The 144,179-nt window shown below is 44.7% G+C and overlaps 4 protein-coding genes across 5 annotated transcripts; 2 read left to right on the top strand and 2 right to left on the bottom strand.

Annotated features, from left to right (window-relative positions):
• Window positions 1-29,461: 29,461 nt before the first annotated feature.
• LOC109882000 (ATP-binding cassette sub-family B member 7, mitochondrial-like) lies at window positions 29,462-77,146 on the bottom strand. 2 transcript variants are annotated; one of them, XM_031798273.1, is made up of 16 exons: window positions 76,987-77,146; window positions 72,138-72,215; window positions 71,932-72,006; window positions 68,923-69,042; window positions 58,909-59,041; window positions 53,870-54,138; window positions 52,234-52,322; window positions 51,963-52,050; window positions 50,227-50,401; window positions 47,674-47,831; window positions 47,231-47,394; window positions 43,061-43,190; window positions 42,270-42,441; window positions 38,249-38,352; window positions 34,679-34,786; window positions 29,462-31,874 (listed from the first exon to the last, which is right to left on the bottom strand). In XM_031798273.1, the coding sequence occupies exons 1-16, from the start codon at window positions 77,134-77,136 to the stop codon at window positions 31,656-31,658; spliced, it is 2,232 nt and encodes a 743-aa protein (XP_031654133.1). In that variant the 5' UTR covers window positions 77,137-77,146; the 3' UTR covers window positions 29,462-31,655. The 2 variants fall into 2 exon arrangements, with proteins under 2 accessions (XP_031654133.1, XP_031654134.1); XM_031798274.1 differs by lacking the exons at window positions 72,138-72,215; window positions 76,987-77,146 and adding an exon at window positions 71,748-71,809 and having other exon boundaries at window positions 71,932-72,012.
• A 258-nt stretch (window positions 77,147-77,404) lies between these two features.
• LOC109882004 (uracil phosphoribosyltransferase homolog) lies at window positions 77,405-91,682 on the top strand. Its single transcript, XM_020474105.2, has 7 exons — window positions 77,405-77,789; window positions 80,106-80,148; window positions 80,252-80,321; window positions 86,955-87,017; window positions 87,120-87,281; window positions 91,199-91,297; window positions 91,444-91,682. Exons 1-7 carry the CDS (start codon window positions 77,518-77,520, stop codon window positions 91,548-91,550), a joined length of 816 nt encoding a protein of 271 aa, XP_020329694.1. The 5' UTR covers window positions 77,405-77,517; the 3' UTR covers window positions 91,551-91,682.
• A 3,655-nt stretch (window positions 91,683-95,337) lies between these two features.
• Window positions 95,338-96,323, top strand: LOC109882001 (extensin-like). Its single transcript, XM_031797267.1, has 2 exons — window positions 95,338-95,839; window positions 95,890-96,323. Exons 1-2 carry the CDS (start codon window positions 95,338-95,340, stop codon window positions 96,321-96,323), a joined length of 936 nt encoding a protein of 311 aa, XP_031653127.1.
• Window positions 96,324-101,918: 5,595 nt separating this feature from the next.
• Window positions 101,919-119,785, bottom strand: zdhhc15b (zinc finger DHHC-type palmitoyltransferase 15b). Its single transcript, XM_031798011.1, has 11 exons — window positions 119,508-119,785; window positions 118,977-119,003; window positions 118,748-118,842; window positions 115,830-115,950; window positions 114,965-115,034; window positions 114,129-114,161; window positions 112,703-112,823; window positions 111,978-112,110; window positions 111,560-111,686; window positions 105,220-105,332; window positions 101,919-103,415 (listed from the first exon to the last, which is right to left on the bottom strand). The coding sequence occupies exons 1-11, from the start codon at window positions 119,623-119,625 to the stop codon at window positions 103,366-103,368; spliced, it is 1,008 nt and encodes a 335-aa protein (XP_031653871.1). The 5' UTR covers window positions 119,626-119,785; the 3' UTR covers window positions 101,919-103,365.
• Window positions 119,786-144,179: the final 24,394 nt, after the last annotated feature.

The raw sequence follows: 144,179 nt of genomic DNA on the forward strand, positions 1-144,179 counted from the left end.
AGAAAGAGGGTGCCATTTTAAAATGGCACCCTATTCTCTACGGTGCACTACTTTACACCCGAGCCTTATGGGGCCTTGGTCAAAAGTAGTGCACTAAATAGGGTGCCATTTGGAAACGGAGCACCATTTAGGACGCATACAGAGTATGAAGAGGTCCGTTTTAGTTCTGTAGGAGTCGTGTCTACAGGGAGGCAGGTATAGGAGTTTTGTAATATAATATTACAGTGTACTGGACTAGGCTTTCAACAAACAAATCCCTTTGAAAGCTGACGTGATAGTTATCAGATTAGGAAAACAAAACAACAAACTTCCAACTCTGAATGAGCACGTAGAGATAGAATGGGTAGAGTCAGAGCCATGTACATTTACATTGACATTTTATAAATACGGCTCTGGATTACGATGTAGATTCTCTACCATTCCAGAACTTTACTATGCAAAGAATCAAGGAACGTTGTTGTGGTGTTGAAGAAAAATCACAAATGGCCCAAAATGTACACTATAGTAGAGTATATCCTTTTTTAATCAACAGGGAGGGGGGGTGGGGGGCAAAGCTTCTTTACCTATCACAGTGCAATAATATCCCCATTATATACTGTATATACAGTTACTGTATGTTGTTTTATGTACAGATTGGCAGGTAGAAGAGAGACAGAGACAAAAGGAGGGTTGACCTTTTATGGAGAAAGTTTATGTGCGGTTTTATATGTTAACCAATGGGACACAATGTTACCGTTTCTAATAGTGATGTGTCTACTACTCCGGGCACAGACAACAAACTAACAATGGCTGGGGGCATCAAATCGAGCATGTAGAAAATACTACATTCTGAGCGATAGATAGGAAACGAAAAGAGGTTGGGTTTGTTGTCACTAATGTTGTAGAGACAAACATCTGTGTGTACCACGACGATGACGATCAAGGTAGCCAATAGGAAAGATGAATAAAAGAGTCATTCCATGAGAGATGGTTAAGAGTAGGTTACAGACATTGGGTTGGGGTCGAGGTTGGGGTCGATGTTGGGGTCGAGGTTGGGTTTCGATGTTGGGGTCGAGATTGGGGTCGAGGTTGGGGTCGGGGTCGAGGTCGGGATCGAGGTTGGGGTCGAGATTGGGGTCGAGGTTGGGGTCGGGGTCGAGGTCGGGATCGAGGTTGGGATCGAGGTTGGGATCGAGGTTGGGATCGAGGTTGGGATCGAGGTTGGGATCGAGGTTGGGGTCGAGGTTGGGGTCGAGGTTGGGGTCGATGTTGGGATCGAGGTTGGGATCGATGTTGGGATCGAGGTTGGGATCGGGGTTGGGGTCGAGGTTGGGATCGGACGATAGGAGTAGGTTTTTGTTAAATGACCAAACTCTTGCTGAAGCAAGGCCCCGTATTCTGCATACAATACTCTAAATGCACAGTCTGCTTTTGTTTTGTTTTGTATTTGATCAAGTTTCACTTGATTTTGCACTTATTTTTTTCATTCCATATTCCTATTGGCTCACACAGTATTGGACTAACTTTGATTGGCTGAAACAGGTGTCATTCACACAGAAATCACACTCTTTCTCCATAATCTGCATAGTAACAGTTAGAGACCGCCGCCACACACTGAACACACTATAATAGGCTTTCATATGTTATACAGTTAAAAACAATTATCAGTAAATATAACTGTTGAACTTCAACCCTCTGGAGGGATTGTATTTCAAGGCTGGGGGGTCACCAAGGCCACGGACATCATTCCACATCTCTCCCTCCGGCCCCGTAGCGGATCACAAACAGAACAGGACCACAGGAAACACAGGAGTGGTTCTATCCTTGTCCCCTAAACACAGGGTAGCCTAGTGGTTAGAGTGTTGGACTTGTATCCTTGTCCCCTAAACACAGGGTAGCCTAGTGGTTAGAGTGTTGGACTTGTATCCTTGTCCCCTAAACACAGGGTAGCCTAGTGGTTAGAGTGTTGGACTTGTATCCTTGTCCCCTAAACACAGGGTAGCCTAGTGGTTAGTGTTGGACTTGTATCCTTGTCCCCTAAACACAGGGTAGCCTAGTGGTTAGAGTGTTGGACTTGTATCCTTGGCCCCTAAACACAGGGTAGCCTAGTGGTTAGAGTGTTGGACTTGTATCCTTGTCCCCTAAACACAGGGTAGCCTAGTGGTTAGAGTGTTGGACTTGTATCCTTGTCCCCTAAACACAGGGTAGCCTAGTGGTTAGAGTGTTGGACTTGTATCCTTGTCCCCTAAACACAGGGTAGCCTAGTGGTCAGAGTGTTGGACTTGTATCCTTGTCCCCTAAACACAGGGTAGCCTAGTGGTTAGAGTGTTGGACTTGTATCCTTGTCCCCTAAACACAGGGTAGCCTAGTGGTTAGAGTGTTGGACTTGTATCCTTGTCCCCTAAACACAGGGTAGCCTAGTGGTTAGAGTGTTGGACTTGTATCCTTGGCCCCTAAACACAGGGTAGCCTAGTGGTTAGAGTGTTGGACTTGTATCCTTGTCCCCTAAACACAGGGTAGCCTAGTGGTTAGAGTGTTGGACTTGTATCCTTGTCCCCTAAACACATAGGACTATATATGACCGCTGCATCTGCAGATTACTGACGAGTCACATGTGGGCTGTATTCATTAGACACCAAAACAGAAGAAAAAAAGGGTGTGAAACAAGAAGGGACTACCTGAGCTCGTCCAATAAGGATTTTTTTCCCCTTTGCACAGCGTTTTGCTACAGTGTTCCCTAATGAATACAACCCTGACAAATCTCTGACTGACAGTGACAGCTGGTATTATGGTGCCTTGGCACCTTGGGTAAGCAGGAATAACCTTCTCACTGTCACGCCTGTGTCTTAAATGGCATCCTATTCACTATGGGTAAACACATTTCGCTGGGTGTTTTTTCTTCCTTGTCTCGCAACGAGTGTTGTTGTCAGAACATTCACAACGAGTGTTGTTGTCAGAACATTCACAACGAGTGTTGTTGTCAGAACATTCACAACGAGTGTTGTTGTCAGAACATTCACAACGAGTGTTGTTGTCAGAACATTCACAACGAGTGTTGTTGTCAGAACATTCACAACGAGTGTTGTTGTCAGAACATTCACAACGAGTGTTGTTGTCAGAACATTCACAACGAGTGTTGTTGTCAGAACATTCACAACAAGAAAAGGTGAAATGAGAGAAGAAAAAAAAAAACGTCCAAATGCTACCGAACTGTTAGAAATCATCGGTATATCGGATAGGGTGGTATTTCAGATGTTGCCCCTGTAGGGATCAGTCTCGAGTAACCCCACCCCCCCTCCCTCCCTTCCTCTGTGAGTCCAACCTGCCCATCAACACAGGATGGCTCTGTCCCAAATATTAGTTCTTCGTGTATTTTAACAGTACTTTGGGGCAGCCAGGTAGCCTAGTGGTTAGAGTGTAGAGGGGGTAGGTAGCCTAGTGGTTAGAGTGTAGAGGGGGCAGGTAGCCTAGTGGTTAGAGTGTAGAGGGGGTAGGTAGCCTAGTGGTTAGAGTGTAGAGGGGGTAGGTAGCCTAGTGGTTAGAGTGTAGAGGGGGCAGGTAGCCTAGTGGTTAGAGTGTAGAGGGGGCAGGTAGCCTAGTGGTTAGAGTGTAGAGGGGGTAGGTAGCCTAGTGGTTAGAGTGTAGAGGGGGCAGGTAGCCTAGTGGTTAGAGTGTAGAGGGGGTAGGTAGCCTAGTGGTTAGAGTGTAGAGGGGGCAGGTAGCCTAGTGGTTAGAGTGTAGAGGGGGCAGGTAGCCTAGTGGTTAGAGTGTAGAGGGGGTAGGTAGCCTAGTGGTTAGAGTGTAGAGGGGGTAGGTAGCCTAGTGGTTAGAGTGTAGAGGGGGCAGGTAGCCTAGTGGTTAGAGTGTAGAGGGGGTAGGTAGCCTAGTGGTTAGAGTGTAGAGGGGGCAGGTAGCCTAGTGGTTAGAGTGTAGAGGGGGCAGGTAGCCTAGTGGTTAGAGTGTAGAGGGGGTAGGTAGCCTAGTGGTTAGAGTGTAGAGGGGGCAGGTAGCCTAGTGGTTAGAGTGTAGAGGGGGTAGGTAGCCTAGTGGTTAGAGTGTAGAGGGCGGCAGGTAGCCTAGAGGTTAGAGTGTAGAGGGGTCAGGGTAGCCTAGTGGGTAGAGTGTTGGTGGCGGCAGGGTAGCCTAGAGGTTAGAGTGTAGAGGGCGGCGGGTAGCCTAGAGGTTAGAGTGTAGAGGGCGGCAGGTAGCCTAGTGGTTAGAGTGTAGAGGGTGGCAGGGTAGCCTAGTGGTTAGAGCGTAGAGGGCGGCAGGGTAGCCTAGTGGTTAGAGCGTTGGACTAGTAACCGAAAAGGTTGCTATATCAAATCCCTGAGCTGACAAGGTGAAAATCTGTCGTTCTGCCCCTTGAACAAGGCTGTTAACCCACTGTTACCCCTGAACAAGGCTGTTAACCCACTGTTACCCCTGAACAAGGCTGTTAATCCACTGTTACCCCTGAACAAGGCTGTTAACCCACTGTTACCCTGAACAAGGCTGTTAACCCACTGTTACTAGGCCGTCATTGTAATTAAGAATTTGTTCTTAACTGTTACATTTTTAAAAAACAAGAGGGGGAGATTTCTTGAGTTTGAAAAAAAAAAGGAACAAATATATTGATAATTAATATTGACGAACAACAAAATGTGTGTATCAACAATATGTCTCATGTACCCCTCCTTTAATTCTGCGTTATTTAAATCATTGAACACAAAACAAAATAAAGGCGATGACACTAAATTATATCAACGTTGTTTACGTGGTCTCTTTCCATTTAATGTCACATTACAACAGTAAGAAGGGCCTAGTTACTGTACAAGTTGTAGAGGCTAATCTGGGATATTACAACGGTAAGAAGGGCCTAGTTACTGTACAAGTTGTAGAGGCTAATCTGGGATATGACAACAGCAAGAAGGGCCTAGGTACTGTAGAAGTTGTAGAGGCTAATCTGGAAAAGGGCCTAGGTACATGTTGTGGAGGCTAATCTGGAATATTACAACGGTAAGAAGGGCCTAGGTACTGTAGAAGTTGTAGAGGCTAATATGGGATATTACAACAGTAAGAAGGGCCTAGGTACTGTACAAGTTGTAGAGGCTAATATGGGATATTACAACAGTAAGAAGGGCCTAGGTACTGTAGAAGTTGTAGAGGCTAATCTGGGATATTACAACAGTAAGAAGGGCCTAGGTACTGTACAAGTTGTAGAGGCTAATCTGGGATATTACAACAGTAAGAAGGGCCTAGGTACTGTACAAGTTGTAGAGGCTAATCTGGGATATTACAACGGTAAGAAGGGCCTAGGTACTGTACAAGTTGTAGAGGCTAATCTGGGATATTACAACGGTAAGAAGGGCCTAGGTACTGTACAAGTTGTAGAGGCTAATCTGGGATATTACAACAGTAAGAAGGGCCTAGGTACTGTACAAGTTGTAGAGGCTAATCTGGGATATTACAACGGTAAGAAGGGCCTAGTTACTGTACAAGTTGTAGAGGCTAATCTGGGATATTACAACGGTAAGAAGGGCCTAGTTACTGTACAAGTTGTAGAGGCTAATCTGGGATATTACAACAGTAAGAAGGGCCTAGTTACTGTACAAGTTGTAGAGGCTAATCTGGGATATTACAACGGTAAGAAGGGCCTAGTTACTGTACAAGTTGTAGAGGCTAATCTGGGACATTACAACAGTAAGAAGGGCCTAGTTACTGTACAAGTTGTAGAGGCTAATCTGGGATATTACAACGGTAAGAAGGGCCTAGTTACTGTACAAGTTGTAGAGGCTAATCTGGGATATTACAACGGTAAGAAGGGCCTAGTTACTGTACAAGTTGTAGAGGCTAATCTGGGATATTACAACGGTAAGAAGGGCCTAGTTACTGTACAAGTTGTAGAGGCTAATCTGGGATATTACAACAGTAAGAAGGGCCTAGGTACTGTACAAGTTGTAGAGGCTAATCTGGGATATTACAACAGTAAGAAGGGCCTAGTTACTGTACAAGTTGTAGAGGCTAATCTGGGATATTACAACGGTAAGAAGGGCCTAGTTACTGTACAAGTTGTAGAGGCTAATCTGGGATATTACAACGGTAAGAAGGGCCTAGTTACTGTACAAGTTGTAGAGGCTAATCTGGGATATTACAACAGTAAGAAGGGCCTAGTTACTGTACAAGTTGTAGAGGCTAATCTGGGACATTACAACAGTAAGAAGGGCCTAGTTACTGTACAAGTTGTAGAGGCTAATCTGGGATATTACAACGGTAAGAAGGGCCTAGTTACTGTACAAGTTGTAGAGGCTAATCTGGGATATTACAACGGTAAGAAGGGCCTAGTTACTGTACAAGTTGTAGAGGCTAATCTGGGATATTACAACGGTAAGAAGGGCCTAGTTACTGTACAAGTTGTAGAGGCTAATCTGGGATATTACAACAGTAAGAAGGGCCTAGTTACTGTACAAGTTGTAGAGGCTAATCTGGGATATTACAACAGTAAGAAGGGCCTAGTTACTGTACAAGTTGTAGAGGCTAATCTGGGATATTACAACAGTAAGAAGGGCCTAGGTACTGTACAAGTTGTAGAGGCTAATCTGGGATATTACAACAGTAAGAAGGGCCTAGTTACTGTACAAGTTGTAGAGGCTAATCTGGGATATTACAACAGTAAGAAGGGCCTAGTTACTGTACAAGTTGTAGAGGCTAATCTGGGATATTACAACAGTAAGAAGGGCCTAGTTACTGTACAAGTTGTAGAGGCTAATCTGGGATATTACAACAGTAAGAAGGGCCTAGTTACTGTACAAGTTGTAGAGGCTAATCTGGGATATTACAACAGTAAGAAGGGCCTAGTTACTGTACAAGTTGTAGAGGCTAATCTGGGATATTACAACAGTAAGAAGGTTCTAGGTACTGTACAAGTTGTAGAGGCTAATCTAGGACATTACAACGGTAAGAAGGGCCTAGGTACTGTAGAAGTTGTAGAGGCTAATCTGGGATATTACAACAGTAAGAAGGGCCTAGTTACTGTACAAGTTGTAGAGGCTAATCTGGGATATTACAACAGTAAGAAGGGCCTAGTTACTGTACAAGTTGTAGAGGCTAATCTGGGATATTACAACAGTAAGAAGGGCCTAGGTACTGTACAAGTTGTAGAGGCTAATCTGGGATATTACAACAGTAAGAAGGGCCTAGTTACTGTACAAGTTGTAGAGGCTAATCTGGGATATTACAACAGTAAGAAGGGCCTAGTTACTGTACAAGTTGTAGAGGCTAATCTGGGATATTACAACAGTAAGAAGGGCCTAGTTACTGTACAAGTTGTAGAGGCTAATCTGGGATATTACAACAGTAAGAAGGGCCTAGGTACTGTACAAGTTGTAGAGGCTAATCTGGGATATTACAACAGTAAGAAGGGCCTAGTTACTGTACAAGTTGTAGAGGCTAATCTGGGATATTACAACAGTAAGAAGGGCCTAGTTACTGTACAAGTTGTAGAGGCTAATCTGGGATATTACAACGGTAAGAAGGGCCTAGTTACTGTACAAGTTGTAGAGGCTAATCTGGGATATTACAACAGTAAGAAGGGCCTAGTTACTGTACAAGTTGTAGAGGCTAATCTGGGATATTACAACAGTAAGAAGGGCCTAGTTACTGTACAAGTTGTAGAGGCTAATCTGGGATATTACAACGGTAAGAAGGGCCTAGGTACTGTAGAAGTTGTAGAGGCTAATCTGGGATATGACAACAGCAAGAAGGGCCTAGGTACTGTAGAAGTTGTAGAGGCTAATATGGGATATTACAACAGTAAAATGGGCCTAGGTACTGTAGAAGTTGTAGAGGCTAATCTGGAAAAGGGCCTAGATAAATGTTGTGGAGCCTAATCTGGGATATTACAACAGTAAAATGGGCCTAGGTACTGTAGAAGTTGTAGAGGCTAATCTGGAAAAGGGCCTAGGTACATGTTGTGGAGGCTAATCTGGAATATTACAACAGTAAGAAGGGCCTAGGTACTGTAGAAGTTGTAGAAGTTGTAGAGGCTAATCTGGGATATTACAACAGTAAGAAGGGCCTAGGTACTGTAGAAGTTGTAGAGGCTAATATGGGATATTACAACAGTAAGAAGGGCCTAGGTACTGTAGAAGTTGTAGAGGCTAATCTGGGATATTACAACAGAAAGTAGACTTTGTACATTTTGTACAGGCTAATCATAGAATACCTAAATCAACAGTGTTTTATTGTCATCATACATTATGCTACTCCGGTTGCCCTGGTTCTTATACATAGTCTTTTATATGACAGGGGGAAAGGGACTACGACGTCATACTAACTCAGAATCATTTAATTCAGCAAACCAGCAGCCACCAAGAGAAAATCAATACAGATAGCAGCTAACAAGAAAACACAAGTCTGTCAGGCAGACCTGTGGGCTTTCTGAGCCTCTTCAGCCATCTGACTGGTGTCTGTAAACGATACTCTGTCTGCATCTTAAATTGGCTCTCCCTATTCCCTAAATAGTGCACTACTTTTTGACCAAGACCCATAGGTATCTGAACAAAAGTAGTGCACTATATAGGGAATCGGGAGTGTCATTTGGGATGCACATCTCCATCTCACAACATGAGAACCAACTATATTGATTCTAGAGTTAAACATCTACTAGCTTCATTCACATGAATCTATTTTGATAATTCATTTTGTCGTGAGAACATAGACAAATCAAATCAAATGCATTTATAAAGCCCTTCATACATCAGCTGATATCTCAAAGTGCTGTACAGAAACCCAGCCTAAAACCCCAAACAGCAAGCAATGCAGGTGTAGAAGCACGGTGGCTAGGAAAAACTCCCTACAAAGGCCAGAACCTAGGAAGAAACCTAGAGAGGAACCAGGCTATGAGGGGTGGCCAGTCCTCTTCTGGCTGTGCCGGGTGGAGATTATAACAGAACATGGCCAAGATGTTCAAATGTTCATAAATGACCAGCAGGGTCAAGTAATAATAATCACAGTGGTTGTCGAGGGTGCAACAAGTCAGCACCTCAGGAGTAAATGTCAGTTGGCTTTTCATATCCGATCATTCAGAGTATCTCTACCACTCCTGCTATCTCTAGAGAGTTGAAAACAGCAGGTCTGGGACTGGTAGCACGTCCACTGAAGTAGCCTACATATTGTGGCAGCTGTACACATGTAAATGAAGGAGGAGAATTATTGGTGATTTACGGCCATGCATAGACTGCCACCTGTAGGAACTAATAGAGGGGAGTTTTAATGACCTGTATCTTCACCTGTAGTAATCTAACATACCACTAGGTGGCAGTACAACACAGGTCAGATATGGACAGGTCTTATTTTTCTTTCTTTCTTTTATAGTTGAAACTGCTTTTTTTATTGCAGAAAAACCAGTGTACTTACAAGAAATATACAAACAGACAATGATAAAATATGCTAGAAAGGGTTATAACAAATTACACATTATACAAAGACCTTAGAGGATGCGCTCATATTGATTGTTTTAACAGCTTTCTGATTAGAAGAATGTTGAATGGTCTTGATGTACTGCTCGGATTGCTTCTAGAAAACACAGAAGAGTGGTTATTTATTAGTGAATTTACATTCATGAATATTACATTTTGCCATTAGCGCAATTAGTTTTGAGGTAAAAATAGTTTTTTTTTTTATCCCTATTACGGTTAAAGAAACCGAGCAGCACATTCTCCCATAAAACAAACAAATTTAAAAAGTAATCAAGAATATCAACAATTATAAAACTATGAATATCTTTCCATAATTTCTTTACATGTAGACAATGTCAAAATAAATGCAAATCTGTTTCTAGATGCTCAACATAAAAAGTACCGTTAATGTTGATGTATTTTTTGGGAGTTTCTTCAAGTAATAATTCACAGGGTCATAATCATGGATCATTCTGAAAGAGAGACCTGACCTTGTTAAACAAGCAGGTATTTGTGTGGTAATAATTATACTTTTTTCCCCAACAGGTATTATTGACAAATATATTCCAGTAAATTGTGACGTAAGGAATAGATACAGGGTGGCAGGGTAGCCTAGTGGTTAGAGTGTAGAGGCGGCAGGGTAGCCTAGTGGTTAGAGTGTAGAGGCGGCAGGGTAGCCTAGTGGTTAGAGGGTAGAGGTGGCAGGGTAGCCTAGTGGTTAGAGGGTAGAGGTGGCAGGGTAGCCTAGTGGTTAGAGGGTAGAGGTGGCAGGGTAGCCTAGTGGTTAGAGTGTAGAGGCGGCAGGGTAGCCTAGTGGTTAGAGGGTAGAGGTGGCAGGGTAGCCTAGTGGTTAGAGTGTAGAGGCGGCAGGGTAGCCTAGTGGTTAGAGTGTAGAGGTGGCAGGGTAGCCTAGTGGTTAGAGTGTAGAGGTGGCAGGGTAGCCTAGTGGTTAGAGTGTAGAGGCGGCAGGGTAGCCTAGTGGTTAGAGGGTAGAGGCGGCAGGGTAGTCTAGTGGTTAGAGTGTAGAGGCGGCAGCGTAGCCTAGTGGTTAGAGTGTAGAGGCGGCAGGGTGGCCTAGTGGTTAGAGGGTAGAGGCGGCAGGGTAGCCTAGTGGTTAGAGTGTAGAGGTGGCAGGGTAGCCTAGTGGTTAGAGGGTAGAGGCGGCAGGGTAGCCTAGTGGTTAGAGGGTAGAGGTGGCAGGGTAGCCTAGTGGTTAGAGGGTAGAGGTGGCAGGGTAGCCTAGTGGTTAGAGGGTAGAGGTGGCAGGGTAGCCTAGTGGTTAGAGGGTAGAGGCGGCAGGGTAGCCTAGTGGTTAGAGCGTTGGACTAGTAACCAGAAGGTTGTCAGTTCAAACCCCCGAGCTGACAAGGTACAAATCTGTCGTTCTGCCCCTGAACAGGCAGTTAACCCACTGTTCCCAGGCCGTCATTGAAAATAAGAATTTGTTCTTAACTGACTTGCCTGGTTAAATAAAGGTAAAATTTAAAAATAAAAATAAATCCCTTTGATCTGTTAGATCTGTTGTTCTGAGGGAACAAGGAGAAACACTCTCTCTATTGGATAGTCAACTGGATTAAGCGAAGGTAGGTCAACAAGGTGAGGTCTGGTTACACCTCGAAATAACATGAGTGTTCCAGATGGAATAGTATCAGAGACTACGGAGAACTCTCTAGGAGGGGAGGTCAACAAGGTGAGGTCTGGTTACACCTCTAAATAACATGAGAGTTACAGATGGAATAGCATCAAAGACTACGGAGAACTCTCTAGGAGGGGAGGTCAACAAGGTGAGGTCTGGTTACACCTCTAAATAACATGAGCGTTCCAGATAGAATAGCATCAAAGACTACGGCCAACAGTTACAGGGATATTGTAACGAAATACAAATGACTCATCATTGAGTAACAATCGTTCTACATTAAAAAGTTAATGAAGACTTTCTATACAAAATATCCTTATTGTTCCAAATGAAACACCTATACGGGAAATGATTATGTTTATATATTTGCGACCACGCTAAGAATACTTGTCTATGAAAAGCATATCATTTTTGTAGGAATCATATCAATGTAATAGTTACAAAGTAACATAAAATTGAAGCCACCAAAACGGGAGAAGATATAATGAGGGATGAAATTTCAAATTGAAGTTGGATTCCTAAAGAAATGTTTAGCCCAATTTATCTTAAAAAGTATTATTCAAAGTAGGAAAATCTAAAATATGTAGACGACCATATTCATATGTGTTCATAACGACAGATTTCCTAAATATAATGTGTACGATTTTTCCAGATGAAGCTGAAAAGCATCTGGTCAAGCGCTATGTTGTTGTCAAGATGTAGGGGACTGGGCTGTATGTAGGGGACTGGGCTGCATGTAGGGGACTGGGCTGTATGTAGGGGACTGGGCTGTATGTAGGGGACTGGGCTGTATGTAGGGGACTGGGCTGTATGTAGGGGACTGGGCTGTATATAGGGACTGGGCTGTATATAGGGACTGGGCTGCATGTAGGGACTGGGCTGTATGTAGGGACTGGGCTGCATGTAGGGACTGGGCTGCATGTAGGGACTGGGCTGCATGTAGGGACTGGGCTGCATGTAGGGACTGGGCTGTATGTAGGGACTGGGCTGCATGTAGAGGACTGGGCTGTATGTAGGGACTGGGCTGCATGTAGAGGACTGGGCTGTATGTAGGGACTGGGCTGCATGTAGGGACTGGGCTGCATGTAGGGACTGGGCTGCATGTAGGGACTGGGCTGCATGTAGGGACTGGGCTGCATGTAGGGACTGGGCTGCATGTAGGGACTGGGATGCATGTAGGGACTGGGCTGTATGTAGGGGACTGGGCTGTATGTAGGGGACTGGGCTGTGTAAGGGACTGGTCTGTGTAGGGGACTGGGCTGTATGTAGGGACTGGTCTGTGTAGGGGACTGGGCTGTATATAGGGGACTGGGCTGTATGTAGGGACTGGGCTGTATGTAGGGACTGGGCTGTATGTAGGGGACTGGGCTGCATGTAGGGGACTGGGCTGTATGTAGGGGACTGGGCTGTATGTAGGGACTGAACTGTATGTAGGGGACTGGGCTGTATGTAGGGGACTGGGCTGTATGTAGGGACTGGGCTGCATGTAGGTGACTGGGCTGTATGTAGGGGACTGGGCTGTATATAGGGGACTGGGCTGTATATAGGGGACTGGGCTGTATGTAGGGACTGGGCTGCATGTAGGGGACTGGGCTGTATGTAGGGGACTGGGCTGTATATAGGGGACTGGGCTGTATGTAGGGGACTGGGCTGTATGTAGGGGACTGGGCTGTAGGTAGGGACTGGACTGTATGTAGGGGACTGGGCTGTATGTAGGGACTGGGCTGTATATAGGGAATGGGCTGTATGTAGGGACTGGGCTGTATGTAGGGGACTGGGCTGTATGTAGGGACTGGGCTGTATGTAGGGACTGGGCTGCATGTAGGGACTGGGCTGCATGTAGGGACTGGGCTGCATGTAGGGACTGGGCTGTATGTAGGGACTGGGCTGCATGTAGGGACTGGGCTGCATGTAGGGACTGGGCTACATGTAGGGACTGGGCTGTATGTAGGGACTGGGCTGCATGTAGGGACTGGGCTGCATGTAGGGACTGGGCTGCATGTAGGGACTGGGCTGCATGTAGGGACTGGGCTGTATGTAGGGACTGGGCTGCATGTAGGGACTGGGCTGTATGTAGGGACTGGGCTGCATGTAGGGACTGGGCTGCATGTAGGGACTGGGCTGCATGTAGGGACTGGGCTGTATGTAGGGGACTGGGCTGCATGTAGGGACTGGGCTGCATGTAGAGGACTGGGCTGTATGTAGGGACTGGGCTGCATGTAGGGACTGGGCTGCATGTAGGGACTGGGCTGCATGTAGGGACTGGGCTGTATGTAGGGGACTGGGCTGTATGTAGGGACTGGTCTGTGTAGGGGACTGGGCTGTATGTAGGGACTGGTCTGTGTAGGGGACTGGGCTGTATGTAGGGACTGGTCTGTGTAGGGGACTGGGCTGTATATAGGGGACTGTGCTGTATGTAGGGACTGGGCCGTATGTAGGGACTGGTCTGTGTAGGGGACTGGTCTGTGTAGGGACTGGGCTGTATTTAGGGACTGGGCCGTATGTAGGGACTGGGCCGTATGTAGGGACTGGGCTGCATGTAGGGGACTGGGCTGTATGTAGGGGACTGGGCTGTATGTAGGGACTGAACTGTATGTAGGGGACTGGGCTGTATGTAGGGGACTGGGCTGTATGTAGGGACTGGGCTGCATGTAGGGGACTGGGCTGTATGTAGGGACTGGGCTGTATGTAGGGGACTGGGCTGTATATAGGGGACTGGGCTGTATGTAGGGACTGGGCTGCATGTAGGGGACTGGGCTGTATGTAGGGGACTGGGCTGTATGTAGGGGACTGGGCTGTATGTAGGGGACTGGGCTGCATGTAGGGACTGGGCTGCATGTAGGGGACTGGGCTGCATGTAGGGGACTGGGCTGCATGTAGGGGACTGGGCTGTATGTAGGGACTGGGCTGTATGTAGGGGACTGGGCTGTATATAGGGGACTGGGCTGTATGTAGGGACTGGGCTGCATGTAGGGGACTGGGCTGTATGTCGAGACCGGGCTGTATGTAGGGACTGGGCTGTATGTAGGGGACTGGGCTGTATGTAGGGGACTGGGCTGTATGTAGGGACTGGGCTGTATGTAGGGACTAGGCTGCATGTAGGGGACTGGGCTGTGTGTAGGCACTGGGCTGCATGTAGGGGACTGGGCTGCATGTAGGGACTGGGCTGTATGTAGGGGACTGGGCTGCATGTAGGGACTGGGCTGCATGTAGGGACTGGGCTGTATGTAGGGGATTGGGCTGTATGTAGGGGACTGGGCTGTATGTAGGGACCGGGCTCCAGTATTTATGCTGCAGTAGTTTATGTGTCGGGGGGCTGGGGTCAGTTTGTTATATCTGGAGTACTTCTCCTGTCCTATTCGGTGTCCTGTGTGAATCTAAGTGTGCGTTCTCTAATTCTCTCCTTCTCTCTTTCTTTCTCTCTCTCGGAGGACCTGAGCCCTAGGACCATGCCCCAGGACTACCTGACATGATGACTCCTTGCTGTCCCCAGTCCACCTGGCCATGCTGCTGTTCCAGTTTCAACTGACCTGAGCCCTAGGACCATGCCCCAGGACTACCTGACATGATGACTCCTTGCTGTCCCCAGTCCACCTGGCCATGCTGCTGCTCCAGTTTCAACTTCCACCTGACTGTGCTGCTGCTCCAGTTTCAACTGTTCTGCCTTATTATTATTCGGCCATGCTGGTCATTTATGAACATTTGAACATCTTGGCCATGTTCTGTTATAATCTCCACCCGGCACAGCCAGAAGAGGACTGGCCACCCCACATAGCCTGGTTCCTCTCTAGGTTTCTTCCTAGGTATCGGCCTTTCTAGGGAGTTTTTCCTAGCCACCGTGCTTCTACACCTGCATTGCTTGCTGTTTGGGGTTTTAGGCTGGGTTTCTGTACAGCACTTTGAGATATCAGCTGATGTACGAAGGGCTATATAAATAAATTTGATTTGGGCTGTATGTAGGGACTGGGCTACATGTAGGGGACTGGGCTGCATGTAGGGGACTGGGCTGCATGTAGGGGACTGGGCTGTATGTAGGGACTGGGCTGCATGTAGGGGACTGGGCTGCATGTAGGGGACTGGGCTGTATGTAGAGACCGAGCTGTATGTAGGGGACTGGGCTGTATGTAGGGACTGGGCTGCATGTAGGGACTGGGCTGTATGTAGGGGACTGGGCTGTATGTAGGGGACTGGGCTGTATATAGGGGACTGGGCTGTATGTAGGGGACTGGGCTGCATGTAGGGGACTGGGCTGCATGTAGGGGACTGGGCTGTATGTAGGGGACTGGGCTGCATGTAGGGGACTGGGCTGCATGTAGGGGACTGGGCTGTATATGTAGGGGACTGGGCTGTGTATAGGGGACTGGGCTGTATATGTAGGGGACTGGGCTGTGTATAGGGGACTGGGCTGTATGTAGGGACTGGGTTGCATGTAGGGGACTGGGCTGTATGTAGGGACTGGGCTGCATGTAGGTGACTGGGCTCTATGTAGAGACCGGGCTGTATGTAGGGACTGGGCTGTATGTAGGGACTGGGCTGCATGTAGTGGACTGGGCTGCATGTAGTGGACTGGGCTGCATGTAGGGGACTGGTCTGTATGTAGGGACTGGGCTGTATGTAGGGGACTGGGCTGCATGTAGGGGACTGGGCTGTATGTAGGGACTGGGCTGCATGTAGGGACTGGGCTGCATGTAGGGGACTGGGCTGTATATGGGGACTGGGCTGTATATAGGGACTGGGCTGTATGTAGGGGACTGGGCTGTATATAGGGGACTGGGCTGTAAGTAGGGACTGGACTGTATATAGGGACTGGGCTGTATGTAGGGACTAGGCTGCATGTAGGGGACTGGGCTGTGTGTAGGGACTGGGCTGTATATAGGGACTGGGCTGTATGTAGGGACTGGGCTGTATGTAGGGACTAGGCTGCATGTAGGGGACTGGGCTGTGTGTAGGGACTGGGCTGTATATAGGGACTGGGCTGTATGTAGGGACTCGGCTGCATGTAGGGGACTGGGCTGCATGTAGGGGACTGGGCTGCATGTAGGGGACTGGGCTGTATGTAGGGGACTGGGCTGTATGTAGGGACTGGGCTGTGTGTAGGGGACTGGGCTGTGTGTAGGGGACTGGGCTGTATGTAGGGACTGGGCTGTGTGTAGGGGACTGGGCTGTATGTAGGAATCTGGTCAACATCTTTCAAAAAGAGGGTGGTGTCATCTGCAAGCTGACTGATGATAATATCTCTGTCGGCAATAGAGATCCATTTTAATATCTCTGTCGGCAATAGAGATCCCTTTTAATATCTCTGTCGGCAATAGAGATCCCTTTTAATATCTCTGTCGGCAATAGAGATCCATTTTAATATCTCTGTCGGCAATAGAGATCCATTTTAATATCTCTGTCGGCAATAGAGATCCATTTTAATATCTCTGTCGGCAATAGAGATCCAGAGGAATCCAATAGAGATTAATTTTATCCATTTTAATCTTAGTTTAGTCGTTGTACAAGGTTTACATGTCACACAAAAAAAGTCACACTTTAAACTGTCAAATAACAAACACAAGAATTGCCAGTCCCTCTTTACCTAAAGTTTGGTAAGTATGTATTTATGTTGTTCAAATACCTCAATTGTTTTCACAGGGTCTGTTCATCCCTCACCGTTGTTCTGTTTGGTCCGTGCACTGCAGCAGGAAAACGTAAACGTAGACCAGGAGTGTTGTTAGTGAATAGTCCCAGTAGAGGTCTTTAAAGAAGACATCTTCCTTCACATTTAGCAGGATGGCTTTCCTCAGCTCAGTGCGAGGTTTGTTGTTTTAACAAGAAAGGTGACATGCAGAAAACAATCAAACGTTATGAACGGGAGAAAACAGAGAATGTATCAACCAAGACGAGCTTTAATTGGATTTTATCTTTCACAACTATCTGATTAGTTAGGGAGAGTATATGTTGAACCGCAGATGACTGTATATTTTTTTTTAAATTACACATCCAAAGTGTTTCTGGATCTGTTGTTAGCCAGGAAGCTAACATTATAACTAGATGGTGTTGTGTTTGTGATTTGGCTGGTTGGCTGATTGTTTCAAGTTGTTTTATGGAGTTAGGTAGCCTATGTGCTACAAAAAAATACTATTTATTTGGTCCAGTGTTTAACCAGTAGCGCTACATTGTTACAGTAGATCGCCTCAACGTTTACAGGATGAATAACGTTAACAGTCGAAAACACCACGCTTTTTAAAGGAGTAACGTAACTTACTTGTATTTCACACCTGCGTGCATTTATTCTAAACATTACGTTATTTTTTTCTAGTGCTGCCACAAAAGAGGAGAGAAGTTAAAACTCTTAACTTTACTCCAGCGCTTTTCCTTCAAACTACATTCAGATATTATTTAATTAATGAACAATCCTAAAATGACTGTACAGTAAGTTAGTCGATGGCGTATGCATCCCAACATTGAGTGATTTGAAACGGTCAATATTCCCATTTCCTCTGTAGTTTTATAAAAACTACAGTCCCCTGCATGTAGGGGACTGGGCTGTATGTAGGGACTGGGCTGTATGTAGGGACTGAACTGTATGTAGGGGACTGGGCTGTATGTAGAGACCGGGCTGTATGTAGGGACTGGGCTGCATGTAGGGGACTGGGCTGTATGTAGGGGACTGGGCTGTATGTAGGGACTGGGCTGTATGTAGGGACTGGGCTGCATGTAGGGACTGGGCTGCATGTAGGGACTGGGCTGCATGTAGGGACTGGGCTGCATGTAGGGACTGGGCTGCATGTAGGGACTGGGCTGCATGTAGGGACTGGGCTGCATGTAGGGACTGGGCTGTATGTAGGGGACTGGGCTGTATGTAGGGGACTGGGCTGTATGTAGGGGACTGGGCTGTATGTAGGGGACTGGGCTGCATGTAGGGGACTGGGCTGCATGTAGGGGACTGGGCTGTGTATGTAGGGGACTGGGCTGTATGTAGGGACTGGGCTGTATGTAGGGACTGGGCTGCATGTAGGGACTGGGCTGCATGTAGGGACTGGGCTGCATGTAGGGACTGGGCTGCATGTAGGGACTGGGCTGCATGTAGGGACTGGGCTGCATGTAGGGACTGGGCTGCATGTAGGGACTGGGCTGTATGTAGGGGACTGGGCTGTATGTAGGGGACTGGGCTGTATGTAGGGGACTGGGCTGTATGTAGGGGACTGGGCTGCATGTAGGGGACTGGGCTGCATGTAGGGGACTGGGCTGTGTATGTAGGGGACTGGGCTGTGTATAGGGGACTGGGCTGTATATGTAGGGGACTGGGCTGTGTATAGGGGACTGGGCTGTATGTAGGGACTGGGTTGCATGTAGGGGACTGGGCTGTATGTAGGGACTGGGCTGCATGTAGGTGACTGGGCTCTATGTAGAGACCGGGCTGTATGTAGGGACTGGGCTGTATGTAGGGACTGGGCTGCATGTAGTGGACTGGGCTGTATGTGGGGACTGGGCTGCATGTAGGGGACTGGTCTGTATGTAGGGACTGGGCTGTATGTAGGGGACTGGGCTGCATGTAGGGGACTGGGCTGTATGTAGGGACTGGGCTGCATGTAGGGACTGGGCTGCATGTTGGGGACTGGGCTGTATATGGGGACTGGGCTGTATATAGGGACTGGGCTGTATGTAGGGGACTGGGCTGTATATAGGGGACTGGGCTGTAAGTAGGGACTGGACTGTATATAGGGACTGGGCTGTATGTAGGGACTAGGCTGCATGTAGGGGACTGGGCTGTGTGTAGGGACTGGGCTGTATATAGGGACTGGGCTGTATGTAGGGACTGGGCTGTATGTAGTGACTAGGCTGCATGTAGGGGACTGGGCTGCGTGTAGGGACTGGGCTGTATATAGGGACTGGGCTGTATGTAGGGGACTGGGCTGCATGTAGGGGACTGGGCTGCATGTAGGGGACTGGGCTGCATGTAGGGGACTGGGCTGCATTAGGGGACTGGGCTGTATGTAGGGGACTGGGCTGTATGTAGGGGACTGGGCTGTATAGTAGGGGACTGGGCTGTATATGTAGGGGACTGGGCTGTGGTGTAGGGGACTGGGCTGTATGTAGGGGACTGGGCTGTATGTAGAGACCGGGCTGTATGTAGAGACCGGGCTGTATGTAGAGACCGGGCTGTATGTAGAGACCGGGCTGTATGTAGAGACCGGGCTGTATGTAGGGGACTGGGCTGCATGTAGGGGACTGGGCTGCATGTAGGGGACTGGGCTGTATGTAGGGACTGGGCTGTATGTAGGGACTGAACTGTATGTAGGGGACTGGGCTGTATGTAGAGGACCGGGCTGTATGTAGGGACTGGGCTGCATGTAGGGGACTGGGCTGTATGTAGGGGACTGGGCTGTATGTAGGGGACTGGGCTGTATGTAGGGACTGGGCTGTATGTAGGGACTGGGGCTGTATGTAGGGACTGGGCTGCATGTAGGGACCTGGGCTGCATGTAGGGACTGGGCTGCATGTAGGGACTGGGCTGTATGTAGGGACTGGGCTGTATGTAGGGGACTGGGCTGTATGTAGGGGACTGGGCTGTATGTAGGGGACTGGGCTGCATGTAGGGGGACTGGGCTGCATGTAGGGGACTGGGCTGCATGTAGGGGACTGGGCTGTATATGTAGGGGACTGGGCTGTGTATAGGGGACTGGGCTGTATATGTAGGGGACTGGGCTGTGTATAGGGGACTGGGCTGTATGTAGAGACCGGGCTGTATGTAGAGACCGGGCTGTATGTAGGGGACTGGGCTGCATGTAGGGGACTGGGCTGCATGTAGGGGATTGGGCTGTATGTAGGGACTGGGCTGTATGTAGGGACTGAACTGTATGTAGGGGACTGGGCTGTATGTAGAGACCGGGCTGTATGTAGGGACTGGGCTGCATGTAGGGGACTGGGCTGTATGTAGGGGACTGGGCTGTATGTAGGGGACTGGGCTGTATGTAGGGACTGGGCTGTATGTAGGGACTGGGCTGCATGTAGGGACTGGGCTGCATGTAGGGACTGGGCTGCATGTAGGGACTGGGCTGCATGTAGGGACTGGGCTGTATGTAGGGACTGGGCTGTATGTAGGGGACTGGGCTGTATGTAGGGGACTGGGCTGTATGTAGGGGACTGGGCTGTATGTAGGGGACTGGGCTGCATGTAGGGGACTGGGCTGCATGTAGGGGACTGGGCTGTATATGTAGGGGACTGGGCTGTGTATAGGGGACTGGGCTGTATATGTAGGGGACTGGGCTGTGTATAGGGGACTGGGCTGTATGTAGGGACTGGGTTGCATGTAGGGGACTGGGCTGTATGTAGGGACTGGGCTGCATGTAGGGGACTGGGCTCTATGTAGAGACCGGGCTGTATGTAGGGACTGGGCTGTATGTAGGGACTGGGCTGCATGTAGTGGACTGGGCTGTATGTGGGGACTGGGCTACATGTAGGGGACTGGTCTGTATGTAGGGACTGGGCTGTATGTAGGGGACTGGGCTGCATGTAGGGGACTGGGCTGTATGTAGGGACTGGGCTGCATGTAGGGACTGGGCTGCATGTAGGGGACTGGGCTGTATATGGGGACTGGGCTGTATATAGGGACTGGGCTGTATGTAGGGGACTGGGCTGTATATAGGGGACTGGGCTGTAAGTAGGGACTGGACTGTATATAGGGACTGGGCTGTATGTAGGGACTAGGCTGCATGTAGGGGACTGGGCTGTGTGTAGGGACTGGGCTGTATATAGGGACTGGGCTGTATGTAGGGACTGGGCTGTATGTAGGGACTGGGCTGCATGTAGGGGACTGGGCTGTGTGTAGGGACTGGGCTGTATATAGGGACTGGGCTGTATGTAGGGACTGGGCTGCATGTAGGGACTGGGCTGCATGTAGGGGACTGGGCTGTATATGGGGACTGGGCTGTATGTAGGGGACTGGGCTGTATATAGGGGACTGGGCTGTAAGTAGGGACTGGACTGTATATAGGGACTGGGCTGTATGTAGGGACTAGGCTGCATGTAGGGGACTGGGCTGTGTGTAGGGACTGGGCTGTATATAGGGACTGGGCTGTATGTAGGGACTGGGCTGTATGTAGGGACTAGGCTGCATGTAGGGGACTGGGCTGTGTGTAGGGACTGGGCTGTATATAGGGACTGGGCTGTATGTAGGGACTCGGCTGCATGTAGGGGACTGGGCTGCATGTAGGGGACTGGGCTGCATGTAGGGGACTGGGCTGTATGTAGGGGACTGGGCTGTATGTAGGGACTGGGCTGTGTGTAGGGGACTGGGCTGTGTGTAGGGGACTGGGCTGTATGTAGGGACTGGGCTGTGTGTAGGGGACTGGGCTGTATGTAGGAATCTGGTCAACATCTTTCAAAAAGAGGGTGGTGTCATCTGCAAGCTGACTGATGATAATATCTCTGTCGGCAATAGAGATCCATTTTAATATCTCTGTCGGCAATAGAGATCCCTTTTAATATCTCTGTCGGCAATAGAGATCCCTTTTAATATCTCTGTCGGCAATAGAGATCCATTTTAATATCTCTGTCGGCAATAGAGATCCATTTTAATATCTCTGTCGGCAATAGAGATCCATTTTAATATCTCTGTCGGCAATAGAGATCCAGAGGAATCCAATAGAGATTAATTTTATCCATTTTAATCTTAGTTTAGTCGTTGTACAAGGTTTACATGTCACACAAAAAAAAGTCACACTTTAAACTGTCAAATAACAAACACAAGAATTGCCAGTCCCTCTTTACCTGAAGTTTGGTAAGTATGTATTTATGTTGTTCAAATACCTCAATTGTTTTCACAGGGTCTGTTCATCCCTCACCGTTGTTCTGTTTGGTCCGTGCACTGCAGCAGGAAAACGTAAACGTAGACCAGGAGTGTTGTTAGTGAATAGTCCCAGTAGAGGTCTTTAAAGAAGACATCTTCCTTCACATTTAGCAGGCTTTCCTCAGCTCAGTGCGAGGTTTGTTGTTTTAACAAGAAAGGTGACATGCAGAAAACAATCAAACGTTATGAACGGGAGAAAACAGAGAATGTATCAACCAAGACGAGCTTTAATTGGATTTTATCTTTCACAACTATCTGATTAGTTAGGGAGAGTATATGTTGAACCGCAGATGACTGTATATATTTTTTTTAAATTACACATCCAAAGTGTTTCTGGATCTGTTGTTAGCCAGGAAGCTAACATTATAACTAGATGGTGTTGTGTTTGTGATTTAGCTGGTTGGCTGATTGTTTCAAGTTGTTTTATGGAGTTAGGTAGCCTATGTGCTACAAAAAAAATACTATTTATTTGGTCCAGTGTTTAACCAGTAGCGCTACATTGTTACAGTAGATCGCCTCAACGTTTACAGGATGAATAACGTTAACAGTCGAAAACACCACGCTTTTTAAAGGAGTAACGTAACTTACTTGTATTTCACACCTGCGTGCATTTATTCTAAACATTACGTTATTTTTTTTCTAGTGCTGCCACAAAAAGAGGAGAGAAGTTAAAACTCTTAACTTTACTCCAGCGCTTTTCCTTCAAACTACAATCAGATATTATTTAATTAATGAACAATCCTAAAATGACTGTACAGTAAGTTAGTCGATGGCGTATGCATCCCAACATTGAGTGATTTGAAACTGTCAATATTCCCATTTCCTCTGTAGTTTTATAAAAAGTTGATTATCCATCGTCCATATGCTTATTATTTGACTCAATTGGGCAATATTTTGTGTGTGTGTGTGTGTGTGGAGTCTATTGTGTGGTTCCCAGCAGTCCTAATGTGTTAGTAATGTGTGACAGCAGAATGCCAACAACAGTAGGTATTACATAATTATACTGTGGCCATTGTGGGTGGGTGGGCTCCCCATATTATTGCTGAAGGTTTGGACGTGTGGTTGTGTGTAGCTAACTGTCCCTGTACTGCAATAATGCCTGTCCTATCCTTGAAGTGTTTTAACCTATATAATAGCTACTCTCACTCTGAGCTAACCTACTCCGCCCATACACACCTCTTATAGCTTATTTAGAGTGAGGTTTAGAGTGAACAGTACATGGCAGCCACTGAGTCAGTGCAGCAACACTGTCATTATAACACACAAGGAGCTGATAGGCTACTAGTCAGGAACAGGGTTATTGTATGTTGCAGGCCGAAGTAGTCATTATAAAACGTGTTGTTTGAATCCAGAATGCTGATTGGTTGAATTTGAAATTTTCCTTCCTTTATTTACCTTGAGAAGTCAGTTAAAGAACAAATTCTTATTTTCAACGACAGCCTAGGAACAGTGGGTTAAGTGCATTGTTCAGGGGCAGAACAACAGATTGTTTTTACCTTGTCAGCTCTGGGATTTGATCTTGCAACCTTCAAATGCTAGTCTAGTCTAGACACTTTTTTCAAGGGCACATGAAGTATATAAATTGACTGGCTGGGAAGTGGGACATTGTTCAATCTAGCGGAACAGGTATTACCCAGAAAGTGTGGGGGTGGCAGGTATACTATGTCATGCAATAAAATGCAAATTAATTACTTAAAAATCATGTGATTTTCTGGATATTTGTTTTAGATTCCGTCTCTCACAGTTGAAGTGCACCTATGATCAAATTACAGACCTCTACAAGCTTTGTAAGTAGGAAAACCTTCAAAATCAGCAGTGTATGAAATACATGTTCTCCTCACTGTATATAATATGCATTCAGCGCTGCTTGCTCCTTACCTTATTTTTAAAAAACAAAACAAGTTTATTTTATTTTTATCTCCAGTATTTTCCACTGACTTCCCCTACAATTTAACTATAACATTTTGATTTTTGCAACTTGAAAAGCCAACTCTTCCTCCGTTTAAACTACCTCATAGATTGGACCCCCTCTGGACCAATCACATCTGACCTTGAATATGTGGACATCTATAAGTACCTAGGTGTCTGGCTAGACTGTAAACTCTCCTTCCAGACTCATATCAAACATCTCCAATCGAAAATCAAATCAAGAGTCGGCTTTCTATTCCGCAACAAAGCCTCCTTCACTCACGCCGCCAAACTTACCCTAGTAAAACTGACTATCCTACCGATCCTCGACTTCGGCGATGTCATCTACAAAATTGCTTCCAACACTCTACTCAGCAAACTGGATGCAGTTTCTCACAGTGCCATCCGCTTTGTCACTAAAGCACCTTATACCACCCACCACTGCGACTTGTATGCTCTAGTCGGCTGGCCCTCGCTACATATTCGTCGCCAGACCCACTGGCTCCAGGTCATCTACAAGTCCATGCTAGGTAAAGCTCCGCCTTATCTCAGTTCACTGGTCACGATGGCAACACCCATCCGTAGCACGCGCTCCAGCAGGTGTATCTCACTGATCATCCCTAAAGCCAACACCTCATTTGGCCGCCTTTCGTTCCAGTTCTCTGCTGCCTGTGACTGGAACGAATTGCAAAAATCACTGAAGTTGGAGACTTTCATCTCCCTCACCAACTTCAAACATCTGCTATCTGAGCAGCTAACCGATCGCTGCAGCTGTACATAGTCTATCGGTAAATAGCCCACCCATTTTTACCTACCTCATCCCCATACCGTTTTTATTTATTTACTTTTCTGCTCTTTTGCACACCATTATCTCTACCTGTACATGACCATCTGATCATTTATCACTCCAGTGTTAATCTGCAAAATTGTAATTATTCACCTACCTCCTCATGCCTTTTGCACACAATGTATATAGACTCCCCCTTTTTTTCCTACTGTGTTATTGACTTGTTAATTGTTTACTCCATGTGTAACTCTGTGTTGTCTGTTCACACTGCTATGCTTTATCTTGGCCAGGTCGCAGTTGCAAATGAGAACTTGTTCTCAACTAGCCAACCTGGTTAAATAAAGGTGAAATTAAAAATTAAAAAACATCTGATAATATCTGGTCTCCACTATAACATTATACAACTATGTTAATATCTTTAATATAGGCTAGTCCCTGGGAAAGGCAGTTGTGTGGTTTTGTTGCACCGCAGATAACAGATCATTTGATAGGCCCTACATTGATTACACCGTATCAGATGTGGTGAATTGGGAATGTGTGAATCGTTTTACCACAGCCAAGCGATCAGTGTCATATTATCAGCAGAGTATATCGGCAATGAATGAGAGGTCCATCATTTCATCTGTTGATGAAAGTGTCTAGTATAGACCATTGCCTAGCTTATCTAAAGCGCTGAGCTGTGTAGGCTAGGTTTAAGGTTGGGCTAAGGTTAACAGGATCACATGGATTAAAGGAGGGCCTCTCCCCTATAATCCTACTGTCCACATGGAGATAGGGTGGAATCCCTAGCCGCTGTGTGATTATGATACATACACCCGGGGGGAGGGGGTGAAAAGGAGACAGCAGTTGAGCGTCTCTATCTCTCTAATCCCCCTGGATAAATTTGATGGGATTACACTAACCTCTGATCTCTAACAGTGGAGGCTCCTCAGAGGAGGAAGGGGAGGACCAACCTCTTCAGTGAATTTCATAAAAATAAAATATTGAAACATAAAAAAATGTAAAATAAACTTTTCCTTTGAAAATAAAACATTACTAAATACATTTATGTGCAATGAAGGTCTACAGTAGCCCCAACAGCACTCTGTAGGGTAGCACGATGGTGTAGCCAGAGGATATACTAGCTTCCATCCTCCTCTGAGGCAAACTGACTTCAATACAAAACCTAGGAGGCTCATGGCTTTCAACCCCTTCCACAGACTTACAATTATGACAAATTCCAGAGGACGTCCTCCAATGTACCAGAGCTCTTGCAGCATGAACTGACATGTTGTCCACCTAATCAAAGGATCAGTGAATTAATCTAGTCCTGAAAGCAAAAGCTACAGCTAGCTAGCACTGCAGTGCATTGAATGTGGTGAGTAGTTGACTCAAAGAGAGAGAGAAGACATTAATTGAACAGTTTTGAACAAATACATTTCTTAAACAATGAAGGAGCTAGAGAGAGCTATATATTATTTTTTTTTATTTTTTTAACTTTCACTTAGCTAGCGAATGCAGCTAGCTAGTTTAGCCTACTGAAACACCCTGCTCAAACAGAGAGATGCTATGTTAGCTAGCTTGGCTATGACTATCCAACACAACACTGGAACTCTTCGAAGTCAAGTTATGCTTTTAGTTGTATTAATTTATTGCCACCAGAGCCTACCGGTGTAACCGCTAAACTGCTTGCTAACTGTACACTGCACTGCATGATTGTAGCCAGTTTTTCTAACGTGTTAGTTGTAGTTGCTACGGTGACCTATGACGTAAATATGGTGACAACAATGTAGGCTGTGTGTAGAGGTTAGTGGTTATGATTGACGTTTTGGTTTTGATTTTTTTTTCTTCTCCCGCCTGGTCACAGAAAGCTGATGTGTTGCGCACTGAAATCCACAAGAGGAGAGGAGGAGAGCTCGTAGATGTGAGAAAGAATACAACGATCAAAGGGATCTCACTGTTATGTGGTTGCTATGAAAGTGAAATGTGTTTGCGTGTGATCAGGGGTGTATTCATTACGCCAATTCTGTTGAAAAAAAACTGTTCTTAAACGGAACAAAATTAGATAACCATACAGCTAGATGTACTGTCTCTACTATATTATGACAGACCAGCTAGAACTACTGCCTCTTTTATATTATGACAGACCAGCTAGAACTACTGTCTCAATTATAATATGGCAGACCAGCTAGATCTACTGTCTCAGTTATATTATTACAGACCAGCTATAACTACTGTCTCTATTAAATTCTGACAGACCAACTAGATCTACTGTCTCTATTATATTATAGCAGACCAGCTAGAACCACAGTCTCTATTAAATTCTTACAGACCAGCTAGATCTACTGTCTCTATTATATTATGACAGACCAGCTAGATCTACTGACTCATTTAGATTGACAGACCAGCTAGATCTACTGTCTCTATTATATTGTGACACCAGCTAGATCTACTGTCTCAATTATATTATGACAGACCACCTAGATCTATTCTCTCTATTATATTATGACAGACCAGATAGATCTACTTTCTCTTTTATATTATGACAGACCAGCTAGATTTACTGTCACAATTATATTATGGCAGACCAGCTAGATTTACTGTCTAGTATATTTTGACAGACCAGCTAGATTTACTGTCTCTACTATGTAATGACAGACCAGCTACATCTTCTGCCTCAATTAAATTATGACTGACCAGCTAGATCTACTGTCTCTATTATATTATGACAGACGAGTTAGATCTGTCTCATTTATATTATGACAGACCACCTAGATCTATTCTCTCTTTTATATAATGACAGACCAGCTACATCTTCTGCCTCAATTAAATTATGACTGACCAGCTAGATCTACTGACTCTTATATTATGACAGACCAGCTAGATCTACTGTCTCTATTATATTATGACAGACCAGCTAGATCTACTGTCTCTATTATATTATGACAGATGAGCTAGATCTACTGTCTCTATTATATTATGACAGACCACCTAGATCTATTCTCTCTATTATATTATGACAGACCAGATAGATTTACTTCTCTTTTATATTATGGCAGACCAGCTAGATTTACTGTCACTACTATATTATGGCAGACCAGCTACATCTACAGTCTCTAATATGTTATGATAGACCTGCTAGGTCTACTTTCTCATTAATATTATGACAGACCAGCTAGATCTACTGCCTCTTATCGTATGACAGACCAGCTAGAACTACTGTGTCAATTATATTATGGCAGACGAGCTAGATCTACTGTCCCAATTATATTATGGCAGACTAGCTGGATCTAATGTATCAGTTATATTATGGCAGACCAGCTAGATCTACTGTCTCTATTATATTATGGCAGACCAACTAGATCTACTCTCTCAATTATATAACGAAAGACCAGCTAGATTTACTGTCTCTATTATATTATGACAGATCAGCTAGATCTACTGTCTCCATTGTATTATGACAGACCAGCTAGATCTACTGTCTATTAACTATACACTGTGGAGACTATTAACTATACACTGAGGAGAATATAAAATGTGGAGACTATGAACTATAAACTGACGAGACGATATAAATTGAGAAGAATATTGGGAGACTGAACTATAAAACGTGGAGACTATGGGGACGAACATTTAACAAACAGAGCTAGGATCAAATCAGGCACATTGGAAGGATTGAGCATCACTAAGTAAACTTGACTGGCAGGGGGGAGGAACCATGCAGGATGGCTGGTGTTATCAATAGAAAGACCCCTCAAACTTAAACTCTTGACCTCCAAACCAGTTCCACTGTTTTTTTTAAATTGTACCGTTCTAATCAGGGCCTGATTTAGACCTGGGACACCAGGTGGGTGATTCCCCTCTGATCAGGGCCTGATTTAGACCTGGGACACCAGGTGGGTGATTCCCCTCTGATCAGGGACTGATTTAGACCTGGGACACCAGGTGGGTGATTCCCCTCTGATCAGGGACTGAGTTAGACCTGGGACACCAGGTAGGTGATTCCTCTCTGATCAGGGACTGAGTTAGACCTGGGACACCAGGTGGGTGATTCCCCTCTGATCAGGGACTGATTTAGACCTGGGACACCAGGTGGGTGATTCCCCTCTGATCAGGGACTGAGTTAGACCTGGGACACCAGGTGGGTGATTCCCCTCTGATCAGGGACTGAGTTAGACCTGGGACACCAGGTGGGTGATTCCCCTCTGATCAGGGACTGAGTTAGACCTGGGACACCAGGTAGGTGATTCCTCTCTGATCAGGGACTGAGTTAGACCTGGGACACCAGGTGGGTGATTCCCCTCTGATCAGGGACTGATTTAGACCTGGGACACCAGGTGGGTGATTCCCCTCTGATCAGGGACTGAGTTAGACCTGGGACACCAGGTGGGTGATTCCCCTCTGATCAGGGACTGAGTTAGACCTGGGACACCAGGTGGGTGATTCCCCTCTGATCAGGGACTGAGTTAGACCTGGGACACCAGGTGGGTGATTCCCCTCTGATCAGGGACTGATTTAGACCTGGGACACCACCAGGTAGGTGATTCCTCTCTGATCAGGGCCTGATTTAGACCTGGGACACCAGGTGGGTGCAAATAATGATCAGGTAGAAAACCAGGAGCAGGCTCCGGACCACGTTGTCAGAGTTGAATATCCCTGCTCTATACGGTGATTAGCTAGATCCCCCAATTATCACTCAGCAGGGGACAGGGAGTGTTCGGGTTTGTGTGAGTTAAACCTCAGCCTGACCTTTCACCTCACAGTTAAGAGTTCATTCAGGGACAGAATGTTGGGGGCATGATGTCACCTGATCAAACAGATTAAAATAACAGCCGTTTCTTTCAAGGGAAATCCTACATGGACCCAAAATGTCTTGAATGATCGGTCACACACACACAACATTAAGAAAGACATCCCCTTTATTGACTGACAGATCATAGGAACAATATACTATAGGCACAAGAACGTCACTGCTCTTTGTCTTTCTCCAGTGCTTTTATAGAATTATACACATTACTGCTGTACAACAAGCCCAACTGGTATTCTGTTCTAACAAACTGTACATGACGACATCATGCAACATGGGCACTGATCTGACCAAAAAGCTCCCCTCAAATAACAAGGCAATACAATACCTAACCCATGTGAATATCAGACCATTGTCAGACAATCTTTAAATCTAGAACATAGTTGTTAGACAATCCAAAAGATACCATAAGTGTGCATTTAAGTAAAAGGTAGAAATTAATTGTGAATAGAATGTCCTCAGCTTCTTCAGACTAGCTTTATTCAAAACTCAAAAGCTGTGATCAATGTAGTACTATACAACGGGTGGGTCTAATCCGAATTTAAAACCAGATTCCAGCTGGTGTTTATTCCAGAAGTTACCACCGGCTAAATCTATGACGTTGAAATGCCTATTTACTCTGTTCCATCTGACTGCACCAATCCACTGTCTCATCAGCACAGCCAGGCAATTTATATACTTGATCTCCACTATAAAAAGCATCGAGACATTATCTCTCATTTCTTTTAGACTAAAATGTAGTTTTCAACAGTGGACGTTTGTATAAAACTTTGTCTGTCCGACATTTTCAAGTGATTGTGTAAGATGTGTTGTTGAGAGACCACATTTTCTATGCCAGGTGAAATCCCACCTCATTAGCTCATTGTTATTGATGTATCCAACTACATGTCACTAGAAAACAGCTTAAACAAATGCAGCTACAATTGTTATTCTGTCTGCTCTGTTTGACGTGACAGTAAGTTAGCCATAGTTGGCTAACTAGCAAGGAATAAGAACCAATAGAATAAGAACGACCAGTCCGCTTGGGGTAGCAACCCGAGATATGTGTCGGGACTTTATCTTATGGAAGTTTGAAATAGTATGAATGAATTCATCGAAATAACATTTTGAATGAAAATATGTCAATTATTATTTCAATAGGTTGGTAACCCCGTTGTGTATAAAAAAGTGATAATGCCCTGGAAGCCGGTGTTAAAAGAGATTGTATTGGCTATTGGCCTAACAACACACGTACCAATATACCCCTCAATTAAAAACAGATAGGACTCTTCAGTCAAAAACAAAACTATAGCCAGCCAGTCTTCAACATACGTCATGTTCTCTGATAAAGATCTCTACTCAATAAAACAGGACTTTTAATGATGCAGTCTAATATTAATTATTTGTAATAAATTATCTTTAGCTAGGCGTGTGTGTGTTTTCTGTTCTTGGTGAAACCTTCTAAAAGATTGAACCACCCACCAAGTAAAGGTCATTTTTATAGCGATAGATATACCTGGACAATGTGTGTCTAATTTGAGTCAGAAGCCTTTTAACCCTGATATAGAGATATATACAAATCCTTAATATAAAAACACCTACCTACACTTCCCAACCATATGGAAGAACTAGTTAAAAATGTATTCAAATCAACATCAAGGCATCCATCTTCCTACAGGAGAACGCGGTCAGAAATACCTAATCCAAATACCTCCGGTTTTATCCCAAAAGGCACCCTTTTCCCTATATAGTGCACTACTTCAGACCAGGGCCTAGGGTGGCATTTGGTACAAATATTCAGAATGAAACAGACTCCTCATGTTGATCAGTAATGTTCTTACATGATGTCATCCTATACAGCACGACGCCATCATCCTATACAGCACGACGCCATCATCCTATACAGCACGACGCCATCATCCTATACAGCACGACGCCATCATCCTATACAGCACGACGCCATCATCCTATACAGCACGACGTCATCATCCTATACAGCACGATGTCATCATCCTATACAGCACGATGTCATCATCCTATACAAGGTCTCTTATGCTTGGTTTGAGGAGAGGATTGGCAGACGAACATTGCCTCTCTGCAGACATTAGCCAATGGCAGACAGCCTTGCTCCTCACGTCTCCTCTTCGGGCACCAATCAACTTCCCGGGAGGAGCTGGGGGAGGGGTTTGGCGTGGCAGGGGTGAGATGGAGAGCGGTGTAACATAAAGTACTGAGCGCAGGTTGTCAGTGGACGGAGGAGGAGGAAGGGAGGACAGGTATTGAGTGAGGTGGCACCTCCTGGTCTCTCCTCAACAGGAGCAGTTCCCACAGCCCTTGACACTGTTCATGATCTCCTCCTGTAGTTTCTTCCTCTCCTCTTCCTTCTGGCTGAGTCTCTCTGGCTGCAGTTCCACCGGGCTGTTCTTAATGTTCAGTATCTTACTGTTCTGAGTGTTCCACAGGTCAGCATACAGAGATCCTGGAGTAGCCAGGAGAGAGTGGTGGTCCCCTCGCTCTGCTATCTTACCCTGGAGGAGGAGGGGAGACAGAGGGGATTAAACGATTATAAAATCTAGTCAGACTAAAGTCCCGTGTAAAAAGGACTTTGACACAGAATTAAGTATTGAATGGGGGACATACAGAATGAATGTTAATATCAAGTCTAGAGTGAAGAACAGAGTCAACTCTCCCTCTCCTCGTAACTGTTTCTACAGAGACTGTTTCTAACTCAGTGACTTAATGAGCCGAGACCACGGCGATGGGGCAAAACAGACCTCCTCCTCGCGACAACGACCTTCTGATCTCTCCATCTGACTGCCTCTGCTCCCGTAGGAACACAGGAAACATCAACAAGTTACAGAGCGCTACGACTCACCACACGACAAAGCAAACCAAGCCTCAGTCCTCTCCCCCTTTCCAGTCCCCAGCCTCTCCCCCTTTCCAGTCCCCAGCCTCTCCCATAAGTAATATTGAGGCAGCTTATTGTAATGCTTGGCCTATCCTATAAGTACGCACTAAATCATTGGTCCACATGTTACACATGAAATATATTGAGGCAAAAATGACAGAAACTAGTCTACAATTAACAAAATAGCGACTCGAAAGGGCAAAAATAAATAATTTAACGACACACTTAGCTGTTCTAGTGGTCTGAGGCAAATCGGTAAATAACGAGTGTTTTCAAGAGCAACTTCACTAACGATGGTTTTAACCACGGTCCTACGAAGGTTCTTAAGATGAACACAGCCTTAAGATGCTTTTGGGAAAAGAGTATGTGGTGCTCCTTCCTGTGTGTGTGTGTGTGTGTGTGTGTGTGTGTGTGTGTGTGTGTGTGTGTGTGTGTGTCGCAGGTTGTTCTGGTGTGTGTGTGTGTGTGTGTGTGTTGCAGGTTGTTCTGGTGTGTGTGTGTTGCAGGTTGTTCTGGTGTGTGTGTGTGTGTGTGTGTTGCAGGTAGTTCTGGTGTGTGTGTGTGTGTGTGTGTGTCGCAGGTTGTTCTGGTGTGTGTGTCGCAGGTTGTTCTGGTGTGTGTGTGTCGCAGGTTGTTCTGGTGTGTGTGTGTTGCAGGTTGTTCTGGTGTGTGTGTGTGTGTGTGTGTTGCAGGTTGTTCTGGTGTGTGTGTGTGTGTGTGTGTTGCAGGTTGTTCTGGTGTGTGTGTGTGTGTGTGTGTTGCAGGTTGTTCTGGTGTGTGTGTGTGTGTTGCAGGTTGTTCTGGTGTGTGTGTGTGTGTTGCAGGTTGTTCTGGTGTGTGTGTGTGTTGCAGGTTGTTCTGGTGTGTGTGTGTGCGTGTTGCAGGTTGTTCTGGTGTGTGTGTGTGTGTGTGTTGCAGGTTGTTCTGGTGTGTGTGTGTGTGTGTGTTGCAGGTTGTTCTGGTGTGTGTGTGTTGCAGGTTGTTCTGGTGTGTGTGTGTGTGTGTTGCAGGTTGTTCTGGTGTGTGTGTGTGTGTGTTGCAGTTTGTTCTGGTGTGTGTGTGTGTGTGTGTGTGTTGCAGTTTGTTCTGGTGTGTGTGTGTGTGTGTGTTGCAGTTTGTTCTGGTGTGTGTGTGTGTGTGTTGCAGTTTGTTCTGGTGTGTGTGTGTGTGTGTGTTGCAGGTTGTTCTGGTGTGTGTGTGTGTGTTGCAGGTTGTTCTGGTGTGTGTGTGTGTGTGTGTTGCAGGTTGTTCTGGTGTGTGTGTGTGTGTGTGTTGCAGGTAGTTCTGGTGTGTGTGTGTGTGTGTGTTGCAGGTAGTTCTGGTGTGTGTGTGTGTGTGTGTTGCAGGTTGTTCTGGTGTGTGTGTGTGTGTGTGTGTGTTGCAGGTTGTTCTGGTGTGTGTGTGTGTGTGTTGCAGGTTGTTCTGGTGTGTGTGTGTGTGTGTTGCAGGTTGTTCTGGTGTGTGTGTGTGTGTGTGTTGCAGGTTGTTCTGGTGTGTGTGTGTGTGTGTTGCAGGTTGTTCTGGTGTGTGTGTGTGTGTGTTGCAGGTTGTTCTGGTGTGTGTGTGTGTGTTGCAGGTTGTTCTGGTGTGTGTGTGTGTGTGTTGCAGGTTGTTCTGGTGTGTGTGTGTGTGTGTTGCAGGTTGTTCTGGTGTGTGTGTGTGTGTGTTGCAGGTTGTTCTGGTGTGTGTGTGTGTGTGTTGCAGGTTGTTCTGGTGTGTGTGTGTGTGTGTTGCAGGTTGTTTCTGGTGTGTGTGTGTGTGTGTTGCAGGTTGTTCTGGTGTGTGTGTGTGTGTGTTGCAGGTTGTTCTGGTGTGTGTGTGTGTGTGTTGCAGGTTGTTCTGGTGTGTGTGTGTGTGTTGCAGGTTGTTCTGGTGTGTGTGTGTGTGTTGCAGGTTGTTCTGGTGTGTGTGTGTGTGTGTGTGTGTGTGTTGCAGGTTGTTCTGGTGTGTGTGTGTGTTGCAGGTTGTTCTTGTGGATGGAAATGTAGCTAGCTCGCTAACCAAATGCACCAAGACAGGGTAATGTTGGCAAAGGCCCAGATTTGGTACCTGAATGATATTCGAGGTAGAAGATTATCGTGGTTTACTAGCCAAAATCCTTAAACGTCCTCCAGTGATTTCTTTACTTTTCCTGTCGATAAATGATATCCCAAGTTTGGGAATTACAGGAAAGTACTACTCCATAAAGTTCAGTTTATCAAAAAAATATATATTTGTTTTACCCTTCAGCGTGTGTACTTTACTGTATTTATACTTGGTATTAAACAGTATGTGGTGCTCCTTCCTGTGTGTCTGGCCATTAAATTGATATCGCTTTTCAACAGGAAAAGTAATTTTTTATTTTTATTTTTTTAAGTAGAAGATCGCTGGAGGACGTCTTTAAGCTCCCTCTCTGGACGTATCACTATGAGAAGGTCTTCTTACCTTGTTGAGTACGATGATCTCGTCTGCGTCTACGATGGTGGACAGTCTGTGAGCGATGAACACCGACGTCCGGTTCTGGACCAGACCCTTCATGGAATTCAGAATGTTCTAGAAGAAGTACACAGAATCACCATGAAGTGTTAGAAATATTTCTAGAAGGTTCCAGAACAGAGGAACATGAAATATTTCTAGAAGGTTCCAGAACAGAGGAACATGAAATGGTTCTAGAAGGTTCCAGAACAGAGGAACATGAAATGGTTCTAGAAGGTTCCAGAACAGAGGAACATGAAATGGTTCTAGAAGGTTCCAGAACAGAGGAACATGAAATGGTTCTAGAAGGTTCCAGAACAGAGGAACATGAAATGGTTCTAGAAGGTTCCAGAACAGAGGAACATGAAATGGTTCTAGAAGGTTCCAGAACAGAGGAACATGAAATGGTTCTAGAAGGTTCCAGAACAGAGGAACATGAAATGGTTCTAGAAGGTTCCAGAACAGAGGAACATGAAATGGTTCTAAAAGGTTCCAGAACAGAGGAACATGAAATGGTTCTAGAAGGTTCCAGAACAGAGGAACATGAAATGGTTCTAGAAGGTTCCAGAACAGAGGAACATGAAATGAAAGTCATTCAAGGGTTTTTCTTTATTTGTACTATTTTCTACATTGTAGAATAATAGTGAAGCCAAACTATGAAATGACACATGGAATCATGTAGTAACAAAAAAAAAGTTGAAACAAATCAAAATATATTTTAATATTTGAGATTCTTCAAAAGTAGCCACCCTTTCCCTTGATAACAGCTTTGCACACTCTTGGCATTCTCTCAACCAGCTTCATGAGGAATGCATTTCAATTAACAGGTGTGCTGTGTTACATTTGAGGATTTCTTTCCTTCTTAATGCGTTTTAGCCAATCAGTTGTGTTGTGACAAGGTAGGAGTGGTATACAGAAGATAGCCCTATTTGGTAAAAGACCAAGTCCATATTATGACAAGAACAGCTCAAATAAGCAAAGAGAAACAGCAGTCCATCATTACTTTAAGACATGAGTCAGTCAATGTGGAAAATTTCAAGAACTTTTAAAGTTTCTTCAAGTGCAGTCGCAAAAACCATCAAGACCTATGATGAAACTGGCTCTCATGAGAACTGCCACAGGAAAGGAAGACCCAGAGTTACCTCTGTTGCAGAGGATAAATTCATTAGTTATCAGCCTCAGAAATTGCAGCCCAAATAAATGCTTCAGAGTTCAAGTGACACGTCTCAACAACTGTTCAGAGGAGACTGTGTGAATCAGGCCTTCATGGTCAAATTGCTACAAAGAAACCACTACTAAAGGACACCAATAAGAAGAAGAGACTACTCGGGCCAAGAACAAGCAATGGACAGACCGATTCTGTCCTTCGATTTTTGGTTCCAACCGCTGTGTCTTTGTGAGACGCAGCGTAGATGACCTCTGCATGTGTGGTTCCCACCATGAAGCATGGAGGTGGTGGTGTGGGTGTGCTTTGCTGGTGACACTGTCAGTGATTTATTTAGAATTCAAGGTACACTTAACCAGCATGACTACCACAGCATTTTGCAGTGATACACCATCCCATCTGGTTTGCGCTTAGTGGGAATATAATTTGTTTTTCAACAGGACAACGAGCCAACACACCTCCAGGCTGTGTAAGGGCTATTTGACCAAGAAGGAGAGTGATAGAGTGCTGCATCAGATGATCTGGCCTCCACAACCCATTTCAAAATCAAATTTTATTGGTCACATACAGATGTTATTGGCTTGTGCTTCTAGCTCAGACAGTGCAGTAATATCTAACAAATTACACAATATATACCCAATACACAAAGGTAGGTAGGAAGGAAGTAAGACTATATACACACGGACACACAATGTCAAAGCAGAACTGACTAAGATGCAGCCGAATAGTACTGTTGGATTCTGGGGTAAACTTTGAACATTGTTATACTCATTGTATAGGAGCATCAGTTACAAATGAGACACGAGGGGGGGCCACCATAATGAGACACGAGGGGGGGCCACCATAATGAGACACGAGGGCGGGGGCATAATGAGACACGAGGGGGGGCCACCATAATGAGACACGAGGGCGGGGGCATAATGAGACACGAGGGGGGGCCACCATAATGAGACACAAGGGGGGGCCACCATAATGAGACACAAGGGGGGGCCACCATAATGAGACACGAGGGCGGGGGCATAATGAGACACGAGGGGGGGGGCCACCATAATGAGACACGAGGGCGGGGGCATAATGAGACACGAGGGGGGGCCACCATAATGAGACACGAGGGCGGGGGCATAATGAGACACGAGGGGGGGCCACCATAATGAGACACGAGGGCGGGGGCATAATGAGACACGAGGGGGGCCACCATAATGAGACACGAGGGCGGGGGCATAATGAGACACGAGGGGGGGCCACCATAATGAGACACGAGGGCGGGGCATAATGAGACACGAGGGGGGGCCACCATAATGAGACACGAGGTCGGGGGCATAATGAGACACGAGGGGGGGCCACCATAATGAGACACGAGGGCGGGGGCATAATGAGACACGAGGGGGGGAGACTGGTAGACTCCACCCACAGTGGAGACTCCACCCACTTCCCCCCACCATGGGGGAAGCCATGTCTGTTCTTAATTACAGCCGTAATGACCCTTTGGGAAGAATTAAACTTGGTTAAGCTTCTCGTGTCAGTGAGTTCTTTACACTGAAAAATGAGTTGGAACGCAGAGTGAAGGAAAAGCAGCCAACAAGTGCTCAGCATATGTGGGATATCCTACAAGACGTTTTGAAAAGCATTCCAGGTGAAGCTGGTTGAGAGAAAGCTTTGCACACTCTTGGCAGTCATCAAGGTGAAGGGAGGCTTTTTGAAGAATCTCAAATATAAAATATATTTTGATTTGTTTAACACTTTTTTTGGTTACTACATGATTCCATATGTGTTATTTCATAGTTTTGATGTCTTCACTATAATTCTACAGTGTAGAAAATAGTAAAAATAAAGAAAAATCTGTGATATATTTGGCTGTTTCCGCTGCATAACTAGTAGAAGTTGTCACTTTTCAGGTTTAGAAGAAGTGACTGCTAAATGCTAACTCCCATTCGTATAAGCTGGTTAGCATAGCTAGCATACAGAAAATCGGTGGTGGTCGTCAGATGGGTAACGACGGCTGAACATGTGTTGGGGTTGACATCCATACAAGCATTATACTCCGATTTTGACTTCAACATAAACAATAGCCTAATTTTGCTGGGGGGAAATGAGATTCAGGACCCCCCATACACACGTTTCCATGGCAATTCCATTGTTTTGGTCGAGTTCCATTGACCTCTTTACTGCATCTATTATAAATAGTTCTAGAATGTTGTGGAGAAACAGGAAGTAAAGAAAAGTACACGTAATTCAGTATGAAACTAGAACAGGACATGTGGCCTGTTCTCTCCAACATCACGGCACAGAGAACTCTATGCCCTAACATCTACGCAGCTGATTGGTGAACAGAGTTGAGCTGCAGAAGAGACGACAGCTGATTCTGTGTGCGTTACCTCCTCAGTGATAGAGTCCAGTGAGGAGGTAGCTTCATCATACAGCAGGATAGGAGGGTTCTTCAGTATGGCCCTGGCTATGGCCACACGCTGCTTCTCCCCACCTGAAACACACACACAGCAAGTCAATAATGCAGTCTTGAAACACACGGCAACAGAGACATAACAGCAAATCAATAATGCAGTCGACACACACGGCAACAGAGACATAACAGCAAACACATACCTAGAACCAGTCAGACTGGTAGATATAGAAAGCCCCAGTAGTAACTAAACCAGTCAGACTGGTAGATATAGAAAGCCCCAGTAGTAACTACACCAGTCAGACTGGTAGATATAGAAAGCCCCAGTAGTAACTACACCAGTCAGACTGGTAGATATAGAAAGCCCCAGTAGTAACTACACCAGTCAGACTGGTAGATATAGAAAGCCCCAGTAGTAACTACACCAGTCAGACTGGTAGATATAGAAAGCCCCAGTAGTAACTACACCAGTCAGACTGGTAGATATAGAAAGCCCCAGTAGTAACTACACCAGTCAGACTGGTAGATACAGAAAGCCCCAGTTGAAACAGTAGGAGCTACACCAGTCAGACTGGTAGATATAGAAAGCCCCAGTAGTAACTACACCAGTCAGACTGGTAGATATAGAAAGCCCCCGTAGTAACTACACCAGTCAGACTGGTAGATATAGAAAGCCCCAGTAGTAATAATAGGAGCTACACCAGTCAGACTGGTAGATACAGAAAGCCCCAGTTGAAACAGTAGGAGCTACACCATTCATACTGGTAGATATAGAAAGCCCCAGTGGTAACAGTAAGAGAAGAGCACAGTAGAACAGCCTGGCTGTTAGGAGCCACAGAGCCTTGGACTCTGATGAACTCATGTTAACACTAGCTTCAGTCACATCCTCATCAACACTAGATACCAGACTGGAGGCCTCTCCTGGTCCCTCTACACTAGACAACTAGCTTCACAACACTAGATACCAGACTGGAAGCCTCTCCTGGGCCCTCTATACTAGACAAGTAGCTTCAGTCACGTCCTCATCAACACTAGATACCAGACTGGAGGCCTCTCCTGGTCCCTCTATACTAAACAACTAGCTTCACAACACTAGATACCAGACTGGAGGCCTCTCCTGGTCCCTCTATACTAGACAACTAGCTTCACAACACTAGATACCAGACTGGAGCCTCTCCTGGTCCCTCTATACTAGACAACTAGCTTCACAACACTAGATACCAGACTGGAGGCCTCTCCTGGTCCCTCTATACTAGACAAGTAGCTTCAGTCACATCCTCATCAACACTAGATACCAGACTGGAGGCCTCTCCTGGTCCCTCTATACTAGACAACTAGCTTCACAACACTAGATACCAGACTGGAGGCCTCTCCTAGTCCCTCTATACTAGACAACTAGCTTCACAACACTAGATACCAGACTGGATGCCTCTCCTGGTCCCTCTATACTAGACAACTAGATTCACAACACTAGATACCAGACTGGAAGCCTCTCCTGGCCCCTCTACACTAGACAACTAGCTTCACAACACTAGATACCAGACTGGAGGCCTCTCCTGGTCCCTCTATACTAGACAACTAGCTTCACAACACTAGATACCAGACTGGAGGCCTCTCCTGGTCCCTCTATACTAGACAACTAGCTTCACAACACTAGATACCAGACCGGAGGCCTCTCCTGGTCCCTCTATACTAGACAACTAGCTTCAGTCACATCCTCATCAACACTAGATACCAGACTGGAGGCCTCTCCTAGTCCCTCTATACTAGACAACTAGCTTCACAACACTAGATACCAGACTGGAGGCCTCTCCTAGTCCCTCTATTCCAGACAACTAGCTTCACAACACTAGATACCAGACTGGAGGCCTCTCCTGGTCCCTCTATACTAGACAACTAGCTTCACAACACTAGATACCAGACTGGAGGCCTCTCCTGGTCCCTCTATACTAGACAACTAGCTTCACAACACTAGATACCAGACTGGAGGCCTCTCCTGGTCCCTCTATACTAGACAACTAGCTTCACAACACTAGATACCAGACTGGAGGCCTCTCCTGGTCCCTCTATACTAGACAACTAGCTGCACAACACTAGATACCAGACTGGAGGCCTCTCCTGGTCCCTCTATACTAGACAACTAGCTTCACAACACTAGATACCAGACTGGAGGCCTCTCCTGGTCCCTCTATACTAGACAACTAGCTTCACAACACTAGATACCAGACTGGAGGCCTCTCCTGGTCCCTCTATACTAGACAACTAGCTTCACAACACTAGATACCAGACTGGAGGCCTCTCCTGGTCCCTCTATACTAGACAACTAGCTTCACAACACTAGATACCAGACTGGAGGCCTCTCCTGGTCCCTCTATACTAGACAACTAGCTTCACAACACTAGATACCAGACTGGAGGCCTCTCCTGGTCCCTCTATACTAGACAACTAGCTTCACAACACTAGATACCAGACTGGAAGCCTCTCCTGGTCCCTCTATACTAGACAACTAGCTTCACAACACTAGATACCAGACTGGAGGCCTCTCCTGGTCCCTCTATACTAGACAACTAGCTTCACAACACTAGATACCAGACTGGAAGCCTCTCCTGGTCCCTCTATACTAGACAACTAGCTTCACAACACTAGATACCAGACTGGAAGCCTCTCCTGGTCCCTCTATACTAGACAACTAGCTTCACAACACTAGATACCAGACTGGAGGCCTCTCCTGGTCCCTCTATACTAGACAACTAGCTTCACAACACTAGATACCAGACTGGAGCCTCTCCTGGTCCCTCTATACTAGACAACTAGCTTCACAACACTAGATACCAGACTGGAGGCCTCTCCTGGTCCCTCTATACTAGACAACTAGCTTCACAACACTAGATACCAGACTGGAAGCCTCTCCTGGTCCCTCTATACTAGACAACTAGCTTCACAACACTAGATACCAGACTGGAAGCCTCTCCTGGTCCCTCTATACTAGACAACTAGCTTCACAACACTAGATACCAGACTGGAGGCCTCTCCTGGTCCCTCTATACTAGACAACTAGCTTCACAACACTAGATACCAGACTGGAAGCCTCTCCTGGTCCCTCTATACTAGACAACTAGCTTCACAACACTAGATACCAGACTGGAAGCCTCTCCTGGTCCCTCTATACTAGACAACTAGCTTCACAACACTAGATACCAGACTGGAGGCCTCTCCTGGTCCCTCTATACTAGACAACTAGCTTCACAACACTAGATACCAGACTGGAGCCTCTCCTGGTCCCTCTATACTAGACAACTAGCTTCACAACACTAGATACCAGACTGGAGGCCTCTCCTAGTCCCTCTATACCAGACTGGAGGCCTCTCCTGGTCCCTCTATACCAGACTGGAGGCCTCTCCTGGTCCCTCTATACTAGACAACTAGCTTCACAACACTAGATACCAGACTGGAGGCCTCTCCTGGTCCCTCTATACTAGACAACTAGCTTCACAACACTAGATACCAGACTGGAGGCCTCTCCTAGTCCCTCTATACCAGACTGGAGGCCTCTCCTGGTCCCTCTATACCAGACTGGAGGCCTCTCCTGGTCCCTCTATACCAGACTGGAGGCCTCTCCTGGTCCCTCTATACTAGACAACTAGCTTCACAACACTAGATACCAGACTGGAGGCCTCTCCTGGTCCCTCTATACTAGACAACTAGCTTCACAACACTAGATACCAGACTGGAGGCCTCTCCTAGTCCCTCTATACCAGACTGGAGGCCTCTCCTGGTCCCTCTATACCAGACTGGAGGCCTCTCCTGGTCCCTCTATACCAGACACAGTCAGTTCTCTAAAGCACTGGCTGTAATTTGTTGTTGTTGAATGGTGTTTGGAAGATTATCAAGGTTAAAGTTAAATCATTTCAAACAAAGATTATTATGGCTTTACAAGCAGTCTATTACCATGTTATCTGTCCAAAGACAGCCGTGCCAAGCATCTCCCCCGTCCCTACCTGACAGTTTGAGTCCCCTCTCGCCGACCTGAGTGTCGTATCCGTGGGGCATCCTGAGGATGGCGTCGTGGATCCCTGCCAGCCGTGCCACCTGGTACACCTCCTCTGGCGTGGCGTTGATGTTCCCGTACTGAAGGTTGTAGAAGATGGTGTTGTGGAAGAGCACTGCATCCTGGGTAGGAAGGAAGGGGTAGAGAGAGCGACAGAGCGAGCGAGAAGAGGAAACAGTACAGTCAATCAATACAGTGAGCTCAACTTGAGGAGAGGGCACGTCGGGAGAGGGCACGTCGGGAGAGGGCACGTCGGGAGAGGGCACGTCGGGAGAGGACACGTCGGGAGAGGACACGTCGGGAGAGGACACGTCGGGAGAGGACACGTCGGGAGAGGACACGTCGGGAGAGGACACGTCGGGAGAGGACACGTCGGGAGAGGACACGTCGGGAGAGGACACGTCGGGAGAGGACACGTCGGGAGAGGACACGTCGGGAGAGGACACGTCGGGAGAGGACACGTCGGGAGAGGACACGTCGGGAGAGGACACGTCGGGAGAGGACACGTCGGGAGAGGACACGTCGGGAGAGGACACGTCGGGAGAGGACACGTCGGGAGAGGACACGTCGGGAGAGGACACGTCGGACAAAGAAAAACTGTTCTTTCAACATCTGCCCCCTTGTTGTGAGAGTTTATTGTCGTGAGAGTTTATTGTCGTGAGAGTTTATTGTCGTGAGAGTTTATTGTCCAATTCAACTTAATAAAGGATCAGTAAGTTCATCAAATCAAGTTAGTTTTACCTGTGGTACCACCCCTACGGCCCGTCGCAGGCTGTCCAGTCCAACGTCTCTGATGTTCTGTCCAGCGATGTAGATGTTTCCCTTCTGGGGCTCGTAAAACCGGAACAACATACGCATAATGGTGCTCTTCCTGAAACAACACAAAACCATGGTTACTATGGCGCTCTTCCTGAAACAACACAGAACCATGGTTACTATGGCGCTCTTCCTGAAACAACACAGAACCATGGTTACTATGGCGCTCTTCCTGAAACAACACAGAACCATGGTTACTATGGCGCTCTTCCTGAAACAACACAGAACCATGGTTACTATGGTGCTCTTCCTGAAACAACACAGAACCATGGTTACTATGGTGCTCTTCCTGAAACAACACAGAACCATGGTTACTATGGTGCTCTTCCTGAAACAACACAGAACCATGGTTACTATGGCGCTCTTCCTGAAACAACACAGAACCATGGTTACTATGGCGCTCTTCCTGAAACAACACAGAACCATGGTTACTATGGCGCTCTTCCTGAAACACAGAACCATGGTTACTATGGCGCTCTTCCTGAAACAACACAGAACCATGGTTACTATGGCGCTCTTCCTGAAACAACACAGAACCATGGTTACTATGGCGCTCTTCCTGAAACAACACAGAACCATGGTTACTATGGCGCTCTTCCTGAAACAACACAGAACCATGGTTACTATGGCGCTACAACACAGAACCATGGTTACTATGGCGCTCTTCCTGAAACAACACAGAACCATGGTTACTATGGCGCTCTTCCTGAAACAACACAGAACCATGGTTACTATGGTGCTCTTCCTGAAACAACACATAACCATGGTTACTATGGTGCTCTTCCTGAAACAACACAGAACCATGATTACTATGGTGCTCTACCTGAAACAACACAGAACCATGATTACTATGGTGCTCTACCTGAAACAACACAGAACCATGGTTACTATGGCGCTCTTCCTGAAACAACACAGAACCATGGTTACTATGGTGCTCTTCCTGAAACAACACAGAACCATGGTTACTATGGTGCTCTTCCTGAAACAACACAGAACCATGGTTACTATGGTGCTCTTCCTGAAACAACACAGAACCATGGTTACTATGGCGCTCTTCCTGAAACAACACAGAACCATGGTTACTATGGCGCTCTTCCTGAAACAACACAGAACCATGGTTACTATGGCGCTCTTCCTGAAACACAGAACCATGGTTACTATGGCGCTCTTCCTGAAACAACACAGAACCATGGTTACTATGGCGCTCTTCCTGAAACAACACAGAACCATGGTTACTATGGCGCTCTTCCTGAAACAACACAGAACCATGGTTACTATGGCGCTCTTCCTGAAACAACACAGAACCATGGTTACTATGGCGCTCTTCCTGAAACAACACAGAACCATGGTTACTATGGCGCTACAACACAGAACCATGGTTACTATGGCGCTCTTCCTGAAACAACACAGAACCATGGTTACTATGGCGCTCTTCCTGAAACAACACAGAACCATGGTTACTATGGTGCTCTTCCTGAAACAACACATAACCATGGTTACTATGGTGCTCTTCCTGAAACAACACAGAACCATGATTACTATGGTGCTCTACCTGAAACAACACAGAACCATGATTACTATGGTGCTCTACCTGAAACAACACAGAACCATGGTTACTATGGCGCTCTACCTGAAACAACACAGAACCATGGTTACTATGGCGCTCTTCCTGAAACAACACAGAACCATGGTTACTATGGCGCTCTTCCTGAAACAACACAGAACCATGGTTACTATGGCGCTCTTCCTGAAACAACACAGAACCATGGTTACTATGGTGCTCTTCCTGAAACAACACAGAACCATGGTTACTATGGTGCTCTTCCTGAAACAACACAGAACCATGGTTACTATGGTGCTCTTCCTGAAACAACACAGAACCATGATTACTATGGTGCTCTACCTGAAACACAGAACCATGATTACTATGGTGCTCTACCTGAAACACAGAACCATGATTACTATGGTGCTCTTCCTGAAACAACACAGAACCATGATTACTATGGTGCTCTTCCTGAAACAATACGTGACCATGATTACTATGGTGCTATGGTGATTACTATTACTTTGGTAGACCCTATTATAATTACTGCCATTTGGTAGGCCCTATTACTGCCATTTGGTACGCCACATAATTACTGACATTTGGTAGGCCCCATTACTGACATTTGGTAGACCCTATTACTGACATTTGGTAGGCCCTATTATAATTACTGCCATTTGGTAGGCCCTATTACTGACATTTGGTAGGCCCCTAGGAGGGGTGAGTCACTTGAGTGGGTTGAGTCACTGACGTGATCTTCCTGTCTGGGTTGGCACCCCCCTCGGGTTGTACCGTGGCGGAGATCTTTGTGGGCTATACTCTGCCTCGTCTCAGGATGGTAAGTTGGTGGTTGAAGATATCCCTCTAGTGGTGTGGGGGCTGTGCTTTGGCAAACTGGGTGGGGTTATATCCTTCCTGTTTGGCCCTGTCCGGGGGTATCATCGGATGGGGCCACAAAGTCTCCTGACCCCTCCTGTCTCAGCCTCCAGTATTTATGCTGCAGTAGTTTGTGTCGGGGGCTAGGGTCAGTTTGTTATATCTGGAGTACTTCTCCTGTCTTATCCGGTGTGCTGTGTGAATTTCAGTAGTCTCTCTAATTCTCTTTTTTTCTTTCTCTCTCTCCGAGGACCTGAGCAGTAGGACCATGCCTCAGGACTACCTGGCATGATGACTCCTTGCTGTCCCCAGTATCCCTGGCCTTGCTGCTGCTCCAGTTTCAACTGTTCTGCCTGCGGCTATGGAACCCTGACCTGTTCACCAGACGTGCTACCTGTCCCAGACATACTGTTTTCAACTCTCTAGAGACAGCAGGAGCAGTAGAGATACTCTGAATGATCAGCTATGAAAAGCCAACTGACATTTACTCCTGAGGTGCTGACTTGCTGCACCCTCGACAACTACTGTGATTATTATTATCTGACCCTGCTGGTCATTTATGAACACTTGAACATCTTGGCCATGTTCTGTTATAATCTCCACACGGCACAGCCAGAAGAGGACTGGCCACCCCTCATAGCCTGGTTCCACGTCCCAAATTCTGACATTTGGTAGGCCATTTGTTTGTCAACTGTAGTTAGATACATGCAGCTTCTCTCTGGTCATGCCCCCAGACACCAGATGAAGTGGTGCTCACCAGAACAACATTTATTTATTTATTTTATTTTACCTTTATTTAACCAGGTAGGCAAGTTGAGAACAAGTTCTCATTTACAATTGCGACCTGGCCAAGATAAAGCAAAGCAGTTCAACACATACAACGACACAGAGTTACACATGGAGTAAAACAAACACAGTCAATAATACAGTATAAACAAGTCTATATACGATGTGAGCAAATGAGGTGAGTTAAGGGAGGTAAAGGCAAAAAAGGCCATGGTGGCAAAGTAAATACAATATAGCAAGTAAAACACTGGAATGGAATTTTGCAATGGAAGAATGTGCAAAGTAGAAATAAAAATGGGGTGCAAAGGAGCAAAATAAATAAATAAATAAAAATTAAATACAGTTGGGAAAGAGGTAGTTGTTTGGGCTAAATTATAGGTGGGCTATGTACAGGTGCAGTAACCTGTGAGCTGCTCTGACAGTTGGTGCATAAAGCTAGTGAGGGAGATAAGCATTTCCAGTTTCAGAGATTTTTGTAGTTCGTTCCAGTCATTGGCAGCAGAGAACTGGAAGGAGAGGCGGCCAAAGAAAGAATTGGTTTTGGGGGTGACTAGAGAGATATACCTGCTGGAGCGTGTGCTACAGGTGGGAGATGCTATGGTGACCAGCGAGCTGAGATAAGGGGGGACTTTACCTAGCAGGGTCTTGTAGATCTTGTAGATCATCTCAATTCTATCAATGTAACACCGGTAAAGTTGTCCGTTTCATTTAGATGCCGAGAGAATACGCAATAACAGTGGAAATATTGGTCCTGAGAAAACATGTCCAATGTCACCGGTTTGACCGGTTTTAAGGGAATGAAAAGCTGAGACAACTATGAAATATTTATGACCAGTGCACTTCATACGACCATTTCAGACAGGTCAAGGCCTTTCTAAACGAGTACCTACCCTGATCCGCTCCCTCCTACGATGGCCACCTTCTTCCCAGCCGGCACCTGGAAGGAGACGCCCTCTAGAACCTTCTGTCCTTCCAGGTACTCAAAGTAGACATCCTCAAACCTGATGGAGGCTTCTTGAGGGGTGACGGAGAGAGAAGGGGCCAGATCTGTCTCCTAGAGTAGAGAGAAACAAGAGAGTTAGGATAGACTACTTATTATAGACTAGGGGGCGAGTCACAAGGAGGACAGGGGCCAGCTCCTTCGCCTGTAGAGAGACACACACGAGGAACTAGTACTGGACTATAAGCATAGAACCTATCAGGAATACTGTGTGCAGCTGGTCAGTAATTCCAGTGTTCTAGATAGATCTTAGCTCTAGCCCAGCACAAGGTGGGCTCTGAGTCAAAAGAAGTGCACTACATAGGGAAAAAGGGTGCAATTGGTATGTATTACCTTGATCTTGGTGTCAATACTGAGCAGTGTGAAGAGTGTATTCATGTCGATCAGGGCCTGGCGTGTCTCTCTGTACACGGTGCCCAGGAAGTTAAGAGGCAGAGAGAGCTGGAACAGCAGACCATTCACCATCACCAGGTCTCCTACTGTCATAGAGCCTGTCAACAACAACAGGAAGTTAAGAGACCGAGAGAGCTGGAACAGCAGACCATTCACCATCACCAGGTTTCCTACTGTCATAGAGCCTGTCAACAACAACAGGAAGTTAAGAGAGAGAGAGCTGGAACAGCAGACCATTCACCATCACCAGGTTTCCTACTGTCATAGAGCCTGTCAACAACAACAGGAAGTTAAGAGAGAGAGAGCTGGAACAGCAGACCATTCACCATCACCAGGTTTCCTACTGTCATAGAGCCTGTCAACAACAACAGGAAGTTAAGAGACCGAGAGAGCTGGAACAGCAGACCATTCACCATCACCAGGTCTCCTACTGTCATAGAGCCTGTCAACAACATCAACACACTGTCAAACTTCCACAGCTACTTAAAAGGAGGAATCTGCAGGAATGGAATGTTGATTTTGTAATGTCAGTTGATTTGGACTCTAACCAAATCACAACACCGATTAAAGGGTTCTCTATCTTTCTATTAGGGTTAGTAGGGGTTAGACTAACCTGTCATGATGCCCTTGGTAGCCATCACCGTCAGTTACGGTTAGTTACAGTGGAAGTCAGAAGTTTACATACACTTAGGTTGGAGTCATTAAACTTGTTTTTCAACCACTCCACAAATTTCTTGTTATCAAACTATTGTTTTGGTAAGTTGGTTAGGACATCTACTTTGTGCATGACACAAGTCATTTTTCCAACAATTGTTTACAGAGATTATTTCACTGTATCACAATTCCAGTGGGTCAGAAGTTTACATGCACTAAGTTGACTGTGCCTTTAAAACAGCTTGGAAAATTTCAGAACATTATGTCAATTAGCCTATCAGACGCTTCTAAAGCCATGACATCATTTGAGTCAATTGGAGTTGTACCTGTGGATGTATTTCAAGGCCTACCTTCAAACTCAGTGCCTCTTTGCTTGACATCATAGGAAAATCAAAATAAATCAACCAAGACCTCAGAACAAAAAATGATAGAACTCCACAAGACTGGTTCATCCTTGGGAGCAATTTCCAAATGCCTGAAGGTACCACGTTCATCTGTACAAACAATAGTACGCAAGTATAAACACCATGGGACCACGCAGCCGTCATACCGCTCAGGAAGGAGACACATTCTGTCTCCGAGAGATGAACGTACTTTGGTGCGAAAAGTGCAAATCACTCCCAGAAAAACAGCAAATGACCTTGTGAAGATGTCGGAGGAAACAGGTACAAAAGTATCTACATCCACAGTAAAACGAGTCCTATATTGATGTCGACATAACCTGAAAGGCCGCTCAGCAAGGAAGAAGCCACTGCTCCAAAACCGCCATAAAAAAGCCAGACTACGGTTTGCAACTGCACATGGGGACAAAGATTGTACTTTTTGGAGAAATGTTCTCTGGTCTGATGAAACAAAAATAGAACTGTTTGGCCATAATGACCATCGTTATGTTTGGAGGAAAAAGGGGGAGGCTTGCAAGCCTAAGAACACCATCCCAACCGTGAAGCACGGAGGTGACAGCATCATGTTGTGGGGGTGCTTTGCTGCAGGAGGGACTGGTGCACTTCACAAAATACATGGCATCATGAGGGAGGAAAATTACGTGGATATATTGAAGTAACATCTCAAGGTTAAAGCTTGGTTGTAAATGGGTCTTCCAAATGCACAGTAACCCCAAGCATACTTCCAAAGTTGTGGCAAAATGGCTTAAGGACAACAAAGTCAAGGTATTGGAGTGGCCATCACAAAGCCCTGACCTCGATCCTATAGAAAATTTGTGGGCAGAACTGAAAAGCGTGTGCAAGCAAGGAGGCCTACAAACCTGACTTGGTTACACCAGCTCTGTCAGGAGGAATGGGCCAATATTTACCCATATTATTGTGGGAAGCTTGTGGAAGGCTACCTGAAATGTTTGACCCAAGTTAAACAATTTAAAGGCAATGCTACCAAATAATAATTGAGTGTATGTAAACTTCTGACCCACTGGGAATGTGATGAAAGAAGTAAAAGCTGAAATAAATCATTCTCTACTATTATTCTGGCATTTCACATTCTTAAAATAAAGTGGTGATCCTAACGGACCGAAGACAGGGAATTTTTACTAGGATTAAATGTCAGGAATTGTGAAAAACGGAGTTTAAATGCATTTGGCTGAGGTGTATGTAAACTTCTGACTTCAACTGTATGTTGTAGGGGGCCGTTAGGGGCGCAGCGGGCCGTTAGGGGCGCAGCGGGCCGCCCCCAGGTGGTGAGGGTAGGTAGAAACCAACCAGTGAAACCCCGACCAACCAGTGCCCCCGCACATTGTCTAACCGGGCTATCTGCATTACGTTCGGGTTAGTTAGGGTGTAGGGGTTAGATAGGGTGTAGGGGTTAGTTAGGGTGTAGGGGTAGACTGACCTGCCATGATGCCCTTGCTAGCTAGCACCATGATACCAGTGAGGCCCACACTAAAGATGGCACTCTGTCCAAAGTTAAGCATGGCCAGGGTATAGGTGGTCTTCAGGGAGGAGGACTCGTAGCTCTTCAGATAACCATCATACTTCTCTGCTTCATACTTCTCATTGTTGAAATACTGGAACAGAGAGAGAGGGAGGTAAGGTAAGATCAGGTGAGGTCAGACAGTATCGTGTAGTAGAATACTGGAACAAAGGTAAGATCAGGTGAGGTCAGACAGTATCGTGTAGAAGAATACTGGAACAGAGAGAGGCGGGAATTCTGAAGTGCACTTTGAACATGTCAGAATAATTGTCCACATTTACTTTCCCTCAGCCAACAAGATGAGTAACGAACAGCTAAATCACTAGCCTATGTCAATATCAAATCAAATTTTATTTGTCACATACACACGGTTAGCAGATGTTAATGCGAGTGTAGCGAAATGCTTGTGCTTCTAGTTCCGACAATGCAGTAATAACCAACAAGTAATCTAACTAACAATTCCAAAACTACTGTCTTATACACAGTGTAAGGGGATGAAGAATATGTACATAAGGATATATGAATGAGTGATGGTACAAAGCAGCATAGGCAAGATACAGTAGATGGTATCAAGTACCTGTATATTATAGTAGAAAAGTTTAGGCCACCTATTGTAATTGGTCAGCTTGTGGAGAAAGAAATATAGTCTGTTCCAAACAGACTCTGGGACAGTTGTGGGACGATAGACCAAGTTCAAAACAACCAGTAGGCTTAAATACATTATAATTTAAACATTGCAACGGATCAGAATGTTTAACTTAAAAATGTTGATCAACTAATATTTAGTCACATTATAAAGAAAACACCCTTGTCAAAAGCACACTGCACATGGACACCTGCTCGTCCAACATCTCATTCCAAGATCAGAGGCATTAATATGGAATTGGTCCCCCCCTTTGCTGCTATAACAGCCTCCACTCTTCTGGGAAGGCTTTCCACTAGATGTTATAACAGCCTCCACTCTTCTGGGAAGGCTTTCCACCAGATGTTATAACAGCCTCCACTCTTCTGGGAAGGCTTTCCACCAGATGTTATAACAGCCTCCACTCTTCTGGGAAGGCTTTCCACCAGACGTTATAACAGCCTCCACTCTTCTGGGAAGGCTTTCCACTAGATGTTGGAACATTGCTGCTATAACAACCTCCACTCTTCTGGGAAGGCTTTCCACTAGATGATGGAACATTGCTGCTATAACAGCCTCCACTCTTCTGGGAAGGCTTTCCACTAGATGTTGGAGGTGGGGTTTATAGAACAGACATTTAAATGGAAAACAAGACAGGGGGGGTTTATAGAACAGACATTTAAATGGAAAACAATGGATGATGAATATATATCCATGTCATTGAGCAGCAGACTATTAAGGAGGAGGAGGAGAGAGAAAGACAGAAGGAGAGAGAAAGACAGAAGGAGAGAGAAAGACAGAAGGAGAGAGGAGACAGAAGGAGAGAGAAAGACAGAAGGAGAGAGAAAGACAGAAGGAGAGAGAAAGACAGAAGGAGAGAGAAAGACAGAAGGAGAGAGAAAGACAGAGAAGGAGAGAGAAAGACAGAGAAGGAGAGAGAAAGACAGAAGGAGAGGTAGAGAAAGACAGAAGGAGAGGTAGAGAAAGAGAGAGAAAGACAGAAGGAGAGGTAGAGAAAGAGAAACTGTCTCACCTTAACGGTCTCATAGTTCAGTAAAGAGTCAATGGCAGCATTTCCTGCCTCGTTGTCTGCATTGTTCATCTCTATCCTGAACCGAGTCCTGGAGAACAAGATGGACGCCAACATTACACAGTTGGGAAGAATTCACAGGAAAAAGGTAGCTTCAGCTTTTCTATACTGCTAGCTATAGCCAAGCCAACCACATATATGCCTAGTACAATGTAAACTACAGGTAGCTAAGGTGAAGGTCATCTGTCAACAACAACAACCTAGTGGACTGTACCTCCACTGTGTGACAGCGATGGTGAAGGCGGTATACGCTCCCAGAGTACCCAGAGTCACCGCAGCAAATTCCACCCCGCATTTATAATACTGAGGAGAGAGAGAGAGACATTTTAATATTGTAGAAAGGAGGGAAACAATGCTGAGGAGAGAGAGACATTTTAATATTGTAGAAAGGAGGGAAACATAATGCTGAAGAGAGAGAGACATTTTAATATTGTAGTAAGGAGGGAGACATTTTAATATTGTAGAAAGGAGGGAAACATAATGCTGAGAAATGAGGGAGAAAGCCATCAAACTGGAGGTGGATAAAAACATTGTCAAGGTATCATTTCTGCCCATTTCAACATCAAATGGACTGCTGGAGAGGAAACTATTACTGTAAGACTGGTTCCTACTGCTAATGCTGCCCTTAGCTGTAAGGGAAACGGAGCCGGTCCGGCCTGGTTCAACGGTACTGGTCCAGCTTCCTTTCCATATGCTAAGATGGAGAACAGTCTCCATGGCTGTGGAGTCTACACGCTCTAATGCTAACGTGGAGAACAGTCTCCATGGCTCTGGAGTCTACACGCTCTAATGCTAACGTGGAGAACAGTCTTCATGGCTCTGGAGTCTACACGCCCGAATGCTAACGTGGAGAACAGTCTCCATGGCTCGAGTCAACACACTAATGCCGGGCATACACAACATGATTGTCTCAACGTTTTTGCAGACCCAGACAAATGTTCATGATCGGGGTGAAATCCTATAAACTTGGGCTAGGATCAGTATGTCGGAACTAGCGTAGTTTGAGTGAATTTAAAAAGGAGTACAGCTGCACCATCGAGAGCATCTTGACAGGCTGCATCACCACTTGCTATGGAAATTACACCACCATTAACCGCAAAGTGCTAGCCACCCTAGTTATAGACTGTTCTCTCTGCTACCGTCCAGACCAACAGGCTCCGAGACCACTTGTTCCCCCCAAGCCATGGGTTAGGGTTGGTACAGTGACATATCCTCCTACTCTACTGTCAAACTGACATTCACCATACATGATCATATATCCATACTGAGGAAGGGGGACTCTACCCACCAGGACAGCCCCATCTCCAGTGCAGTGGGTCCCAGGTTGAATAGCAGAGAGGACCCCTCGCCCTCTACTCCACCTGCCTCGCCCTCTACTCCACCTGCCTCGCCCTCTACTCCACCTGCCTCACCCTCTACTCCACCTGCCTCACCCTCTACTCCACCTGCCTCACCCTCTACTCCACCTGCCTCACCCTCTACTCCACCTGCCTCACCCTCTACTCCACCTGCCTCACCCTCTACTCCACCTGCCTCACCCTCTACTCCACCTGCCTCACCCTCTACTCCACCTGCCTCACCCTCTACTCCACCTGCCTCACCCTCTACTCCACCTGCCTCACCCTCTACTCCACCTGCCTCACCCTCTACTCCACCTGCCTCACCCTCTACTCCACCTGCCTCACCCTCTACTCCACCTGCCTCACCCTCTACTCCACCTGCCTCACCCTCTACTCCACCTGCCTCACCCTCTACTCCACCTGCCTCACCCTCTACTCCACCTGCCTCACCCTCTACTCCACCTGCCTCACCCTCTACTTCACCTATTCCAGGGTTAGGACTCTACCCACCAGGATAGCAGAGACCAGCCCCATCTCCAGCGCAGTGGGTCCCAGGTTGAAGACAATGGCAGAGAGGACGAAGGAGATGCCCCTGGTGCCCCTATCAATGGCCTTTGACAGCGCCCCCGTCTGGCGGGACAGGTGGAAGCCCAGGTCCAGGCTGTGGAGGTGCAGGAACACGTTCTTGGCGATACGCCGGATGGAACTCTGGGCCACCTTCCCGAACACTGCGTTCCGCAGCTCGTTGAAGAGGGCCGAACCGGCACGGGACACACCATCTGGGAGAAGAGAAAGAAGATTTCATTAGAGAGAACAGCACGCCAGCCTTTATACCAATCAGAGACAGACGAGGGGATATAGAGATCAATTGATTTGGTTGTACTTGGCAAGTCACTTCCCAGACCAGGCCAGGCTGTGTAGTAACAGAGACCGTCCCAGACCAGGCCAGGCTGTGTAGTAACAGAGACCGTCCCAGACCAGGCCAGGCTGTGTAGTAACAGAGACCGTCCCAGACCAGGCCAGGCTGTGTAGTAACAGAGACAGTCCCAGACCAGGCCAGGCTGTGTAGTAACAGAGACCGTCCCAGACCAGGCCAGGCTGTGTAGTAACAGAGACCGTCCCAGACCAGGCCAGGCTGTGTAGTAACAGAGACCGTCCCAGACCAGGCCAGGCTGTGTAGCAAACAGAGACCGTCCCAGACCAGGCCAGGCTGTGTAGCAAACAGAGACCGTCCCAGACCAGGCCAGGCTGTGTAGCAAACATTTTATTCCAACACTACACACACACAGGGATGGACACTGCTGTATTCCACAAAACATCACAACTACTGCTCCTAAATACAATGTCAGAATGTTAGCTCGACTGTTGTGGAATCCGACATCCAGCGATCTGCAGTTTTATTCTACAGGTCAATGAAACCAGCAGCAACATCGGTGAACAACAGGAGGCTTTCATCTCAAGGCAGGAGACAGCAGAGGCTAGTGTCAGGCTAGCTGTTTGTGTGTGTGTGTGTGTGTGTGTGTGTGTGTGTGCGCGAGACTAGCTGGCTGCCAGCCAACTAACATGGTTCATTAGAGCGGACTTCAGAGTTAGCAGTCAGAGTGATGGTTTGAGTTGGCTCAGTTCATTAGAGCTGACAGCAGCAGTCAGAGTGATGGTTTGGGTTGGCTCAGTTCATTAGAGCTGACAGCAGCAGTCAGAGTGATGGTTTGGGTTGGCTCAGTTCATTAGAGCTGACAGCAGCAGTCAGAGTGATGGTTTGGGTTGGCTCAGTTCATTAGAGCTGACAGCAGCAGTCAGAGTGATGGTTTGGGTTGGCTCAGTTCATTAGAGCTGACAGCAGCAGTCAGAGTGATGGTTTGGGTTGGCTCAGTTCATTAGAGCTGACAGCAGCAGTCAGAGTGATGGTTTGGGTTGGCTCAGTTCATTAGAGCTGACAGCAGCAGTCAGAGTGATGGTTTGGGTTGGCTCAGTTCATTAGAGCGTACTTCATCAAGGCCATCTCTACCATCCCGGTCACCCTAGATCCACTTCAATTTGCATACCGCCCCAATAGATCCACAGACAATGCAATCACACTGCCCACTGCCGTACGCCATCTGGACAAGAGGAATACCTATTAGAGGTCGACCGATGAATTTGGGCCGATTTCAAGTTTTCATAACAAATCGGTAATGTAAATCGGTAATGTAAACCGGTAATGCAAATCGGTAATGCAAATCGGTAATGTAAATCGGTAATGTAAATCGGTAATGTAAATCGGTAATGTAAATCGGTAATGTAAATCGGTAAACGCCGATGACATTGTGATCCACGAGGAAAGTACGTGGCAGGCTGACCACCTGCTACTCGAGAGCAGCGTCAAAAAATGACCTTGTGGCTGCAAGGAAAGTTGCATTAAACTTACCTTATAAAAATGAAAAGAATCTATCAAAACACAATCACTAGTATATTAACCTAGTAATATCATCAACCATGTGTAGTTAACTAGCTTGTCCTGCGTTGCATATAATCGATGCGGTGCCTGTTAATTTATCATCCAATCACAGCCTACTTCAACTTTGCCAAACGGGTGATGATTTAACAAAAGCGCATTCATTACACAAATGTACTTAACCATAAACATTGCCTTACTTAAAATCAATACACAGAAGTATATATATATATTTTTAAACCTGCATATTTAGTCAAAATAAATGCATGTTAGGCAGGCAATATTAACTAGGGAAATTGTGTCACTTCTCTTGCGTTCAGTGCAAGCAGAGTCTAATGCAGTTTGGGCCGCCTGGCTCGTTGCGAATTGTGTGTCTCCCTAACATACACCGCAATTAATTTGCCAGAATTTAACATAAATATGACGTAACACTGAAGGTTGTGCAATGTAACAGCAATATTTAGACTTAGGGATGCCACCCGTTAGATAAAATACGGAACAGTTCCGTATTTCACTGAAAGAATAAATGTTTTGTATTCGAAATGATAGTTTCCAGATTTGACCATATTAGTGACCTAAGGCTCGTATTTCTGTGTGTTTATTATATTATAATTAAGTCCATGGTTTGATATTTGATAGAGCAGTCTGACTGAGCGGTGGTAGGCAGCAGCAGGCTCATAAGCATTCATTCAAACACCACTTTACTGCGTATGACAGCAGCTCTTCGCAATGCTTGAAACAGCGCTGTTTATGACTTCAAGCCGATCAACTCCAGAGATTACATTACTATAGTGCCTATAAGAACATCCGATAGTCAAAGATATGAAATACAAATGGTATAGAGAGAAATAGTCCTATAATTCCTATATTAACTACAACCTAAAACTTCTTAACTGGGAATATTGAAGACTCATGTTAAAAGGAACCACCAGCTTTCATATGTTCTCATGTTCTGAGCAAGGAACTGAAACGTTAGCTTTCTTACATGGCACATATTGCACTTTTACTTTCTTCTCCAACACTTTGTTTTTGCATTATTTAAATCAAATTGAACATGTTTCATTAATTTAAGACTAAATAGATTTGATGTATTATATTAAGTCAAAATAAAACAGTTAATTGTTTATTCAGTATTGTTGTAATTGTCATTATTACACACACACACACACACACACACACACACATAAAACTGCCGATTAATCAGCTTTTTTTTGGTCCTCCAATAATCGGTATCGGTATTAAAAAAAATGATAATCGGTCGACCTCTAATACCAATGCTGTTAATTGAAGTTAGAAAGTTAAGTTCCTCGGTGTAACACATCACTGACCTCATGAGGCTGAAGAAATTTGGCTTGGCACCAAAAACCCTGACAAACTTTTACAGATGCACAATTGAGAGCAACCTTCGGGCTGCATCACCGCCTGGTACGGAAACTTTACACAGGTGTGTATATGTTGTGAAAGTTAGATATTACGGCACTGTCCGAGCTAGAAACACAAGCATTTCACAACACCCGCAATAACATCTGCTAAACACATGTATGTGACCAACACAATTTGATCAGCAGTCAGCACCAGAGTTAAGGAAAGGGTATCTAGTCAGTTGTACAACAACGCATTCAACTTAAATGTGTCTTCCGCATTTAACCCAACCCCTCTGAATCAGAGGGGTGCGGGGTCTGCCTTAATCTGAGTTCATTAGAGCTGTTTTCATCAGCAGTCAGAGCCAGAGTTAGAGGATGGAGGCAGTCATGGGCTGACAGGAAGGATTGGACACCCAAACCCTGACCTCTATTCAAACAGAGGTTGAAATCAACATCTATTCACAAGCCACAGTGTGACGGAGCAGAGAGTGAGCCAGAGGAAGAGCTGGAGCCAGAGGAGACAGAGCCAGAGGAGACAGAGCCAGAGGAGACAGAGCCAGAGGAGACAGAGCCAGAGGAGACAGAGCCAGAGGAGACAGAGCCAGAGGAGACAGAGCCAGAGGAGACAGAGCCAGAGGAGACAGAGCCAGAGGAGACAGAGCCAGAGGAGACAGAGCCAGAGGAGACAGAGCCAGAGGAGACAGAGCCAGAGGAGACAGAGCCAGAGGAGACAGAGCCAGAGGAGACAGAGCCAGAGGAGACAGAGCCAGAGGAGACAGAGCCAGAGGCAGAGGAGACAGAGGCAGAGGAGACAGAGGCAGAGGAGACAGAGGCAGAGGAGACAGAGGCAGAGGAGACAGAGGCAGAGGAGACAGAGGCAGAGGAGACAGAGGCAGAGGAGACAGAGGCAGGAGACAGAGGCAGAGGAGACAGAGGCAGAGGAGGCAGAGGCAGAGCCAGAGGAGGCAGAGGAGGCAGAGCCAGAGGAGGCAGAGCCAGAGGAGGCAGAGGAAGAGCTGGAGGAGACAGAGGAGCCAGAGGAGACAGAGGCAGAGGAGCCAGAGGAAGAGCTAGAGGAGACAGAGGAGCCAGAGGAGACAGAGGCAGAGGAGACAGAGGCAGAGCCAGAGGTGACAGAGGAGGCAGAGGAAGAGCTGGAGGCAGAGCCAGAGGAGACAGAGGCAGAGGAGCCAGAGGCAGAGCCAGAGGAGACAGAGGCAGAGGAGCCAGAGGCAGAGCCAGAGGCAGAGCCAGAGGAGACAGAGGAGCCAGAGGCAGAGACAGAGGAGCCAGAGGCAGAGACACCAGAGGCAGAGCCAGAGGAGCCAGAGGCAGAGCCACCAGAGGCAGAGCCACCAGAGGCAGAGCCACCAGAGGCAGAGCCACCAGAGGCAGAGCCACCAGAGGCAGAGCCACCAGAGGCAGAGCCACCAGAGGCAGAGCCACCAGAGGCAGAGCCACCAGAGGCAGAGCCACCAGAGGCAGAGCCACCAGAGGCAGAGCCACCAGAGGCAGAGCCACCAGAGGCAGAGGAGCCAGAGGCAGAGGAGCCAGAGGCAGAGGAGCCAGAGGCAGAGCCACCAGAGGCAGAGCCAACACTAGGTTTGATATACTTATAGTTTAATGGTTCCCTATCCCAGATAATCTAGAATCTGACTCCTGGACTGTGATAACAATATTCTGTTCCAAGATATTCAAATACTTTTTTTGTGTGCCTTTCTGGTTTGTGAAGAAAAGTAGTTGGGACTTACAACCAATAAGAACAGCGGTTGCCATGGTAGCCACGGTGTTGGGGGCGTCGCTCAGGTTCAACATGTGTCCTGACAGTCCATTCAGCTCATCCACAGCATACTTAAACATGAAGGGTACCATCACATTGGTCATCTAGAGAGAGTGAGAAACAGGAGTGGTGAAAACAGGAATGTCCACTCTTCTGATGGTAGAAGCTCGGTGCAGTAAGGCTGGCTGTGTGTGGGCTTGTATTACTATCCTGATGGGGAGAACCCTGAAATTCCAGACAGTGAAACAAGGAAAAGTCAAAACTACACAGGTAAGCGAACAGTTCCAGAAATCAGGACTACAGATAGGATCTATAGACCTCTATATCTACGTGGCATTCAGAAGGTAATCAGACTAGACTTTAGTTATATATTTTTTTGACTCAATCTACACAATACCACATAATGACAAAGTGAAAACAGGTTTAAACATTTATGCAAAATTATTTACATAATTATTCAAGACCTTTTGCTTCGAGACTCAAATTAGCTAAAGGTGCATCCTGTTTCCATTCATTATCCTTGAAATGTTTCTACAATTGTTTAAAAAAATACTAATAATTTAAAAAGAGCATAGATTAGCTTTAATATTGCAGATAGATTGTAGCATTTCCAATACCCCATATATTTTTTTGTAAATATAAACTCAGCAAAAAAAAATAAAAAGTCTATTTTTCAGGACCGTCTTTCAAAGAATTCGTAAAACCCCAAATAACTTCACAGATCTTCATCGTAAAGGGTTTAAACAGTTTCCCATGCTTGTTCAATGACCCATGTCGGCGCCGACAGAGATGGCCGCCTCGCTTCGCGTTCCAAGGAAACTAAGCAGTATTTCGTTTTTTTACTTATTTCTTACCCCAGATAATTGTAGGTTTCATTACATACAGTCTAAGTTCCTCGGCGTACACATCACAGACAAAGTGAATTGGTCCACCCACACAGACAGCGTCGTGAAGAAGGCGCAGTAGGAGGATGAAGAAATTTAGCTTGTCACCAAAAGCACACAAACCTTTACAGATGCAAAATCGAGAGCATCCTGTCGGGCTGTATCACCGCCTGGTACGGCAACTGCTCCGCCCACAACTGTAAGGCTCTCCAGAGGGTAGTGAGGTCTGCACAGCGCATCACCGGGGGCAAACTACCTGCCCTCCAGGACACCTACACCACCCGATGTCACAGGAAGGCCAAAAAGATCATCAAGGCCAACAACCACCCAAGCCACTGCCTGTTCACCCCGCTATCATCCAGAAGGTGAGGTCAGTACAGGTGCATCAAAGCTGGGACCGAGAGACTGAAAAACAGCTTCTATCTCAAGGCCATCAGACTGTTAAACAGCCACCACTAACATTGAGTGGCTGCTGCCAACATACCGACTCAACTCCAGCCACTTTAATAATGGGAATTGATGTAAAAAAATGTATCACAATGCCACTTAATGTTTAATACCCTACATTACTCATCTCATATGTATATAATGTACTCTATACCATCTACTGTATATACTGTACTCTATACCATCTACTGCATCTTGCCTATGCCGTTCTGTACCATCACTCTAACCATCTTAAATAAACATGCCCCATTCAAGAAATTTAGAACCAGGAACAGATATAGCCCTTGGTTCTCCCCAGACCTGACTGCCCTTAACCAACACAAAAACATCCTATGGCGTTCTGCATTAGCATCGAACAGCCCCCGTGATATGCAGCTGTTCAGGGAAGCTAGAAACCATTATACACAGGCAGTTAGAAAAGCCAAGGCTAGCTTTTTCAAGCAGAAATTTGCTTCCTGCAACACTAACTCAAAAAGGTTCTGGGACACTGTAAAGTCCATGGAGAATAAGAACACCTCCTCCCAGCTGCCCACTGCACTGAAGATAGGAAACACTGTCACCACTGATAAAGCCACCATAATTGAGAATTTCAATAAGCATTTTTCTACGGCTGGCCATGCTTTCCACCTGGCTACTCCTACCCCGGACAACAGCACTGCACCCCCAACAGCAACTCGCCCAAGCCTTCCCCATTTCTCCTTCTCCCAAATCCATTCAGCTGATGTTCTGAAAGAGCTGCAAAATCTGGACCCCTACAAATCAGCCGGGCTAGACAATCTGGACCCTTTCTTTCTAAAATTATCTGCCGAAATTGTTGCCACCCCTATTACTAGCCTGTTCAACCTCTCTTTCGTGTCGTCTGAGATTCCCAAAGATTGGAAAGCAGCTGCGGTCATCCCCCTCTTCAAAGGGGGGGACACTCTTGACCCAAACTGCTACAGAGCTATATCTATCCTACCGTGCCTTTCTAAGGCCTTCGAAAGCCAAGTCAACAAACAGATTACCGACCATTTCGAATCTCACCATACCTTCTCTGCTATGCAATCTGGTTTCAGAGCTGGTCATGGGTGCACCTCAGCCACGCTCAAGGTCCTAAACGATATCTTAACCCCCATCGATAAGAAACATTACTGTGCAGCCGTATTCATTGATCTGGCCAAGGCTTTCGACTCTGTCAATCACCATATCCTCATCGGCAGACTCGACAGCCTTGGTTTCTCAAATGATTGCCTCGCCTGGTTCACCAACTACTTCTCTGATAGAGTTCAGTGTGTCAAATCGGAGGGTCTGCTGTCCGGACCTCTGGCAGTCTCTATGGGGGTGCCACAGGGTTCAATTCTTGGACCGACTCTCTTCTCTGTATACATCAATGAGGTCGCTCTTGCTGCTGGTGAGTCCCTGATCCACCTCTACGCAGACGACACCATTCTGTATACTTCCGGCCCTTCTTTGGACACTGTGTTAACAACCCTCCAGGCAAGCTTCAATGCCATACAACTCTCCTTCCGTGGCCTGCAATTGCTCTTAAATACAAGTAAAACTAAATGCATGCTCTTCAACCGATCGCTACCTGCACCTACCCGCCTGTCCAACATCACTACTCTGGACGGCTCTGACTTAGAATACGTGGACAACTACAAATACTTAGGTGTCTGGTTAGACTGTAAACTCTCCTTCCAGACCCATATCAAACATCTCCAATCCAAAGTTAAATCTAGAATTGGCTTCCTATTTCGCAACAAAGCATCCTTCACTCATGCTGCCAAACATACCCTTGTAAAACTGACCATCCTACCAATCCTCGACTTTGGCGATGTCATTTACAAATGCCTCCAATACCCTACTCAACAAATTGGATGCAGTCTATCACAGTGCAATCCGTTTTATCACCAAAGCCCCATACACTACCCACCATTGCGACCTGTACGCTCTCGTTGGCTGGCCCTCGCTTCATACTCGTCGCCAAACCCACTGGCTCCATGTCATCTACAAGACCCTGCTAGGTAAAGTCCCCCCTTATCTCAGCTCGCTGGTCACCATAGCATCTCCCACCTGTAGCACACGCTCCAGCAGGTATATCTCTCTAGTCACCCCCAAAACCAATTCTTTCTTTGGCCGCCTCTCCTTCCAGTTCTCTGCTGCCAATGACTGGAACGAACTACAAAAATCTCTGAAACTGGAAATGCTTATCTCCCTCACTAGCTTTAAGCACCAACTGTCAGAGCAGCTCACAGGTTACTGCACCTGTACATAGCCCACCTATAATTTAGCCCAAACAACTACCTCTTTCCCAACTGTATTTAATTTTTATTTATTTATTTATTTTGCTCCTTTGCACCCCATTTTTATTTCTACTTTGCACATTCTTCCATTGCAAAATTCCATTCCAGTGTTTTACTTGCTATATTGTATTTACTTTGCCACCATGGCCTTTTTTGCCTTTACCTCCCTTATCTCACCTCATTTGCTCACATCGTATATAGACTTGTTTCTACTGTATTATTGACTGTATGTTTGTTTTACTCCATGTGTAACTCTGTGTCGTTGTATGTGTTGAACTGCTTTGCTTTGTCTTATCTCCCTCACTAGCTTTAAGCACCAACTGTCAGAGCAGCATGCTGAATACAACAGGTGTAGTAAATGCAGTTAAGAAAAAAATAAGTATTAAGTAAAATAATCATAATTGATGAGTAAAAAATAAAAAGTTACAAATAATTAAAACGAGTAAAATAACAGTAGCGAGACTATTTACCGGGGGGTACCGGTACAGAGTCAATGTGCGGGGGGCACAGGTTAGTCGAGGTAATATGTACATGTAGGTAGAGTTAAAGTGACTATGCATAGATAATAAACAACACAAATAAGTCTGGGTAGTCCTTTGATTTTCAGTTGAGGAGTCTTACGTTAGACATGACGCTCCGGTACCGCTTGCCGTGTGGTAGTAGAGAGAACAGTCTATGACTAGGGTGGCTGGAGTCTAACAATTTTTTGGGCCCTCCTCTGACAGCGCCTGGTATAGAGGTTCTTGGATGGCAGGAAGCTTGGCCCCGGAGATGTACTGGGCGGTACGCACTACCCTCTGTCGTGCCTTGCGGTCGGAGGCCGATTAGTTGCCATACCAGGCAGTGATGCAACCAGTCAGGATGCTCTCGATGGTGCAGCTGCAGAACGTTTTGAGGAACCATGAGGAACCTTTGTCGTGCCCTCTTCACGACTGTCTTGGTGTGTTTTGGACTATGATAGTTTGTCGGTGATGTGGACACCAAGGAACTTGAAGCACTAAAGCCGCGTCGATGAGAATGGTGGCGTGCTCGCTCCTACTTGTCCTGTAGTCCATCTCCTTTGTTCACGTTGTGGTAGAGGTTGTTATCCCGGCACCACACTGCCAGGTCTCGGACCTCCTCCCTATAGGCTGTCTCATCGTTGTTGGTGATTAGATTTTTGTATCATCAGCAAACTTGGTGTCGGAGTCATGTCTAGCCATGCAGTCATAGGTGACCAGGTAGTACAGGAGGGGACTGAGCACGCACCCCTGAGGGACGGTAATCATTTAGCCAGGTTACCTTCGCTATCTTGGGCACAGGGACTATGGTGGTCTGTTTGAAACATGTACAGTGGGCTCCAAAAATTACTGGCACCCCTGACTGGCAATGCACAAATACTTAAAAATATATAATTATAGAGAAAGTCAAAATACCATTAAATAATTTATTGATTTAATAAAAAAATCTATGTGCTCCAAATAAAGGTTTGACCAGATGATCGTCAATAACATCTACCAGAATTAAATCAGGAATAAAATTCCACTTATTTAATTTAATCTAAGTCTTAAGGAACTATATTGGGCCATTACATCACTTCCTGTTTCACTCGGGTATCAAAATGAGTTAACAGGCATGGAATATCCCTTTGACAGCCAACACCATGAAGAAAACCGAAGAACTGGCAGTTCGAAAGATACAGATGGTCGTAGACCTTCATAAATCTGGTAATGCTACAAGAAGATCCACAAACGATTGAATATACCACCGAGCACTGTCAGGGCAATTATAACAAATTATAAAGATATGGAACAGTTGAAAACCTCACGGGTAGAGGACGCAAATGCAAAGAATTGCAGGACTTGGGGTCACCAGTTTTCAAAAAGCACCTTCGGACGCCACCTTCTCAACCACAGGCTCTTTGGAAGGGTTGCCAGAAGAAAAATACCTTTCTGACCTCATGACAGACGCTTGGAGTCAAACGTCATTTAAATTATGACTGGAAGCTCTGGTCCGATGGGACCAAAATTGAACGTTTTGGTCAGAAACAGCATCAGCATGTTTGGCGTCAAAACTTAGATTCATACAAGGAGAGGCACCTCATACCCACGGTGAAATATGGTGGTGGGTCAGTGATGTTTTGGGAATGTACTCCCAGAGGTCCAGGGGCACCTCATACCCACGGTGAATTATGGTGGTGGGTCAGTGATGTTTTGGGGCTGTTTTAATTCCAGAGGTCCAGAGGCACCTCATACCCACGGTGAAATATGGAGGGGGGTCAGTGATTGTTTTAATTCCAGAGGTCCAAAGGCACCTCATACCCACGGTGAATTATGGTGGTGGGTCAGTGATGTTTTGGGGCTGTACTCCCAGAGGTCCAGGGGCACCTCATACCCACGGTGAATTATGGTGGTGGGTCAGTGATGTTTTGGGGCTGTCTTAATTCCAGAGGTCCAGAGGCACTGGTGAAGATTGATGGCATAATGAATTCCACCAAGTATGGGGCAATTTTGGCTGACAATCTGGTTTCCTCTGCCAGAAATGACAATTACATAGCTTATATTTTTTTAAGTATTGTTTGTGTATTGCCAGTAATCACTGCTCTGATGTCTTGTTTTCGGTCATATTAGACGGTAGCAGTCGCATTATGTACAAAATTAGTTACACATTTTATTGAATTTTTTTATTTTTTATAGCAAAGTTGGAGCCAGTAAAACGGCAGCTATCCCCTCTGGCACCATCTCTCTGTGTCTCTCTACTATGAGTGGGAATACTTGGGAAGAGATTTAAAAAAATTAAAAAAATCACTCGGAGCGGATTTCTTGGTGTATTTACAGTCTTCTTTCCAACAATGAACATTCACCAATATGTGAAGGGTTAGGAAAAACCTGCTATAGAAAGGCCCTGAGATTCCTTCACATTTTATAGTATTTCAAAGTGGGATTCAAATGGAATTGTTATTTTTTTGGTCAACGATATACAATATAGATTTTCAATCAGATTTAAGTGAAAACTGTGATTTGGCCACTCAGGAACAGTCACAGTTTTCTTGGTAAGCACTTCAGTCTAGATTTAGCTTTTCGTTGTAAGTTATTGTCCTGCTGAAACGTGAATTCCTCTCCCAGTGTCTGGTGTAAAGCAGACTGAAGCAGGTTTTCTAGGAGTTTGCCTGTGCTTAAGCTCCATCCCATTTCATCCTGAAAAACTCCCCCCCCGTCTTTGTCAATGTCAAGCATACCCATATACTATGATGCAGCCACCACCATGGTTGAAAATAAAGAGGCAGTTCGTAATGTGTTGGATTTGCCCCAAACATAAGGCTCTGCATTTAGGCTAAACAGTGTATTAATTTGCTGTGTTTTGTAGCAGTGTTACTTTAGTGCCTTGTTTTATACAGATGTATGTTTGGGAATATGTTTTATTCATTTAGGTCATTATTGTGGAATCACTACAATATTGTTGATCCATCCATCCTCAGTTTTCTCCCATTACAGTCATTTTAAACTCCTTTAGACATTTTAAAAATCACCAACGGCCTTCATGGTGACCTCCTTAAGCAGTTTACTTCCTCTCCTGCAGCTCAGTTCAGAAGGTTTGAGTGCATCTGATGTGTCTGGGTGGTTTACAGGGTTTTCCCTGTCGGCTATACTTATTTCAGCTGGGTACTAGCGCCGCTAGTCAGAAAAGAAAAAAATCTATCTGCCAAGCCCTCTCCTACTTGAATTAACGTAACATAGCAGGCGTAAAAGAAACACCTGAGCAGAGATCCAACGGGTGTCAGTGGAAAAAGGAAGCTGTGTTGAGAGCTGTATCTCCCCAGACAACTGGAAGCATCCGGTTGTGGGAAACACCGATAAGGGTGAGCTAGAATGAATGATAAGCATTGATAGGACAGGAGCCTGTCAGTCACTAAGGTGACACAGAAACACTGCCAGTTTGACAGTCTGCTGTCTGTTGTGAGCGGTGGTTGAATTTGCATGTCCCATAGCCTATAATGTGTTAACGATGAGTCGAAATCCCACTTAGCCTATTGTTTTCTGGCAGAGTCATTTATTTTCCCGTCTCGCGCAGGGTCCGACATTAACACTTTTTCCTTTCCAGGTCAACATTTACCTGCTCTGTCGCAGTCTACCATTGAAAACCACTGAAAACACGCGTAAACAGCTATTTGTATATTTGAGCACAGTGCAGTCAAAACTAAGTATTTCATTTGTTTTCTATCGTAGTTTCATCAGCTGTTTTAAATTAACACGGTAAAAAGTGTGAACTTTCTGATAGTTGCTGGTTCCAAATACAGAGGACACCAAAATAGAACTCGTTACCCCAGGGGGAACCTGGCTGGCTACTTTTTCTATTTGGCAGGGTACTCCATGTGGAAAACCCTGTTTAATACATCCCCCACGGCGTCATTATTAACTTCACCATGATGCTTAAAGAGAGAAATAAATGTCTGATTTGTTATTGTTACCCATTGACCAATCACTGCCCTTCTTTATGAGGCTTTCGAAAAGCACCCTGGTCTTTGTAGTTGAATCTGTGGTTGAGATTCACTACTAGACTGAGGGACCTTCCATATGTTGTATATATGGGGGACAGAGGAAGGGGTTCGTCATTCACTACTAGACTGAGGGGACAGAGGAAGGGGGTAGTCATTCACTACTAGACTGAGGGCACAGAGGAAGGGGGTAGTCATTCACTACTAGACTGAGGGGACAGAGGAAGGGGGTAGTCATTCACTACTAGACTGAGGGGACAGAGGAAGGGGGTAGTCATTCACTACTAGACTGAGGGGACAGAGGAAGGGGGTAGTCATTCACTACTAGACTGAGGGGACAGAGGAAGGGTTCGTCATTCACTACTAGACTGAGGGGACAGAGGAAGGGGTTCGTCATTCACTACTAGACTGAGGGACAGAGGAAGGGGTTCGTCATTCACTACTAGACTGAGGGGACAGAGGAAGGGGGTAGTCATTCACTACTAGACTGAGGGGACAGAGGAAGGGGGTAGTCATTCACTACTAGACTGAGGGGACAGAGGAAGGGGGTAGTCATTCACTACTAGACTGAGGGGACAGAGGAAGGGGGTAGTCATTCACTACTAGACTGAGGGGACAGAGGAAGGGGGTAGTCATTCACTACTAGACTGAGGGGACAGAGGAAGGGGGTAGTCATTCACTACTAGACTGAGGGGACAGAGGAAGGGTTCGTCATTCACTACTAGACTGAGGGACAGAGGAAGGGGTTCGTCATTCACTACTAGACTGAGGGACAGAGGAAGGGGTTCGTCATTCACTACTAGACTGAGGGGACAGAGGAAGGGGGTAGTCATTCACTACTAGACTGAGGGGACAGAGGAAGGGGGTAGTCATTCACTACTAGACTGAGGGACAGAGGAAGGGGGTAGTCATTCACTACTAGACTGAGGGGACAGAGGAAGGGGGTAGTCATTCACTACTAGACTGAGGGACAGAGGAAGGGGTTCGTCATTCACTACTAGACTGAGGGGACAGAGGAAGGGTTAGTCATTCACTACTAGACTGAGGGACAGAGGAAGGGGGTAGTCATTCACTACTAGACTGAGGGGACAGAGGAAGGGGGTAGTCATTCACTACTAGACTGAGGGGACAGAGGAAGGGGGTAGTCATTCACTACTAGACTGAGGGGACAGAGGAAGGGGGTAGTCATTCACTACTAGACTGAGGGACAGAGGAAGGGGGTAGTCATTCACTACTAGACTGAGGGGACAGAGGAAGGGGGTAGTCATTCACTACTAGACTGAGGGGACAGAGGAAGGGTTCGTCATTCACTACTAGACTGAGGGACAGAGGAAGGGGGTAGTCATTCACTACTAGACTGAGGGGACAGAGGAAGGGGGTAGTCATTCACTACTAGACTGAGGGGACAGAGGAAGGGGGTAGTCATTCACTACTAGACTGAGGGGACAGAGGAAGGGGGTAGTCATTCACTACTAGACTGAGGGGACAGAGGAAGGGGTTCGTCAAGTTATTAACTTGTAAAAATGTGTATTATTTTTTCACTTTGACATCATGGAGTATTATGTAAATCATTTACAAAAAAATTACAAATATATTTCAATCCCACATTTTAACAAAATGCGAAAAGGTTGAGATGTATACTTTCTATAAGCACGGTACCTCCAGCCAGCAGACGAGTCTCATCGGGCTACCTCATCCATCCGGGCTACCTCATCCATCCGGGCTACCTCATCCATCCGGGCTACCTCATCCATCCGGGCTACCTCATCCATCCGGGCTACCTCATCCATCCGGGCTACCTCATCCATCCGGGCTACCTCATCCATCCGGGCTACCTCACCCCCAGCCAGCAGATGTATGTGTGTGTGGGTGTGTGTGTGTGTGTCCCATCAGACTACCTTAGCTCCAGCCAGAAGCCCCAGGGCGATGGCAACTCTAGCCCGTAGATCAGGACGGTTCTTGGGCCACACGTAGGACAGCATGTTAGACAGGATGGTCCGGGAATTCACCTCCTTCAACTGCCACCAGGACACAAGAAAAACACTGTTAGATGACATAACATTGCTTATTCACATGGCTCAGTTGGTAGAGCATGGAGGTTGCAAATACAAGGATTGTGGGTTTGATTCCCGCTGGGGCCTCCCATACACAAAAAAAAGTCCCTTGGGATGAAAGCGTCTGCTAAATGTCCTCGGTTATCATTTAAATGTGTTTCTCCTCACTGTGATCACAGAACAGGAAGGTAACACATGTAACGCCTCAAGGAAAAAGCCTAATTTGTCCAAAACACTGACAAATAATAACAATAACACTCAAGAGGAAAAATGTAGATCATTTTAACAACCATTGATGACCAAGGTTTCTTTGATAAAAATATGGCAAGACAATGTGTACTGGTTGTCCAATAGGATCCTGTAGTTCTCTTTCCCAATTGGTTTGACAGACAGGGAAGGGAAAACTAGAGGCCCCTGGCCTGTAGCTGCTCTCCAGGCAACCCACTCTGACGCCTGATGCTTGGTGTGGGGTTGTGTACGCCCTGGGGCTGGGCAGCAGCTCAGAGATAGAAAGAGGTCTCGAGATGGACATCGTCATCAAGGGCTTCCATAATTTTAAAGTAGTCATCTGAGCGGGGATTCGAATGGGTTGGGAGCGATCAGCCAATGAATGATCAGAGCATTGTCTTCATGTTGCATTGCCTATAATTTGTAAATAGCTTTAAGCAATATCTCTTCCATCTAGTGGCCACAATAAATTAACATCTGGTTCAGGAGTCCAGCTCTGCAGGAGCCTGTAAATAATCAATATTACCTTTCATTCAAAAACAAAATAGACCGCTTTAAAATAGAGATGACCTCGATGGTGCTGCCCCTGTTGTCGCAGACGCCATAACGGCACAAATACAAAGATGACCCCCCCCCCCCCTATGCTACAGACCTGTCCCCGGGAAGACCCAGAGAGCCTGTCTGACATATCTACCAGGGGGCCAAGGGGCTGCCAGCCAAGCTGAGGGGGCAGCACAACATGGCTGTCATCCCAATCCGAGAGCCAAGATGGTTGTTTACCTGCTTTGTCAGCCGGCTGCCACGGAGGCCTGGCTAAAGCGACAGAGCTGCTGAAGAGCAGCAACACCAAGCGGATTATAGTAATGTGTGTGTTGCACAGTATACTGAAACTTTGGTATTTTTAAATATACAAAAAAAAAGAATGGTTTGATAGTAGAATTTTGGTTAGGTTCAGTACTTCTGTCAAATGCATCTTACACCTACTTGACCTTCTCAATCACCTACCTGACCTTCTCAACCTCCTACTTGACCTTCTCAATCGCCTACTTGACCTTCTCAATCGCCTACTTGACCTTCTCAATCGCCTACTTGACCTTCTCAATCGCCTACTTGACCTTCTCAATCGCCTACTTGACCTTCTCAATCGCCTACTTGACCTTCTCAATCGCCTACTTGACCTTCTCAATCGCCTACTTGACCTTCTCAATCGCCTACTTGACCTTCTCAATCGCCTACTTGACCTTCTCAATCGCCTACTTGACCTTCTCAATCGCCTACTTGACCTTCTCAATCGCGTATCAGATCAGCCCCTTTATAGCACGAAGAGCAGTGCTCCACTTCCTCATTCATTTCTAGAGCTCTCTGGGCTGCATCTGGCTCCCCACTCATGCTGCACACAAGTATAATGTGACAGGGCATGTAGAAATGTTGAAACTGTTTATTATTGTTCGCAAAACAATGTCCTACAGGCAAGAACCCTTTACACTGCAAGAAGATACCAATATCTTCCATCTTTATAGGACAAATGTCTCAGCTTGCTGACAGCTGAAGCTAACATCAATTCACTACCCTGGTACTTTGTTTATGATAATACGCAAACTAGAGGTATTTTTATTTACCTTTATTTAACTAGGCAAGTCAGTTAAGAACAAATTCTTATTTTCAATGATGGTCTAGGAACAGTGGGTTAACTGCCTGTTCAGGGGCAGACCGACAGATTTGTACCTTGTCAGCTCGGGGGTTTGAACTCACAACCTTCCAGTTACTAGTCCAACGCTCTAACCACTAGGCTACCCTGCCGCCCCAGAGACTAAATAGATTATATTTATGCATTATATTAAGTAAAAAATAAAAAAAACATTGTTCAGTCAGTATTGTTGTAATTGTCATTATTACAAATCTACAAATCTACCGGTCAGCATCAAGGGTCATTCTGGGACTTTGGCTAATACTTTTGTTGTGGTATTGAGTAGTGTAATGGTATAAAGTCATGTGATACTAAACCTGGAATCGAAACAATAGCGTACTTTATGACAATCTGACTTTAATCCAGTGGTGTAAATAACTTAAGTAGTACATCACAGTATTTTTTACTTAAGTAGTACAACAAAGTATTTTTTACTTAAGTAGTACAACAAAGTATTTTTTACTTAAGTAGTACAACAAAGTATTTTTTACTTAAGTAGTACAACAAAGTATTTTTTACTTAAGTAGTACATCACAGTATTTTTTACTTAAGTAGTACATCACAGTACAGTATTTTTTACTTAAGTAGTACAACAAAGTATTTTTTACTTAAGTAGTACAACAAAGTATTTTTTACTTAAGTAGTACAACAAAGTATTTTTTACTTAAGTAGTACAACAAAGTATTTTTTACTTAAGTAGTACAACAAAGTATTTTTTACTTAAGTAGTACAACAAAGTATTTTTTACTTTTACCTGTCTTTGCTGGTCTACTGGTGGAACTAATTAACACAAACAGTTGAAAGGTGACTCTTTCCCTGCAGAATTGAGTTAGGAACAAATGAATCATCACCTCTTTTCTCTGTTTACATGCTGATCATGGAGCTGATAAAACAACATGCTTCTGTTATTGAACATTTGGAAGTATTATATTTCTTACCACATTTTTGGGGTCTGCGTTTAATCTTCCACCTGCATTTCCGTGCCAACATGTCCGATCTGTCACCTGCAAATGCTGTGCACACACACACACACACACACAATATTACAAATAGATTCTTCAGAGTTCATATTTAAACGGAATTGTTTCTGATACCGTAAATATGGTATAATAATGGCATAAGCTCCAATAACAATCTAAAGTACCTTTGCAGCTTCCAGTAAACGTCTGCTGTTGTCACTCCTGTTGACTGTCCATGTGGCTGTCCTCAGGTTGGGGCTCAGCTACAGAGGAGAGAGACACCAGAGGGGGAGGAGAGAGACACCAGAGGGGGAGGAGAGAGACACCAGAGGGGGAGGAGAGAGACACCAGAGGGGGAGGAGAGAGACACCAGAGGGGGAGGAGAGAGACACCAGAGGGGGAGGAGAGAGACACCAGGGGGGGAGGAGAGAGACACCAGGGGGGGAGGAGAGAGACACCAGGGGGGGAGGAGAGAGACACCAGGGGGGGAGGAGAGAGACACCAGGGGGGGAGGAGAGAGACACCAGGGGGGGAGGAGAGAGACACCAGGGGGGGAGGAGAGAGACACCAGAGGGGAGGAGAGACACCAGAGGGGAGGAGAGACCAGAGGGGAGGAGACTGTTTCAGTAAAATGTACAGATCCAGACAGAAGAGAAACATTCCTTCTTGTTGACAGATACCCCCTCAGGGCTGTGAGATAAAACAGTGGCCAAAAAGCATGGAAGTTCAAACACAGCCGGTGTCAGTTGAGGTCACGGTGTACAGATAATATTTAACAGACTGCATTTAGGAGACAAGAGGTTGTGAACATAACTAAGACTATAGAGTGGAGGTAACCCTTATTGATGACCTGTGGGTCGATCCGTTTCAGCCATGACCCCCACCATTTCAGCCATGACCCCCACCATTTCAGCCATGACCCCCACCATTTCAGCCATGACCCCCACCATTTCAGCCATGACCCCCACCATTTCAACCATGACCCCCACCATTTCAACCATGACCCCCACCATTTCAGCCATGACACACACCATTTCAGAGAGTTACGAAATATTTTCTGTAGTTAGGAATGCTGATTTATTTCTACAACATTATTTTGTTGAGATATAATTTGATTTCTGAGAAATTATACAAATTGATTGCACCCATACTGGCCATTTTAATTTATAGGATCCAAATCATATTCTATAAAATGTAGTACCCGACATCGATTTGGACCAAACTTTTTTCAAACAATGAGTAAGACATGAGGAATCCAAAGACATGGTCAAATGCCCCTCGCGGACCCGCCACACCATCCCACTCCCACGACCGGTATACAGAATCAGATCTAACAGAGACAGACCCCCCCACCATCCCACGACCGGTATACAGTATCAGTTCTGAGACCAGTAGTATGGAGCTACAGCTCTGAGTATTGTTTCTTCATATAATAATGTATTCAGTTGGCAGGATGAAGAATGAGACATAAAACTGACAAACAGATTCTGACAAGTAGATGATGCTGTTCCTGCTATACGGTGTGATTTGTTTTTAGGATGATGACTTATGTCCCCATGGGGAAATGTTGGTTGCAGATCTGTGCATACATGACCCATAATAGAAGCTAGACCTAACACATAATGGTCCTCCTGGAAGTTCAACTACAATGTTAGCTGGAGGCCAGAACACTGGTCTGATATCTTGGGTTGAACAGTACCTTGTGGGCTTTTGTGAAGGCTCTTCTATCATAAATGACCTCCAGACCTGACTGCTTGACCCCTAGCACCTTCATAAATGACCTCCAGACCAGACCTGAATCATTTGTATTAAGATATTCCTCTGAGAGATATTAGCATTTCCATACCAGCAAATGATAAAATGTGTTAAGATACGTTCAATGAATTAGTGACAATAGAACACGGTCAACATTAAAAGAAAAATTATAAAAATTATAAAAAGTACAGCCTTCTTTGTCCTTTCTTATAAATCTGCCCTTTACGCAGCACTTTGTTGAAGCACCTTTGGCAGCGATTACAGCCTGGAGTCTTCTTGGGTATGACGGTGCCAGGTTTCCTCCAGACTTAACGCTTGGCATTCAGGCCAAAAGAGTTCAATATTGGTTTCATCAGAACAAACAGGATGTACCTGAGCTCAATTTCAAATCTCATAGCAAAGGGTCTGAATACTTAAGTAAATAAAGTATCCGTTTAAAAAAAATATATACATTTGCAATAATGTCTAAACACCCGTTTACCCTTTGTCTTTATAGGGTATTGTGTGTAGATTGATGAATAAGGCCGTGTAGTGTGTAGAATAAGGCCGTGTAGTGTGTAGAATAAGGCCGTGCAGTGTGTAGAATAAGGCCGTGCAGTGTGTAGAATAAGGCCGTGCAGTGTGTAGAATAAGGCCGTGCAGTGTGTAGAATAAGGCCGTGCAGTGTGTAGAATAAGGCCGTGCAGTGTGTAGAATAAGGCCGTGCAGTGTGTAGAATAAGGCCGTGCAGTGTGTAGAATAAGGCCGTGCAGTGTGTAGAATAAGGCCGTGCAGTGTGTAGAATAAGGCCGTGCAGTGTGTAGAATAAGGCCGTGCAGTGTGTAGAATAAGGCCGTGTAGTGTGTAGAATAAGGCCGTGTAGTGTGTAGAATAAGGCTGTAACACAACAAACTGTGGAAAAAGTCTTAATACACACACACACACACGGAAGAGGACTATATTAGCACCCTCTAATTGGTTGTTGATCATTGCCAGACAGCCATCTTCAAGTCTTGCATTACATTTTCAAGTAGATTTAGGTCAACACTATTCCATACTCAGTCGTCAGCAATACCTTCCATATACACACATAAAGAAAAGCAAAAAGTAGGCAGCAAAACATGTTTGAAAGGTGTACAAGTATCATTGAGTTTCACAATCAATTTGTTGATATGCAAAAATTATCATAAAGGTCCCTTGTCCATAGACTGCAAACACAGTGAGGAAACCAATGTCATTTTGTAATTTGGGTGAACTATCCCTGTAGCATTGAGGGAGGAAGGGTCTTCTAACTTTTTTTTTCAGCTAATAGCAGGAACTGCACTATCTAGGAGGTCAGAACATGGTATTAAGAGGATGTTGGTTGGAACATACACCCAACAACTTCAATTAGTAATGGTCTCTGAACAGGGGAAACAAACATTCAATTCACTGAGTACATTACAGCTCTATACTATTTATCAGACAGAACTGATAATGTATACTGGTTAACAGTTTTAAAATTACAGACATTTTTGTACATAGTCCCCTCCATTTTAGGGGTCCAAAAGCAATGGGACCAATTCACTTGTGTATTAAAGTAGTGAAAAGTTAAGAGTTTGGTCCCATATTCATAGCATGCAATGACTACAAATTCATTGATGTTTTTTATGTTTAGATTATTTTGTGCCCAATTGAACTGAATGGTAAAAAATGTATTGAGTCACTTATTGTAAATAATAGAATATGTTTCTAAACACTTCTACATTAATGTGGATGCTACTATGATTACGGTAATCCTGAAGGAATTGTAAATAATGATGAGTGAGAAAGTTAAAACGCACAAATATCTTACTGTAGAAGTTTAGCCCAGATACATACAGCCATGGGCGCCTCCATCTGACACATGTTCAGAGCCACGCTAGATAGCTAAGCAGCACAGCTGGTCACCTCATATTCCATCTGTTAACCGTAAACAAGTGTTGTAACATGGAGATACGGTCGTCTGGAAAAGATAAACCTAACAAGGCCATTTAATCTTGAATTTTTTTTAATTACTATTTCTCCCTAATAGTAAAGATAAGGTCCTTATGCTTCCAAAACCGTACAGCAAGCAATTTGTATTTGTATTTAACAAGCAATACATGTTAATGTTGAGACCGAACGTCAGGGATCTTAAAACTCCCCCCTACAGAAGACACCTTCATCCAATGACTTATGGAACGGAGTCATGATAGAACGACCCGTGTGTCAGGAACAAATTGAACAAATTGAGACAGTGCTCCTGGTGGAAAACTCGTTTAACAACCTATAGAGATGATTTTAGGCATCAAGAGCTAGCTAACTCGTTTAACAACCTATAGAGATGATTTTAGGCATCAAGAGCTAGCTATGTGCCAGAACATACAGGATCCTCTTCTATATCCGTTTTGTAAAACCACCTTGACAGTATTGTCCAACTACTATGAGTAAAGTCTGTCATCATAACAGTAGTACTAGCTGGCTTATACAACCTGGGGTGTAATAATTAGTCCAAACAGTTGCAAAACGGAATATTTCTAGAGTTTCTATTGAACAAATTCAGGTAGGTCCCTCCCAGTTTCGTTCGCTTCCGTTTAAGAAACGTTTTGCAACACATTTGGCCTAATGAATACGCCAACGGTGTCTGCCAAGTTCAGCCAATATCAGTCGGTTCAAGGTTGGGATGCCCAGTCTTGTCTCACGGGACATACTGTGCACTGACACTCTTTTACTCTGTCAGTTCCAAAGTAGGCAGCCGGTCTAGCGTTTAAGAGCGTAGGGTCGAATCCCTGAACCGACTAGGTGAAAAATCTGTCGATGTGCCCTTCAGCAAGACACTTAACCCTAAATACTCCTGTAAATTGTGGAAGGATAAGAGCTTCTACCAAATGACAACTGTAAATGGTCAACACGTGACCCACTCACTGGAGCCCACAAACTATATACCTCGGTGACAAAAAAAAATAACCCAGCAAGCTACGTATGAGGTGTAACTTTGGTTAGTATTCAAAGTATATTTAGCTAGTTAGTCGTGTGTCGAAATCACTTTCACCTCAATTGCCGGATACGTCGAGTAGCAGGCAAGGCTACCAACCTAGCAAAACATCGACAGCCACGGCAATCTTGTGAAAACAGGCACCACAAGCTTGGTTAGTTTAACTTTCTGGTAGCTGACACATATTACTATAATATCACTTATAAGGTCATCCCAAAACCAGATAACGTTATAACATGTTGATGTGCCCTTGTCAGCTTGTTTCGAAAGTGTGACTCTCAGAACAGTGTCCTTCTCCCCCTCACCAAATAAGTAGTCTGTTGTTTCCGTTGCTTCCCATTCGGTTTGTTACCTCCTCTCCAAACATGATAAAAACTTGTCTGTTGAAGTAAAATAGCTAATTTTCTTCTCTGTAGGTGTAAAACGCATTCCAGTGGGACCAACAGCGGAGCCATCTTACCAGAGGAAAGCGGGGTCGATAACGAACAAACTTACATCATTTCCTATTAGAACGACCTTTGCACCCTGTCGTCATTCATTTTATTTTTTTAAGGAATAAAATCATAATAGCTATCTATGTGGCTATTTCGAAACATATATACCTAATTAAATAATATTTCGACGTTTTGCTTGTAATGTAGGTTTTTACTCCTCTGATTGATACGATTTGTAAACAATCACGTACTTGTGACCTTACTAAGTGTTGTGGGAATTGTCGTCATTTCCTGAAGCCAGGCGGATTGTGTTGACGTCACCAACGTTGCGACACGTACGGCTCGTTGTCTGCAAATAGCGAACTTTATTCGGTTTTAACAATATACAGTGAGTACAGCAACATGCCCTGCCACAACCAGTCGTTAAATAACGTTACTACCGGCCAAGAACATAACTTAACGAAGCATGTTCGGTTCGCCGCGAGCAGTAACAGCAGCAGCGTTCCGGTGGCGCCAAGCTCTGAAGCGGTGGATGACGTCAACAAACAGCGTTTGAACGGGAACTGTCCGAATGGTGGTGGGCTCGGCCCAGATGTGTTAAACCTTGGACCTCAACTGAAACTGCTTCCTCTTAACAGTCAGATACTAGAATTACAGACCATCATCAGAGACAAGTGAGTGTTTGACTTGGTGATCATGTTTTTATTTGGCTACATAGTCTTTGAAATGAAAAGTTTTTTTTGTCACATGCGCCGAATACAACAGGTGTAGTAGACCTTACAGTGAAATGCTGAATACAACAGGTGTAGTAGACCTCACAGTGAAATGCTGAATACAACAGGTGTAGACCTCACAGTGAAATGCTGAATGCAACAGGTGTAGTAGACCTCACAGTGAAATGCTGAAATCAACAGGTGTACAGTGAAATGCTGACTTACCAGCCCCTAACCAACAATGCAGTTTAAAAAATAAGAATAAGAAATAAAAGTAACAAGTAATTAAAGATGTTGAACCTTTTGAGGATCTGAGGATCCATGCCAAATCTTTTCAGTCTCCTGAGGGGAATAGGTTTTGTCGTGCCCTCTTCATGGCTGTCTTGGTGTGCTTGAACCATGTTAGTTTGGTGGTGATGTGGACACCAAGGAAATTTAAGCTCTCAACCTGCTCCACTACAGCCCTGTCGTTGAGAATGGGGGTGTGCTTTGTCCTCCTTTTCCTGTAGTCTACAATCATCTCCTTTGTCTTGATCAGTTTGAGGGAGAGGTCCTGGCACCGCATGGCCAGGTCGCTGACCTCCCTATAGGCTCGTCATTGTCAGTGATCTACCACTGTTGTGTCATCGGCAAACTTAATGATGGTGTTGGAGTCGTACCTGGCCGTGCAGTCATGAATGAACAGGGAGTACAGGAGGGGCCTGAGAACACCCTCCTTAGGGACCCCTATGTTGAGGATCAGCATGGCAGATGTGTTGCTACCTACCCTTCCCGCCTGGCCTATCAAGTCCAGGATCCAGTTGCAGAGGGAGGTGTTTAGTCCCAGGGTCCTTAGCTTAGTGATGAGCTTTAAGGGCACTATGGTGCTGAATGCTCAGCTGTAGTCAATGAATAGCATTCTCACATTAGTTTTCCTTTTGTCCAGGTGGGAAAGGGCAGTGTGGAGTGCAATATAGATCACACCATCTGTTAGGGCAGTGTGAAAATTGGAGTGGGTGTAGGGTTTCTGGGATAATGTTGATGTGAGCCATGACCAGCCTTTCAAAGCACTTCATGGCTACAAACCTGAGTGTCAATTTTTTAATTCCCACAACACTTAGTAAGGTCACAAGTACGTGATTGTTTACAAATCGTATCAATCAGTTAAGAACAAATTCTTATGACGGCCTGGGAGCAGTGGGTTAAGGGGCAGAACGACAGATTTGTACCTTGTCAGCTCGGGGGTTTGAACTCACAACCTTCCGGTTACTAGTCCAACGCACTAACCACTAGGCTACCCTGCCGCCCCATTTAGGCAGTGAAGACACTTGCCAGTTGGTCAGCGCATGCTCGCAGTACACACCCTGGTAATCTGGCCGGAGAGCATTTTTTGCTTGTAAGCAGGAATTGGGAGGATGGAGTTATGGTCAGATTTTCCAAATGGAGGGAGAGGGAGAGCTTTGTACGCATCTCTGTGTGGGTTAAAGGTGGTCTAGAGTTAGTTTTTCCTCTGGTTGCACATTTAACATGAAGATAGACATTTGTATTAAAGTCCCCGGCCACTAGGAGTGCCGTCTCTGAGTTTTCCTGTTTGCTTATGGTGGTGTACAGCTCATTGAGTGCTGTCTCAGTGTCAGCATCAGTCTGGTGGTATGTAGACAGCTACGAAATACACAGATAAACTCTCTAGGTAGATATTGTGGTCTACAGCTTATCATGAGATACTCTACCTCAGGCGAGCAAAACCTCGACACTTCCTTAGATATCGTGCACCAGCTGTTGTTTACAAATATACATAGACCACCACCCCTTGTCTTACCAGAGGTTGCTGTTCTATCCTGCTGATACAGTGTATAGACCACCACCCCTTGTCTTACCAGAGGCTGCTGTTCTATCCTGCTGGCACTATAAGCATTAGTCCGCTGCCCCTTGTCTTACCAGATGCCGCTGTTCTATCCTGCTGGTACAGTGTATAACCAGCCAGCTGTATGTTGATAATGTCGTCGTTCAGCCACAACTCTGTGAAGCATAAGATATCACAGTTGGTAGTTTAATTTTTCTCGTAGGTCATTGATTTTATTTTACAATGATTAGCTAGTAGGACAGAAGGCAAGGGGAGTTTATTCAATCACCTACGAATTCTCAGAAGGCACCCCGACCTCCATCCTCTTTTCTTCACGCAAATGATGGGGATCTTCTCCGGCGCCGTGTGTGTGTGTACTCAACTCAGACGTGGGAGCAAGGTAACAAGATGCTGTGGCCTCAGCAGGACAAATTATGTTTGTTTGTGTTTTGCAGGACAACCAGCAGAGGGGATTTTGTGTTCTGTGCAGACCGACTGGTAAGATTCCTTTAAAGAAGTCATCAGCTAGCTAGTAACTACAGTCGTTCATTTCATGGAAAAAAGAGCATGAAGAGTTGAAACTGTTGATCTTCCTCCTCAGATCAGACTGGTGGTGGAAGAAGGACTGAACCAGCTGCCCTACTCAGAGTGCACTGTGACCACTCCTACAGGTACTGACTCTTACTCCCTAACCCCTACTCAGAGTGCACTGTGACCACTCCTACAGGTACTGACTCTTACTCCCTAACCCCTACTCAGAGTGCACTGTGCCCACTCCTACAGGTACTGACTCTTACTCCCTAACCCCTACCCAGAGTGCACTGTGACCACTCCTACAGGTACTGACTCTTACTCCCTAACCCCTACCCAGAGTGCACTGTGACCACTCCTACAGGTACTGACTCTTACTCCCTAACCCCTACTCAGAGTGCACTGTGACCACTCCTACAGGTACTGACTCTTACTCCCTAACCCCTACTCAGAGTGCACTGTGCCCACTCCTACAGGTACTGACTCTTACTCCCTAACCCCTACCCAGAGTGCACTGTGACCACTCCTACAGGTACTGACTCTTACTCCCTAACCCCTACCCAGAGTGCACTGTGACCACTCCTACAGGTACTGACTCTTACTCCCTAACCCCTACCCAGAGTGCACTGTGACCACTCCTACAGGTACTGACTCTTACTCCCTAACCCCTACCCAGAGTGCACTGTGACCACTCCTACAGGTACTGACTCTTACTCCCTAACCCCTACCCAGAGTGCACTGTGACCACTCCTACAGGTACTGACTCTTACTCCCTAACCCCTACCCAGAGTGCACTGTGACCACTCCTACAGGTACTGACTCTTACTCCCTAACCCCTACCCAGAGTGCACTGTGACCACTCCTACAGGTACTGACTCTTACTCCCTAACCCCTACCCAGAGTGCACTGTGACCACTCCTACAGGTACTGACTCTTACTCCCTAACCCCTACCCAGAGTGCACTGTGACTGCTCCTACAGGTACTGACTCTTACTCCCTAACCCCTACCCAGAGTGCACTGTGACCGCTCCTACAGGTACTGACTCTTACTCCCTAACTCCTACCCAGAGTGCACTGTGACCACTCCTACAGGTACTGACTCTTACTCCCTAACCCCTACCCAGAGTGCACTCTGACCACTCTTACAGGTACTGACTCTTACTCCCTAACCCCTACCCAGAGTGCACTGTGACCACTCTTACAGGTACTGACTCTTACTCCCTAACCCCTACCCAGAGTGCACTGTGACCACTCCTACAGGTACTGACTCTTACTCCCTAACCCCTACCCAGAGTGCACTGTGACCACTCCTACAGGTACTGACTCTTACTCCCTAACCCCTACCCAGAGTGCACTGTGACCACTCCTACAGGTACTGACTCTTACTCCCTAACCCCTACCCAGAGTGCACTGTGACCACTCTTACAGGTACTGACTCTTACTCCCTAACCCCTACCCAGAGTGCACTGTGACCACTCCTATAGCAGAGTTTCCGTTTGTCTGTGAGAAGAAGGGAAAAAATCCCATTGTGAAATAATGTTTTATAGCTTCTTCATTGATGGAAATACCAGATGACATGCTTATCGGTCTACAGGGGCATTTGCATAATTTAGTGGAATTAAATTGGCACGTGTACAGTATATTTGTGACATGTTTTCGTTATGTATGCATCTTGTTTATCACACCGAACAGCATACAGAAACAGAGCCTTTTGAGTGGAAAGTCTGTCAGACAGAGAGCTGCTGCAGCATCTGGTGGGAACTTGGACAAAGACGAGGTCAAATCATGACGTCCGTGATCTTCAGGTCGGAACGTCAGAGCTCTAGAAAGAGGGCGGCGTTCCCGCGTTGGAATTCCTAGCAGTCCATTCAAAAATAATTTTCTCCCCGGTTGTTTTGAACATGAAATGTCAACAGACAGCATTCTTTATCAAATCAAATGTATTTATATAGCCCTTCGTACATCAGCTGATATCTCAAAGTGCTGTACAGAAACCCAGCCTAAAACCACAAACAGCAAGCAATGCAGGTGTAGAAGCACGGTGGCTAGGAAAAACTCCCTAGAAAGGCCAAAACCTAGGAAGAAACCTAGAGAGGAACCAGGCTATGTGGGGTGGCCAGTCCTCTTCTGGCTGTGCCGGGTGGAGATTATAACATGGCCAAGATGTTCAAATGTTCATAGATGACCAGCATGGTCCAATAATAATAAGGCAGAACAGTTGAAACTGGAGCAGCAGCACGGCCAGGTGGACTGGGGACAGCAAGGAGTCATCATGTCAGGTAGTCCTGAGGCATGGTCCAAGGGCTCAGGTCCTCCGAGAGAGAGAGAGAGAAAGAAAGAGAGAATTAGAGAGAGCACACTTAAATTCACACAGGACACCGAATAGGACAGGAGAAGTACTCCAGATATAACAAACTGACCCTAGCCCCCCTGACACATAAACTACTGCAGCATAAATACTGGATGCTGAGACAGGAGGGGTCAGGAGGTTATCAGCCAATGAGCTGGAGGCATTTTGAAAACCTTTTTGTTTTTTACCTTTTATTTAACCACGCAAGTCAGTTCAGAAATTCTTATTTTCAACGACAGCCTAGGAACAGTGGGTTAACTGCCTTGTTCAGGGGCAGAACGACAGATTTGTACCTTGTCAGCTCGGGGATTTGAACTTGCAACCTTTCAGTTACTAGTCCAACGCTCTTACCACTAGGCTACCCTGCCGCCCCAATAATTGTTTGAAATGTGAATTTATTGAGGCATGTCTTACCTTTCTTCAAAGTAGCCTATTAGATCTATTTTCTAAATATCTAAAGGCAGTTTTTTTTTTCATCTCTGTCACATGGAATAATAATGGCTGCTGTTTTACGGTCCCTTAATTGTGTGTTTTTTAGCGTAACTTATTTTGTACATAATGTTTCTGCCACCGTCTCTTGTGACCGAAATGAGCTTCTAGATATCAGGACAGCGATTACTCACTCACCCTGTACTGGAATACGTTTTTTAATGAGTCGGACGCGAAGGATTTACTCCAGACACCCGACAAGGCCCTCATCCCCGTCATTCACAGGAGAAAGACACGGATCTGATGGCGAGTGGGTAGTAGGCCTTTTCCATCGGTCCAGCCAACGTACAATCATTGGATAATAAAATAAGACTAACTACGGGCACGTATATCCTACCAACGGGACAATAATAACTGTAACATCTTATGTTTCACTGAGTCGTGGCTGAACGACGACATGAATAACATACAGCTGGTGGTTTATACACTGTATCGGCAGGATAGAACAGCAGCCTCTGGTAAGACAAGGGGTGGTGGTCTATGTATATGTGTAAACAACAGCTGGTGCACGAAATCTAAGGAAGTCTTGAGGTTTTGCTCACCTGAGGTAGAGTATCTCATGATAAGCTGTAGACCACACTATTTACCAAAAGAGTTATCATCTACAGTGCCTTGCGAAAGTATTCGGCCCCCTTGAACTTTGCGACCTTTTGCCACATTTCAGGCTTAAAACATAAAGATATAAAACTGTATTTTTTTGTGAAGAATCAACAACAAGTGGGACACAACCATGAAGTGGAACGACATTTATTGGATATTTCAAACTTTTTTAACAAATCAAAAACTGAAAAATTGGGCGTGCAAAATTATTCAGCCCCCTTAAGTTAATACTTTGTAGCGCCACCTTTTGCTGCGATTACAGCTGTAAGTCGCTTGGGGTATGTCTCTATCAGTTTTGCACATCGAGAGACTGACATTTTTTCCCATTCCTCCTTGCAAAACAGCTCGAGCTCAGTGAGGTTGGATGGAGAGCATTTGTGAACAGCAGTTTTCAGTTCTTTCCACAGATTCTCGATTGGATTCAGGTCTGGACTTTGACTTGGCCATTCTAACACCTGGATATGTTTATTTTTGAACCATTCCATTGTAGATTTTGCTTTATGTTTTGGATCATTGTCTTGTTGGAAGACAAATCTCCGTCCCAGTCTCAGGTCTTTTGCAGACTCCATCAGGTTTTCTTCCAGAATGGTCCTGTATTTGGCTCCATCCATCTTCCCATCAATTTTAACCATCTTCCCTGTCCCTGCTGAAGAAAAGCAGGCCCAAACCATGATGCTGCCACCACCATGTTTGACAGTGTGGATGGTGTGTTCAGGGTGATGAGCTGTGTTGCTTTTACGCCAAACATAACGTTTTGCATTGTTGCCAAAAAGTTCAATTTTGGTTTCATCTGACCAGAGCACCTTCTTCCACATGTTTGGTGTGTCTCCCAGGTGGCTTGTGGCAAACTTTAAACAACACTTTTTATGGATATCTTTAAGAAATGGCTTTCTTCTTGCCACTCTTCCATAAAGGCCAGATTTGTGCAATATACGACTGATTGTTGTCCTATGGACAGAGTCTCTCACCTCAGCTGTAGAACTCTGCAGTTCATCCAGAGTGATCATGGGCCTCTTGGCTGCATCTCTGATCAGTCTTCTCCTTGTATGAGCTGAAAGTTTAGAGGGACGGCCAGGTCTTGGTAGATTTGCAGTGGTCTGATACTCCTTCCATTTCAATATTATCGCTTGCACAGTGCTCCTTGGGATGTTTAAAGCTTGGGAAATCTTTTTGTATCCAAATCTGGCTTTAAACTTCTTCACAACAGTATCTCGGACCTGCCTGGTGTGTTCCTTGTTCTTCATGATGCTCTCTGCGCTTTTAACGGACCTCTGAGACTATCACAGTGCAGGTGCATTTATACAGAGACTTGATTACACACAGGTGGATTGTATTTATCATCATTAGTCATTTAGGTCAACATTGGATCATTCAGAGATCCTCACTGAACTTCTGGAGAGAGTTTGCTGCACTGAAAGTAAAGGGGCTGAATAATTTTGCACGCCCAATTTTTCAGTTTTTGATTTGTTAAAAAAAGTTTGAAATATCCAATAAATGTCGTTCCACTTCATGATTGTGTCCCACTTGTTGTTGATTCTTCACAAAAAAATACAGTTTTATATCTATGTTTGAAGCCTGAAATGTGGCAAAAGGTCGCAAAGTTCAAGGGGGCCGAATACTTTCGCAAGGCACTGTATATTCTTCGTAGCAGTCTACCACCACAGACCGATGCTGGCACTAAGACTGCACTCAATGAGTTAGGAATTTTATGAATAATGACTAAACAATATCCCCATTTTTAAATAGAACTGTAACTAAGTAAACTTATACTCTGTTTTATTATACCTGATTAACAATATGAATTTGTAAGTGAGGGATTGTGGATCCTGAAACAGGGGGTAATTAAATTCAATAAATACCATTCCAGCCAGGTTAGAGAAGACTGGAAGTGTGATTTTTAAAGTGTTTTTTTTAAAGTAAAGCAGAAAGGGTGGTTGAACCGACTCCCCTTAGCTCTGGGATGTTTAGATAAGGCAGTGTGTGTTTTCTGTCTGCTGAATGGTGATGGATGAAGACTTCAGAAGGTTCATCTAGAATGAACTTTTGAACTGTTGGGAGAAATAATATTTTATAAACTATGACGTCATATTTTGTATATAAACTGTTGTTCTTGGTTACATGGCAGCGCGCTCCGAGAATAAATACTATTATCTATTTTTGATAAGACTGGTCTCTGTCTATTTTATGCGAATAAGAATCTTACAAATTCTCATAAAATAGACTAAGTGAATTCAATTAAAGAAAACACATTGGAATTATGAAATTACAGTGACAATGAGCAAACAGGAAAACGCTCATTGAGTTGGCGCTCCTAGTGGCCAGAGACTTTAATGCAGGGAAACTGAAATCCGGTTTACCTAATTTCTACCGGCATGTTAAATGTGCAACCAGAGGGAAAATAACTCTAGACCACCTTTACTCCCTCGTCCTCCACTTGGCAAATCTGACCATAATAATATCCTCCTGATTCCTGCTTACCTCACATCGTTGCATCCTCGACTTGCATGTTCATTATGAATTACCATATTCTAAATGCGATTTCTGTCATTCTGAGCACTGTGAGTGGACGCCCTAATTACACGTTGACCCCTAACCTCTACACGTTGACCCCTAACCTCTACACGCCGACCCCTAACCTCTACACGCTGACCCCTAACCTCTACACGCCGACCCCTAACCTCTACACGCCGACCCCTAACCTCTACACGCTGACCCCTAACCTCTACACGCCGACCCCTAACCTCTACACGCCGACCCCTAACCTCTACACGCTGACCCCTAACCTCTACACGCCGACCCCTAACCTCTACACGCTGACCCCTAACCTCTACACGCCGACCCCTAACCTCTACACGCTGACCCCTAACCTCTACACGCCGACCGCTAACCTCTACACGCCGACCCCTAACCTCTACACGCTGACCCCTAACCTCTACACGCCGACCCCTAACCTCTACACGCCGACCCCTAACCTCTACACGCCGACCCCTAACCTCTACACGCCGACCCCTAACCTCTACACGCTGACCCCTAACCTCTACACGCTGACCCCTAACCTCTACACGCCGACCCCTAACCTCTACACGCCGACCCCTAACCTCTACACGCCGACCCCTAACCTCTACACGCTGACCCCTAACCTCTACACGCTGACCCCTAACCTCTACACGCCGACCCCTAACCTCTACACGCCGACCCCTAACCTCTACACGCCGACCCCTAACCTCTACACGCTGACCCCTAACCTCTACACGCCGACCCCTAACCTTTACATGCCGACCCCTTACACACTATCCACATGCTGCTGATAACATTCTGCTTCATCTCTCAATAGGACACATGTATGAAGGTGTACAGTTTGAGAGAGGTAACTGTGGAGTCAGCATCATGAGAAGTGGTGAGTCTGGTATTTCTGAAAAAATGTCCCTTTTTCTGCTTTTTTCGTGTTATTTCACATACCTGACCTCCTTTAGGGACCTGTGTCTGTCCATCCCCCCAGGCGAGGCCATGGAGCAGGGTCTGAGGGACTGTTGTAGGTCCATTCGCATCGGGAAGATCCTGATCCAGAGTGATGAAGAGACCCAGGAGGCTAAGGTCTACTATGCTAAGTTCCCCCCAGACATAAACAGGAGGAAGGTGCTGCTCATGTACCCAATACTGAGTAAGTAAAAAAAGATCTCTGTCAAAAGGGGAAGATATTACAGATGTCTTGAATGTTGGGTCATTTTTTTCCTAATCTTGGAGTTTTTTTCAGCCAGGCAAATAATGAAATTGTTGAAAAAGTTCCTGTTGTTAACATGTCGTCATTAACTGTTGACAAATACATTAGAACAAGCAGTTGATCAAATTCAGTCAGTCAAACTCCCGCAGGTTATGACAGCTTCTGGTCCCACAACACAAAAAATAGACAAAAAATGACATTTGTGATGTTTTTAATAACCATTTTCCCTCAGCTGGCCACCAATTGGAAAGAATGGTTTCTGAAAATACCTAAAGTTCCACTAGAGGGGGTCCTTTATTCACTTCCTTAACAGCATTTGAAACATTTTATGTCAATGATGGACTAAAGTGCTTTCAAAAAATAGATCTAAAAACATCCACAGGATTTGATCTGATTGGTCCCTTTTTCCTGTAGATTTAACGATGGCTTCTGGTGCGTAAGATCTGGAGGGGCCGTCCTCTCCCTTTACAAAGGTGGAGATCCTTCTGACCTAGATAACTACCAACCAATTTATAAACTCTCCTGCCTTGCAAACTTATTAGAACGACTGGCAAACTCTCAGCTAATAACTTCAAATGATATTCTTAATGTGCACCTGTCTAGTTATAGACCTGGACTGACAGTGCATTCAGAAAGTATTCAGACCCATAAAAAAAAAAGAAATTGTACCTTTTAATTAACTAGGCAAGTCGGTAAAGAACAAATTCTTATTTTCAATGACGGCCTAGGAACAATGGGTTTAACTGCCTTGTTCAGGGGCAGAACGACAGATTTGTACCTTGTCAGCTCGGGGATTCGATCTTGCAACCTTTCGGTATCATTACAGACTTATTCTAAAATGGATTAAATCGTTTTTTTCCCCCTCATCAAACTACATACAATACCCCATAATGACATCACAATACCCCATAATGACATCACAATACCCCATAATGACAAAGCAAAAACATGTTTTTAGAAATTGTTGCAATAAAAAATAACATTTACATAAGTACTCAGACCCTTTACTCAGTACTTTGTTGAAGCACCTTTGGCAGCAATTACAGCCTCAAGTCTTCTTGGGTATGATGCTAAAAGCTTGGCACACCTGTATTTGGAGAGTTTCTCCTATTCTTCTCTGCAGATCCTTTCAAGCTCTGTCAGGTTGGATGGGGAGTGTTGCTGCACAGCTATTTTCAGGTCAGGTTTAAGTCTGGGCTCTGGCTGGGCTACTCAAGGACTTTCAAAGACTTGTCCTGAAGCCACTCCTGCATTGTCTTGGCTGTGTGCTTAGTGTTGTTGTCTTGTTGGAAGGTGAATCTTCGCCCCACTCTAAGGTCCTCCGAGTTCTGGCGCAGGTTTTCATCAAGGAACTCTCTGTACTTTGCTCTGTTCATCTTTCCCTTGATCCTGACTAGTCTCCCAGTCCCTGCCACTGAAAAACATCTCCACAGCATGATTCTGCCACCACCATGCTTCACCGTAGGGATGGTGCCATGTTCCCTCCAGACGTGACGCTCTGCATTCAGGCCAAACGGTTCAATCTTGGAAAGGTGCACACCTGTCTATAAGGTCTAGATGTTTTTCTAGAGGTCATCTAGAGGTCGACCGATTAAGATTTTTCAACGGGGAATACCGATTATTGGAGGACCCAAAAAAGCAGATACCGATTAGTCGGACGATTTTTATATATATTTGTAATAATGACAACAATACAACATAATAATAATAATAATAATAATAATAATAATAATAATAATAATTACAACAACACTGAATGAAGGTTTTTATTTTAACTTAATATAATACATCAATAAAATCCAATTTAGTCTTAAATAAATAATGAAACATGTTCAATTTGGTTTAAATAATGCAAAAACAGCGTTGGAGAAGAAAGTAAAAGTGTATTATGTGTTAAAACATTTAAGTTCCTCAGAACATGAGAACATATAGTTGAAGTTATATACAGTTGAAGTCAGAAGTTTACATACACTTAGGTTGGAGTCATTAAAACTCGTTTTTCAACCACTCCACAAATTTCTTGTTAACAAACTATAGTTTTGGCAAGTCGGTTATGACATCTACTTTGTGCATGACACAAGTAATTTTTACAATAATTGTTTAGACAGATTATTTCACTTATAATTCACTATCACAATAATATATATATATATATATATATAATTCACTGGGTCAGAAGTTTCCATACACTAAGTTGACTGTGCCTTTAAAACAGCTTGGAAATTGCAGAAAATGATGTCACGTCTTTTGCTTTATCTTGGCCAGGTCGCAATTGTAAATGAGAACTTGTTCTCAACTTGCCTACCTGGTTAAATAAATAAAAATAAATAAATAAAAAGCTTCTGATTGGCTAATTGACATCATTTGAGTCAATTGGAGGTGTACCTGTGGATATATTTCAAGGCCTACCTTCAAACTCAGTGCCTCTTTGCTTGACATCATGGGAAAATCAAAAGAAATCAACCAAGACCTCAGAAAACAAATTGTAGACCTCCACAAGTCTGGTTCATCCTTGGGAGCAATTTCCAAACGCCTGAAGGTACCATGTTCATCTGTACGAACAATAGTACGCAAGTATAGACACCATAGGACCACGCAGCCGTCATACCGCTCAGGAAGGAAGAGATGGTGTTTTTTGGCTTGCAAGCCTCTTCCTTGCGGAGCGGCCTTTCAGGTTATGTCGATATAAGTCTTTACTGTGGATTTAGATACTTTTGTACCTGTTTCCTCCAGCATCTTCACAAGGTCCTTTGCTGTTGTTCTGGGAGTGATTTGCACTTTCTGCACCAAATATCTTTATATTTGAAGCCTGAAATGTGGCAAAAGGTCGCAAAGTTCAAGGGGGCCGAATACTTTCGCAAGGCACTGTATCTTTGACTATTGGATGTTCTTATAGGCACTGTCGTATTGCCAGCCTAATCTCTGGAGTTGATCGGCTTGAAGTCATAAACAGAGCTGTGCTTCAAGCATTGCGAAGAGCTGCTGGCAAATGCAGGAAAGTGGTGTTTGAATGAATGCTTATGAGCCTGCTGCTGCCTACCACCACTCAGTCAGACTGCTCTATCAAATATCAAATCATGGACTTAATTATAATATAATAAACACACAGAAATGCGAACCTTAGGTCACTAATATGGTCAAATCTGGAAACTGTCATTTAGAAAACAAACCTTTAAGTCTTTCAGTGAAATACAGAACCGTAATGACCGGTACTGCTGCCAGATCCAGACGTGATGTTACCAGACTGCTGAGTAACATACTGACCCGGTACCGCTGAGTAACATAATGACCCGGTACCGCTGCCAGATCCAGACGTGATGTTACCAGACTGCTGAGTAACATACTGACCCGGTACCGCTGAGTAACATACTGACCCGGTACCGCTGAGTAACATAATGACCCGGTACCGCTGAGTAACATAATGACCCGGTACCGCTGAGTAACATACTGACCCGGTACCGCTGAGTAACATACTGACCCGGTACCGCTGAGTAACATACTGACCCGGTACCGCTGAGTAACATAATGACCCGGTACCGCTGAGTAACATAATGACCCGGTACCGCTGAGTAACATAATGACCCGGTACCGCTGAGTAACATAATGACCCGGTACCGCTGAGTAACATAATGACCCGGTACCGCTGAGTAACATAATGACCGGTACCGCTGAGTAACATAATGACCCAGTACCGCTGCACGGTATCTCCGGTATCTTACTGAATGAAGTCTTCAGGTCTCAGACAAAATTACTCATCATGCATTTTAGCACTGAACTGTGTGTGTCTAGGTAACACAGTGTGTGTTGGTGTGTGTCCCAGGTACAGGTAACACAGTGTGTGTGTGTGTGTGTCCCAGGTACAGGTAACACAGTGATAGAGGCGGTGCAGGTGTTGATTGAGCATGGACTCCAACCCAAACACATCATCCTCCTCTCTCTCTTCTCCACCCCACATGGTAGGTAACACATTATCCTCCTCTCTCTCTCTCTCTTCTCCACCCAGTAGGTAACACATTATCCTCCTCTCTCTCTCTCTTCTCCACCCAGTAGGTAACACATTATCCTCCTCTCTCTCTCTTCTCCTTTCTCTACATCTCTCCAGGAGCCAAGGCCATCCTCCAAGAGTTCCCAGAGATCACCCTGCTCACTACAGAGCTGCACCCGGTCGCCCCCACACACTTTGGACAGAAGTACTTTGGCACAGAATGACAAACGCGCACACCAGACCACCCTAGACCAGACCACCCTAGACCACACCACCCTAGACCACACCACCCTAGACCACACCACCCTAGACCACACCACGCTAGACTACACCACCCTAGACCACACCACGCTAGATCACACCGCCCTAGACCACACCCCGCTAGACCACACCACCCTAGACCACACCACCCTAGACCACACCACGCTAGACCACACCACGCTAGATCACACCACGCTAAATCACACCACGCTAAATCACACCACCCTAGACCACACCACGCTAGACCACACCACGCTAGACCACACCACCCTAGACCACACCACACCACCCTAGACCACACCACCCTAGACCACACCACCCTAGACCACACCACGCTAGACCACACCACGCTAGACCACACCAGACCACGCTAGACCACACCACGCTAGACCAGACCACACCACGCTAGACCACACCACCCTAGACCACACCACACCACCCTAGACCACACCACCCTAGACCAGACCACCCTAGACCACACCACGCTAGACCACACCACACCAGACCACGCTAGACCACACCACACTAGACCACACCACGCTAGACCACACCACGCTAGACCAGACCACACCACGCTAGACCACACCACCCTAGACCACACCACACCACCCTAGACCACACCACCCTAGACCACACCACCCTAGACCAGACCACCCTAGACCACACCACGCTAGACCACACCACACCAGACCACGCTAGACCACACCACACTAGACCACACCACGCTAGACCACACCAGACCACACCACGCTAGACCAGACCACACCACGCTAGACCAGACCACACCACGCTAGACCAGACCACACCACACTAGACCAGACCACACCACACTAGACCAGACCACACCACGCTAGACCAGACCACACCACGCTAGACCACACCACACTAGACCACACCACACTAGACCACACCACACCACACTAGACCACCACGCACTAGACCACCACGCACTAGACCACCATGCACTAGACCACACCACACCAGACCAGACTACACCGCACTAGACCACACCACACTAGACCAGACCACACCACACTAGACCACACCACACTAGACCACACCACACCAGACCACACTAGACCACACCACGCTAGACCACACCACGCTAGACCACACCACGCTAGACCAGACCACACCAGACCACTCCGCACCAGACCACTCCGCACCAGACCACTCCGCACCAGACCACTCCGCACCAGACCACACCGCACTAGACCACACCACACTAGACCACACCACGCTAGACCACACCGCACTAGACCAGACCACGCTAGACCACACCACGCTAGACCAGACCACACCACACTAGACCAGACCACACCGCACCAGACCACACCACGCTAGACCACAACACACCACACTAGACTAGACCACACCGCACCAGACCACACCACACTAGACCACACCACACTAGACCACACCACGCTAGACCACACCACCCTAGACCACACCACACTAGACCACACCACGCTAGACTAGACCACACCACGCTAGACTAGACCACACCACGCTAGACCACACCACGCTAGACCACACCACGCTAGACCACACCACGCTAGACCACACCACGCTAGACCACACCACGCTAGACCACACTAGACCACGCCGCGCTAGACCACGCCGCGCTAGACCACGCCACGCTAGAGCACGCCACGCTAGACCAGACCACACCACACTAGACCACACCACACTAGACCACACCACACTAGACCACACCAGACTAGACTACACCACACTAGACCAGACTACACCACACTAGACCAGACTACACCACACTAGACCAGACCAGACCACACCACACTCGACCACGCTAGACCACACCAGACCACGCTAGACCACACCACGCTAGACCACACCACACTAGACCACGCCACGCTAGACCACGCCACGCTAGACCACGCCACGCTAGACCACACCACAATAGACCACACCAGACCGAACCACACCACACTAGACCGAACTAGAGGTCGGCCGATTTCAAGTTTTCATAACAATCGGAAATCTGTATTTTTGGACACCGATTTGGACGATTTATTTTAACACCTTTTACTTAACCTTTATTTAACTAGGCAAGTCAGTTAAGAACAAATTCTTATATTCAATGACGGCCCAGGAACAGTGGGTTAACTTCCTGTTCAGGGGCAGAACGACAGATTTGTACCTTGTCAGCTCGGGGGATCCACTCTTGCAACCTTATAGTTAACTCGTCCAACGCACTAACCACCTGATTACATTGCACTCCACGAGGAGACTGCCTGTTACGCGAATGCAGTAGAAGCCAAGGTAAGTTGCTAGCTAGCATTAAACTTATCTTATAAAAAACAATCAATCATAACCACTAGTTAACTACACATGGTTGATGATATTACTAGTTTATCTAGCGTGTCCTGCGTTGCATATAATCTGACTGAGCATACAAGTATCTAAGTATCTGACTGAGCGTTGGTAGGCAGAAGCAGATGCATAAACATTCATTCAAACAGCACTTTCGTGCGTTTTGCCAGCAGCTCTTCGTTGTGCGTCAAGCATTGCGCTGTTTATGACTTCAAGCCTATCAACTCCCGAGATGAGGCTGGTGTAACGGCTAGCTAGTTAGCGGGGTGCGCGCTAATAGCGTTTCAAACGTCACTCGCTCTGAGCCTTGGAGTAGTTGTTCCCCTTGCTCTGCATGGGTAACGCTGCTTCGAGGGTGGCTGTTGTCGTTATGTTGCTGGTTCGAGCCCAGGTAGGAGCGAGGAGAGGGACGGAAGCTATGCTGTTACACTGGCAATACTAAAGTGCCTATAAGAACATCCAATAGACAAAGGTTAATGAAATACAAATGGTATAGAGGGAAATAGTCCTATAATAACTACAACCTAAAACTTCTTAATTAACTGGGAATATTGAAGTCTCATGTTAAAAGGAACCTCCAGCTTTCATATGTTCTCATGTTCTGAGCAAGGAACTGAAACGTTAGCTTTCTTACATGGCACATATTGCACTTTTACTTTCTTCTCCAACACTTTGTTTTTGCATTATTTAAACCAAATTGTTTCATTATTGTTTTGATGTATTATATTAAGTTAAAATAAGTGTTCATTTAGTATTGTAATTGTCATTATTACAAATACATTTTTTTTTTAAATGGCAGATTTAATCGGTATCGGCTGTTTTGGTCCTCCAATAATCGGTATTGGCATTGAAAAATCATAATCGGTCGACCTCTAGACCGAACCACACCAGACCGAACCACACCAGACCGATCCCGACCACACCAGACCGAACCACACCAGACCGATCCCGACCACACCAGACCGAACCACACCAGACCGATCCCGACCACACCAGACCGAACCACCAGACCGAACCACACCAGACCGATCCGACCACCAACCCACCAGACCGATCCCGACCACACCAGACCGAACCACACCAGACCGATCCCGACCACACCAGACCGAACCACACCAGACCGATCCCGACCACACCAGACCGAACCACACCAGACCGATCCCGACCACACCAGACCGAACCACACCAGACCGATCCCGACCAGACCAGACCGATCCCGACCACACCAGACCGAACCAGACCAGACCACACCAGACCGAACCAGACCGAACCACACCAGACTAGACCACACCAGACCGAACCAGACCAGACTAGACCACTCATCCCTAAGATCAGTGTGAATAAAAAATATAAATAACTTTAGATGTGATGTTACTGAGTCCTAACTTCATTATCTACAGTATGTGTTCTTATGTGATGCTAGTGTACATCTACCGCTGTTCCTTCCCTCCTCCCCCCCCCGTGGTTCCTACCCTCCTCCCCCCCTCCTACCGCGGTTCCTACCCTCCCCCCCCCGTGGTTCCTACCCTCCTCCCCCCCTCCTACCGTGGTTCCTACCCTTCTCCCCCCCCTCCCACCGTGGTTCCTACCCTCCTCCCCCCCTCCTACCGTGGTTCCTACCCTTCTCCCCCCCCTCCTACCGTGGTTCCTACCCTTCTCCCCCCCCTCCTACCGTGGTTCCTACCCTCCTACCGCGGTTCCTACCCTCCTCCTACCGCGGTTCCTACCCTCCTACCGCGGTTCCTACCCTCCTACCGCGGTTCCTACCCTCCTCCCACCGCGGTTCCTACCCTCCTACCGCGGATCCTACCCTCTCCTACCGCGGTTCCTACCCTCCTACCGCGGTTCCTACCCTCCTCCCACCGCGGTTCCTACCCTCCTCCCCCTCCTACCGCGGATCCTACCCTCTCCTACCGCGGTTCCTACCCTCCCCCTCCTACCGCGGTTCCTACTCTCCTTCCCCCCTAGTGTTCCTACCCTCCTCCTACTACCCTCCTCCCCTCCTACCGTGGCTCCTCCCCTCCTACCGTGGTTCCTACCCTTCTCCCCCCCCTCCTACCGTGGTTCCTACCCTCCCACCGCGGTTCCTACCCTCCTCCTACCGCGGTTCCTACCCTCCTCCTACCGTGGTTCCTACCCTCCTACCGCGGTTCCTACCCTCCTACCGCGGTTCCTACCCTCCTCCCACCGCGGTTCCTACCCTCCTCCCCCTCCTACCGCGGATCCTACCCTCTCCTACCGCGGTTCCTACCCTCCCCCTCCTACCGCGGTTCCTACTCTCCTCCCCCCCTACAGTGTACCTACCCTCCTCCTACTACCCTCCTCCCCTCCTACCGTGGCTCCTCCCCTCCTACCGCGGCTCCTCCTCTCCTACCGCGGTTTCTACCCTCCTCCCCTCCTGAGGTTCCTCCCCTCCTCCTACCGTTGTTCCTCTCCACCTCCTACCGTGGTTCCTCCCCACCTTCTACCGCGGTTCCTCCCCCCCTCCTACTGTGGTTCCTCCCCCCTCCTACCGCAGTTTCTACCCTCCCTCTCTGCCACTGTCCCCCTTTACAAAATGTCCTTCACATGGTCAATAACTATTCTGACAGAATGTCAAAATACTGGCCACCATATGGCCTTAATGTTTCTGCAGAACAAACTTGACCTCAAACTGAATGTATTGACCCACTACTTACAGGCAAGGATTCGGGGCTCTATTCAGCCTGGGTCCTGAAGTTTTACAATAGAAATGTAAAGGTCATTTCCCATTGGGCCAACGTGGGAACATCGTCTTTAAATTTCGATTGGGCATCAGTGCTGAACTTCTGCGATACGTATTGAATTGAGGAGTTCAGACATGAAACCACATCAGTTTGACAGATTTATCCAGTCATGTGTGTAAGACTCAGGTAAACGAAGTGATTGTATTGATCTCCTGTTGGAATGATGAATAAAACAGGAACCAGAAGTGATCAGGAGTAAAAGTTAATTTCAGTGTCAGTCAGTATGATGATCAGCAACATAGTACATGGAGTTAGAGCACCAGTAAACTGCTGACCCAAACACCACCTCCTCTCAGTGATGGGAGGAGCACCAGTAAACTGCTGACCCAAACACCACCTCCTCTCAGTGATGGGAGGAGCACCAGTAAACTGCTGACCCAAACACCACCTCCTCTCAGTGATGGGAGGAGCACCAGTAAACTGCTGACCCAAACACCACCTCCTCTCAGTGATGGGAGGAGCACCAGTTAACTGCTGACCCAAACACCACCTCCTCTCAGTGATGGGAGGAGCACCAGTAAACTGCTGACCCAAACACCACCTCCTCTCAGTGATGGGAGGAGCACCAGTAAACTGCTGACCCAAACACCACCTCCTCTCAGTGATGGGAGGAGCACCAGTAAACTGCTGACCCAAACACCACCTCCTCTCAGTGATGGGAGGAGCACCAGTAAACTGCTGACCCAAACACCACCTCCTCTCAGTGATGGGAGGAGCACCAGTAAACTGCTGACCCAAACACCGCCTCCTCTCAGTGATGGGAGGAGCACCAGTAAACTGCTGACCCAAACACCACCTCCTCTCAGTGATGGGAGGAACACCAGTAAACTGCTGACCCAAACACCACCTCCTCTCAGTGATGGGAGGAGCACCAGTAAACTGCTGACCCAAACACCACCTCCTCTCAGTGATGGGTGGAGCACCAGTAAACTGCTGACCCAAACACCACCTCTCAGTGATGGGAGGAGCACCAGTAAACTGCTGACCCAAACACCACCTCCTCTCAGTGATGGGAGGAGCACCAGTAAACTGCTGACCCAAACACCACCACCTCTCAGTGATGGGAAGAAGACATACTCAACATCCATGAAGGACCATCCTCTCTTCACTCTCTCCCACAGTCACAGACGATCATCAAACACAATCATTCACAGATATGATTGTAAATGAACATTGACAGCATAAGAAACATTTAGCTGAATAGAAGAGAGGAAATAATTAATAACTTGTTTATGTCTGTACAGAGCAGATGTCTTAGTTGTAACAACAGCTGTATCGAATTATTTGATCATGATGTTAAACCAATGTAAATACACACAAAGGGGCATATGTGTCAAGCATCTGAGTAGGAGTGCTGACCTAGGGTCAGTTCTGCCTTCCACAACACATTACATACACAGGAGCCTGATCCTAGATCAGTCAGTTCTGCCTTCCACAACACATTACATGCACAGGAGCCTGATCCTAGATCAGTCAGTTCTGCCTTCCACAACACATTACATGCACAGGAGCCTGATCCTAGATCAGTCAGTTCTGCCTTCCACAACACATTACATGCACAGGAGCCTGATCCTAGATCAGTCAGTTCTGCCTTCCACAACACATTACATGCACAGGAGCCTGATCCTAGATCAGTCAGTTCTGCCTTCCACAACACATTACATGCACAGGAGCCTGATCCTAGATCAGTCAGTTCTGCCTTCCACAACACATTACATGCACAGGAGCCTGATCCTAGATCAGTCAGTTCTGCCTTCCACAACACATTACATGCACAAGAGCCTGCTCCTAGATCAGCAATCTGAACTGCTTGAGACAGACAGCACTAGACCTACCTTGATAACAGCTTTGGCCCGGTCCAGACAAGGCCCTTAGCCCCTCCCCAAGTCTGCATCCCAAATGGCACCCTATTCCCTATACAGTGCACTAGTTTTGACCAGAGCCTTATGGGTAATGGGATGCAAACCAAGGACTGACTACCTAAGCTAAGGAGTAGGAACTAGGGTCTGCTTCTGTAGTGGAGCAGGTTGAGAGCTTCAGGTTCCTTGGTGTCCACATCACCAACAAACTATCCTGGTCCAAACATACCAATACAGTGGTGAAGAGGGCATGACAAAACCTATTCCCCCTCAGGAGACTGAAAAGATTTGGCATGGTTCCTCAGATCCTCAAAAGGTTCAACAGCTGCCCCATCCAGAGCACTGGTTGCATCACTGCCTGGTATGGAAACTACTCGGCCACAAGGCACTTCAGAGTGTTGTGCGTACGGCCCAGTACATCACTGGGGTCAAGCTTCTTGCCATCCAGGACCTCTATACCAGGCGGTATCAGAGGGAGGCCCTAAATATGTCCAAAGACTCCAGTCATAAACTGTCCTCTCTACCGCACAGCAAGCAGTACTGGAGCGCCAAGTCTAGGGCCAAGAGGCTTCTCAACAGCTTCTACCCCCAAGCCATTAGACTGCTGAACATCTAATCAAATGGCTACCCAGACTATTTGCATTGCCCCCACTCCATGCATAGTCACTTTAATAATTCTACCTCCATGTATATATTACCTTGATTAACTGGTGCCCCGCATATTAACTCTGTACTGGTACCCCCTGTATATAGCCTCCACATTGACTCTGTACCAGTACCCCCTGTATATAGCCTCCACATTGACTCTGTACCGGTACCCCCTGTATATAGCCTCCACGTTGACTCTGTACCAGTACCCCCTGTATATAGTCTCCACATTGACTCTGTACCGGTACCCCCTGTATATAGCCTCCACATTGACTCTGTACCAGTACCCCCTGTATATAGCCTCCACATTGACTCTGTACCGGTACCCCCTGTATATAGCCTCCACGTTGACTCTGTACCAGTACCCCCTGTATATAGTCTCCACATTGACTCTGTACCGGTACCCCCTGTATATAGCCTCCACATTGACTCTGTACCAGCACCCCCTGTATATAGCCTCCACATTGACTCTGTACCGGTACACCCTGTATATAGCCTCCACGTTGACTCTGTACCAGTACCCCCTGTATATAGCCTCCACATTGACTCTGTACCGTAATACCCTGTATATAGCCTCCACATTGACTCTGTACCGTAATACCCTGTATATAGTCTCCACATTGACTCTGTACCGGTACCCCCTGTATATAGCCTCCACATTGACTCTGTACTGGTACCCCCTGTATATAGCCTCTACATTGACTATATACCGGTACCCCCCGTATATAGCCTCCACATTGACTCTGTACCGGTACCCCCCGTATATAGTCTCCACATTGACTCTGTACCGGTACCCCCCGTATATAGCCTCCACATTGACTCTGTACCGTAATACCCTGTATATAGCCTCCACATTGACTCTGTACCGTAATACCCTGTATATAGTCTCCACATTGACTCTGTACCGGTACCCCCTGTATATAGCCTCCACATTGACCCTGTACCGGTACCCCCTGTATATAGCCTCCACATTGACTCTGTACCGGTACCCCCTGTATATAGCCTCCACATTGACTCTGTACCGGTACCCCCTGTATATAGCCTCCACATTGACCCTGTACCGGTACCCCCTGTATATAGCCTCCACATTGACTCTGTACCGGTACCCCCTGTATATAGCCTCCACATTGACTCTGTACCGGTACCCCCTGTATATAGCCTCCACATTGACTCTGTACCGGTACCCCCTGTATATAGCCTCCACATTGACTCTGAACCGGTACCCCCTGTATATAGCCTCCACATTGACCCTGTACCGGTACCCCCTGTATATAGCCTCCACATTGACTCTGAACCGGTACCCCCTGTATATAGCCTCCACATTGACCCTGTACCGGTACCCCCTGTATATAGCCTCCACATTGACCCTGTACCGGTACCCCCTGTATATAGCCTCCACATTGACTCTGAACCGGTACCCCCTGTATATAGCCTCCACATTGACCCTGTACCGGTACCCCCTGTATATAGCCTCCACATTGACTCTGTACCGGTACCCCCTGTATATAGCCTCCACGTTGACTCTGTACCAGTACCCCCTGTATATAGTCTCCACATTGACTCTGTACCGGTACCCCCTGTATATAGCCTCCACATTGACTCTGTACCGGTACCCCCCGTATATAGTCTCCACATTGACTCTGTACCGGTACCCCCCGTATATAGCCTCCACATTGACTCTGTACCGTAATACCCTGTATATAGCCTCCACATTGACTCTGTACCGTAATACCCTGTATATAGTCTCCACATTGACTCTGTACCGGTACCCCCTGTATATAGCCTCCACATTGACCCTGTACCGGTACCCCCTGTATATAGCCTCCACATTGACTCTGTACCGGTACCCCCTGTATATAGCCTCCACATTGACTCTGTACCGGTACCCCCCGTATATAGCCTCCACATTGACTCTGTACCGGTACCCCCTGTATATAGCCTCCACATTGACTCTGTACCGGTACCCCCTGTATATAGCCTCCACATTGACTCTGAACCGGTACCCCCTGTATATAGCCTCCACATTGACCCTGTACCGGTACCCCCTGTATATAGCCTCCACATTGACCCTGTACCGGTACCCCCTGTATATAGCCTCCACATTGACCCTGTACCGGTACCCCCTGTATATAGCCTCCACATTGACTCTGAACCGGTACCCCCTGTATATAGCCTCCACATTGACCCTGTACCGGTACCCCCTGTATATAGCCTCCACATTGACTCTGTACCGGTACCCCCTGTATATAGCCTCCACATTGACTCTGTACCAGTACCCCCTGTATATAGCCTCCACATTGACTCTGTACCGGTACCCCCTGTATATAGCCTCCACATTGACTCTGTACCGGTACCCCCTGTATATAGCCTCCACATTGACTCTGTACCGGTACCCCCTGTATATAGCCTCCACATTGACTCTGTACCGGTACCCCCTGTATATAGCCTCCACATTGACTCTGTACCGGTACCCCCCGTATATAGCCTCCACATTGACTCTGTACCGGTACCCCCTGTATATAGCCTCCACATTGACTCTGTACCGGTACCCCCTGTATATAGCCTCCACATTGACTCTGTACCGGTACCCCCTGTATATAGCCTCGTTATTGTTGCTCATTTATTTATTTTAAATATTTTGTTTATTTTAGTAAATACTTTAACACTTATTTTCATTAACTGCACTCTTGGTTAAGGGCTTGTAAGGAAGCATTTCACTGTAAGGTCTACTACACCTGTTGTATTCGGCGCACGTACAGATAACATTTGATTTGGGCAGGGCAGCATCTTTACAATACAAAGGAACGACAGGTGCATGGCCCTAAGATGACAACAAATACATGTGGTTTTAATGGGCTTTCTCCATTCTGATTGGGCCTTAAGGGCATACTGGAATAATGATAATACATGACATTTATAGAGCTCTTTTCATTTAAAGATGTAAATCACAACGCTATTTACATTAACATTACATAAACAAATAAACAGACGAGAAATGAAAAGCTAGCTAGCAGCTATACTATATAAAGATACACAATAATACAGGAGAGGTAGGGAGACGGAGACAACAGAAGTAGAGACAACAGAAGTAGAGACAACAGAAGTAGAGACAACAGTAGTAGAGAGACAGGGACAATAGTAGTAGAGAGACAGGGACAACAGAAGTAGAGAGACAGAGACAACAGATGTAGGGAGACAGGGACAACAGAAGTAGAAAGACAGAGACAACAGAAGTAGAGAGACAGAGACAACAGATGTAGGGAGACAGAGACAACAGAAGTAGAGAGACAGAAGTAGAGACAACAGAAGTAGAGAGACAGGGACAATAGTAGTAGAGAGACAGGGACAACAGAAGTAGAGAGACAGAGACAACAGAAGTAGAGAGACAGAGACAACAGAAGTAGAGACAACAGTAGTAGAGAGACAGAGACAACAGAAGTAGAGAGACAGAGACAACAGAAGTAGAGAGACAGAGACAACAGAAGTAGAGAGACAGAGACAACAGAAGTAGAGAGACAGAGACAACAGAAGTAGAGAGACAGGGACAACAGAAGTAGAAAGACAGAGACAACAGAAGTAGAGAGACAGAGACAACAGAAGTAGAGAGACAGAGACAACAGAAGTAGAGACAACAGTAGTAGAGAGACAGAGACAACAGAAGTAGAGAGACAGAGACAACAGAAGTAGAGAGACAGAGACAACAGAAGTAGAGAGACAGAGACAACAGAAGTAGAGAGACAGAGACAACAGAAGTAGAGAGACAGAGACAACAGAAGTAGGGAGACAGAGAAGTAGGGAGACAGAGACAATAGAAGTAAGGGTACAGAGACAACAGAAGTAAGGAGACAGTGCTAGACATGGTCTTTCTCTTAAAACAATTGTGTACTGTGACATAATATTAATGGACTTCTGTTCCCCTAACATTGTCCTTCCTCCATGGTGAACTGAAAACTCTTCCTGATATTGAGAAGGTGACGTCTAAGAAAGTTTTGGCTGCACTTTGAGGTCTTCCGTGTGTCCGATGGTCCCACAGGGTCTGTCTGCCTCCTCAGGGTCCGTCTGCCTCCTCAGGGTCCGTCTGCCTCCTCAGGGTCCGTCTGCCTCCTCAGGGTCCGTCTGCCTCCTCAGGGTACAACACCCACTGCACCGTTTATAAAGTCCATAAAGTGATCCTACTCCTCTTCGTCCATCTCTACGGTAACAGAGGGATCCCTGTCACCACCTGGAAAATACAGATTCATACAGGAACATTGTTTATTTCAAAGTTCAACCCCACCTACACCCCCCCCCCCCCCCCCACACACACACAAAAACACAACATGCAACAATTTCTAAGATTTGACTGAGTTACAGTCCATATGAGGAAATCAGTCAATTTAAATAAATGTATCAGGCCCTAATCGTAGCTCAGAAAACCAGTCAGTATCTGGTGTGACCACCTCATGCAGCGCCACATCTCCTTCACAGAGTGTTGATCAGGATCCCACTCTTTAATGACTGTGAGAAGTTGCTGGATATCGGTGGGAACTGGAACACGAGCATCCCAAACATGCTCAACGGGTGACAGGGCTGGTAAGTACGTAGGCCATGAAACTGGGACATTTTCAGCTTCCAGAAATTGTGTACAGATCCTTGCGACATGGAGAAATGCTCACTAACAGGGTTGTACACAAATTTGTGCACAGAATTTTAGAGAAATAAGATTGGCGTGTATGGAACATCTATTTGACTTCAGCTCCTGAAACATGGGACCAACACTTCACATGTTGCCTTTATATTCCTGTTCAGTGTGGCTTCCCCTGACAGACAGTATTATATAGTTCACAGATTGGGGGTTGACAATTTAATTTAGTACACAGAACATCAATATAAAATGCCCACATGCAACAATCTCAACCATTTTACTGAGGAGCAGTTCATACTAGGAAATCAGTCAATTGAAAAACTCATTAGGCCCTAATCTATGGATTTTACATGACTGGGCAGGGGTGGAACCATGGGTGGGCCCACCTACTGGAGAGCCAGCCCAAGGCCCAGCCACTGGGGAGCCAGGCCCAACCCACTGGGGAGCCAGGCCCAACCCACTGGGGAGCCAGGCCCAACCCACTGGGGAGCCAGGCCCAGCCACTGGGGAGCCAGGCCCAGCCAATCACAATTAGTTTTTCCCCACAAAAGGACTTTATTACAGACAGAAATACTCCTCAGTTTCATCAGCTGTCCGGGTGTCTGGTGACCGACGACCCCGCAGGTGAAGAAGCCGGATGTGGTGGTCCTGGGCTGGTGTGGTTATGTAACGGATGTGGAGGTCCTGGGCTGGCGTGGTTATGTAACGGATGTGGAGGTCCTGGGCTGGCGTGGTTATGTAACGGATGTGGAGGTCCTGGGCTGGCGTGGTTATGTAACGGATGTGGAGGTCCTGGGCTGGCGTGGTTATGTAACGGATGTGGAGGTCCTGGGCTGGCGTGGTTATGTAACGGATGTGGAGGTCCTGGGCTGGCGTGGTTATGTAACGGATGTGGAGGTCCTGGGCTGGCGTGGTTATGTAACGGATGTGGAGGTCCTGGGCTGGCGTGGTTATGTAACGGATGTGGAGGTCCTGGGCTGGCGTGGTTATGTAACGGATGTGGAGGTCCTGGGCTGGCGTGGTTATGTAACGGATGTGGAGGTCCTGGGCTGGTGTGGTTACATGTGTTCTGCGGTTTTGAGACTGGTTGGACGTACTGCCAAATTCTCTAAAATGACTTTGGAGGCAGCTTATGGTAGAGAAATTAACATTAAATTCTCCGGCAACAGCTCTGGTAGACATTCCTGTAGTCATCATGCCAATTGCACGCTCTTTCAAAACTTGAGACATCTGTGTCATTGTGTTGTCTAACAAAATTGCACATTTGAGTGGCCTTTTATTGTCCACAGCACAAGGTTGAACCACCATGCAACCTAGCAGTAAATTAGGGACACCACCACCACATCATATATTCTTCCCTGATAGATATTAATCTAAGAATCGGTCCTATTGGCCTCCTTACTTATGTTGTCGTCCTCTGACTCCTCTTCCTCATCCCATTTCTCCTCATTGGCTAATAGAGAGGTTGAGGATTCACTCAGGCTCTTCAGAGGGAAGTAGTGGCCATCTCCTTGGCTGGGCAAAACAGAAACACAGACAGGATGGGGTTAAATATCCATAGTCGGGGAAGTAGAGGCCATCTCCTTGGAAACACATATTAAAACAAATCGTATTGGTCCATACACATATTTAACAGATGTTATTGGTCCATACATATTTAACAGATGTTATTGGTCCATACATATTTAACAGATGTTATTGGTCCATACATATTTAACAGATGTTATTGGTCCATACATATTTAACAGATGTTATTGGTCCATACACATATTTAACAGATGTTATTGGTCCATACATATTTAACAGATGTTATTGGTCCATACACATATTTAACAGATGTTATTGGTCCATACATATTTAACAGATGTTATTGGTCCATACACATATTTAACAGATGTTATTGGTCCATACACATATTTAACAGATGTTATTGGTCCATACACATTTAACAGATGTTATTGGTCCATACACATTTAACAGATGTTATTGGTCCACAGTGTCTCCTGACCCCTCCCGTCTCAGCCTCCAGTATTTATGCTGCAGTAGTTTATGTGTCGGGGGGGGGCTAAGGTCAGTTTGTTATATCTGGAGTACTTCTCCTGTCTTATCCAGTGTCCTGTGAATTTAAGTATCCTCTCTCTAATTCTCTGTCTTTCTCTCGGAGGACCTGAGCCCTAGGACCATGCCTCAGGACTACCTGGCATGATGACTCCTTGCTGTCCCCAGTTTCAACTGTTCTGCCTGCGGCTATGGAACCCTGACCTGTTCACTGGACATGCTTCCTGTCCCAGACCTGCTGTTTTCAACTCTCTAGAGACAGCAGGAGCGGCAGAGATACTCTGAATGATCGGCTATGAAAAGCCAACTGACATTTACTCCTGAGGTGCTGACCTGTTGCACCCTCGACAACTACTGTGGTAGTTATTATTTGACCCTGCTGGTCATTTATGAACATTTGAACAGCTTGGCCATGTTCTGTTATAATCTCCACCCGGCACAGCCAGAAGAGGACTGGCCACCCCTCATAGCCTGGTTCCTCTCTAGGTTTCTTCCTAGGTTTTGGCCTTTCTAGGGAGTTTTTCCTAGCCACTGTGCTTCTACACCTGCATTGCTTGCTGTTTGTGGTTTTAGGCTGGGTTTCTGTACAGCACTTTAAAATATCAGCTGATGTAAGAAGGACTTTATAAATACATGCGATTATTGGTCCGGTCACACACAGTTGAAGTCAGAAGTTTACATACACCGAGGTTGGAGTCATTAAAACTGTTTTTTCAACCATTCCACAAATCTCTTGTTAACAAACTATAGTTTTGGCAAGTTGGTTAGGACATCTACTTGGTGTATGACACAAGTCATTTTTCCAACAATTGTTTACAGATTATTTCACTGTATCACAATTCCAGTGGGTCAGAAGTTTGCATACACTAAGTTGACTGTGCCCTTAAACAGCTTGGGAAATTCTAGAAAATTATGTCATGGCTTTAAAAGCTTCTGATAGGCTAATTGACATCATTTGAGTCAATTGGAGGTGTACCTGTGGATGCATTTCAAGGCCTACCTTCAAACTCAGTGGCCTCTTTGCTTGACATCTTGGGAAAATCAAAAGAAATCAGCCAAGACCTCAGAAATTGTAGACCTCCACAAGTCCGGTTCATCCTTGGGAGCAATTTCCAAATGCCTGAAGGCACCACGTTCATCTGTACAAACAATAGTACGCAAGTATAAACACCATGGGACCACGCAGACGTCATACCACTCAGAAAGGAGACGCGTTCTATCTCCTAGAGATGAATGTACTGTGGTGTTAAAAGTGCAAATCAATCCCAGAACAACAGCAAAGGACCTTGTGAAGATGCTGGAGGAAACAGGTACAAAAGTATCTACATCCACAGTAAAACGAGTCCTGTATCGACATAACCTGAAAGACCGTTCAGCAGGGAAGAAGCCGCTGCTCCAAAACCGCCATAAAAAAAGCCAGACTACAGTTTGCAACTACACATGGGGACAAAGATCGTACTTTTAGGAGAAATGTCCTCTGGTCTGATGAAACAAAAATAGAACTGTTTGGCCATAATGACCATCGTTATGTTTGGAGGAAAACGGGGGAGGCTTGCGAGCCGAAGACAATATCCCAACCGTGAAGCACGGAGGTGGCAGCATCCGTTGTGGGGTGCTTTGCTGCAGGAAGAACTGGTGCACTTCACAAAATAGATGGCTTCATGAGGGAGGAAATTATGTGGATATATTGAAGCTACATCTCAAGACATCAGTTAAGTTAAAGCTTGGTCGCAAATTTGTCTTCTGAATGGACAATGACCCCAAGCATACTTCCAAAGTTGTGGCAAAATGGCTTAGGGACAACAAAGTCAAGGTATTGGAGTGGCCATCACAAACCCTGACCTCAATCTGTTATAACGTTTGTTGGCAGAACTGAAAAAGCGTGCTAGAGCAAGGAGGCTTTCAAACCTGAATCAGTTACACCAGCTCTGTCAGGAGGAATGGCCACCCATCTTATTTTGGGAAGCTTGTGGAAGGCTACCCCAAACGTTTGACCCAAGTTAAACAATTTTAAGGCAATGCTACCAAATAATAATTGAGTGTATGTAAACTTCTGACCCACTGGGAATGTGTAATAAAAGCTGAAATTAATCATTCTCTCTACAATTATTCTGACATTTCACATTCTTAAAATAAAGTGGTGATCCTAACTGACCTAAGACAGGGAATCTTTACTAGGATTAAAATGTCAGGAATTGTGAAAAACTGAGATTAAATGTCTTTGGCTGAGGTGTATGTAAACTTCTTACTTCAACTGTATTCAACTGCAGATGTTATTGATCCATATTTAACAGATGTTATTGATCCATATTTAACACGTTATTGGTCACATATTTAACAGATGTTATTGGTCCATATTTAACAGATGTTATTGGTCCATATTTAACAGATGTTATTGGTCCATATTTAACAGATGTTATTGGTCCATATTTAACAGATGTTATTGGTCACATATTTAACAGATGTTATTGGTCACATATTTAACAGATGTTATTGGTCCATACACATATTTAGCAGATGTTATTGAGATGTAGTGAAATTGTGTTTCTAGCTCTAACAGTGCAGTAATATCTAACAATTCACAACAATACACACAAATCTAAAAGTAAAATAAGAGAATGAAGAAAAACATGAATACGAGGACGAGCAATGTTGGAGTGGCATTGACAAACAGTATATACATATGAGAGGAGTAAAGCTGTATGTTCCATTATCAAAGTGACCAGTGTTCCATTATTAAAGTGACCAGTGTTCCATTATCAAAGTGACCAGTGTTCCATTATCAAAGTGACCAGTGTTCCATTATCAAAGTGACCAGTGTTCCATTATCAAAGTGACCAGTGTTCCATTATTAAAGTGACCAGTGTTCCATTATCAAAGTGACCAGTGTTCCATTATTAAAGTGGCCAGTGTTCCATTATTAAAGTGACCAGTGTTCCATTATTAAAGTGACCAGTGTTCCATTATCAAAGTGACCAGTGTTCCATTATCAAAGTGACCAGTGTTCCATTATCAAAGTGACCAGTGTTCCATTATCAAAGTGACCAGTGTTCCATTATCAAAGTGACCAGTGTTCCATTATCAAAGTGACCAGTGTTCCATTATCAAAGTGACCAGTGTTCCATTATCAAAGTGACCAGTGTTCCATTATCAAAGTGACCAGTGTTCCATTATCAAAGTGACCAGTGTTCCATTATCAAAGTGACCAGTGTTCCATTATCAAAGTGACCAGTGTTCCATTATCAAAGTGACCAGTGTTCCATTATCAAAGTGACCAGTGTTCCATTATCAAAGTGACCAGTGTTCCATTATTAAAGTGACCAGTGTTCCATTATCAAAGTGGCCAGTGTTCCATTATCAAAGTGACCAGTGTTCCATTATCAATGTGACCAGTGTTCCATTATCGAAGTGACCAGTGTTCCATTATCAAAGTGACCAGTGTTCCATTATAAAAGTGACCAGTGTTCCATTATCAAAGTGACTAGTGTTCCATTATCAAAGTGACCAGTGTTCCATTATCAAAGTGACCAGTGTTCCATTATCAAAGTGGCCAGTGTTCCATTATCAAAGTGACCAGTGTTCCATTATTAAAGTGACTAGTGTTCCATTATCAAAGTGACCAGTGTTCCATTATTAAAGTGGCCAGTGTTCCATTATTAAAGTGACCAGTGTTCCATTATTAAAGTGACCAGTGTTCCATTATTAAAGTGACCAGTGTTCCATTATCAAAGTGACCAGTGTTCCATTATAAAAGTGACCAGTGTTCCATTATCAAAGTGACTAGTGTTCCATTATCAAAGTGACCAGTGTTCCATTATCAAAGTGACCAGTGTTCCATTATCAAAGTGGCCCGTATTCCATTATCAAAGTGGCCAGCGGCAGGGTAGCCTAGTGGTTAGGGTGTTGGACTAGTAACCAGAAGGTTGCAAGTTCAAACCCCCGAGCTGACAAGGTACAAATCTGTCGTTCTGCCCCTGAACAGGCAGTTAACCCACTGTTCCTAGGCCGTCATTGAAAATAAGAATTTGTTCTTAACTGACTTGCCTAGTTAAATAAAGGTAAAATTAAAAAATTAAAGTGACAAGTGTTCCATTATTAAAGTGACCAGTGAGTTAATGTCTATGTATATAGGGCAGCAGCCTCTAAGGTGCAGGGTTGAGTAACCGGGTGGTAGCCGGCTAGTGATGGCTATTTTAACAGTCTGATGGTCTTGACATTGAAAAACAGCTTCTGTCTCTCGGTCCCAGCTTTGATGCACCTGTACTGACCTCGCCTTCTGGACGATAGCGGGGTGAACAGGCAGTGGCTCGGGGTGGTTGTTGTCCTTGATGATCTTTTTGGCCTTCCTGTGACATCGGGTGCTGAAGGTGTCCTGGGGGCAGATCGTACCACCCTCTGGAGAGCCCTGCGGTTGCCGGAAGTGCAGTTGCCGTACCAGGATGTTATTGTGCATCTGTAAAAGTTTGTCAGGGTCTTAGGTGCCAAGCCAAATTTCTTCAGCCTCCTGAGGTTGAAGAGGCGCTGTTGAGCCTTCATCACTACACTGTCTGTGTGGGTGGACCATTACAGGTTGTTAGTGATGTGTTTGTCGAGGAACTTCAAGCTTTCCACCTTCTCCACTGCGGTTCTGTCGATGTGGATAGAGGCGTGCTCCCTCAGCTCCTTCCTGTTGTTGACGTTGAGGTTATTTCCCTGGCACCACTCCACCAGGACTCTCACCTCCTCCCTGTAGGCCGTTTCGTCGTTGTTGGTAATCAAGTCTACTACTGTTGTGTCATCTACAAACTTGATGATTGAGTTGGAGGCCTGCGTGGCCATGCAGTCATGGGTGAACAGGGAGTACAGGAGGGGGCAGAGCACATACCCTTGTGGAGGGTAGCTCTCCAGGAACAGGCTTGGAGTTAAAACCTACAGGAGGGTATCTCTCCAGGAACAGGGTTGGAGTATAAAACCTACAGGAGGGTATCTCTCCAGGAACAGGGTTGGAGTGTAAACCTACAGGAGGGCATCTCTCCAGGAACATGGTTGGAGTGTAAACCTACAGGAGGGTATCTCTCCAGGAACAGGGTTGGAGTGTAAACCTACAGGAGGGTATCTCTCCAGGAACAGGGTTGGAGTGTAAACCTACAGGAGGGCATCTCTCCAGGAACAGGGTTGGAGTGTAAACCTACAGGAGGGTATCTCTCCAGGAACAGGGTTGGAGTATAAACCTTCAGGAGGGTATCTCTCCAGGAACAGGGTTGGAGTATAAACCTACAGGAGGGTGTCTCTAGGAACAGGGTTGAAGTATAAACCTACAGGAGGATATCTCTAATAACAGGGTTTGAGAGCCCTGGGGTAGGAGCCCTCAAACTCATCTTTGGACTTTGAAGCCAGTTCCACAGCGTGTTTTAATTGTTCCCCTCTAATCAGGGACTGATTTAGACCTGGGACACCATGTGGGTGTAATTAATGATCAGGTAGAACAGAAAACAAGCAGTACTCTGGACCTCGTAGGGTCAGAGTTGAATTACCCCTGGTCTAGAAGATACGATGTAAGGGTTAAGGCCTAGGGGTTAAAGGTCAGGTTAGATGAGGTAGAGGTTAGGGTTAATGGGTAGAGGATGGAGGTTAGGGGGTAGAGGTTAGAAACTAGAAGTTAGAAACTAGAGGTTAGGGGGTAGAGGTTAGGGTTAGAGTCTCACCTGGTGCAGATAGGCAGGAACCAGAGTCTCTTATTGTCTCCAAACACCTGCTGCAGGTTCCTCCTGATCCCCACATTGAAACCATTACGGTCTGGTCCTGTCGTGAAGACTGGAGCAGAGAACGCCTCTGGATGAGAGGAGAGAGGGGGGAAGAGAGGGAGGGGGAGTAGAGGGAGGGGGAGTAGAGGGAGGGGAGGAGGGGGAGTAGAGGGAGGGGGAGTAGAGGGAGGGGGAGTAGAGGGAGGGGGAGTAGAGGGAGGGGGAGTCAGAGGAGGAGGGGGAGTAGAGGGAGGGGGAGTCAGAGAAGGAAAGAGGAATAGATTTCAGTGGCTGTGTTTCTCCATGAAATTGAATGACCTACATTGCTAATGCAGCGGAGCAGCTCTTATTGCCTCAAAATGGCAGCTATGTGTATTACCTAGTGTGGACCGGTTCTGGACGACCAGCCAGCAGTGGTAACCCAACAGGAACATGAGACTGACCAAGAACATCAAAGCCACAAACATCAGGAAGAGAACGTGGAACTTAGCGGGTCCATTTGGCAGGTCCCCCTGTAGGAGAACACACACAACGCAGAGAACTACAACCGTGTAGGAGAACCTCTGCCGTTCCACAACAAACAATGTGCCTTGTGCTGAGTCAGCTTACATCAATATGTCACTATGGTTACACCAGCAGTAGGTCATGTGATCTGACTGTTGAAACAGCTTACATCAATATGTTACTATGGTTACACCAGCAGTAGGTCATGTGATCTGACTGTTGACACAGCTTACGTCAATATGTTACTATGGTTACACCAGCAATAGGTCATGTGATCTGACTATTGACACAGCTTATGTCAATATGTTACCATGGTTACACCAGCAGTAGCTCATCTGATCTGACTGTTGACACAGCTTACGTCAATATGTTACTATGGTTACACCAGCAGTAGGTCATGTGATCTGACTAGCTCTGGAATGCAGTGGATAGGAGTGTCTGATAAATGACTAAGGCGGTGGGAAATGGCGCCCTGTTCTCTGTGCTTCACTGTTGACCAGAGCTCTGTGGGCCCTGGACAGAGGTAGCTACTCTATAGGGAATAGGGGAGCTTTTGAGACGCACACTAAGCTGGGATGTAAAACATCCATCACCACTCACCACCCAGAAGTTGATGAAGAATCTGAAGACTGAGGCAGAGATGAACACACAGTAGACCATGGAGTAGGACAGGAAGAGGAGGAAGAACTTGTAGTTGGAGAACCCCACACAGTTATTCACCCTGGAGAGAGAGAGAGAGAGACAGTTATTTACCATGGAGAGAGAGAGAGACAGAGACAGTTATTTACCATGGAGAGAGAGAGAGAGAGACAGTTATTTACCATGGAGAGAGAGAGAGAGAGACAGTTATTTACCATGGAGAGAGAGAGAGAGACAGTTATTTACCATGGAGAGCGAGAGAGACAGTTATTTACCATGGAGAGAGAGAGAGAGAGACAACGGACAGACCATATTAATCACCCACCACGGCCAGACCATATTAATCACCCACCACGGCCAGACCATATTAAACCACCCACCATGGACAGACCATATTAAACCACCCACCACGGACAGACCATATTAAACCACCCACCACGGACAGACCATATTAAACCACCCACCACAGACAGACCATATTAAACCACCCACCACGGACAGACCATATTAAACCACCCACCACGGACAGACCATATTAAACCACCCACCACGGACAGACCATATTAAACCACCCACCACGGACAGACCATATTAAACCACCCACCACGGACAGACCATATTAAACCACCCACCACGGACAGACCATATTAAACCACCCACCATATTAAACCACCCACCTCGGACAGACCATATTAAACCACCCACCACGGACAGACCATATTAATCACCCACCATATTAAACCACCCACCACGGACAGACCATATTAAACCACCCACCACGGCCAGACCATATTAATCACCCACCATATTAAACCACCCACCACGGACAGACCATATTAAACCACCCACCACGGACAGACCATATTAAACCACCCACCACGGACAGACCATATTAAACCACCCACAGACCATATTAATCACCCACCACGGACAGACCATATTAATCACCCACCATATTAAACCACCCACCACGGACAGACCATATTAAACCACCCACCACGGACAGACCATATTAAACCACCCACCACGGACAGACCATATTAAACCACCCACCACGGACAGACCATATTAAACCACCCACCACGGACAGACCATATTAAACCACCCACCACGGACAGACCATATTAAACCACCCACCACGGACAGACCATATTAAACCACCCACCACGGACAGACCATATTAATCACCCACCACGGACAGACCATATTAAACCACCCACCACGGACAGACCATATTAAACCACCCACCATGGACAGACCATATTAAACCACCCACCATGGACAGACCATATTAAACCACCCACCACGGACAGACCATATTAATCACCCACCACGGACAGACCATATTAAACCACCCACCACGGACAGACCATATTAAACCACCCACCACGGACAGTGATGATCCATCTTCAGAACACACCTGCAACAGACAACACATGTTACTGGACAGGGTTAAAGTAAACAACTACCATTAGAAAATGTGAGAAAATCCAGCATTCAAGCAACATAAGGTTATCTTCCAGCTGTGTCAACAGTCAGATCACATGACCTACTGCTGGTGTAACCATAGTAACATATTGACGTAAGCTGTGTCAACAGTCAGATCACATGACCTACTGCTGGTGTAACCATAGTAACGTATTGACAGAAGCTGTGTCAACAGTCAGATCACATGACCTACTGCTGGTGTAACCATAGTAACATATTGACGTAAGCTGTGTCAACAGTCAGATCACATGACCTACTGCTGGTGTAACCATGGTAACATATTGACAGAAGCTGTGTCAACAGTCAGATCACATGACCTACTGCTGGTGTAACCATAGTAACGTATTGACGTAAGCTGTGTCAACAGTCAGATCACATGACCTACTGCTGGTGTAACCATGGTAACGTATTGACAGAAGCTGTGTCAAACTTTTTTTTCTTTACTTTGAGAAAACTGTCAGAGATTCATTTTGGGGGTTCAAATGTCTGTCTATAGACAACAGCAGTAAACAGGTCAGATTTCAGTATATACACAGCCCATTTATCAATCAGGCCCCAAGGGAAAGAAGATTATAGTAGCTGGCCAAAGTGTTTAGTCATCATCATTAACAGGACAGGTGTTGTTCTCCAGGTGTACAAGAGACACTAATGCTGTCCAATCAGATCATTGTTATCTGTACACAGACAGGGAGACGGGTATGAGTCTGTGTGTATAATGACAGCAGGGAGACTTACGTTTCACATACAGAGCAATGGTGACTGCGGTCAGGCTTCAGCACCTGGCACCGGTCACAGAACCTGATAGCTGAGGGGAGACAGAGAGAGAATGAGATACAGAGAGAGAGAGAGAATGAGAGAGAGAGAGAATGAGAGAGAGAATGAGAGAGAGAGAGAATGAGAGAGAGAGAGAATGAGAGAGAGAGAGAATGAGAGCGAGAGAGAATGAGAGAGAGAGAGCGAGAGAGAGAGAGAGAATGAGAGAGAGAGAGAGAGAGAGAGAATGAGAGAGAGAGAGAGAGAATGAGAGAGAGAGAGAGAATGAGAGAGAGAGAGAATGAGAGAGAGAGAATGAGAGAGAGAGAGACAGATTGAGTCAGAGAGAGAGACAGAGAGAGTCAGAGAGAGAGACAGAGAGAGTCAGAGAGAGAGACAGAGAGAGTCAGAGAGAGAGAGAGAGAGAATGAGAGAGTCAGAGACAGAGAGAGAAACACACAGACAGAGAGAGAAACACACAGACAGAGAGAGAAACACACAGACAGAGAGAGAAACACACAGACAGAGAGAGAAACACACAGACAGAGAGAGAGAGAGAATGAGATACAGAGAGAGAGAGAATGAGATACAGAGAGAGAATGAGAGAGAAACACACACAGACAGAGAGAGAGACAGAAAGAGACAGAGGTCATATGATCCTTCCTTATCTTCCAGACACTAACTGATCGGTACAGTCAGCTGCATGTTGTAAATGTTTGATAGGAGGTTTACTAACAGGACTGGAAAAGCTTGTCTATGTCCCAAATGGAACCATGTTCCCTGTATAGTGCACTACAAAGGGAACAGGGAGCCATTTGGGTCGCTGCTTTAGATATGAGTGGGTCACCTCCAGACGTAGCTCTAGTGAAGATGGGGAGACTCTTAGCGATGTCCACCAGAATCTGTTTCTGAGCATCAGGCCTCTCCTCCCTCTCATAACGGTCCTTGTCGGAGTACGACAGCTGGAACTGGAACCAACAACCACGTTATAATGCTCTACTAATATGAGCCTTGATGAAGCATGTGTTGTCAAATCTGAGAATGTATTGTAATGTTTTAAACATTTTATAAAACTGCATTAAATTTGATGGATCCCAGGAAGAGTAGCTGCTGTCTTGGCAGGAACTAATGGGGATCCATAATAAACCCCCAGGAAGAGTAGCTGCTGCCTTGGCAGGAACTAATGGGGACCCATAATAAACCCCAGGAAGAGTAGCTGCTGTCTTGGCAGGAACTAATGGGGATCCATAATAAACCCCCAGGAAGAGTAGCTGCTGTCTTGGCAGGAACTAATGGGGATCCATAATGAACCCCAGGAAGAGTAGCTGCTGTCTTGGCAGGAACTAATGGGGATCCATAATAAACCCCCAGGAAGAGTAGCTGCTGCCTTGGCAGGAACTAATGGGGACCCATAATAAACCCCAGGAAGAGTAGCTGCTGTCTTGGCAGGAACTAATGGGGATCCATAATAAACCCCCAGGAAGAGTAGCTTCTGTCTTGGCAGGAACTAATGGGGATCCATAATAAACCCCAGGAAGAGTAGCTGCTGCCTTGGCAGGAACTAATGAGGATCCATAATAAACCCCAGGAAGAGTAGCTGCTGCCTTGGCAGGAACTAATGGGTATCCATAATAAACCCCAGGAAGAGTAGCTGCTGCCTTGACAGGAACTATTGGGGATCCATAATAAACCCCAGGAAAAGTAGCTGCTGCCTTGGCAGGAACTAATGGGGATCCATAATGAACCCCAGGAAGAGTAGCTGCTGCCTTGGCAGGAACTAATGGGGACCCATAATAAACCCCAGGAAGAGTAGCTGCTGCCTTGGCAGGAACTAATGGGGATCCATAATAAACCTCCAGGAAGAGTAGCTGCTGCCTTGGCAGGAACTAATGGGGACCCATAATAAACCCCAGGAAGAGTAGCTGCTGCCTTGGCAGGAACTAATGGGGATCCTTAATAAACCCCAGGAAGAATAGCTGCTGCCTTGATAGGAACTAATGGGGACCCATAATAAACCCCAGGAAGAGTAGCTGCTGACTTGATAGGAACTAATGGGGATCCATAATAAACCCCAGGAAGAGTAGCTGCTGCCTTGGCAGGAACTAATGGGGATCCATAATGAATACAAATAAATACACAGGCTTTGCATCATCTTCTGATTATAACAGCAACATTCTATGGCTGTTATAGACAACATTATATTCAAAAGCTTCCAGAAACATAAAAAGTAACATTAGTCAACAGGGATCATGCTTTATTAGGCTACTTGTCATAGGCTACGCATGTATATAGCCTTATTCACACAGGCAGTTTGAAGTGACTCAGATCCACTTTTTTTTTTGCATATCCGATTAAAATCGATACTTTTTCCTGCAGTCTGAACAGCCAAAAAGCACATGGAATCGAATATTTAAAGCCTAATTTCAAACCACCTTTGTAGGTGGTTTGAAATCAGATACAAATCTGATTCCTGGCATTGCGTCAAATCTGATGTTGTTGCCCTCAAGGTGGTTTTTAGACTTATTTGGCATATCTTGTTGCTCTCTACTCTGCTTTTTGATAAGAGGTTTAGCAAAACAGGTTGGTGTCTCTTTGTTGAACAAAATTAAACAAATATATCTTGTAATTAAACAAAATAGTAAGATGGCCAATAATACCGTATTATTGGCCATCTTACTATTTTGTTTAATTCCAAGATATATTTGTTTAACTTTGTTCAACAAAGAGACACCAACCTCGTATCCGAAGTGTTTACTAGTTAGTTGACTAGTTGACTAGTTGACTAGTTGACTAGTCTTCCAGTAAAGAATAAAAAAAGGACTTGTCTGTCTTTCCATTGAATGTGCCCCCCCCCCCCTCCTGTTGACTGTTAAAAATGGTTCTTCACCAACATCTTCTTCAGTGTTGTAACCAAATAATGTCTCATTATTTATTTTACAGATTTAAAATCTGATGTTTCGAGAAAGTAGATCAGTTTAATACTAACGTATAAATGAGTATGAATAATTTAGGTAAATTGCATATTAAAATGATGTGTGGTCTGTCGCGCATTTGAATTTGACAATTTACAGCGTGTCCCACAAAATGTGTAAATATATATATATATCACTTTTTTGAAAACTTAACTTACATAAACTGCAATGAAAATCGGTGGTCAGCGAGCTAGAAGGCTGTCTTTAGTGTACCGTTATTTTCCAGTCCATTTAAAATGTTGAGCTCGAGGTGATTTAATCCTCCAAAGTGTCCTAAGTTAGGGGGTGTCCGATGTTGGGGGAAAATTAGCTAGCTAGTTGACTGTTGTGTCTAGCCAAAAAAAGGACTCGTTTTGAAAGTTGGATCATCTTATCCTTTGAGGCTTTAAAAGTGATCCCACACTATGATTTTGAACATTCAAAGCAACTGGGAAATTTCCATGGCGAGGCATCGTTGTAACCTTCGCTTGTTACATAATTTCTGAGTGATAGGATGCAGAGCCCACGAGCACCACCACCAATCAGCCTACATCACTGCACACACTCCAGTCGTTACTATGACTTAGCATAGCCAAGTCAGCAAATGACTGTTTTCTGAACACATAAATCTGATTTGATCACTTTGTAACTTTCTGTCTGAACAGTCAGTATTCCAAAACAGATATGAGGAGAAAAAACAAAACAAATTGAAGCATCAAGGCCTGCAGTGTAAACAAGACAAGTCTTGATGATGTCTTGCTTGGCCATGTAGGCCTACTCCAGATGGGACAAACCACCAACAATGAACTCCTACCTTCTTGCAGGGTGTGGCAGGAGGAGTGAAGATGGCCTTCCAATAGGTCCAGGAGAACATCACAAAACACACATGGAACACCAGTAGGTAGGCCACTGGAAACACAGACAGATACAACACATAGGAAACCATCAAGCTGATATTCAAGTGTCTACAAGGTGTCAGATGACTATTCTGACCATTGATTAGGCCTATGTGTTAAAAAAAATATATATATTAAAAAACTCACCCTTCTCCAATGTGTTGCTGATAGTGACTGTGAAGAGCACACATTGGACAATTCTGAATTATTGACATGCAAACAGCTGTACAGCAGTACTCCCAACAGATATTTGGTAGCTGAAGCTGCTAACACTTGGGTTGTGAAGACAGCAAAACAACATGTTACAGTCTGACGGTGATTACTTCACACCTGTACTTACAGTAGCTCACTAACATACTGTGTCTTATCACAACATAGTTCGCTACATTCCGTAACGTTAATGGCCTTTAAATATATAGCTAGCTATTTATTTCCTAGATATGGTAGGTCAATGTAACAACAGTATAATTCATTCACAAATGGAATTAGAAACAACAACAAAAAAACAGTACAATATGGTCACTAGTTAGATTTATAAAGACAATTATCACGAAAAAAAACGCTTCCTGGTTAGCATGATGCTAGGTTTGGCTAGCAGGTTTAAAGAGCTGTTTGTGTTAGCTAGCTAGCATCGCCGACAAAAACATAACAGACAACAGTCATAATCGCCATACTTACAGACACATAGCTCAAACACATAGGCGTAATAGGACCACAGCACCACGGAGGTGATTATGAGGACAGGTATCCAGGAAAACACTCGGGCACAGCATCTCAGACCTCGGGAAAGAGCCATTGTCCATCTCCGACCAAACTGGCTCTACAATCATATTCTCAGCACTCCGCTCCATTCAAGTCCGCTCCACCCCACTGCACTGCACTCCATTCCATTCCACTGCACTCCATTCCACTCCGCTCTACTCCACTCCACTGCGTCTTTCTTCCTTCCTCCTCCTCCTCCTTCTTCTTCTTCTATGGAAACGTGGCGGTCCGCAAACAATCGTTTAAATGCATTCCCCACCCACTATGCTTGAATGTATGATCAATCATTAGCTGCCCAATTCTGTACTACCATGAAAATAACATTCTAAACCAAATAAATCCCTAACTTCTACCTCCCCCTCCCCAAAACCCATTCAACTGTATCTATACCATGCCTAAACACTCCCTTAGGATTGCTCAGCATGTCAACAGTAACATCTGTTACCCCCAATATCTCTTCTGCCGTCTCCACAATAACCTTCAACCTGGCATTTCTGGTTTCCACAACCCGAGTCGTATTGATAACCTTACCAATAAAAGCTATGAAGTCAACTTTATTCATTATCAAAGGGTCCTTTGACGCCACACATTCATGAGCACCAGATTTCTGAACAGGCCTTGAAACCATGCCAGGACCAGCAGAAACACCAGCCCTGACAGTAGATCCACTTACTACAAGTACATCCATTTAAGATCCATCAGTCTGACAGTAGTTCTTCCAATCTGTTTTACAGGCTCTGCGTGTGATACATCATGACAGATCCTGTATCTCTGAGCCTCTCTTGCCTCTCTCTGAACCTGGCATCCACCAAATGCTGCTCTGTGTTCTCCCCTACAATTACAACACTCAAGAGAGGAGAGGAGTCATCGTTCACCATAATCATGTTCCCCTCCACACTTGGCTCATCTTTTCTTTCCTTTACACTACACTAGAATACACTACAATAACCTACACTACACTACAATACACTACAATAACCTACACTACACTACAGTACAATACACTACACTACACTACACTCACTACACAACAATAACCTACACTACACTACAATACACAACAATACACTACAGTACACTACAGTACACTTTAATACACAACAATAAACTACAATACACCACACTACAATAGACAGCAATACACTACAATACGCCGCAATACAATACACTACAATACACAACACTACACTACACTACACTACACAACACTACACTACACTACAATACACAACACTACACTACACTACACAACACTACACTACACCACACTACAATACACAACACTACACTACACTACACTACAATAGACAACAATACACTACACTACACTACAATAACCTACACTACAATACAATACACTACACTACAATAGACAACAATACACTACACTTCACCGCAATACACTACACTACAATACACAACACTACACTACACTACACTACACTACAATACACAACCCTACACTACACTACACTACACTACACTACAATACACTACAATAGACAACAATACACTACACTACAATAGACAACAATACACTACACTACACCACAATGCACTACACTACAATACACAACAATACACTACACTACAATATACAACAATACACAACAATACACTACACTACACTACAATGCACTACACTACAATACACAACAATACACTACAATACACTACACTACAATACACTACACTACAATAGACAACAGTACACTACACCACAATAAACTACACTACACTACACTACACTAGACAACACTACATTACACTACAATAGACAACACTACATTACACTACACTACACTACAGTACACTACACTACACAACAATACACTACAATACACTACACTAAAATACACTACACTACAATAGACAACAATACACTACACTTCAAATAACTACACCACAATACACAACAATACAATACACTACAACACACTACACTACACTACAATACACTACACTGCAATACACTACAATACACTACACAACAATACACTACACTACAATACACTACAATACACTACACTGCAATACACTACACTACAATACACTACACAACAATACACTACAATACACTACACTAAAATAAACTACACTACAATAGACAACAATACACTACACTTCAAATAACTACACCACAATACACAACAATACAATACACTACAACACACTACACTACACTACAATACACTACACTGCAATACACTACACTACAATACACTACACAACAATACACTACACTACAATACACTACACTGCAATACACTACACTACAATACACTACAATACACTACACTACAATACACTACACTACAATAGACAACAATACACTACACTAAAATACACTACAATACACTACACTACACTACACAAAATACACTACAATACACTACACTACACTGCACTACACTATAATACACTACACTACACAAAATACACTTAAATACACTACACTACACTAAAGTACACTACAATACACTACACTACAATACACTACACTACAATAGACAACAGTACACGACACCACAATAAACTACACTACACTACACTACACTAGACAACACTACATTACACTACAATAGACAACACTACATTACACTACACTACACTACAGTACACTACACTACACAACAATACACTACAATACACTACACTAAAATACACTACACTACAATACACTACAATACACTATACTGCAATACACTACACTACAATACACTACACAACAATACACTACAATACACTACACTAAAATACACTACACTACAATAGACAACAATACACTACACTTCAAATAACTACACCACAATACACAACAATACAATACACTACAACACACTACACTACACTACAATACACTACACTGCAATACACTACACTACAATACACTACACAACAATACACTACAATACACTACAATACACTACACTGCAATACACTACACTACAATACACTACAATACACTACACTACAATAGACAACAATACACTACACTAAAATACACTACAATACACTACACTACACAAAATACACTACAATACACTACACTACACTGCACTACACTATAATACACTACACTACACAAAATACACTTAAATACACTACACTACACTAAAATACACTACAGTACACTACCCTACACTAAAATACACTACAGTACACTACCCTACACTAAAATACACTACACTACACTACAATACAATACGCTAAATTACACTACACTACAATACACTACACTACAATACACTACACTACACTGAAATACAGTACAACACACTACAATGCACTACACTACACTACACACGACTACAGTACACTAAACTACACATGACTACAGTACACTACACAACACTACACATGACTACAGTACACTACACTACACTACACAACACTACACATGACTACAGTACACTACAGTACACTACACTACACTACACAACACTACACTACACATGACTACAGTACACTACAGTACACCTGGCCTGTCTCCCCCTGTCTGGTACAGGTACCCAACACCACACTCCTGCCTTTCTCACAAGCTTTTGCTTGCCTCCAGAACACACGCACTGTTGGGGCAAGTGACTCTGAACTTATAATGGCTAGCCCCAAGTTGTTAAATATGATGTTTTTCTGTTTTTATTTTCCTATTTTGGTATTTGCCTCATGACTCCTGCATGCTTTGTTGCTTATGAACGTCCTTATTTTCCCTACCATAGGACAGACTATGTTTGTTCCCACACTCGGGACTCTGACTCTCTATTAGTTACACAGACTTTTGGCCTCCCATCCTATTCTAACCACCTCTTTGTATTCATGTTACCTGATACAATTACTGATCTTGTTGCTATTTAATGCACATTCAGATGTCATAAATCAACACCGCAGAGCTCTCCCTGTCCTCTTCTGTGCCTTGATTGTGTTACTGTTGATGATATCTGGAAATGTGCATGTACACCCTGGCCCATCTACAGTTGCTAGCCCCAATTCTGACTTCACTGATTTCTGCTCTCGTAAAAGCCTGGGTTTTCTGCACGTTAACATTAGAAGCTTATTACCTAAAATGGATCAAATGAAAGTGTGAGTTCACAGCTCCAATCCAGATGTGTTGGTCATTACTGAGACGTGGTTAAGAAAGAGTGTTTTGAACACTGATGTTAACCTTTCTGGTTATAACCTTTCTGGTTATAAGACAGATCTTCCAAAGGTGGTGGAGCGGCAATCTAAACCAAGGATCACCTTCAGTGCTCGGTTGTCTCCACCAAGTCTGTCCCCAAACAATTTGATTTTCTGGTTTTAAGCATTAAACTTTCAAATAGCTCTTTGTTGACTCTTGCTGGGTGCTATCGTCCTCCATCAGAACTGGCCTGTACCCTGCCTGCCCTATGCTCTCTCCTGGCCCCTCCCTGCCCTATGCTCTCTCCTGGCCCCTCCCTGCCCTATGCTCTCTCCTGGCCCCTCCCTGCCCTATGCTCTCTCCTGGCCCCTCCCTGCCCTAAGCTCTCTCCTGGCCCCTCCCTGCCCTATGCTCTCTCCTGGCCCCTCCCTGCCCTATGCACTCTCCTGGCCCCTCCCTGTCCTAAACTCTCTCCTGGCCCCTCCCTGCCCTATGCTCTCTCCTGGCCCCTCCCTGCCCCCTGCTTCTCCTGGCCCCTCCCTGCCCTATGCTCTCTCCTGGCCCCTCCCTGCCCTAAGCTCTCTCCTGGCCCCTCCCTGCCCTATGCTCTCTCCTGGCCCCTCCCTGCCCTAAACTCTCTCCTGGCCCCTCCCTGCCCTAAACTCTCTCCTGGCCCCTCCCTGCCCTAAGCTCTCTCCTGGCCCCTCCCTGCCCTAACTCTCTCCTGGCCCCTCCCTGCCCTAAGCTCTCTCCTGGCCCCTTACACTGAGTCTGAATTTGTCCTGCTAGGTGACCTAAACTGGGACATGCTTAAACCACCTGACCAAGTCCTAAAGCAATGGAACTCCCTAAATCTTTCTCAGATTATAACCAATCCCACAAGGTTTGACTCCAAACACCCAGAAAAGGCTACTCTCCTTCATGTTATCTTCACAAATAATCCTGATAGGTATCAGTCTGGTGTTTTCTGTAATGACCTTAATGATCACTGTTTTACAGCCTGTGTTCGTAATGACTGCTCAGTGAAACGACCTGTCCTGATTTGTTATAGACGCTTGGACCTTCTTTTTTGATATTTTCAGTGGTATTGTCAACAAACACACCCACATAAAGAAAATGAGAATTAAAAACATGTTCAGCCCCTGGTTTGACCGTGATCTTGCAGAGTTACTCCACCTCAAGAATTGCATTTGGCGAAAGGCTCGGCACACACATACTCAGGCTGACTGGCTCTCGTTCAGGCAAATGAGAAATAAGTGCACTCAGGCTATCCGGAAGGCCAAAGTTAGTTACTTTATTAAGGTTGCTGCCCCTATCATCACCAAGCCGGTCTCTGACCTTTTTAACCTGGCTCTCCTCTCTGGGGAGGTTCCCATTGCTTGGAAGGCAGCCACGGTTCATCCTTTATTTAAAGGGGGAGATCAAGCTGATCCTAACTGTTATAGGCCTATTTCTATTTAGCCTTGTTTACCAAAAGTGTTGGAAAAACTTGTCAATAATCAACTGACTGGCTTTCTTGATGTCTATAGTATTCTCTCTGGTATGCAACCTGGTTTCTGCTCAGGTTATGGATGTGTCACTGCAACCTTACAGGTCCTGAATGATGTCACCATTGCCCTTGATTCTAAGCAATGTTGTGCTGTGATTTTTATTGACATGGCCAAAGCTTTTGATACGGTAAACCACTCCATTATTGTGGACCGGCTGAGGAGCATCGGTGTCTCTGAGGGGTCTTTGGCCTGGTTTGCTAACTACTTCCCTCAAAGAGTGCAGTGTATAAAGTCAGAACATCTGCTGTCTTATCAACTGCCTGTCACCAAGGGAGTATCGCCCAAGGCTCGATCCTAGGTCCCACGCTCTTCTCAATTTACATCAACAACATAGCTCAGGCAGTAGGAAGCTCTCTCATCCATTTATATGCAGATGATACAGTCTTATACTCAGCTGGCCCCTCCCTGGATTTTGTGTTAAATGCTCTACAACAAAGCTTTCTTAGTGTCCAACAAGCTTTCTCTGCCTTAACGTTGTTCAGAACACCTCCAAAACAAAGGTCCTGTGGTTTGGTTAGAAGAATGCCCCTCTCCCGACAGGTCTGATTACTACCTCTGAGGGTTTAGAGCTTGAGGTAATCACCTCATACCAGTACTTGGGAGTATGGCTAGATGATACACTGTCCTTCTCTCAGCGCATATCAAAGCTGCAGGCTAAGGTTAAATCTAGACTTGGTTTCCTCTATCGTAATCGCTTCTCTTTCACCCCAGCTGCCAAATGAACCCTGATTCAGATGAGCCTCCTACCCATGCTAGATTACAGAGACATAATTTATAGATCGGCAGGTAAGGGTGCTCTCGAGTGGCTAGATATCTCTTCACCATTCAGCCATCAGATTTGCCACCAATGCAACTTATAGGATACATCACTGCACTCTATACTCCTCTGTAAACTGGTCGTCTCTGTATACCTGTCACAAGACCCACTGGTTGATGCTTATTTATAAAACCCTCTTAGGCCTTACTCCCCCCTATCTGCGATATCTACTGCAGCCCTCATCCTCCACATAGATCGCCCATTCTGCCAGTCACATTCTGTTAACCTCTTATGGATCCCTTAAGCGTGAATCCCGCTTGAATCTCGTTAGCGGGATTGATTTGACAACATCCAGTGAAATTGTAGCGTGCTAAATTCCAACTACAGGAATATCAATATTCAACCTTCACGAAAATATAAGTGTAATACATCTTCTTGTTAATCCAGCCGCTGTGTCAGATTTCAAAAAGGCTTTACGGCGAAAGCAGACCATTCGATTATCTGAGGACAGCCGCCCCACATACAAACACATGAAAATCATTTTTCAACCAGGCAGGTGTGACACAAAAGTCAAAAATAGCCATAAAATAAATGCCTTACCTTTGAAGATCTTCTTCTTTTTGCAATCTCAAATGTCTCAGTGACACAATGAATGGTCGTTTTGTTCGATAAATTCCTTCTTTATATCCCCAAAATGTCCATTTATTTGGCGCGTTTGATTCAGAAATACACCGGTTCCAACATGACTACAAAGTATCTAATAAGTTACCTGTAAACTTGGTCCAAACATTTCAAACAATGTTCCTAATCCAACCTCAGGTACCCTGAAACGTAAATAAATCGATAACATTTATGACGGAATAAACAGTTTCTAATACCAGATAAAAACAACATGAAGCGCGCTCCAGTTCACACGTTCCAAAACAGTAGAGTCCAGCTGGAGTGACACCTATAAAGAACAGCTCTACTTCTTAATTTCTCAAAAGAAAAACATTGAACAATTCCTAAAGACTGTTGACATCTAGTGGAAGCCATAGGAACTGCAATCTGGGCCCTAATAAATCAGGTCTCCCATAGAAAAACATTGGAAAACACAGTGACCTCAAAATTGATTTTTCCTGGATGGATTGTGCTCAGGGTTTCACCTGCCAAATCAGTTATGTTATACTCACAGACATTATTATAACAGTTTTAGAATCTCCAGAGTGTTTTCTATCCAAATGACTAATTACGACTAATTATATGCATATCCTTTGGGCCTGAGTAGCAGGCAGTTTACTTTGGGCATGCTTTTCATCTGGATGTGAAAATACTGCCCCCTATCCCAGAGAGGTTTTAAAGGTCCCTAAAGCACACACCTCCCTGTGTCGCTCGTCTTTTCAGCTCGCTGCAGCTAGCGACTGGAACGAGCTGCAACCAACACTCTCACTGGACAGTTTGATCTCAATCCCTTCATTCAAAGACTCAATCATGGACACTCTTACTGACAGTTGTGACTGCTTTGTGTGATGTATTGTTGTGTCTACCTTCTTGCCCTTTGTGCTGTTGTCTGTGCCCAATAATGTTTGTACCCTATTTTGTGCTGCTACCAAGTTGTGTTTCTGCCATGTTGTGATGCTACTATGTTGTTGTCATGTTGTGTTGCTACCATACTGTGTTGTCGTGTGTTGCTGTCATGTTATGTTGTTGTCTTAGGTCTCTCTTTATGTATTGTTGCGTTGTCTCTCATATCGTGATGTGTGTTTTGTCAGGGGGCCTTTTACCTTTTGGCAGGGCGTCATTGTAAATAAGAATCTGTTCTTAACTGACTTAAGTAGTTAATAAAGGTTCAATATTTAAAAACTTTTAAAACATGTGTTTGACAGCTAGGGCTCTGTTCTGTTCTGTTCATATGTTACTGTTGGACAGCTAGGGCTCTGTTCTGTTCTGTTCATATGTTACTGTTGGACAGCTAGGGCTCTGTTCTGTTCTGTTCATATGTTACTGTTGGACAGCTAGGGCTCTGTTCTGTTCTGTTCATATGTTACTGTTGGACAGCTAGGGCTCTGTTCTGTTCTGTTCATATGTTACTGTTGGACAGCTAGGGCTCTGTTCTGTTCTGTTCATATGTTACTGTTGGACAGCTAGGGCTCTGTTCTGTTCTGTTCATATGTTACTGTTGGACAGCTAGGGCTCTGTTCTGTTCTGTTCATATGTTACTGTTGGACAGCTAGGGCTCTGTTCTGTTCTGTTCATATGTTACTGTTGGACAGCTAGGGCTCTGTTCTGTTCATATGTTACTGTTGGACAGCTAGGGCTCTGTTCTGTTCTGTTCATATGTTACTGTTGGACAGCTAGGGCTCTGTTCTGTTCTGTTCATATGTTACTGTTGGACAGCTAGGGCTCTGTTCTGTTCTGTTCATATGTTACTGTTGGACAGCTAGGGCTCTGTTCTGTTCATATGTTACTGTTGGACAGCTAGGGCTCTGTTCTGTTCTGTTCATATGTTACTGTTGGACAGCTAGGGCTCTGTTCTGTTCTGTTCATATGTTACTGTTGGACAGCTAGGGCTCTGTTCTGTTCTGTTCATATGTTACTGTTGGACAGCTAGGGCTCTGTTCTGTTCTGTTCATATGTTACTGTTGGACAGCTAGGGCTCTGTTCTGTTCTGTTCATATGTTACTGTTGGACAGCTAGGGCTCTGTTCTGTTCTGTTCATATGTTACTGTTGGACAGCTAGGGCTCTGTTCTGTTCTGTTCATATGTTACTGTTGGACAGCTAGGGCTCTGTTCTGTTCTGTTCATATGTTACTGTTGGACAGCTAGGGCTCTGTTCTGTTCTGTTCATATGTTACTGTTGGACAGCTAGGGCTCTGTTCTGTTCATATGTTACTGTTGGACAGCTAGGGCTCTGTTCTGTTCTGTTCATATGTTACTGTTGGACAGCTAGGGCTCTGTTCTGTTCATATGTTACTGTTGGACAGCTAGGGCTCTGTTCTGTTCATATGTTACTGTTGGACAGCTAGGGCTCTGTTCTGTTCATATGTTACTGTTGGACAGCTAGGGCTCTGTTCTGTTCATATGTTACGTGTTACTGTTGGACAGCTAGGGCTCTGTTCTGTTCTCATGTTACGTGTTACTGTTGGACATCTAGCTCTCTGTTCTGTTCATATGTTACTGTTTGACAGCTAGCTCTCTGTTCTGTTCATATGTTACTGTTTGACATCTAGCTCTCTGTTCTGTTCATATGTTACGTGTTATTATGTTTGACATCTAGCTCTCTGTTCTGTTCATATGTTACTGTTTGACATCTAGCTCTCTGTTCTGTTCATATGTTACTGTTTGACATCTAGCTCTCTGTTCTGTTCATATGTTACGTGTTATTATGTTTGACATCTAGCTCTCTGTTCTGTTCATATGTTACGTGTTATTATGTTTGACAGCTAGCTCTCTGTTCTGTTCTCATGTTACATGTTACTGTTGGACAGCTAGCTCTCTGTTCTGTTCTCATGTTACATGTTACTGTTGGACAGCTAGGGCTCTGTTCTGTTCTCATGTTACGTGTTACTGTTGGACATCTAGCTCTCTGTTCTGTTCATATGTTACGTGTTATTATGTTTGACATCTAGCTCTCTGTTCTGTTCATATGTTACGTGTTACTGTTTGACATCTAGCTCTCTGTTCTGTTCATATGTTACGTGTTATTATGTTTGACATCTAGCTCTCTGTTCTGTTCATATGTTACGTGTTACTGTTTGACATCTAGCTCTCTGTTCTGTTCATATGTTACGTGTTACTGTTTGACATCTAGCTCTCTGTTCTGTTCATATGTTACGTGTTACTGTTTGACAGCTAGCTCTCTGTTCTGTTCATATCTTACGTGTTATTATGTTTGACATCTAGCTCTCTGTTCTGTTCATATGTTACGTGTTATTATGTTTGACAGCTAGGGCTCTGTTCTGTTCATATGTTACGTGTTACTGTTGGACAGCTAGGGCTCTGTTCTGTTCTCATGTTACGTGTTATTATGTTTGACAGCTAGGGCTCTGTTCTGTTCATATGTTACTGTTGGACAGCTAGGGCTCTGTTCTGTTCTCATGTTACATGTTACTGTTGGACAGCTAGGGCTCTGTTCTGTTCTCATGTTACGTGTTATTATGTTTGACAGCTAGGGCTCTGTTCTGTTCATATGTTACGTGTTATTATGTTTGACAGCTAGGGCTCTGTTCTGTTCATATGTTACGTGTTATTATGTTTGACAGCTAGGGCTCTGTTCTGTTCATATGTTACGTGTTATTATGTTGTACAGCTAGGGCTCTGTTCTGTTCATATGTTACTGTTGGACAGCTAGGGCTCTGTTCTGTTCTCATGTTACATGTTACTGTTGGACAGCTAGGGCTCTGTTCTGTTCTCATGTTACATGTTACTGTTGGACAGCTAGGGCTCTGTTCTGTTCATATGTTACTGTTGGACAGCTAGGGCTCTGTTCTGTTCATATGTTACTGTTGTACAGCTAGGGCTCTGTTCTGTTCATATGTTACGTGTTATTATGTTTGACAGCTAGGGCTCTGTTCTGTTCTCATGTTACGTGTTACTGTTGGACAGCTAGGGCTCTGTTCTGTTCATATGTTACGTGTTACTGTTGGACAGCTAGGGCTCTGTTCTGTTCTCATGTTACATGTTACTGTTGGACAGCTAGGGCTCTGTTCTGTTCTCATGTTACATGTTACTGTTGGACAGCTAGGGCTCTGTTCTGTTCATATGTTACGTGTAATTATGTTTGACAGCTAGGGCTCTGTTCTGTTCTCATGTTACATGTTACTGTTGGACAGCTAGGGCTCTGTTCTGTTCTCATGTTACGTGTTACTGTTGGACAGCTAGGGCTCTGTTCTGTTCTCATGTTACATGTTACTGTTGGACAGCTAGGGCTCTGTTCTGTTCTCATGTTACATGTTACTGTTGGACAGCTAGGGCTCTGTTCTGTTCATATGTTACGTGTTATTATGTTTGACAGCTAGGGCTCTGTTCTGTTCTCATGTTACGTGTTACTGTTGGACAGCTAGGGCTCTGTTCTGTTCATATGTTACGTGTTATTATGTTTGACAGCTAGGGCTCTGTTCTGTTCTCATGTTACATGTTACTGTTGGACAGCTAGGGCTCTGTTCTGTTCTCATGTTACATGTTACTGTTGGACAGCTAGGGCTCTGTTCTGTTCTCATGTTACATGTTACTGTTGGACAGCTAGGGCTCTGTTCTGTTCTCATGTTACATGTTACTGTTGGACAGCTAGGGCTCTGTTCTGTTCTCATGTTACATGTTACTGTTGGACAGCTAGGGCTCTGTTCTGTTCTCATGTTACATGTTACTGTTGGACAGCTAGGGCTCTGTTCTGTTCTCATGTTACATGTTACTGTTGGACAGCTAGGGCTCTGTTCTGTTCTCATGTTACATGTTACTGTTGGACAGCTAGGGCTCTGTTCTGTTCTCATGTTACATGTTACTGTTGGACAGCTAGGGCTCTGTTCTGTTCTCATGTTACATGTTACTGTTGGACAGCTAGGGCTCTGTTCTGTTCTCATGTTACGTGTTACTGTTGGACAGCTAGGGCTCTGTTCTGTTCTCATGTTACATGTTACTGTTGGACAGCTAGGGCTCTGTTCTGTTCTCATGTTACATGTTACTGTTGGACAGCTAGGGCTCTGTTCTGTTCTCATGTTACGTGTTATTATGTTTGACAGCTAGGGCTCTGTTCTGTTCATATGTTACGTGTTATTATGTTTGACAGCTAGGGCTCTGTTCTGTTCATATGTTACGTGTTATTATGTTTGACAGCTAGGGCTCTGTTCTGTTCATATGTTACGTGTTATTATGTTGTACAGCTAGGGCTCTGTTCTGTTCATATGTTACTGTTGGACAGCTAGGGCTCTGTTCTGTTCTCATGTTACATGTTACTGTTGGACAGCTAGGGCTCTGTTCTGTTCTCATGTTACATGTTACTGTTGGACAGCTAGGGCTCTGTTCTGTTCATATGTTACTGTTGGACAGCTAGGGCTCTGTTCTGTTCATATGTTACTGTTGTACAGCTAGGGCTCTGTTCTGTTCATATGTTACGTGTTATTATGTTTGACAGCTAGGGCTCTGTTCTGTTCTCATGTTACGTGTTACTGTTGGACAGCTAGGGCTCTGTTCTGTTCATATGTTACGTGTTACTGTTGGACAGCTAGGGCTCTGTTCTGTTCTCATGTTACATGTTACTGTTGGACAGCTAGGGCTCTGTTCTGTTCTCATGTTACATGTTACTGTTGGACAGCTAGGGCTCTGTTCTGTTCATATGTTACGTGTTATTATGTTTGACAGCTAGGGCTCTGTTCTGTTCTCATGTTACATGTTACTGTTGGACAGCTAGGGCTCTGTTCTGTTCTCATGTTACGTGTTACTGTTGGACAGCTAGGGCTCTGTTCTGTTCTCATGTTACATGTTACTGTTGGACAGCTAGGGCTCTGTTCTGTTCTCATGTTACATGTTACTGTTGGACAGCTAGGGCTCTGTTCTGTTCATATGTTACGTGTTATTATGTTTGACAGCTAGGGCTCTGTTCTGTTCTCATGTTACGTGTTACTGTTGGACAGCTAGGGCTCTGTTCTGTTCATATGTTACGTGTTATTATGTTTGACAGCTAGGGCTCTGTTCTGTTCTCATGTTACATGTTACTGTTGGACAGCTAGGGCTCTGTTCTGTTCTCATGTTACATGTTACTGTTGGACAGCTAGGGCTCTGTTCTGTTCTCATGTTACATGTTACTGTTGGACAGCTAGGGCTCTGTTCTGTTCTCATGTTACATGTTACTGTTGGACAGCTAGGGCTCTGTTCTGTTCTCATGTTACATGTTACTGTTGGACAGCTAGGGCTCTGTTCTGTTCTCATGTTACATGTTACTGTTGGACAGCTAGGGCTCTGTTCTGTTCTCATGTTACATGTTACTGTTGGACAGCTAGGGCTCTGTTCTGTTCTCATGTTACATGTTACTGTTGGACAGCTAGGGCTCTGTTCTGTTCTCATGTTACATGTTACTGTTGGACAGCTAGGGCTCTGTTCTGTTCTCATGTTACATGTTACTGTTGGACAGCTAGGGCTCTGTTCTGTTCTCATGTTACGTGTTACTGTTGGACAGCTAGGGCTCTGTTCTGTTCTCATGTTACATGTTACTGTTGGACAGCTAGGGCTCTGTTCTGTTCTCATGTTACATGTTACTGTTGGACAGCTAGGGCTCTGTTCTGTTCTCATGTTACATGTTACTGTTGGACAGCTAGGGCTCTGTTCTGTTCTCATGTTACATGTTACTGTTGGACAGCTAGGGCTCTGTTCTGTTCTCATGTTACATGTTACTGTTGGACAGCTAGGGCTCTGTTCTGTTCTCATGTTACGTGTTACTGTTGGACAGCTAGGGCTCTGTTCTGTTCATATGTTACGTGTTATTATGTTTGACAGCTAGGGCTCTGTTCTGTTCTCATGTTACATGTTACTGTTGGACAGCTAGGGCTCTGTTCTGTTCTCATGTTACATGTTACTGTTGGACAGCTAGGGCTCTGTTCTGTTCTCATGTTACATGTTACTGTTGGACAGCTAGGGCTCTGTTCTGTTCTCATGTTACATGTTACTGTTGGACAGCTAGGGCTCTGTTCTGTTCTCATGTTACATGTTACTGTTGGACAGCTAGGGCTCTGTTCTGTTCTCATGTTACATGTTACTGTTGGACAGCTAGGGCTCTGTTCTGTTCTCATGTTACATGTTACTGTTGGACAGCTAGGGCTCTGTTCTGTTCTCATGTTACATGTTACTGTTGGACAGCTAGGGCTCTGTTCTGTTCTCATGTTACATGTTACTGTTGGACAGCTAGGGCTCTGTTCTGTTCATATGTTACTGTTGGACAGCTAGGGCTCTGTTCTGTTCATATGTTACTGTTGGACAGCTAGGGCTCTGTTCTGTTCTGTTCTCATGTTACGTGTTACTATGTTGGACAGCTAGGGCTCTGTTCTGTTCTGTTCATACGTTACATGATTACTCATGGAAACAGTGATGGCTCTCCTCCAGAATTCATGGGCCAGTCCCACATGTCACCCTATTCCCTATGTAGTGCACAACCTTAGACCAGAATGGCACCCTATTCCCTATGTAGTGCACAACCTTTGACTAGAATGGCACCCTATTCCCTATGTAGTGCACAACCTTTGACCAGGATGGCACCCTATTCCCTATGTAGTGCACAAACTTTGACTAGAATGGCACCCTATTCCCTATGTAGTGCACAACCTTTGACTAGAATGGCACCCTATTCCCTATGTAGTGCACAACCTTTGACTAGAATGGCACCCTATTCCCTATGTAGTGCACAACCTTTGACTAGAATGGCACCCTATTCCCTATGTAGTGCACAACCTTTGACTAGAATGGCACCCTATTCCCTATGTAGTGCACAACCTTTGACTAGAATGGCACCCTATTCCCTATGTAGTGCACAACCTTTGACTAGAATGGCACCCTATTCCCTATGTAGTGCACAACCTTTGACCAGAATGGCACCCTATTCCCTATGTAGTGCACAACCTTTGACCAGAGCTCATAGGGCCCATAGTGGTCAAAAGTAGTGCACTGTAAAGGGAATAGGGTGCTATTTAGGAGGTGACCATGCTTTACTGGGCTGGGGCATGGTTATGTCACCATAGCTCTGTGATCACTTAAAACCAAGCTGAGCTGAGCCCACATTTGTTGAACAACAGTAAAAAAAAAAAAAACAACAACACTAGCCTATCGTATCCACCATGTGTAGATGTTGCACCTGGTCACCAGCAGTGGGCGCTGCAGGACCACACTAAACCCAAATACCCGAGCAGCTGAACTCCCCTTATCACTGACCACGTTTACATGCACACCAATATATCCCGTTATTACTTGTGATGCTCAAGTGTTCTGTTTTTGAGTTGACGCTTATAAAAACATCATATCCCGTTTGCAATAACCCAAATAAGCTCCTTTCAGAGTTTTAAGAAACCCGAATAAAGATGTCTTTACAGTCGTTTACCGTGTTCCGCCGGGTTCAGTTTAGCATATTATCACCATAGCAACACGACAGTATCACCATAATATACAGTACCAGTCAAACGTTTGGACACACCCACTTTTTTCAAGGGTTTTTCTTTATTTTACTGTTTTTCTACATTGTAGAGTAAATAGTGAAGACATATAAACTATTAAATAACACATCGGTGTTCAAATCTGTCATCAAATCAAATTTATTTATATAGCCCTTCGTACATCAGCTTATATCTCAAAGTGCTGTACAGAAACCCAGCCTAAAACCCCAAACAGCAAGCAATGCAGGTGTAGAAGCACGGTGGCTAGGAAAAACTCCCTAGAAAGGCCAATACCTAGGAAGAAACCTAGAGAGGAACCAGGCTATGTGGGGTGGCCAGTCCTCTTCTGGCTGTGCCGGGTGGAGATTATAACGGAACATGGCCAAGATGTTCAAATGTTCATAAATGACCAGCATGGTCGTATAATAATAAGGCAGAACAGTTGAAACTGGAGCAGCAGCACGGTCAGATGGACTGGGGACAGCAAGGAGTCATCATGTCAGGTAGTCCTGAGGCATGGTCCTTAGGGCTCAGGTCAGTTGAAACTGGAGCAGCAGAACGGTCAGATGGAAGTTGAAACTGGAGCAGCAGCATGGCCAGGTGGACTGGGGACAGCAAGGAGTCATCATGTCAGGTAGTCCTGAGGCATGGTCCTTAGGGCTCAGGTCAGTTGAAACTGGAGCAGCAGAACGGTCAGATGGACTGGGGACAGCAAGGAGTCATCATGTCAGGTAGTCCTGAGGCATGGTCCTTAGGGCTCAGGTCAGTTGAAACTGGAGCAGCAGGGCAAAGGGTGGCTACTTTGAAGAATGTTAAAATATAACATATACTGTATGTTGATTTGTTTAACACTGTTTTTGGTTACTACATAATTCCATGTGTTATTTAATAGTGTTGATGTCGTCACTATTATTCTACAATGTAGAAAATTGAAATATTAAGAAAAACTCTTGAATGAGTAGTTGTGTCCAAACTTTTGACTGGTACTGTATATACTGAACAAAAATATAAACGCAACATGTAAAGTGTTGGTCCCATGTTTCATGAGCTGAAACAAAAGATCACAGAAATGTTCTATGTTCTTCTCTACGCACATAAAGCTTATTTCTCTCAAATTTTGTGCACAAATTTAATGTGTTTACATCCCTGTTAGTGAGTATTTCTCATTTTCCAAGATAATCCATCCACCTGACAGGTGTGGCATATCAAGAAGCTGATTAAACAGCATTATCATTACACAGGTGCACCTTATGCTGGGGAAAATAATCCACTCTAGAATGTGTAGTCGTATCACACAACACAACGCCACAGATGTCTCAAGTTTTGAAGGAGCGTGCAATTGGCATGCTGACTGCAGGAATGTCCACCAGAGCTGTTGCCAGAGAGTTTAATATGAATTTCTTTACCATAAGCTCCAACATTGTTTAGAGATTTTGACAGTACGTCCAACCGGCCTTACAACAGCAGACCACGTGTAACCACACCAGCCCAGGACCTCCACATCCGTTACATAACCACGCCAGCCCAGGACCTCCACATCCGTTACATAACCACGCCAGCCCAGGACCTCCACATCCGTTACATAACCACGCCAGCCCAGGACCTCCACATCCGTTACATAACCACACCAGCCCAGGACCTCCACATCCGTTACATAACCACACCAGCCCAGGACCTCCACATCCGTTACATAACCACACCAGCCCAGGACCTCCACATCCGTTACATAACCACACCAGCCCAGGACCTCCACATCCGTTACATAACCACACCAGCCCAGGACCTCCACATCCGTTACATAACCACACCAGCCCAGGACCTCCACATCGCTTCTTCACCTGCGGGATCGTCGGTCACCAGACACCCGGACAGCTGATGAAACTGAGGAGTATTTCTGTCTGTAATAAAGTCCTTTTGTGGGTAAAAACTAATTGTGATTGGCCTGGCTCCCCAGTGGCTGGATCTGGCTCCCCAGTGGGTTGGCTTGGCTCCCCAGTGAGTGGGACTATGCCCTCCAGGCCCACCCATGGCTGTGCCCATGTCCAGCATTGTGAAATCCATAGATTAGGCGCTAAAGAATTTATTTCAATTGACTGATTTCATTATATAAACAGTAAATCAGTAAAATCATTGAAAATGTTACATTTTGCTTTTAGATTTTTTTGTTAAGGATAGTATTACAATATTATAGAGTATTACCATAGTATTACCATAGTATTACAATATTATAGAGTATTACCATAGTATTACCATAGTATTACAATATTATAGAGTATCACCATAGTATCACCATAGTATCACCATAGTATAGAGTATCACCATAGTATCACCATAGTATCACCATAGTATAGAGTATCACCATAGTATTACCATAGTATCACCATAGTATAGAGTATCACCATAGTATCACCATAGTATCACCATAGTATAGAGTATCACCATAGTATCACCATAGTATAGGTATCACCATAGTATTACCATAGTATCACCATAGTATAGAGTATCACCATAGTATCACCATAGTATCACCATAGTATAGAGTATCACCATAGTATCACCATAGTATAGAGTATCACCATAGTATCACCATAGTATCACCATAGTATAGAGTATCACCATAGTATCACCATAGTATCACCATAGTATAGAGTATCACCATAGTATCACCATAGTATCACCATAGTATAGAGTATCACCATAGTATCACCATAGTATCACCATAGTATTACAATATTATATAGTATCACCATAGTATCACCATAGTATTACAATATTGTAGAGTATCACCATAGTATTACAATATTGTAGAGTATCACCATAGTATCACCATAGTATTACAATATTATAGAGTATCACCATAGTATTACAATATGTAGAGTATCACCATAGTATCACCATAGTATTACAATATTATAGAGTATCACCATAGTATTACAATATTGTAGAGTATCACCATAGTATCACCATAGTATTACAATATTATAGAGTATCACCATAGTATTACAATATTGTAGAGTATCACCATAGTATTACAATATTGTAGAGTATCACCATAGTATCACCATAGTATCACCATAGTACCACCATAGTATCACCATAGTATCACCATAGTATTACAATATTGTAGAGTATCACCATAGTATCACCATAGTATCACCATAGTATCACCATAGTATCACCATAGTATAGAGTATCACCATAGTATCACCATAGTATCACCATAGTATAGAGTATCACCATAGTATCACCATAGTATAGAGTATCACCATAGATCACCATAGTATCACCATAGTATTACAATATTGTAGAGTATCACCATAGTATAGAGTATCACCCTAGTATCACCATAGTATCACCATAGTATAGAGTATCACCATAGTATCACCATAGTATAGAGTATCACCCATAGTATCACCATAGTATCACCATAGTATTACAATATTGTAGAGTATCACCATAGTATCACCATAGTATAGAGTATCACCATAGTATCACCATAGTATCACCATAGTATAGAGTATCACCATAGTATCACCATAGTATAGAGTATCACCATAGTATCACCATAGTATTACAATATTATAGAGTATCACCATAGTATTACAATATTGTAGAGTATCACCATAGTATCACCATAGTATTACAATATTATAGAGTATCACCATAGTATTACAATATTGTAGAGTATCACCATAGTATCACCATAGTATTACAATATTATAGAGTATCACCATAGTATTACAATATTGTAGAGTATCACCATAGTATCACCATAGTATAGAGTATCACCATAGTATCACCATAGTATAGAGTATCACCATAGTATCACCATAGTATCACCATAGTATAGAGTATCACCATAGTATCACCATAGTATCACCATAGTATTACAATATTATATAGTATCACATAGTATCACCATAGTATTACAATATTGTAGAGTATCACCATAGTATTACAATATTGTAGAGTATCACCATAGTATCACCATAGTATTACAATATTATAGAGTATCACCATAGTATTACAATATTGTAGAGTATCACCATAGTATCACCATAGTATTACAATATTATAGAGTATCACCATAGTATTACAATATTGTAGAGTATCACCATAGTATCACCATAGTATTACAATATTATAGAGTATCACCATAGTATTACAATATTGTAGAGTATCACCATAGTATTACAATATTGTAGAGTATAACCATAGTATCACCATAGTATCACCATAGTACCACATAGTATCACCATAGTATCACCATAGTATTACAATATTGTAGAGTATCACCATAGTATTCACCATAGTATCACCATAGTATCACCATAGTATCACCATAGTATAGAGTATCCCCATAGTATCACCATAGTATCACCATAGTATAGAGTATCAACCATAGTATCACCATAGTATAGAGTATCACCATAGTATCACCATAGTATCACCCTAGTATTACAATATTGTAGAGTATCACCATAGTATAGAGTATCACCATAGTTATCACCATAGTATCACCATAGTATAGAGTATCACCATAGTATCACCATAGTATAGAGTATCACCATAGTATCACCATAGTATCACCATAGTATTACAATATTGTAGAGTATCACCATAGTATCACCATAGTATTAGAGTATCACCATAGTATCACCATAGTATCACCATAGTATAGAGTATCACCATAGTATCACCATAGTATAGAGTATCACCATAGTATCACCCTGTCTCTTATACACATCTAGATGTGTATAAGAGACAGATAGTATAGAGTATCACCATAGTATCACCATAGTATCACCATAGTATTACAATATTGTAGAGTATCACCATAGTATCACCATAGTATAGAGTATCACCATAGTATCACCATAGTATCACCATAGTATAGAGTATCACCATAGTATCACCATAGTATCACCATAGTATAGAGTATCACCATAGTATTACAATATTATAGAGTATTACCATAGTATCACCATAGTATAGAGTATCACCATAGTATCACCATAGTATAGAGTATCACCATAGTATCACCATAGTATAGAGTATCACCATAGTATTACCATAGTATCACCATAGTATAGAGTATCACCATAGTATCACCATAGTATCACCATAGTATAGAGTATCACCATAGTATCACCATAGTATAGAGTATCACCATAGTATCACCATAGTATAGAGTATCACCATAGTATCACCATAGTATAGAGTATCACCATAGTATCACCATAGTATAGAGTATCACCATAGTATCACCATAGTATCACCATAGTATAGAGTATCACCATAGTATCACCATAGTATCACCATAGTATAGAGTATCACCATAGTATCACCATAGTATAGAGTATCACCATAGTATTACCCTAGTATCACCATAGTATAGAGTATCACCATAGTATCACCATAGTATCACCATAGTCATAGTATAGAGTATCACCATAGTATCACCATAGTATAGAGTATCACCATAGTATACCATAGTATCACCATAGTATAGAGTATCACCATAGTATCACCATAGTATCACCATAGTATAGAGTATCACCATAGTATCACCAAGCTCACCATCGTTATAGAGTATCACCATGTATCACCATAGTATTACAATATTATATAGTATCACCATAGTATCACCATAGTATTACAATATTGTAGAGTATCACCATAGTATTACAATATTGTAGAGTATCACCATGGTATCACCATAGTATTACACATATTATAGAGTATCACCATTAGTATTACAATATGTAGCGTATCACCATAGTATCACCATAGTATTACAATTATAGAGTATCACCATAGTTATTACAATATTGTAGAGTATCACCATAGTATCACCATAGTATTACAATTATAGAGTATCACCATAGTATTACAATATTGTAGAGTATCACCATAGTATTACAATATTGTAGAGTATCACCATAGTATCACCATAGTATCACCATAGTACCACCATAGTATCACCATAGTATCACCATAGTATTACAATATTTAGAGTCTCACCATAGTATCACCATAGTATCACCATAGTATCACCATAGTATCACCATAGTCATCACCATAGTACTAGAGTATCACCATAGTATCACCATAGTATCACCATAGTATAGAGTATCACCATAGTATCACCATCAGTATAGAGTATCACCATAGTATCACCATAGTATCACCATAGTATTACAATATTGTAGAGTATCACCATAGTATAGAGTATCACCATAGTATCACCATAGTATCACCATAGTATAGAGTATCACCATAGTATCACCATTAGTATAGAGTATCACCATAGTATCACCATTAGTATCACCATAGTATTACAATATTGTAGAGTATCACCATAGTATCACCATAGTATAGAGTATCACCATAGTATCACCATAGTATCACCCATAGTATAGAGTATCACCATAGTATCACCATAGTATAGAGTATCACCATAGTATCACCATAGTATAGGAGTATCACCATAGTATCACCATAGTATCACCATAGTATTACATATTGTAGAGTATCACCATAGTATCACCATAGTATAGAGTATCACCATAGTATCACATAGTATCACCATAGTATAGAGTATCACCATAGTATCACCATAGTATCACCCATAGTATAGAGTATCACCATAGTATCACCATAGTATAGAGTATCACCATAGTATCACCATAGTATCACCATAGTATTACAATATTGTAGAGTATCACCATAGTATCACCATAGTATAGAGTATCACCATGTATCACCATAGTATCACCATAGTATAGAGTATCACCATAGTATCACCATAGTAATCACCATAGTATCGAGTATCACCATAGTATCACCATAGTATAGAGTTCACCATAGTATCACCATAGTATCACCAATAGTATAGAGTATCACCATAGTATCACCATAGTATAGAGTATCACCATAGTATCACCATAGTATCACCATAGTATTACAATATTGTAGAGTATCACCATAGTATCACCATAGTATAGAGTATCACCATGTATCACCATAGTATTACAATATTGTAGAGTATCACCATAGTATCACCATAGTATAGAGTATCACCATAGTATCACCATAGTATTACAATATTGTAGAGTATCACCATAGTATCACCATAGTATAGAGTATCACCATAGTATCACCAAGTATCACCATAGTATTACAATATTGTAGAGTATCACCATAGTATCACCATAGTATAGAGTATCACCATAGTATCACCATAGTATCACCATAGTATCACCATAGTATAGAGTATCACCATAGTATCACCATAGTATCACCATAGTATGGAGTATCACCATAGTATCACATAGGTATCACCATAGTATAGAGTACACCATAGTATCACCATAGTATAGAGTATCACCATAGTATCACCATAGTATCACCATAGTATAGAGTATCACCATAGTTCACCATAGTATAGAGTATCACCATAGTATCACCATAGTATTACAATATTGTTAGAGTATCACCATAGTATCACCATAGTATAGAGTATCACTATAGTATCAACCAATAGTATACACTAGTATATACAATATTGTAGAGTATCACCATAGTATCACCATAGTATAGAGTATCACAAGTATCACCATAGTATTACAATATTGTAGAGTATCACCATAGTATCACCATAGTATAGAGTAGCACCATAGTATCACCATAGTATCACCATAGTATTACAATATTGTAGAGTATCACCATAGTATCACCATAGTATAGAGTATCACCATAGTATCACCATAGTATCACCATAGTATTACAATATTGTAGAGTATCACCATAGTATCACCATAGTATCACAATATTATAGAGTATCACCATAGTACCACCATAGTATAGAGTATCACCATAGTATCACCATAGTATAGAGTATCACCATAGTATCACAATAGTATCACAATATTATAGAGTATCACCATAGTACCACCATAGTATAGAGTATCACCATAGTATCACCATAGTATAGAGTATCACCATAGTATTACCATAGTATCACCATAGTATAGAGGTATCACCATAGTATCACCATAGTATCACCATAGTATATAGAGTATCACCATAGTATCACCATAGTATAGAGTATCACCATAGTATCACCATAGTATCACCATAGTATAGAGTATTCACCATAGTATCACCATAGTATCACCATAGTATAGAGTATCCCCATAGTATCACCATAGTATCACCATAGTATAGAGTATCACCATAGTATCACCATAGTATCACCATAGTATAGAGTATCCACCATAGTATCACCATAGTATCACCATAGTATTACAATATTTATATAGTATCACCATAGTATCACCATAGTATTACAATATTGTAGAGTATCACCATAGTATTACAATATTGTAGAGTATCACAATAGTATCCACCATAGTATTACAATATTATAGAGTATCACCATAGTATTACAATATTGTAGAGTATCACCATAGTATCACCATAGTATTACAATATTATAGAGTATCACCATAGTATTACAATATGTAGAGTATCACATAGTATCACATAGTAATTACAATATTATAGAGTATTCACCATAGTATTACAATATTGTAGAGTATCACCATAGTCTATTACAATATTGTAGAGTATCACCATAGTATCACCATAGTATCACCATAGTACCACCATAGTATCACCATAGTATCACCATAGTATTACAATATTGTAGAGTATCACCATAGTATCACCATAGTATCACCATAGTATCACCATAGTATAGAGTATCACCATAGTATCACCATAGTATCACCATAGTATAGAGTATCACCATAGTATCACCTAGTATAGAGTATCACCATAGTAATCACCATAGTATCACCATAGTATTACAATATTGTAGAGTATCACCATTAGTATAGAGATCACCATAGTATCACCATAGTATCACCATAGTATAGAGTATCACCATAGTATCACCATAGTATAGAGATCACCATAGTATCACCATAGTATCACCATAGTATTACAATATTGTAGAGTATCACCATGTATTCACCATAGTATAGAGTA

The sequence above is a fragment of the Oncorhynchus kisutch genome, linkage group LG19 (genome assembly GCF_002021735.2).
Source record: "Oncorhynchus kisutch isolate 150728-3 linkage group LG19, Okis_V2, whole genome shotgun sequence".
Lineage (NCBI taxonomy): Eukaryota > Metazoa > Chordata > Actinopteri > Salmoniformes > Salmonidae > Oncorhynchus > Oncorhynchus kisutch.

Bases quoted from the DNA above. Each gene is read 5' to 3' on its own strand.
- LOC109882000 (XM_031798273.1), bottom strand. From the start codon at position 77,136: ATGGCTCCGCTGTTGGTCCCACTGGAATGCGTTTTACACCTACAGAGA. The intron at 47,395-47,673 runs GTAATACATACC...TCTCTACTCTAG, and splicing joins GTATTGACACCAAGATCAAG to GAGACAGATCTGGCCCCTTC. The intron at 42,442-43,060 runs GTAAAACTAACT...CTTCCTACCCAG, and splicing joins CCGTAGGGGTGGTACCACAG to GATGCAGTGCTCTTCCACAA.
- LOC109882004 (XM_020474105.2), top strand. From the start codon at position 77,518: ATGCCCTGCCACAACCAGTCGTTAAATAACGTTACTACCGGCCAAGAA. The intron at 80,149-80,251 runs GTAAGATTCCTT...CTTCCTCCTCAG, and splicing joins TGTTCTGTGCAGACCGACTG to ATCAGACTGGTGGTGGAAGA. The intron at 91,298-91,443 runs GTAGGTAACACA...ACATCTCTCCAG, and splicing joins TCTCTTCTCCACCCCACATG to GAGCCAAGGCCATCCTCCAA.
- LOC109882001 (XM_031797267.1), top strand. From the start codon at position 95,338: ATGCTAGTGTACATCTACCGCTGTTCCTTCCCTCCTCCCCCCCCCGTG. The intron at 95,840-95,889 runs GTTCCTACCCTC...CTTCCCCCCTAG, and splicing joins TCCTACCCTCTCCTACCGCG to TGTTCCTACCCTCCTCCTAC.
- zdhhc15b (XM_031798011.1), bottom strand. From the start codon at position 119,625: ATGGCTCTTTCCCGAGGTCTGAGATGCTGTGCCCGAGTGTTTTCCTGG. The intron at 118,843-118,976 runs GTGAGTTTTTTA...CTGTGTTTCCAG, and splicing joins CAGCAACACATTGGAGAAGG to TGGCCTACCTACTGGTGTTC. The intron at 114,162-114,964 runs GTAAGTCTCCCT...TGTCTGTTGCAG, and splicing joins CATTGCTCTGTATGTGAAAC to GTGTGTTCTGAAGATGGATC.